We start from the raw sequence: 144,179 nt of genomic DNA, 5'->3' as shown, positions 1-144,179 counted from the left end.
GAAAACAGCAGTTGAATCTAATCTGATCTTTAAAAAGGAATATTACAAAACAGCTTCATTGATTCTTGTAAATATAAAATCCTTTTGAAACCGATGCCTGAAACATGTTCAAAAATAAGTGACTAGCAATGTTTAAAAAGGAGCCCAAAATATCTGCAGTAATAACAGCAATATATCCCATAATGCCTATGTAACATATTTTAAGTGTATTTCACCCCCTTAATAACTGCAAAATTACTTTTAGAAATTAAGTCATATAAATTGTAAATGCATTGTATTTAATACACCTCCTATTGTGACATCACTGGAGGAGGAGAAACAAGACTGATCCATTAACGTGTAGAGCAACCTGCATGTAGAACTACGTCTACAGTAGCAAAAAAAGGAACCAATTACATTCCTTCTGCCTCAAAGGCTGTGCTGCCCTCAGAACCATTATTTGTAGTAATTTCACAATGTTAGAAGCAACAGGATTGTCTTTTTGCCAGCCTGCCATGTTTAACATTTACACATAAAAGCACTGCATTAGAGTGGAGCTTGTGTTTGTAAAATAACAAAACATTATAGTGATTCATTCAAATTTGAAGTTTTAGAAGCTCTTTTTTCATGTTTTTGGACTCTTGTTGTCAAGGCCTTATCCCTTATGAGCAAGGGACTGTGAAAGTTCGCCACACTGGGAAAAAACTTCAAACTAAAAACTAAAAAAGAAGAAACAAAATCAAAAATCAAAGAGTTTTGAGGTTTTTTATTCAAATATAATCAAATATCATCAAAAGATTCAGGGAATCTGCAACAATCTCTGGATGTTAAGAACAAGGGGCAAAATACGACAACAAAGTCCCAGTCCAATTACACAGCTGAAGAGTTGTGTGAAAAAAGAGAGGCCAATATGAAAAAAAACTGGATCTATTGGCGTCTCCAAACAATTATGTTGTGTAGTGTTGTACAGGGCGGTAAACAAGTCCCTGTCCCGAATTTTCTTTAACCTTTTGCAGCTAAAATGTAGTATAAACATATATTTTTCAAAAGGCAAATTTACTAATAAATGCTTTCTTTTTCATTAACACTTAACATATTTCCCCAACATTTCGGAACTGCGGTTTGGAGCTATAAAGACAACACTGCTTACATTCTCTTCAGGTCCTGAATCAAAGATCTCCCTGACTCAGCCATAAATGAATAACTAGAAGGAATGGAGTCCAGCCACCTCTGGCCCCAGTGCTAATGAGATGATTTAAATCCGTGCGGCGTGCAAGGAGGTGGTAGTCCATTCTGAAAGGACTCTCTAAATTTGTGGGCCTCTGCTGACCTCTTGTGATCGGTAGCTAGTACTCAAGAGTTTGTGAGAGAACAATACTGATAAGACCCCGTTGCAGTGGCTGTTAAAACCATCCTCAACAGAAACCAAATGTACTAGATTTGAAATGCAAATGAAGGTCAATGCCTACAGCCACTACCTCAAAGATATAAATCTTCTCTTTGTTCATAAACATGCAGTCAGCAAGAGGATAATACAGAGCACAGAGCAGTGTCTCTTAAATAAATGCCCCTTAATTACTGGGTTTCTGCATTCTCTGGAGTGAAGCAGCACCATAAAGCAGAGTGCAATTTGTTTTAATGATCCATTCTAATCATCCATTATCAGTGCCTGACTTCTCTAATGCTCTTGTGGCTGAATGCAGTGAAATCGTCAAAAAAATATCTGCCACTCCAGAAGAGTACAGGCTTTTCCCTGCCACTAATGGGCACAAATTCCAGCATTTCTAAATTCGAAAAAGTGTTGGATGAGCAGGTGTCCACAAGCAACAATCAGCCCTTTCATGACCTTTCATCATATTTTATCACACCCACTGACCATACAGGAGCATATAGTTTTTGGAGCACTGTGTTATAGATGACTTCAGTCTGATGTGCAACGCATCTAATGTAAGTCCGGCTTACACTGTAACTTTTGTAAATGTCCATGTCACAGCACATATAAAGGACTGCAAGACTGTCTTCTACATCAATACATAGACTGAAAGCTCTCTGTCATGTAGCTGACACCTCAGATGATATCCTGACACACTGATGGGAGTCCAGTGGGCCAAAACATGTATAGGTTTGCACATGTCCCAATTTTTTGGAACACAGCAGGTGTCCTTCACATTGTGTGAACATTTCACGATGAATGGACCAATTAAATAATAATAATCTTGACAAAAGTATTCATTTTATAAACTTTCTGATCATCATCTTCTCTTGCCAACAGTTCCATAGCTGATTATTGGGCCTCAGAGACTGGAAAGGATCATTGTAGAAGGGGAGCAGTAAAATAATTTGGAAGCATCCACACATATACATTTTATTATACTAAAAACACTTTACTCCACCCTTATTATGACATGACTAAACACTGGCCAGTGTTATTCTGACCAAATGTATTTGTTTAACTATTAAATCAAAGATCATCTGAGGTTGGTAAGGACACTCCCATCACACAATAAAATATATTCCACACGTTTGCCACAGCAGTTTTATGAAGCCAAAACCACAGTAACAAATATGGAATAATAATTTCTGAAGTCTTAATGAGGAGATGTGAACAACACGTACTGCACATCTGTTTTCTTCTGGGATCTGTTATTTGCCGAAGAGTACAGCTAGTGACAAACAGCAGAAAATCCAATATTTAAATGCTGCTAAGACACTAAACTCCATGATATTTAATCTCCAGGGCTTTCCACCAACATTTTATTTGAGGTAAGCCTTGGAAGGAAACAGTGTTTCTCTACATTAATTACATACTGGTTCTAGGTCCCTGGAGTCAGATATAGAGAGGCAAAGAGAGCTTTTCTAATTCAACAGTCAACGATAAGACAGATGAGTCAACATATGGAGGAGTGGTGACTGAGTAGAAGGGGGGGATCGGAAAAAGGTTAACAGCTGTTATATATTCTGCTGGGAAAAAGTTAATATTCAGCAACACATACAGGAAGAAAGAAGAGTCTTTTCTAAAGCTCAGCTTAGTTCAAGAAACCTAGTAAATGACACCCCCACTGCAAATCAGTGAGCCAAATACTGCGCATCACTGCCCTGCTGAATGACTCTGTATTGACTTTAATGAATTTGATCATGGCAGGTCCATGGGAACTTTTCAAAGAATTTCTCACTTCATGGTTAGTTACTTATGAAATTCATCGCCAGCTTGAAACAGCACACAGATGCCTCCTGCCAGGACTTGGCAAAGAATAATGACAGCAGATACGGGCAGTAGAGACTTTCATCAAGAGTCTCATTAGATGTATACTTATGGGCATAGTGTACTTAGTACAGGGCCAAAAGTCAATGATCGACCTTGTGGTCATATCTTCTAAACTGAGGCCATATGTTTTTGACGCTCGGGTAAAGAGAGGGGCTGAGCTGTCAACTGATCACCGTCTGGTGGCGAGTTGGATCAGATGGCAGGGAAAGCTGCCAGAAAGACCTGGTAGGCCCAAATGTATGGAGAGCATATTCTGGGAAATGCTGGCAGAGGATTCTTTTCTGGAGGGATTTCTACTCTCACTTCAGAGAGAACTTTTCACATGTTCCGGAGGAGACAGGGGGCATGGAGTCTGAATGGTCACTGTTCCAGACTTCCATTGTGGAGGCAGCTGCATATAGATGTGATCGAAAGATGGTTGGTGGTTGTTATGATGGCAACCCAAAAACCCGCTGATGGACCCTGTGGATGAGGGAAGCTGTCAAGCAGAAGAAGGTGTCTTTCTGAGCTTGGCTGGCTCGAGAACTCCCGATTCCACGGATAGGTCCTGGCATGTGAAAAAGGCTGCAGCTGTGGAAGTTGCAGAAGCAAAATCCAGAGCGTGGGAGGAGTTTGGAAAGGCCATGAAGAATGACTTCCACTTGGCCTCAAAGACGATCTGGAAAACACTCCGACACCTCAAGAGGGGGAGAGGGTACATTCTTCAAGCTGTGCTCAGCAGGGATGCTCAACTGAGCACTTTGAGGAAATCCTTAACCTAAGAGACATGTCTCATGTGCAGGAGGCAGGGCCAGAGTTGTGTCTAGGGTGCGAAATTTCATTTTCTTGATTTAAGTCACTGAGGTGGTTATAAAGTCTTGGCTGACACACCTCTGCAATATTGCATGGACCTCTGGAACAGTGCCTTTGGATTGGCAAACAGGGATGCTGATTCCCATTTTTAATGCATCAATTGACTAAAATTATCTTGGTCCTTGTACTCTCAAGGGTTTGAGTTGGGTTTGCATCCTTGGCAGTAAGTCAAACTTGTTCAATATGGGCATTGGACACCGTCAAGGCTGTGCCTTGTCTCCACACCTGATCAGGATATTCACGGACAGGGTTGCGAGGTGTAGCCATGGACAAGAGGGCTTTGTTCGAAGGGCCCAAGAGGTGGCATCTCTACTATTTGCAGACGATGTTGTTCTCCGGGCACCCACCGAAGTTTCGAAATGGACCTGGGTGCATCTTAAATTAGCTGAAGTCATAATTATTAAGGATGCATACAAACTTTCAGACAGAGTGTATTTCCAGAAATCCAGTGGCTGGCTACATCATGTTTGGTGCTTAGTGAGTCATCCAGCAGTGGAGCAGAACAGCATCTGTACACACTGGGATAGGAATCTGAAACAATGTTGAAGTGATGTAGCATGAGTGTGGGAGACGCTGGAGTTTTGAAAAAGAATCACATAATGATGCCTCTTGGCCAGACACAGTACATGCTCATATCACCCAAAAGCTAGATTCTGCTTTAAGACTGATGCATTACCAGAGCCTTTGAAAGCTTTGGGAGATGTCTGCAGAAAAATTACATTAAAACCAAAATCTAACACACAAGCATCTGCATAAGTACAAAAGCATTAACACACATTAGGTTGTATAACAATGTACTGTATATATAGACTGTGATAGTTTTAACCCAAAATGTGAATAGTAAATCAATAATGTTGTATGATTTTTGTAATTAATGAAAGACACACATCAAATACAATGATCAACAGGCAAAGACATAAGGAACCAAATTCTTGTCTGTGAAATAATACATTAGTAATACGTTAGTAAAGGAGAACACTTTTAAAGTTTTAATATGACAACTAATATAATATGGTCAAAATGACATTTTTGTGTTTCTTATCCCAACAAAGTTTCACCTCATCAAAAGCGCTTTACATTTGTGTATCTGCCAACAGCTAGATATGATATATATTTGCATTTTATAGATATAACAGTACATTTCCAATACAGCTTATCCTATTTAAAAGTGGTATTTTAAGACTTCAAAACACTACAGTAAAATCATTTAATTGAGATTAAGAGCACACTATAAACTGACACATTCTTTTCACATACTTTTTTATAAAGACTTTAAAATGTTCAAGTGAGTACGTTGTCATATTTCAAGTTGTATTTCAAGGTGTCCATAAATTATTCCATTTGTGACCATTAACTATGTAATATATGTACTGGCGGATCTTAAAAAAGGCTTCACATTCTCCACTTCAAAACAAAATAAAGGCCAGAAAAAGTTTATACACACAAATAAGCCCAATTTGTCTTTTCAAATCAAGAATATTAACAGGATGTTTAGAGGCCTTATGCACGCTATTAGAAAACTGCTGTGTGGTTATTATAACGTTCAGCCAGACAGTGAGATCAGGTACTGATGCTGGATTATTAGTTGTGGGTCACAAAACCCACTCCAATTAATCTCATTGTTATGGTACCACTACTCCACAGCCCAGATTAGTTTTGTGGTAAATTCTACAAAGATGTTCTCAGTAGATATGTTTGACCAGACTTAATAAAGTGGTTAACAATCATATAAAATTAACATGCCTTGCTTATTTGTCCCAATACAGATTTTAAGATCAGACCAGACATCTTTCATTTTTTATCATGCATCTACCACACACACGTTTTACTCCATCTAAGCCTTCATACAAGAACTCAACATATTTATACTCCATTACTCATTTAAGGCAGACAGATACATTATGGCTTCAGTGATGATTGACATTATCAGAGGTATATCTGCATATACGGTGTGTCGACGGTGTAACTATTCTCCCTTTAATGGTGTGCAAATCTGCATGCGATCTAGTTCTCCATGTCATCTCGTCCACAAGGGAACTGCTGTATTTTCTTGGCGATGCAGTCCGCTATTTCTCTGTTGCTGGCTGTGATCAACCTCCGAGACATAAGATCAAACGGCCCCCCTATAAACACACAACAGGGCCCCCTAAATGTTAATTACTTATTAGAAACTCCTATTAATACATATATATTTTATAAATAAATATATACATACAGCTGTATGCAGATGCTAAGCACCCCTGGTCATATTACATTTCTTGACAATATTCTAAGTGGAAAGAAGTGAAAACATCCCAGACAGGGAACAAACATACAAGAGCAATAAGCCATATTCTCCAATGTTTCTTCATGTTATGGACCAGCTGTTAAACTATCACATAGTACTCTGGATGTATGAGATACTGTATTTAGCTTATTTTAAACATTGCCATCCAAATTGGGTTGGGGATTTGTTTGTTTCTTTATTTAATGGGTGTTGTACTCCATATACAAATGTACTAATAATAAATATCCACTTTCCTAAATACCATTTGATACTTATTGGTGGAGGAAAGGAAAGATTACTCTCTTTTGTCATTTCTTTGTACATAACTTCTATTCATTTGCAAAATTAAACTTGTAGGGGGAAATATATCAAATACCAAAATGCCATAATCTGTAAATTTTTATTTTATATCAGAAAAGAGCAATTGTCTATTGAAATGTGTGGAAATGTGTTCTCTATAAGGAATGGGAACATTTTTATCTAGATATAATACGACTAGGTGGCACGGTGGCGCAGCAGGTAGTGTCACAGTCCTGCTCTGGGTGACTGTCTGTGAGGAGTGTGGTGTGTTCTCCCTGTGTCTGCGTGGGTTTCCTCCTGGAGACTGTCTGTGAGGAGTGTGGTGTGTTCTCCCTGTGTCTGCGTGGGTTTCCTCCTGGTGACTGTCTGTGAGGAGTGTGGTGTGTTCTCCCTGTGTCTATGTGGGTTTCCTCCTGGTGACTGTCTGTGAGGAGTGTGGTGTGTTCTCCCTGTGTCTGCGTGGGTTTCCTCCTGGTGACTGTCTGTGAGGAGTGTGGTGTGTTCTCCCTGTGTCTGCGTGGGTTTCCTCCTGGAGACTGTCTGTGAGGAGTGTGGTGTGTTCTCCCTGTGTCTGCGTGGGTTTCCTCCTGGAGACTGTCTGTGAGGAGTGTGATGTGTTCTCCCTGTGTCTGCGTGGGTTTCCTCCTGGAGACTGTCTGTGAGGAGTGTGGTGTGTTCTCCCTGTGTCTGTGTGGGTTTCCTCCGTGTGACTGTCTGTGAGGAGTGTGGTGTGTTCTCCCTGTGTCTGTGTGGGTTTCCTCCTGGAGACTGTCTGTGAGGAGTGTGGTGTGTTCTCCCTGTGTCTGCGTGGGTTTCCTCCTGGAGACTGTCTGTGAGGAGTGTGATGTGTTCTCCCTGTGTCTGCGTGGGTTTCCTCCTGGAGACTGTCTGTGAGGAGTGTGATGTGTTCTCCCTGTGTCTGCGTGTGTTTCCTCCTGGAGACTGTCTGTGAGGAGTGTGGTGTGTTCTCCCTGTGTCTGCGTGGGTTTCCTCCTGGAGACTGTCTGTGAGGAGTGTGATGTGTTCTCCCTGTGTCTGCGTGGGTTTCCTCCTGGAGACTGTCTGTGAGGAGTGTGGTGTGTTCTCCCTGTGTCTGCGTGGCAGACTCGAAAAGTGTCCCTAGGTGTGAGTGAATATGTGAGCGTGTGTGTGTCGCCCTGTGAAGGACTGGTGCCCCCTCCAGTGTGTGTTCCTTGTGCCTTGCGCCCAGTGATTCCGGGTAGGCTCTGGACCCACCACGACCTTGAACTGGATAAGCGGTTACAGACAATGAATGAATGTAATATGACTTGGGTGCACAAACTTTGGCATCGGACTGGATAGCACACTGTAAAATAAATCAAAGTTAATAGATGCTCTTGGACTGTCAAGGATAAATCAGTCAAGGGTGAAAAAGAGGAGTTAAAGCTCTTGATTTACAGGTATAAACAGCCACTGAACAAGGACGTGGTGCAAAATGACTCTAACACCCTGACAAAATAACTGCAATTGATCTTGCCAAGTTGCTAGGGTGTGTTATTTTGCAGCTTCTGAAGTGTAATATAGCATGAGCTTAGGAGCTCAAATCCTATTCCAAGAAAATTTGGATATTTTGTAAAATGTAAGAAAGATTTCCAATGTTTCCACTGACCAATCTGACACACTGTCTGCAAGTGCTTTGTAACAGGTGTTCTGACAAGTTGTGCTGCTATCCATACTTATTCTATCTAGCAGCTCTGCTTTTTTTTCCAGTAAGAGGTTATAATCTTTTACAAAGTGAATGCAGATTATGCTCATCACCCACATAAAGGGTAACAAAGCTAGAGGTTTTAATGGCAGCCTATATTTGATACAGTAGTGGTGCTTGATTCATAAAGATGAAAACCATTCAGGATTTGTGTGCGAAGGGGCATCGTGGTTACAAGCTACTTCAAACACATTTAACACTCAAACTTGACCTTCTAACACTCAAAAAAGGCAGAGCTGGAACATTAGTTAAAACTCCGCAATAACGGTCTCAAGATAATCAGAGTAGAATAAATTAGTTTTCTTTTGGTAAGTAATTTCAAGGCAAACTACTGTAACTTCTGTAAACAAGTGTACAGTCTGTCACATACACCATAATCCCATTTTCTCCTCTTCGTTTGCTCTTTAAACTTGCTCTTTTAACATTTTGATTATATACAGTGTTCTGTTACTGATAGAAATATCTGGACACTCAAAGCAGGGTTTATCAGTTAGGAATGTCCAAAAGGACAGTCCCTCAGCAATTTTCCACCTGGACACATTTGACTCGAACCTTAAAAGGCACACTACATCTTATTGCAGTACAGGGCTGTAAAAAGTTATTACAAAGTCCCAGGAGCAATAAACCCAAATCTTACATAGTGTTACTTCAAGTTATTCCTCTGGTCAAATGACATTATGTATTTGCCAAGGTTTATTGCAATAAAAGTCACAATAAAGAGTGCAATAATGTCCTAATAAACAGGGAACAAACACAAATATGGAATACCATCTATAAAGATTAGACAACATTTTATAATTATTTGCTGAGAGTAACATTGAGGGAACTTATAGCAAAAAAACATGGTATGTAATTAATTCAAGGCCATATTTTCATTTTTTTTTTTTACATATTTAAAAAATGTTCTCTCTGTAGAACTGTACTTGGGAAATGTGTTAAAATGGGAACCGATTCTTTTGCATATTGCATAATGTACAGTATTTTTACCACAGTGTTATCCAAGACATCCATGGTTGACGCATACCTGTGATGTCCATGATGACGCCCCCAGCTTCTGTAATTATGGCTGCTCCACCTGCCATATCCCAACAGTGTATTCCTATGTGATAGTAGGCATCAGCTGCACCACTTGCCACCAAACACATATTCACTGCTGCACTACCAGGGGCTCGGATTCTAAAAAAACAAAGTGGATTTAGGAAGATTTAACCTTTAAATTCCCGCTTTGTGCACAGTGATTCCGGGTAGGCTCTGGACCCACCGAGACCATGAACTGGACAAGCGTTTACAGACATTGAATGAATGAACCTTTAAATTATTTATTTTGTCGGTTTTCTTGTTAAAACTAAAAATGTAAACACCATCCAGAAGCTTTCAGTTATTAGGTTTGGGTTGGCCAAAGTTATTTATAGTACAGCGTAGTTATTTTTACATGCACAACTATATAAACAAAATGGCTACCTACTATCTTCAGTTTAAGCCACTGAAAAATTAAGACATGAAATGCAGTATAAGATATTGATACACTTAGAAATGTATATATTTTAGGAAAATAACCAAACTACACAATCACATCATCATACCCTGTTAAATCAATCATTTTCATTCACAATGCCCAGTTACTGTGATAAAGATGGGAGAATTCCACACAATTCCTCACAGACAGAGACCAGAGTTGATGATTGTACTTCTCTCTAGGGCCCACCAAGTAAAATCATGACAGGGTTATATCCAATTGGACGTGATATCCCGCTAGTGCACTGGGAACTGGCTAAAACTAAAATGATTCTACGATATGGCCCTATACTCACCCATGAACTGGGACAGAAAGAAGGCTCTCAATGTTGCTCATTGTGATTCTGAAGTGTTCTGGATCGTTCTTGAAGCCCATCTCAGTCAGAATGAGAGACTTGGTGATGTCTATAAGAGAGATAAGCAAGGTTAACACCATTTAAAAACACAGAGTTTCACTGATGGGAAGCTCTGAATAGTTTTTGTAATCTTTGCATTCTCTAGTCCATAGGTCTTTAAATCTAGATCAAGATTTCAGACAAGGATTTTAAAATGGTTGGCTAGTAAGGTACATTAGCAGCTACAGCTAGAGTGTCATACCGGCCGGTCATTTGAAAATCCAAGCCTGGAATCTGGATCCGGATTTAAAGATATAGCTGCAGTCATTCTTATAGTGATAGGTGAGTAAGATATTTGTCACTTCATAAGTACGGGGTGGGCCATTTATATGGATACACCTTAATAAATTGGGAATGTTTGATGATATTAACTTCCTCTTTGTGACACATTAGTATATGGAAGGGGGGGAACTTTTCAAGATTGGTGGTGATCATGGCAGCCATTTTGAAGTTGGCTATTTTGGATCCAACTTTTGTTTTTTCAATGGGAACAAAAAACAAAAAACAAAAGTTGGATCCAAAATGGCCGACTTCAAAATGGCCACCATGGCCACCACCCATCTTGAAAAGTTTTCCCCCCATCCCATATACTAATGTGCCACAAACAGGCAGTTAATATCACCAACCATTCCCATTTTATTAAGGTGTATCCATATAAATGGCCCACCCTGTACGTCATCAGCCATTAAATGCCTGATATGGCATAGCTTCCCTCCATGCAGCAAACATGGGAGTTGTGCCTTATCAGCTCAGGAATGGTTCAGTTAAGGTGTCTCAGTAGGCAGCATATTTAATGCATCTAAGAACTGGGACAGCCTACATGTCGGAAGCGCACACACTATGATGTAAAATGCTGTCTATGTAGACAACTCATTAGGTTTGGGACAGATCCATACACTCCACAAGACCTCTGAAAGTGTCTTGTTAACACTTGATATCTGGCACTGAGATGTTAGCAGCAGATACTTTAAGTCCTGAAAGTTTTCATAAGGGGGTTTACATGGATCTGACTTGTGTTTCTGGAATATCCCACAGGCGTTTGATCAGATTGAGATCTAGGGTCCAAGTCTAAACCTTGAACTGCCTGTCATACCTCACGCATTGAATGGTGTCCAAGGAAAAAGAAAATCAATGATATTCACCTCACCAGTCAGTGGTTTCAACACTGAAGCTGATTGGTGTATATAACCCAGTGAAACTGGAGAATATAGCTGGCCATTTAATTAGCCCTAGCAGCTCATGAGTAATTTAAACCATACACACTGAAATGTTCTCCAGTAATTCGATCAAAAATGAATATCAAGGGATACTTTCAATTGAGGTTTCTGATAAGACTGTGACAATATATAAATTGGAGAAGAAAAAAGATAAAAATAATTGCTTCAAGGAACCCATCTCTCAGGGTGCAGGGACTGACCTCGTTGCCCTGAGACTTTGATGGGAACTCCATTACAGAAAGCTCCTTTCCCCTTTCGAGCAGAGTACATTTTGTCCTCCAAGCAGCTGTACACAATCCCAAACTCTATCTGTGACACAAAAAAGACAAATTATATTGAGAGATGTAGTCTGAGATTAACTAATGTCTCCAAATCTGACACATGGTGCAGTCAAGAAATATTAATTTTGCTCTGTGTACAAAGTAACAATTTTTTAAACTTTATTTTAAACTATAAAAAAAACAGCTGAGTTTATTACAGATCCATCTGTGAACCAGTTAAAAAACTTGTTTGAAAAGTAATATTTTATTTATTATTGTCATATTTATTTCACGTCTCAGAATTGTGGATGCAGTCAAAAGTTTGGGGACATGTTGTAATCTGAAATTCAGGATTTTAATAGGTAGTCTGTGCCCTTTTGCTGCAATATTATCCACTACTTTTCTAATAAAGCGCATGTCTATCAGGAGTTGGAGGTATTCCATCAAAGAACATTTGTAAGGGCAGGTGCTGGTGTTGGGTGTGGGTCACAATCTGCCGTACCTGTTTATTCACTGTAAACCCAATGGAGACAGACACAAAAGGAAACCTGGAGAGAAACAAACATCACTGTCATTCCCAAAGAGAAGAAGTTTTTTTTTTACTTTTTATTTTATTGGTATAAAATTAATCAGTGCTACACAGAATATGAGAAAATAACTAAATATCACATTATTTAGAGCCACCTTCTAATAATGGCATGTCATCAATCTGATTCTATAATAAATCTAGCCTCAAATAACATGTCTTCACATCTTACGGTGTGGTGAGTGTATTTTGGCTCCTTGTGGGAGAGGGTTTGAGCCTGAAAACCTGTTTTAGATACTATTCTTATAGTGGAGTGCTTCAATTATGAAAACAAGTTTAAGTGAGTGATATCACTCTTAAATCCCAAGCTTTGAGGCATGTGTCAACAAAAAAAAGACAATGCTTGATTCATCCTACAATGATCACGTGACCACTGATGTCTGAGCACACATATCTGTGCGTGTATATGTTCAATGCCTCATACAGTAAAAATGACCTCTAGATGGCCACTAGATGATGCTAGTGTACACCGTGTCAAGAAGCTTCAAGTAAATAACCTTTTTCTTTAGTACAGTTCAGAGAAAAGTCTCAGTGCTTCAGAAAGCTTTGGCTTGCCAACACTAATTTAAGGCTTTATTAGATTTAAAAATATATATATTTGATTGGTATTTGCTAAAACGTATCACTTTACAGCATTTATAACATTTTCCAAAAGTTGCACACCTGTGAACAAAGTTTGTAGTTCCATCAATTGGGTCGATGATCCACGTGGGATTATCTGTGAGAATACTGGGAGATCCAGCAGCCACTGACTCCTCACCTATAAAACTTACAGAACGAGGAAGCAGGAGGGAGAGGGTTAACACACACACACACACACACACACACACACACACAAAAAGAGACAGAGCGTGAACATGTGAAAAGTAGTGAAGCGTATTAAATTAAAACATCCGATTCTGACACAATGTCAACACTGTTCAGTCACTACACTTAAGCTCTCTAGTGGTGTAGCAGTCTTGTTTGACTATAACTCTGTCCGGGGGACTACAAAGCACTACAGAGACAAAAGAGCCTGTTAAAATTAAATGAAAAAGAAATGCATAGATTAGCCTTATGTATTTTGTGCTCCCTCACCCCGCACCCCATTGCAATGCTTTCACACCCCAGAGTAAACTGAAAAGTGACTTTTGTATAGAGTTACAGCCCTTTTCAACACACCTGTGAGTGGGATACTTCTTTTTGATGGAAGATATAATGAGTTCCTCCACCTTCTGGTCTGTCTCTGTGACCAGATCCACAGGAGAGCTTTTCTCCATTACAGTTATATCTCTTTGAAGAGCTTCATGAATCATCTGAAACAGACACAGAGGAAGAGGAAGAGTTGCACATTCATTTATTAAACACAACTAACTGAGCTGTGCTAAAACCATGTCAATTTTGACATTTTAGGATAGTAGGATATACTCCAGGGCAGTATGTCCATCCTTTCAGGGTTTCCAGCTCGGGAGTTCCCCCTGCAACTTTTTGTTGATGTCAAACAAACAAACAAATTAATTAATAAATCATTTTGGAGCATTTCTATTGGTCCATTCCTCATGAAATTTCACACAATGTGAGAGATATGCTCATATTATACTAAAAATTTAAAAAATTGAGATACTTTGGACAGCAACATTTTTTTATCCTGTAAACATTGTCCATGTGATATTTTAAATAGAAAATAGAAAATGTATCAAGAGTGAAATAACCCCTCAATGTCATCGCTGGAAAACCTAGGTACAATAAAAATAAACAACACATTCTGTCAAACCAGAAGAGCACACACTTAAAGAAGGAAACGGTGCAGAATTACACTTCAGCCATTTTTAAGGCAAAATAGAACAGAGAGGTGTTCTCTGGTGTTTACTTGTGACTGCAGGAGGACATGAACATGAGAATCACTGCAGCACTGATTGAGAAGATACATCATTTTAGATCACCAACCTTTCCTGCATCCCTTGTCACGACAAGACAGTAATCCATACATTCCTGCCAAGGATCCATGTCAGCTGTACACACAGGTCAACCTCACTGTAACAAAAGAGTAACACAAAGATGGATTGAACATAAAAAACAGGATGTATCTAAGTAACGTTACTTTTCCTAATCCAGGGCCAAAATGACTGTCATTTTTTTAGCGTTTACTAACTACAATAAAATATAGTGTGCAAGGTTAACGTTAGTGAATGCAAGGAGAGCAAGCCTTTAAACACGTGACGGTACTTGATGTTGTCGTTTTACACCGTGCTGGTTTATGTAGACTACATAAATATTTACGTAAAACCATTGTTTACAAGCTTGTGAATTGAAACCGAAAGTTGGCGTTAGCCTCCTGCTAATGCTGCAACCAACGCTAACGTTTCAAAGAAAACAACAAACCCCCCCTCACCTCAGCCAGAAAACACAGTAAGCTTGGCTCACGTTAGCTCAGTAACACTATTTTTAAATTAAAATGGAGACTCGAGTCATACAAGCGTCTGTCTGCAGGCTGTGACCTGAGACTACTGCTACCTTCCACACTCAAGCTTCCGTGTGAGGATACGGTCTCTGTCGTTCACTCCCACTGTGGATTTTAAAGCAACATCACACACAATTTTTAAACATTCACCATTGCTATACCTTTTGTAAACATGGCTACTGAAGACACACACTTTGGCCAGATAATTAATATTCTGTCAAAACCCACCATCTATCTGTCCAAAGTGTAGTTTGCGGTATACTACATAATATAAAACTATATACACCAATTTCATTCATTCATTATCTGTAACCGCTGATCCAAGTCAGGGTCACGGTGGGTCCAGAGCCTACCTGGAATCATTGGGTGCAAGGCGGGAATACACCCTGGAGGGGGCGCCAGTCCTTCACAGGGCAACACACACACACATTCACTCACACACTCTATATACCAATTTAAGATCTGAATTCCACTTTAATACGAACCAAGAATATGAGATAATATGAATGGATTATTTAAAGATACTTTGGGCATTTGTGAAGCAAATCCTGCAGCTTTTAAGTTGTTCATTTTTTTTTAAGGTGATTAGATGTGGTCCTCCTCAATTCATCAATAAAACATACATTTTGTTCTTAAAAGCAATATTATTAAAATGTATTTCCATGAAAAATTATTTCCTAATGCCTTAAATGTAGCTTAAGATGTAAATCTAACTCAAAATGGCCCCTTACTCATTATTTCCTACATCTCCATAGTGCACTATTATTCATTAATTCATTCATTGTCTGTAACCGCTTATCCAATTCAGGGTCGCCGTGAGCCCAGAGCCTGCCAGGAATCACCTGGGGTGCCAGTCGTTCGTAGGACAACACACACTCACGCATTCACTCACACACTCAAGAGAATAATATGGGGAGAATACACCATAATCCTAACAGACACCTGTAGCTCCACTATTTTAGTAAACTGAATTCAGGAGGGTGGTAGAACCATTTCAGCCCCTATATGTTTTTTTTTTTGTTTGTTTGTTTGTTTGTTTTTTGTTTATTAGCAAAAAACATGTTTTGCCAGAAACGCAATGTGTTATGTGGTATCTTTTATCTACCAAAAAGCATTTGTCATACACTTATTGCAGTGCATTGTGGGATTGTCTGAGTGCACTGCATGTTGTGCACTGCATTTTCAAACACCATGCTAAAATGAGGGAACCTCAAAATCATGCACTATATAGTGAATAGGACCCAATTTCCAACACAGCCTACACCTTTGCATTGTTCAGCACATGCAGATGTATGAATATAAAATTAGTACCCGTTTCCATGTCGACCTATTCCCTCTGCCACTGGCCTGCTGCTCCTACCTTCCTCCAAAAGTAGTGCAGTCTCTGCAGTGCTGTGCCCAGCCTAGAAATCACAGAGGCTCTATTCTCCCTATTACAGGTCAGTGAAGCATCATGATGATTCCCAAGCTGTAATTTTATAGTAAAAATATTATGTAGTGTTCCTTTAAATGGTAGATTTAAGCCAGAATGACCCAGCAAGGGAACTGGAGAGTGTACTGTAAGTAGATATCAGAATGATCAGACCTTCTTTGGCACTGTCCATATCTACATTCTTTCAAATTGGGCAAAATAGCTGCATTCTTGACTGATCACATATATCCCTCCCTTTTTCCTGCATGCCAGCCATTGTAATTGAAGTCATGGGAGCCAGTGTGTGTGCATGTGTATGTGTGTGTGGGACTCATTTTAAAGACTGCAACTCCCCGTTCTGTAACACTAGTAAAAAAAAACTTGGAGAGATGCCCTTTTTCTCAGAATTGTTCCACAGAATTCTTCAGTGATGTCTACTGAAGATACTTTGCAAGTTTACCCTGAAGGTATGCACTATGCTTTTCTTTCAGTTGTTTTCTCTATTTATCATTGCAACTTATGACATGATGATACATGTCTAAATGGTCTAAGCATAACCTTTATTGCCTGTTAGTTCGGGTTTCTCACGTGGGCAATTGACCAAGTCTGTAAAGACGCTTTGGTTGGCATCAGTTGTAAAAAACTCTATAAAAAGGAATTGATTGATTTATTGTTAGTCGTTGTAAATAAGAGTGCAGTTTTATAAAGTTCTGTGTTGTGTAGTTTTAGTGTGAGCTCTGTTTTCATTTCCCGTGTATGTACAAACCTGTGCAGCTTTGTCAAATCGTTCAAACAGAACATTTTTCAGTGGAAGATTACAAAGAATTTAGGTCTTTCATCATCTTCTGTATTAAGAGTGTGAAATGATTCTGGAAATCTGGAGGAATGCATGTACATATAGGGTAAGGCTGGACATTAATGTTGAATTTGCATGACTTATGAGCCCTCAGATGGCACTGCATAATTATCTGTCATGCTGCTGTGATAAATATAAGCACATGGGTTTGGGAATACTTCAAAAAACTGTCTGCCACTGCAATAAGAAATGCAACCATTTTTGAAACATGGTTCACTTTAATGTTTTACATTCGTTCTTAAGTATAGTACTTGTTTGATATACATACTTAAATTTTATTGTAAAATGTATAGTGTAAAGTGAAAAGAGCCTGCTGAAACTGGCCAAACTGTCCTCACAATAGAATACGATGTGCTTTCATCCCTACTGTGATGAATACCGCTTGGTCTGTTTATAAGTTTACTGTTCATCACCAAAGCCGCTTAGCTGTTTCTTTCTTGTTGTTTTTACAGTTGTGATACAGCTATTTTGTCGGTAGAGGGCAATAAAAAGCAAGAATGATTTCCGGTAGGTGCACCGTCTACCGCAAAGTAGGAATTACTGCAACTAATGTATTTTTAAGGTAACGTAAGTCGTTTAGAATTTATTTATTGACACTTCTGTAAAAAGAAATTGTAAAAAGAAAAATCCAGAAACAAATCCTATCTAAATCTCAGGATATACCCTTATAAATATTTAGTACTTACTAAAGCACATACACTTTGCAAATGCATTTCACTTTCAAAACATTGTGAAAATGTGTGTTTGTGGGCACCCAACATATAAATTCAGGGGACCCTCTGGAACAGCTGCACATGAGCCTATATCACCATTCTGAATGATAAGTATAAGCAAGGACTATATATAGCTTTTTAGCACTGAGCTGTGCAGGAGTGGAGCTGTGTTCTCTGTAGTGATGGCACAACAGCCAGTATCTTTGGGATGAGCTGGAGTGGTGTCTGATCCGGATCTAATCATCCAACATCACCAACTGAGCTCAGTTGTGGCTGAAAGCCATCAGATATACACAGAAATGTTACAGCATCTAGTGTAAAGTCTACTGAGATGAATATAAATGGGGTGGATTCGTGTGAACCCTTGATTTCACAACATTTTTTAGATAAGCAATGAGTGTGTACATGGCATGCCCTCATTTGATATGTTGTAGGCTATGGACCTAGTTTTTTTCCCCTTTATTTCCATTTTTTTAATCATGTGTGTCTCTCTTCCACATTTATAGGAGTGGTCTTCCTTCTGTTCTTTATTGATCATGTAAACACTGGGCCTGGGACCACCCCAAACTTAAAACAAATTGTGACAGGACGATGTTATGAATACATTACTCTGATACAACCTGGTTTCAGGTGAGATACAGACTACATCCACAGACCTAGGGTGGGGTAGAGTAGCTTAATCCTCTGCTCTAGTAAACACACTGTAACTTTGGCAAAATATTTATTGATATAAATATTAAAATACTCATGTATTCATTCATTGCCTGTAAGTGCTTATCCAGTTCAGGGTCATGGTGGGTCCAGAGCCTACCCGGAATCACTGGGTACAAGGTGGGAACACATCCCAAAAGGGGCACCAGTCCTTCGCAGGATGACACACACTCACACATTCACTCACATTCAGGAGGGGACTGTAACTCTGTCTGAAATCTTAAAACTTTTAAACAACATGTTTGTTTTTCATGAACAGGCCACAGGCAGGTTGTGCTTGCGATGTAAACTTTGGTTTAGCGATGGCTAACTATGTTGCTATGGTACAGATGCACTGTATTACTGTCAAAAACTGTTGTAGTTGTTGGGCTGTTTTGTACATCTGTGTGTGTGTGTGTGTGCCTGTGTGTGTAAAATGCAGCTACGACTGTGAGGAAATATGGCGTGAGTTTGAGGAGGCAGTGGTCCGTAGGAGACCATGCAGTGTGAGAGTGAAGGATTATCAGAGAATGTTCTGGGCAACTCTTCAGACTCTGCCCTGTGACAGAGTAAGTACTAAAGAGAATGCACAAAATATAAGAAAAGCACATAATTCATTTCATGAAATGGACATCTGGGTTTCCAAGGGCCAGGTTAAAGCCTTAAAGGAACACAAAGTAATATTTGGTATTTTTGCTCCTGGGCCCAGTTGCAGAGTGTAAATCACATTTACAGCACTGGCCTGAAATCAAGGAAGAGGGGGTAGTTACCTACCCTCCCCCAAAAGTTACATAGTGCAGTTTCTACAGTGCTAAGCCCAGAGTATCATCGACAGAGGCTCTATTCTCCCTATCAAAGGTCAAAGAAAAATCACAATCTGAAGCTGAAGTTTAAAGGTAAAAACACTAACTAGTGTTGCTTTAAATGAGCAAAATATTGTTTTTACTACCACGCAGTAGCAAAATCTAGGAAAGTGATTTGTTACTGATCAACATGAAAAAAATATCTAAATGTGTTGTAGTCTCTGAATGACCCATTTTCTGTTTCATAAAGAGCCATACTACCCTCCTTCAAGTTTAGTTTCTGCAGTGCTGAGTCCAAAGTATCAATATCAGAGGCTCTATTCTCCTTATAACAGGCCATAGAAGCATCACAATAATTCTGAAGCTGTAATTTTAAGGTAAAAATACTACATAGTGTTGCTTTGACTACAATATCTGACACTAATCTAAGGCTGCACCTAATGCTTACTTCGAAAATCTGTTGATTTATCAGTTGCATTTTCAATGAATTGTTATAACTGAGCACATTTTTGCACCTACACTGTGTTACATATGGCTAGTATTCATTATCAATAACAGCTGCTGTTCTGGAGTAAAACACGGGAGCTGATGCACAGCTATGCAGCAGTCACAGGAAGCTTCTGGACCTTAGAGGACACACTGGTGGGATTCATGTTCAATGACCTCATCTGGTGTGGACAGCAGGAGAGAGAAAGAGGTACTGACATCAGAATACTAAAAACAATACAAAAAAAAGGGGGGGGGGGCTCATGCACATTCAGCAAACACACAACAAACCATTATTCAAAATACAGACGATACCTTAATGTCATTAAATGAAATGCTTACATTTAAACTTATTTTTCTAAGGCTTTGATTTTCAGTCTTGTCCAGAATGGTCAGCATGTGTGACCCATCCTGTGTATTCACTGTGGAAACGCGCTTCACAAAATGTGAGTCTGAAATCACACAACCAGAGCGGTCTGAAACCACCCTATACACTCCATGATCACTGGAACACCTACCTTGTATCTACATTCATTTTCCACTTTATCAGCTCCACTGACCCCACAGGAGCACTTTGTAGTTCTGCACTCACAGACTGTAGTCCACCTGTTTCTCTGCATACTTTCTCATCCCCATTTCACCCTGCTCTTCAATGCTCAGGACCCTTGCAAGACCACCACAGAGCAGATATGATTTGGTGTGTGTTGTGCTGGTATGAGTGGATCAGACACAGCAGTGCTGATAGTGATATTAAAGTTCTCAGTGTCACTTCTGAACTGAGAACAATATGATGCATGTCCAAAAATTTGTAGACACCACCTTAATTATAAGTACAAAATTGAGCTACTTTAAAATGCGCCAAGTGTGGAATCATAAACTCAGGTCCAAAGAAGGAGATTGAAACAAGAAAGTGATTGCACAGCCTTGGTCTTTTCTTTTCAGTTTAGCTGTGTAACCATGTTGTAACCAGATGTTGTAACAAAACTCAACTCATGACAGCTCAAGACTCTGTTTGCTGACACGTGTTTTAGTCTATTCAAACTGGTATGTGTTGTATTGCTCTTTACAGTTTGCTGCAGCAGCCTGTGGAAACATTACAGTGCTCTTAAATGGATCCATTGAGAATGCTTTCAACAGGAAAAGGTCAATGGATTGCATTTTTAATACGATTGTTACCTGACATTAAAAGTTCTTACTCTGAAATATTTAATCAGGTGTATTTACATTGTACGTTATTCTATTGTGGACAGACAGCTTGTAAAAACAAACTATTATGCTGTTTTATCTAATCCTGGTCTTGTATGACTACAGTTAATTCTCAGATGCACTCTGTGGACAGCGGAGTAGACATGTTCCTTGGACGTTGGACAAACCAAAATGTAGTTTAGTTGTGACCAGGTGTTAAAACTAAGCCTCTGAAATTAACACGTGTAGTCATTATATCACAATATAAATACAAATTTAAAACAATTATTTGGAATTTTTGATCTGTAGCTGTCCTTGAAAATGTATGACTGAATAAAATCAACAGACTAAGGTACATGCTACAGTCTGCAAAATATGGCCACTAGTTAATATGAAATATTGCATTTTTGGGTAAAGCATGGACAGGTCAGTTATTACACTGTACTTCAAATATGTTTATGATAATTCTACACTGGCTTTATTAGCATGTGTTTATTTCCTCCAGCATGTTTGGAAGTGTTGAACTGGACAATCTGAACCCCAGGATGGTGTCTTATGTCCATATTAAAGTCATTCCAAATCTGGAAGGCCCGGTTGTGTAAGCAAATATTTTTTCCCATGTCTGCACAGTTCTCTTCAGTACTTATTCAATTCCTTGGTTGTGATTAATGTGAAGTATATATTCTGTAAAACAAGCCTCCTTTGAATTAAAGGTTTGACTCATACTCAATCTTTAGTATATGGTATAAATACCATTTTCATATTGATATTTCATATTCATTCATTCATTGTCTGTAACCGATTATCCTGGAATATAGATGTGGAATATAGATATTTCATATATGTTTATGTTTTTTGAGGTTTTGAAGTACCCATGACTCAGAAATGTCCCTAAATGTTTGGGGATACTTCTACAAACACATTTATATACAAGTTGTTAACTATCAAAACTATCACCTAGTCACCCACCCCATTCCTGATTTCTCTGCCCTTTGTGTGTGTAAAAATGTGAACAAAGAAAAACTCCTTCTCAATTATTATTTTAAGAAAATAAACTAGAAAATGGTTGATGTAAGCTTCAAACTCCTTCAGATTTTGTGGTTTCATTTAAAGAAGGCTATTTTCTGAGGCTAACTGGAAGTAGCTAGCTTCATATTCATTTTTTTCCACTGTAAGGTGATAACTTTGAGGCCTTAGCAAGCTTCTTATGTAAATTTCCCGTTCCACATTCAGCGGTCAAACAAGCACTGTCTGTACCATTTTAGGTGAAATGGAATCTTGGAATGGATTGAGTAGCCAAACGTACTTTGTGTTAGCTACACTGTACTGCAGCCTAACGTCCTGGGGCCTTAGACTCCTGATGTAGCATTTAAAATGGCACAGGAAAAAAATATTAATTTTAGTTAATATTTAACTGCCCAGTCCAAACCTATTTTACCAATTTTAAGATACTGGCTCTGGACGTGAGGCAGTGTGGACTAAGCATTGGCCCAGTCAAAACGAGACCACGAGTTTGATTCACCTCTCAAAGATTGGAAGTCCTAGAGAGCATCAGAAGAGACACAAGGTCACGCCTACTTCCCGAAAGCTTGTGGCACTGTGTGCTATTGCAGGAGACTAGTTGAGGAGTGGAGTTGACAATAATAATTGGGGTGAATAATACACAGAAAAAATGATTGAGAATTTCACTCCTAAGAAACCTCCATTTTCTAGATCTGGAAGCATGTGTGTGATGTTTGAGTATGAATCTGGAGTTTTCTTTTTCTAGGGAATCCTGTTCCAAGGGTTCGATTCTGGAACTCATAAATGTTCTACACAGCAGAGGTTTCCGATTGTCCTGCACAGACAGAGATATGTATGTGTGGTATCTTTTAAACCCACTTAGCTTTTTTAAATTTAATTAGCATTTACCACATATTGCCTTTTAGAATCCGATAAACAAGCTTCTTTTAATCTATTATTTAAAAGAGTGAGTTGTTCATATTTCTGATTCTCTGGTCTTTAGTCAGATACAAAATCAATAATTCAAGTCAGTTTGAAACCTTTATATCGTCCGTGATAACAAGGACCCGGAACACCAAAGGTTTACCACAAATAAAAGGTTTATTTGCGAGGAGCTCTCTGGGAACGATGTCCACTCACTAGGAGTTCAAGAGACAAAGTTCTAAGAGTATCTCACATACACTAGATTATACCGACAAACCCCACCCTGTTCTGAGTTGTACAGAGGCATTGCATTCCAACCATAGAACCTGTTTGAACCCTTTAGTCCCTCTATTTCTTATCAAAGATCTGCTTCCTGCACTTCTGATTCCTGTTTACAAGTTGTGATGTGGGGCTTCTAAGACCTGTACAGACTTTCTGTGCCTCTGTCTTCAGCAAATTGTCACCTTTTCAGTGTTCATTTCCTGTTGCCATAGGTTACTTGGTTCTATGTTTCCGTTCCCTGTTTAGATGCAGTTGCCTCTGCACATTCTCCACCCCACATCTTTTCCCCCTGATAATGCTAGTAAACACAGACTCTTATTCTACTATCATTTGCAAGCTGCAGTGCTACTAATTGTTAATGCAAGTTTTGAATACATCCTTAATTACTGCTGACATGATGCTGATTATTAATGCGAACCTTTCTCACAACACACTACACAACAATTCAATTTAGAGATTCAGGTCTGCACATCAAGCATTTTTGATAATTTTTTTTGACAAATTCATTAGGCGTCTCAGCATTTTCTGCTTCTTTGTTTACAGTAATCTCAACAATATTGTGAGAAAAATATTGGTCCTGAACCAGTTAATGCTTCAATGAGTGGATCACACACATGGGGGTGGCCATGTTTAAATCAGGTTTAATACAGAATCTCTCATACTTCCAAGCCACCAGGTCTCAGCAAGTCAATTTTGTACTGTTTAGAAGAATTAAAGAACAAAATCAGTGACTGCATTTTTAAATATTAGACATTACAGGTGCTCTCTATGATTCTGGAGAATGACTGTTGCTGTTTGACCTCCGCAGGGTGGCAACCACTCCCCTCCTTTCAGTGCTCCTCCTGAAAATCAGTTTTGTTTGTGTTTTTTGGTCCAAGCCACTTTATTATTTCTTGTTTGCAGTGTCAGTGCTGAGTACTAGTGCTAAGTCTCTTCCAGCGCGCAAACCGGCCACAGAGTGAACATTCAGTGAATTTTACAAAATATTTATTAGACTGAAAACTTCAGAGCATTTACTTTCTTTTATATTCAGTCACAATTAGTTCTATTTGTAATATATAGTGCAATTATTTAGCATTAAATATTACCCTTTTTATGTTATGTGGTCTTGCATCAGGAAAAATCCATGAATGAGTCATAATATTAAATTTACTATATCAGCAGCCTTCATTGAGAAAATAATAATAAAAAAACATTTCCCATTTTTTATCTTTTGCTTGTGATTCATGCTGTGTAATTTGTGTTTATAACACAGAGCACTGATGATTCTCCAGTGTATGAAGAACCCAAGACAGTCAAGCTGCCAAACATGTTCCAACAGCCTAATATACAAGAACAGTCATCATCACTAAGCTGCAATTTTTCTGAGTCCAATTTCTGAAAACATCCAACAACTTCTTTTGTGTCTATTTCCTTTTAGTCACTGATGATTACTTGACATCTACATGTCTTTTCAGACCTATTTAATTTGGGTTTTTTCACAGTGAAAGGAAAGACAGAAACACCTGTGGATTTTTTAAATGTATGAAGAAGATTGGAGCTTTATTGTCTCTTATATTTAAAAAAAATATGTTTCCTATGAATTTTTTTCAGAAATATTAACAGAATGACTGTCCTGACTTAAACAAATAAGGTGTAGACTCTGGCTTTTATGCAGTAGTGTGTGTATGTGTAAGTTAGTCACCTGTAAGGAACACCTTCCACTTTGTAGTTCTACAATTACAAACTGTATTCCACTTGTTTCTCTGCATACATTAATATCCCCATTCAACCTGCTCGTCAATGGGTGTCAAAGTTCACACTGAGTTTGAGAAGAAATGTTAGATGTGTACAATATAAATAAAACCTTTATAAATTCCCATGAGTTTTAGTGAATTTTTCACCTTTGCATTGACTAAGTCTTTAATTTCTACATTAGTTTTTTAAAAGACTGCCTTCGCAGCTATTCATCACTGCACCAATGTTGTTTTAATGACTTCTTTCAAGTGGCACATGATACAAACATGATATTTGTATCTCTGATTTGTTTTTATTTTCTACGCACTGTTGCATAAAAAGTATTTGTCTGATACATAGCCAGTCACTTCTGCAGAAATTATGGAGGTGTGGTAGCAACAAAGAGAGTTTTGTAAAAACACGGCCCAAACAAGATTCTGCTTTCAGGTCACCCTTCTTTGGAAATGTCATTTCCTTGTTGAATGTCGAATACCATTCATTATTATAAAACGTTATTGCAAATTTCAGAAGAACAGACAAGATACAGAAAGCAAGTTTTTCTGGCTGCACACAGATGTTGTGACACAGGATTAGAGGTTAAGTGAGTCAGTATTGTGCATGTGTGACCTTACTGACAGAATGATGATGTGTTGGTGAGTACAAAGGGGCCATAGAACTGCTTATTTTTAAAGCAAATTTTTGATTCTAAAGGTGTGTTTCTGATCCCATTTCAAAAACAATATGCTTAATATATATTACAAAATTGTTGTGATGTTTATGTTACATATGTGATTTTAACCCAAAAATACTTACAAATAATGGCAAGAAATATGAAAAAAAAAAGCCTGAAAGTCTGGGCTCTATTTATTTTTTCTTCCAAGTGACTGTACTGTTTTCTGTAGTAATTGTGATGGTATAGTTTTATGTTGCAGAAATAGGAATCTACACACTGCTGAATATTGTATATGCCCACTTCCTGCAGCCAAAACATCTCTGATCCATCGAGAAAGGGACTCCTCAAGACCTCCAAAAGTGTCCTGTTGCATCTGGCACGAATACATTATTTGTTCATTCTTTTTCTGTAAAGGGAACACACCTGTGTACACATTTGCATAGCTGGTCCACCTAATATCCTGTGTATTTGGACTGTGGAAAGAGCACAGAGGAAACAAACACAAGCATGGGGAGAACACAGCAAACTCCTTAAAAATATCTACAGAGCTCTTTGGGCAACATCCCTTAACATCATGCTTGTTCAAGATGAACTGCACCGCTTGGTGGTTAGCGAATATAGCCAGGGTACAAAACAGCCATGAACACGAACAGTAGCCACCTGCAGCACAGGTGAGCTCTGGCAGATCTCACACTATTTCATGACATGACAGACGGCTATCGGTCTGCACAGTGTCCGAACAAGCCTATCGATTTCACCTTACGCCGTGCAGACCAATCACCTCAGGTTTTGGTTCAGTGTATGTCAGTCAGAAATTTTTGTCTAATTTGCGTCTGTGCCTGTATGTGAGGATGACCCATGGCGTTATAATCTCATGAGTGCGAGGTGGCAGGCTCCAGAGTCAGCCGCTGCAGTTGCTCCCCAGGAGCTGCGGGAGAAAAGAGACAGCCTGATGAAGAAGATAGAGCTTAATCCTTATATATATATATATATATAGTGTTTACTTAATTATCTTAAATATAATGTAGTTCAGATCTGCCAGAGCTCACGTGAGCTGCAGGTGGCTACTGTCCGTATTGACGGCTCTGTTCTAACCTCCCCTCCCAACTGCAACCGTTACTTTCGCTGACCACCAAGGCGAGGCGCACTTCATCTCGAACAAGATTAATCTCTTCGCTAGTTGCCCTTGGCTCAGAGCGTCAAAAACATCCCGCCTATATTTCTCAGTCTCTCTCTCTCATTTTCTCTCTCTCTCTCGGAGTAAACATGTCGTACGAAGACGTTTCTCGAGACAATAGTCAGAGAAAGAAGAGAAAACGCTGTTTGCTGTTGGGCGTTGCTGTGGTGCTTCTGACAGTTATTGTGTTCGCTGTTGTCCTGGGACTAACCCTGAATCGCGCCACAAACTCCGGTGAAGTTCTTAAGGACACCGTTATTAGCAGGTGTAAGACGTACCTAAAGGAATACGCTAATCTTACAAGGTAAGGGTAGAGCTGAGTAGGTTAAACAAATTTCTGTAACATTTTTAAATATTCAACAGTCACAGAAATAACTCATTTGTACTTTTTAACGTCTCACAAACAAGTGAGTGATTATGATTTATGTCTCTTATATTATGCTGTTTTGAAAACCTAGAGTGGACTCACACTGGTGGTAGGGGTGATTATAGGAACATGGTTTGTAATTTAGCAGTATTGTACAAGTGCATTCCGTGTCTACGAAAAACAGTTTGTTGGTACTGATCTCCAGTGAGTTCAACGGATCATCCCCAAACCCAGTCACACCACCTACGCCAAAGGTTTCTACGTGCGCGTGTACATCGCTGTTTACGGTAGAACGTGCGCGCGCTTGTGGGTAGCTTCTGATGGAAAAAATGCCAACATGGAAGGGACTTTCACTTATTTAAACTTGATTTATTAGTTTTAATCACAAGTCAATCACAGGACTCACGGAAGCCCGTTAGAACCACATTAAAAACGTTTTTATATCAATATTTTGATGTCTCAATATTTTGATATATTAGGATTATTTTAAGATGCATTTATTTATAATATCTCAATCCGAATAGTATTTTATAATATTGAGAAATGTCTAAAAATATCGACTTTGTTTTTTTTTCCCAAAAAATAAGCCAGATAAAGTATTCTATATAAAAAAAAACACTTTATAAATGCATTTTTTCATTTGAGACTGACCCTAGAAATATATGCAATTAACCTTTAAACAAATAAATTCATTTTCACATAAACATTATGATTTATTTATTTGTGAGTAGTATAACATATTTGTGATTTTTGTCAAATTGGGTAATATGACTTACACATATGTATTCTGAGACTAATCTCTCTCCATATCAATCAAACTGTTACCAGAAAACTCACTGCAATCTTGAAGAACATGGTCTCTGGTACACAGTGTTTACACTGTAAGAATTCAAAGCAGTAAAAGCAAATCAAATTTATATACAACCCCTGGCAAATAGTGTGGAATCACCACTCTTGGAGGATGTTCATTTTGTTGTTTACTTTTGTACCAAACATTAAATCACAGATATACAATATTTTTATTTGATTTGATTTTTTAAAATTCCAATGTTCTGTTATTAAACAATAACAAAATGGAAGAAATATAATAGTTTTAGTCAGTCACAATTGTTTTTTTTACTAGTGTTTTTGTTGTTGATGGATTTTGAGAGTTTTTCCATTGACATAAATTACATTAATAGATTTTTCTATTAATGCCAGAGTTATATATTGTCATCCATTTCGTGAGGATAGCGCTATAAAAAGTATTTTGCTGTGTTCTGTAGTGAACACATTGTTTGCTGATATGTCTCCTAGCCGACAGAGTGATGGTGATGGATGGGTACGGTTGGAAAAGACATGAGATTTGAGTAAATGCGCTACTACACAGTGTGAATGTAATTGTCATTGGTGTTCCGACTGCAGTGTGTACCGAAAGCTTGTTAATCCTATTTTAAATATTTTGTGTGTGGTGTAATTTACCCCATGGATGATTTATACAGAATGAGTTGTAGGTTAGCACTGCTGGTAATGCTGTGATTATTATTACACCCCTCAATCCAGAAATCAGAATCAGGGGCCAATGATAAGTCCTCCTCCCATTGTCTAGATCTTAGATCAGTTATGATGTTTGATTTAGACATTATTTTACATGTTTTGGATATTTTTATTGTCTTTGAAATGTATTTTTCCCTTACACTGTTCACAACACAAGACCATCTATAGCACATACTCTATCAATCTGAAGCACCCATTTGTAATGCAAAGAACCCTTTATCAGGCAAAATGTTCTTCGTTTGTTCAGTGTACTGTATAGAACCATTTACTAAAGAACCCTTGTAAATGCATCTTTTTTAAGTGTGCAGATATTTGAGCAGAGTTGGTGAATCAGCTTCAGTGCTGGGCTTGAATCCAAGTGCCAGTTTACTAGCCTTCATTTAAATATTGTTTCCTGGAAGCACACCCTTAAGACCAAGCCTTTTCTTAGTCTTCTGTTCTATTCTTTTCGAACAGTTTTTAAAGCCATATAGAACCCTTTTCTAAAAGGTGATATATAGATCCATCTATAGCCCATTCTCCATCAGTCTGTATCATACTCCATCAGTCTGTGTCATACTCCATCAGTCTGAAACAAAAAAAAAACTTTTAAATCATGCAAAATGTTATTCAAGTGTTCAGAACCATATTATTTACTAAAGAACCCTTGTGGAAACATCAGCTTTGAGAGTGAATCTACTGTAAATCCTGGAGACTGCTTACTGCATAAACGTAAACACACAAATCAAGATACAGACGAGTGTCTGTGGTAATTCAAACAGTGAGTGAAAACCTACGGACAAATTAAAGTTCAGCTATTGTACAAACAAGAGTCATTTTCTCCTCAAACCTGCAACAATTTTCTTGGAAATAGGTTCTATAAAATGCACAGTATATTTTCCTTGTCATGCCATCCTTAACTGGGGCAGCTTTGGTCTAATTTTTAGAGAAGTGGGCTTGGGACTGGAAGGTCGCCAATAAAAACCCACAGGAAAATTGGGGGCCAGTGGAGTGAAGGAGCAATGCTGTATTCCTTCCTCAATCCATGACCTAATCTAACCCCTGCCCACTGCTCCATGTGTTTTTGTGTGTGTGCTCACTGCCCCAGTACACTACTTGCTTTCTTGTGTGTGTGTGTTTGTGTGTGTGGGCTAAAGGCAACATAGACAACTCTTGAGAACAACTGTTCTCACAGCAACCCGAAGGTTTGTATTCATTCAGATGCTCAACATTTTTTAAGGTAGAACGGTAGGTTTGAGTAAGAAGCTGAGTGGACCTTGTTCGTGGTTGAAGTTTAACGTGTCTGCAAGTTTTTATTCACCATTTAAATGACTAGAAAATCTAATTTGTAACATAGGCTGTTTAGTTTTGTAACACTTTCAGTTTGTGTTTACTTTCATGGAACGTTAGTGGCGTAAGTTAGTTCCATATTAAATTAAGTAAATTAAGTAAATCTCTGAGAGCAAAATAAAGTAAATATTACCCACCTGTGGAACAGGAATTGAACAACATCCTCAACCATTCATTCATTCATTATCTGTAACCGCTTTTCCAGTTCAGGGTCGCGGCGGGTCCAGAGCCTATCTGGAATCATCAGGTGCAAGGCGGGAATACACCCTGGAGGGGGTGCCAGTCCTTCACAGGGCAACACCGACACACACACACTCATACCTATATATATATGGTAGCTTTTGAGCCGCCAATCCACCTACCAACCCGGAGGAAAACCCACACGGACACGGGGAGAACACACCAAACTCCTCACAGACAGTCACCCGGAGCGGGAATCGAACCCACAACCTCCAGGTCCCTGGAGCTGTGTGACTGCGACACTACCTGCTGCACCACCGAGAAAAAGCCTGAGCCATTTCAGACCAAGAAATTAATTTATTTCCCATTTATTGAGCCAGGTTTTTGTATAAACACTGGAAAACTAGAAAAAATTATGAGAAACCATTGTCTGAATTTCATAAAATATGTATTAGATTAAAATGACGTAAACTGCCTTTAAATGCAGAGGACAATTACAGTGTACGATGACAAATAGTTACACATAATTGCCAAGGGTGGTATATTGTTAATCATTAACTATTTATATAAAAGCAAACTGCACATACAACAGAAATTAAATCTGTGTAAAAAGAGTAGGTCAGACATCCCCAAACTTCTTGGGAGACTTATTTGGAACATTATATGGAACACTAAGTGGAAAAAAAGAAGAAGTCCCATTGCATTAGACATTAAGGATAAGTTTCATTTAAATTATTATGATAAAGGGAGATCAGTTAGAGGGGTTTCCACGTGCACTGTATAGTTTGCTAATTGTTGTTGTAACACTGGCCTATCCTTTGCCAAAGGTCAAAAGGGAATTTTAATATATAGAAATAAAGTATTGAATATAGTATTTTGTTTATATCGTGCTGCAGTTATAATGACACAAATATTTTTTAAGTCCACAAGTTTGTGAATATACCTTGTATGTAGTGAATCAGCTACTTTAATTGCAAAGATTGTGGATGCAGTTGTTCAGTGGGGCACACTTAAGTGGTATCATCTCCAACAGGGGACACTCTAAAGAATATGCACATGAACTCAGTTCACTATGCTGAATGTCAAACATTAAATAGGTGGGTATAAAGCCCCCCAGCAAAATCACCCATATCTGAAAACAGATTTCCTTGGTTATCATTAAAATATGCTTGTTCTCACTTTTGTTTTGCAGTGTAAATGACTGTGAGAGAATCTGGGGTGCATTTGAGCAGGCCTACTTGGGGAAAGACCCATGTGAAGTTCATCCCGAGGCATATGATCCTCTAATAAACTCAGTTACTGATCATGTCTTCTGTGGTACTGTAAGAACATAACCCACACAATAAAACATATATATATATAAACACAGATACTTTTACAAGCCTATCTTAGGGTCTGTTTTCTGGAAAGAGATTAAGCTTAGCCTCTCCATTCAGAATACAGGAAAAAATAGCACCCAAGAGACAGGAGACACGAGGTATTCCAGCTAAAAATAATACAAGAAATGCGTATAGGGTTATATAGTTATATATATATTCCTATTTTAAGTTCAGTTGCAGATAAACATGAGTATTATTATCTGAGGGCAGTGTGAGGTTTTACTGAGACCTCAAGTGAAATTCAGGTGGAGGCACAGGTGAAATTCCAGGCTCTTTTTCTCAGGAGAAATATCTGAGCATTAGGAGACTTAAGCCAGAGTCAGCACATCCAATTTGACATAAATATTTGACTTAATTCTTTGTTTTTAGTTTTACAGAAACACAATGTATGAAAAATCTAATTTGAATCTTTTATCGTCTTCTCTATGAATATGTAGATGTTGTTCTGGAGCAAAACAAAAACTGTGGTACATGAGTTTACAGACAACAGAGAATGTCTGTTTACCTTGGAGGACACACTTCTTGGATTCCTATTTGATGAATTGACATGGTGCAGCAAAAATAACAGCCAAGGTAGGCCCAAAGTTCAAATCTGTGATTAAAGCAGTGCACAAACAGGAGGGCACCTCAGTGATAATGCCAGTTCCTGCTTGTGCTTTAAGGGAATATATTAGTATGTTAGTATTAAATTAACTAAGATTAAGCTTTAAATACTATTTTATTCTGTTAATATAAACAGAACTTTATTACTTACATTTTATTCTTAATAGTGTTTTACTCTTTCTGATGATGCCTTGCTGAACAGCAAGGAACAAGAATATTTTTGGCTGTTCTTGATTAAGCATAGACAGCTGAAGCTTGTGAAGCTCATTAAAACTGTGGAATTGATGAAAATGAAAGCAATTTTCCCATGTACAGCTGCTTACTTTGGTATGTCATAGTAGAGCAAAGCAAGTGTGAAAAGTGATAAATCATTGCTTATTCTACAAAAATATTCTATCATGGCCTGGACAGACTGGTGGGTACCTCTAGAAAAATAATGATAAAAAACATTCATTCATTGTCTGAAACCACTTATCCAATTCAGGGTCGCGGTGGGTCCAGAGCCTACCTGGAATCATTGGGCGCAAGGCGGGGAAAACACCCTGTAGGGGGCGCCAGTCCTTCACAGGGCAACACAGACACACACCTACGGACACTTTGGAGTCGCCAATATATTCATTCATTCATTCATTCATTATTTGTAACCACTTATCCAATTCAGGGTCGAGATGGGTCCAGAGCCTACCTGGAATCATTGGGCGCAAGGCGGGGAAAACACCCTGTAGGGGGCGCCAGTCCTTCACAGGGCAACACAGACACACACACACATTCACACCTACAGACACTTTTGAGTCCCCAATCCACCTACCAACGTGTGTTTTTTTGGACTGTGGGAGGAAACCGGAGCACCCGGAGGAAATATATATATATATATATATGACTTATATTTTCAGTCGTAGGAACATCATGCTGCTTGCAGATTGTCTTTATATATATATATATAGACAATTTGCAAGCAGCATGATGTTCCTACTGCAAATATAAGTCAGAGGTTTATGGTCTATGGGACTATAGACAACCTCTATGGGCACGGTCACAAGAGGAAATTTGACCCCGGATTGAACAGAAGGATGGGACAAATGGTAGGCAAACATCCAAAGAAAACTTCCAACGAAATAAAACTGAAAAAAGCTGAATGTCAAAGTCAAGGTGCATTAGTACCTGAGCACACCATCTGTGACTTTTTGAATGACAGTGGGTTCCATGGAAGAAGATCCAGAAGGACTTCACTGTTAAAATGCATGTTGACAAGCCACTTGAATGGAAGAATGCGGGAGAATGTTCGTTGGACAGATGAGACAAAACTGCAGCTTTTTGGCAAGTCACATCAGCTCTATGCTCACAGGCAAAAAAAAAAGATCTTGCACAGAAAAGAAAACCATGCCTACTCAGTTAAATCTGGGGGGCTGCTTTGCTGCATCTGTCATGAGGTACCTTGAATCTGTGCGGGGCACAATGAAATCTCAAGACTATTAAGGCATTCAGGAGGGAAATGTACTGAAAAGTGTCAGAAGGCTCTGTCTCAGGCAAAGGTCAGTGTGCCTCCAACAGGATAACAGCCCAAAACACAACTAAAAGCACTCAAGTGGTTAAGAATGAAACACTGGACTAATGTAAAATGGTCTTCTATGAGCTTGAACTGAATCCTATTGAACATAACCAGAAAGAGCTGAAAAATGCAGTCTGTAGAAGACACCCTTCAAACCTGAGCCTTCTAGGAAAATTGGGTCAAATACCTGTTGACCGGTGTTGAATTTTTTTTCATGTGAGGGTACCAAATGTCCATGTCTATAGCAGCTGATCCTTTCTCTACAGGGTCGTGGCTACATCTGTGGTTCTTCCTTTCTAACCTCTGACCAAAAAAATTAAATATGGTTCAAACGTAACAGTTAGTGGCTTGTCTTGATTGCATTCATTAGAAAATTAAACCACTATTGTTTGGTGTAATTTCCTAATTTTGTAGATTCTAATCTGCGCAGTGTCCTCATGTAACTTAAGAGCAATGTTAGTATTTAACCTGTGTGGTCTCAAGGACACTGTCCTTGATAAAATGATCCAGACCTTCAGATGAGACTGAGGTCCCGATACTCTGAGGTCAAAAAAAAAGGTCCTTGGGATTGTTATAATGTCCTCCTAAATGTACCTGGGACAGTTAATCTGCTAGCTTCCTGTTCTATCTGTCTTATCTACATCTTTACCTACATCTTCAACCGCCTGCTATTTTTGTGCAGTGTTCTCACATGTCAGATATACATATGTTTTTTTTTTCTGTAGAAATCTTCACCACAGGTTGTCCTGGGTGGTCAGAATGTGTGAACAACCCAGTTCGCTCTTTCTGGATTCGAGCTTCAGCTAATGTGAGTATGCTCGATTTCAGTTTGATCTATAGCCATGTTAAACTTGACATTGATAATTATTCACTATAATCTGAAAATTGAAGACCCCATGTCCTCAAATGTACCATTTCCATTTAAATGTTCATTACATCTCATTTCTGTATAGAGTAGTGATTTTGTCAAACTTAGCAACTGACCGTAAAATCTTTAAAAAAAAAATACAGCCAACCAATAGTTATGGCAAGAATTAAAACCTCCTACTGCACAGCAAACTGGGTACTCTTATTTCCAGAAAATCTAATCTCAGGACTCGTTTCCTGCAAACCAACTTGTATCCAGACTGTCCAAGTTGTCCTCCACCACAGAAAAGAAAATAGCGAAGCAACAGATCAATGGCATAATGAAATAAAGAAGTAAAAAAGAAAGATAGCAAATGAGTCACAGAAAGCATAATGGTTTAGTCCAGTCACTACTAAATAGCAGCTAGATAAAGTTGGAATGCTTAGCTGCATAGTTAGCTTACGTTAACACTTACTTTAATAGAACAATGTATATCATAATAACAATGGACATGCTCAAGTAAGGGTTCTTCTTCTTGAGTGTAATGCACACACACACACACACACACACACACACACACACATAGATCACATTCCATATCCTAAAACAGGAAACAGTGTGTTATTGATTAGCATTCAAGGTCCAACAGATTTCCCTTTACAACTCTGTGTCAAAGAACCTTTGTCTTAGATACAGTGGAGACACATTACATAGCTCTCCCTGCGGTCAGCAGCCTTGGCAAGAGTGTTGTATGGGTTTAGTTTGTTTTTATCTTTATTTATTTATTTTAAAATCTATTAAACTTTAAAAGCATATTTTATTGAGTTATTTTTGCAATTTCGGATTACTTAATGTGGACATGTCAAACTCGGGAGACGACAAACGGTACAAAAGTAAACACAGACCAAAAGTGCTACAAAACTAAACATCTCAAGTTACATATGTGTTTCTGTGGTAATTCAATCAGTGAATAAAAACTTACAGAAAAGTTATGTTTCAGCCATGTACAAACAATAGCTGTTTTTTCTTTACAAATATTGTTTGCTTTTAAAAGATGCAAAGCTTCTGAATGTAAACAAACCAGAGAGAGCAGCATTTCCTCAGGATCTTATCCATTACCTGTAATATTTAGCAGCTCCCAAATTTCAGCAAAAAACTTGCTGATTTATTTTTTTGTGTCATTACGTCTCTTTACATTTGTTAGCTTTCTCCTTCAAGTGGGTTGAGTGCATCAGTACAGTTTGAAAAGAAGTGCTGGCTTCACATAAAAAGCAGCATGCATTTGCCTTCACACTCCCAGCTTGGTAACATTGCCTAAGAGATTCCCTACAAGTGTCAGAATATCAAAACTAATTTTGTGATTTTAAAAATGTCGTGAGTGTAGAAACCCTAAATTGTTTCATTTTATTCCAGTTTGCAGTCACAGCATGTGGGAATGTGTCTGCAATGCTCAATGGATCCCTGGAATTGCCATTTTCCACTACCGGGTATAATCAAGATCTGCTTACTGTCAAGATAATTATTTTATAATTTTACATAATTAATTTTCTTTAATGACACAAGTACACAATGAACCAGTATATACTCCAGTGTGAACTAGTTAGGGCAGGTCTCCCACATGGGGATAGCCATGTTTAAAATACACCTGGTACAGAATCTTGGATACCTTCAGGCCACATCATGTCAGAAACAATTAGCTTTTTCAAAATTCAAATGGCTTATTGCTCCTTTCAATTAAATATATATCAGTCAACTTGCATGAAAAGTTAAAAGCAATTTTTATTTTCTTTATATAAAGATTAGATGTTATATGAGATTATGTCATTCACTCTAAAGTCCGTGCTTAAAGGCTAAGCACCACTTAATGGACCTCCATGAATATTTCACATTATTGTAGTTACTGACCTATATAAGTATGAATTAAAATGAAAATAGCTGCTTAATTTGCTTTAAAACTGACAATTTTATTAAATTGACGGAAAAACCCGAGCTCGCTACAGAAATTCTTGAACATGACCGTGACGTCACTGGTGGACAACAGCTGAACAACGCCACGGTAAAGACTGTTATGACAGTATCTAGCTAAATAACCAACATTATTCATGACAATAGCCTAGCAATAAGCTAAACTCAAATTTAGAGGTACCGTTATTCTTGTAAATGTGATCGAAGTCGAACTCGAATTGATCCGACACTATAACATTATAACTATCACAGGCAAGACGCCTATTAGAGTTTCCGAACAACGATGGGGGGTGGGGGGGGGCATGGTCTTTTAAACCTTATACCTTGAATTAATAAGAAATAACATGTTTTCTGACTATCAATAAACACAAGTTAGGAACTCAAATTACACTGTATTTATTTGTTTGACACTTTCATAGAGCTGGTGCTTAGCCTTTAAATTCATTATTTTTTCTGATGTCATCAGAAGCAATTATTTGTATATTTCCACATATATTTCACTACACTAAAAAACCTAAACAGCTTTTTTGATGCTAAGCTAAAAAGAGAGTTTAGAAAGTGGTCCAGAACAAAATAATTCTTCATTCTTTTTGGCATTTACTTCAAAAGTGGACGTCTAAAATACTGTGCAGGAAGTTAATGTAAAATAAGGGATTTTAAGGTTATGCCTAAAGTTTGTTTTGTATGAAAACTTTTCCATTGTTTTAACAATAAGGGTCCTTGACTTCATTTACATGTCTGGTTTTTGTTTACATGTTAATGTATTCCCTTTAGTGTATTTGGAAGCATTGAAGTGAAGAATTTGGACCCCAATAAAGTGGATGGTTTGACTGTGTTACTCGTCACCAAAGAAACAGACACGTAAGTTTCCAGCTTTGGCCTGAAATAAAAAGGTTCAACACGGGCTCTTCTTTGTGTTAAAAGATGGCTTTGATGTGTTTTTCTTTCTCCCTTTTTCCTTTTGTAGAGATATTCTGACATATTCTACCAATTATTTTTAATAAACATGAGAAAATAATATATGTGCGATTTTTCCAAAAAATGTAAACAACTAAATATGTATATTAGATTATATTATATTTATCATAGGGCAGCACGATGTGTCCTTAGGTGTGAGTGTGTGAGTGACTGTGTGTGTGTGTGTGTGTGTTGCCCTGTGAAGGACTGGCGCCCCCTCCAGGGTGTGTTCCTGCCTTGCGCCCAATGATTTCAGGAGGGCTATGGACCCACCGCGACCCTGAACTGGATAAGGGTTACAGATAATGAATGAATGAATGTATTTATTATATATTATATTAAATATTTAGACATTTACAGCATTTGGCATCTTGTAATTTTAACCCAGTCTCTGATGTAGGCTTTAAACTTGGAGTCTTTTGCTTGGAGAGGGCAGCTGTGCTACCCATTACTGTTTACTGACAGTTTTGGTTTATCATAAATTTAAAGGTGGTAATTGCAATACTTGTGCAATGCTTTTGAGATAAGATGGAGCCTCCTTTGTGATTTAAGACTAATTAATACAACCTCACTAACGAATTGTTGCAGAATGCCTTTAAATTCAAACAAAGAAATTTCAACATCTAGTGTTAAGCCTTTCCAGAGAAGTAGGGAGTGTCACCATAATGAAATAACTCAACAGTTTAATCAGTGATCAGTTATCAGTGTTACTGAACCTGGAAGAATATGATGGGAGATGGAAACTGCATTTTAACAGTTTACTCAAAGAACTAAAAAGTCAAGACCTTTTATTAATGAAAATGAAGGGAAATAAAGGTGATAACGAATAAAAGAAAACTGAAATAAATAAAATGCTACATCATGGCTTGGGTCTGAGGTCTGCAAAATTGTTCTCTGTAAGTGAGAGGAAATGGGGTATGGCTTCGTTCCATCTGGCGTCTAACAAACTCCAGTAGCAGACTTATAATGGCCAGAAGCAATCAGAAGAAAGAGATATTTTGGCTCCAGATGTCTTTGCAAAATTAGAGCTTTAACCTTATTGGAAGTGTCACAAAATCTGACAGTAAATGCTTTCCCCGTAGCTGTATAAGGATCTCAGGACCAGAGTCTGACCTTGTTCAGTTCTTATCAAGATTTATTTCTGAGTATAAGCTTATCTCTGTCACTGTGTGGGGAAGGAGTTACGGTCATGGCCTGTAGGATCTCAGTTAAACACACAGATTGAATAAAAGCTTCTCAGCATTTCTATAACCATTAATCAGAGAAATTACTGAATGAATCCATTTATTCATTTTCTGTAACCACTTATCCAGTTCAGGGTCATGGTGTGTCAGGAGTCTACCCGGAATCATTGGGCGCAAGGCAGGAACACACCCTGGAGGAGGCACCAGTCCTTCACAGGGCAACACCCTCACATTCACTCACACCTACGGACACTTTTGAGTCACCAATCCACCATTCAACAGGAGGGGGACTTGAACCTACAACCTCCAGGTCCCTATAGCTGCGTGACTGCGACACTACCTGCTGCACCACCGTGCCAGCCCCGTATTATCTAATGATTGAGATTAATCATGAATAAATCTATTGGTTAACACTCAAAGAATAATATGATTAATAAAAGTTATGAAATAACTAAAGTAACAAATTATTATTGTAGTAAATGTAGACAAACTGCCGAATAATGAGCACGTATTTGTTATGAAACCCTCTGATCAGGTAGCCCTCACGCCTGTCACTGCTTCCAACTCCAACTCCAACAGAATCCCTGAAGGGGTCACATGATGGAGATGTCTCAATATAACTACTGTCTTTGGATTTTGCCCTTAAACACGTGGTGGCATGTTTAAATGATTTGTTTTAATCTCTAACTGATTCTCATTTTGACCCTGGAATAATTCTGGTTTGTTTTTTGTTTAACAAAACATTGTATTCTTCACTAAACCGCAGCCAATAAAGTCCAAAAGTCTTGTAGTCCAAAAGTACTTCGGCCAGCAGATAAATTACAGCACAGCCTCTCCCAAGTGCAGTCCATAATAGATAATTATGAGATTTACAATGTGTTAGTAGTGTGACCTCATTTTCAGCACAGATATACTACAAGTGAAAAGACTGACAGACTGGGATTTCACTTCACCCACTGAAATAAACAAGTCTAATAAATCTGCAATGAACATCAGAAAACATGCTTTCATTTTATTTTAGATGTCTCTACTCATTTACGTTGTCTTTTCTTTTTTCGTTACTAGGACCACATGTGCAAACCCTTCATTCCAGACTCTACGAAATACTTTGGATCCAAATATTGCATTAAACTGCAGACAAGTTCCTTAGTGAGTAAAGTGTGATCATGTAGAATATCTGTCATTAAGTCATAAGTAGTGCACTTTTGTGCAGTGTATAATTCTGTACAAACATAAACTTGTTTAAAATTCACAAGAATTGCATAGTTCACAAATGTTTTTGAAAAAAAAAATACATTTTTGGTCCCTCCTCTTCTTTATTCACAGTCTGTTCTTGGCTTAGTTAAAATACAAGCACATCTGGTTAGTAATTGTAATTCATTTAAGGGGGAAAAAAGCGTGATTTTCCAGGCAATGGTAGAAAAAAAAACATAAGTGCATTTCACATTCTGGCCTGTCGATGGCACAAATACGCCATTCACTATTATTGCCACAAACCCATTGTCCGTTGTTGCTGGAAGCTGATTCTGTGGTTAGCATTACTTTAAATTTACACTAAATTAACTTTCTGAGCTCAGTGTCAAATTAAAAAAAAAAAAAGACATTGTTTCAGTGCTCTCCCATCAAACTTGTTGTATTATACAAGAGCGCCTTTTGAAACATGTTTTAAAACACAACAGACTGTGTCTGAGGAAGGGTTGCTAGTGTAAAGATGGTTTTGTAAGCCATAAAACAAATGTAATAGTGTTCAAAATAAAGGTAATTATGTATGGCACATTGATGCCCTCTACAGGCCAGAATAGGTAATGTGATTTGCTTTTCCCTGTTATTACTTGAGAGAACATCTGAGACGTTTTACTCAAATTAATTATATTAATATCTTGGGATAATAATCCACCTCCATAATAAGAGGTGTTCTAGTCCTAAGGAGAGGATCTTTGGGACTGAAGACAATCTGCATATTTTTAAGGATCAAATATCTGTTACATTAGGCCCCTCCCGGTCACTTAGCACAATGCTAGTTCAGAGAGTATTTTAGCTAACATAATTAGACAGTCCAAGCATGCTGAAGTTTTCAGTTACATTATGTTAGCAACAGTTTGAAAATACTATTAAGACAATAGTGTTGACTGTTAAAATATAAGATTTCTTAAGTGCTATGCTAGCACCAAAAAGCAGTGACATACCTTTGCTTTATTCAATTTTTGTTGAAAGGTTTTTCAAAGTGTGATTGTTTTGATTGAAGGAATTTAGTTTGAAGGCACACGTTGAGCTCTGCCTATGATTAGGGTTACTAGAAGTAGAGAGGAAATCTTGAGTAGTAGACAGGGAATGTGATTTATTCGTACATGCATACTGAGTACTCACACAATTGCTGTTTTTGGTGATTTAATGTATTTGTGGGCAAATAATAATTAGCTTCAGGTATACTTGTTTCCCATATGAGTGTTTTGATTAGTACTGAATATAATTGTGTTTTCTTGAATTATAGTGGCAAAGTGGAAAACTGCATTTCAAATCTCGACATCCCCTGCAATGACTGCTTTTGAAACGCTGCTGAGAAGTGTCACAGCTGAGCAGCATTTGTAAAAGGAAACTGTTCATCTTTGTTTAGGATTCTTTTGCCTGGTCTTCTTTGATTCTTGAATGTTGCCTGTCATTCGAATGTTAAATTCTAGTCATTCACTGAGAGACAGTTAAGACAACAGCTAGATGTCTTAAAATATAACAGATTTTCTTTTTATGAGTCAATCAATTGGTGAGTAGTATGACCGATGAGTGATGATTGCATGGCAATATCAGAAAAAAAGTATCAGCAGTTTTAATTCTTCCTTCTTCAGTGCAAATCCGAATAATAGTAAGTGCATGTAGATCTATCTGAATTAACCAGAATTTAGAGTATTAACTAAGCCATCAAACAAGAGACTACTTAACATTTGTCGATTTGCAGCCAAACAGCCAGTAGCACTCCTACACCAGCAATTTCAGATCGGTTTTATTACTTGCCTTAATTTTACACTTACACAATAGTGTCTCTGTGTATGCTGACTTCCTACAGCATGATTATTTCTGAAATACTAACACATAAGGGTAAATAGCATAAGTCAATTGTAATAACAGATAGGTCAGAGTTTATTGATAATATCTCTGTGAAGTGAATCTCATGGAATTAAGATAAATTTACTTTATTATCTCAGATAAAATTAATGAGGGGACTACCATGTTTAAAATAGATTTAGTACAGAATCGCTGATACATGGGGCTACTGTGTGTCAGTATAATGTGGAAATGCTGCAGGTTTCTCACTGCACTGGGTATTGTCTAATCATGTAGTCACTTGGCTAAGATTAGATGAGTGTTTATGTGTTTACAAACTGAAATCATGTTCAGTTAATATATTGTTTTGTTAATGGGCTTTCATATTATTTGAAAGCCTCTACTGTGTCAGTAGGCTACTGGAAAATCTTGCAGCAGATTCTGATTGAGCTGTGCCTATCAAGAGTTTATACTGAACTTCTTTACTCCACCAAGTCTATGTAGCCCTAAGCTACCTCTAATGTTTTTAATCCACACACAAGTCACTTATTTAGCTGATGTGTTTGCATTTATCCATTATAAAACATTGCAATTTTTCTGCCGGTTATGTGTTAGCTTAAGATTTTTTACTTTACAGCATTTTTACTTTATAAATGTGATCAATTCAATGTGTTTGTAACAATCCATTAGTGTGAACTGCTTAATCTGTGAAATAAGAGGATTTATTTGTCTTCCTAAAGCCAGCAAATTGGACATGGCAAGATTCACAAGTACTGTGCCAAAATCAAAGACCTCTTCTTTTATTTAATGTCCAGGTAAAATCATTGTGGTCATTAAGCACTTAATTTCCTTCTTACTTGATAAAAATAGAAGGGAATTAAGAAATTAAACAAAGAAGCTGCTGGTGTTTAGAGAGCAATGAACTGGTCACCTTGAGGTCAGATTCTTTGGGGGATTACTTGAAAAATAGAAAATACTAACAACTCAATTTTTTTACACCTAACAATACAGAGGTGTAAAAAATAACTTTACACATTTCTTGAAGAACAGAAATCAGAAAAAAGGAGGTGGACACATTAAATATTGGGATGTGTGATTTTATATTTAGACTTATTTTACCTAAAATGTTTAGAGTTTAACTTAAGAGTTGTTGGATGGAGCTCATTTTGTACAAAGATACTGTGATGATAGATTGTCAGCCATTGTATGTATATGAGAACCCCATGAGACCTTTGAAAATACTTTACTGTAAATTTCACAGCGCTGTAATTAAGAGGGCTGCATACCCAAGAGGAACACACCTATGTTAGCTTTCTTTTTTTTATTGCCCATTGTAATATGGAATTGTGTTTGATCATTTTGCTTTCGTTAATGTGCCATTAAGAACCCTGACTTATGTGAACCCTGGCTTTATTAATATATTTGTCTGTATTCAGGGCAACTTGTCAATAAACTATAACATTTTGCATATGGCAATATATTACAAAACAGTCATTCATTCATTGTCTGTAAGCGTTTATCCAGTTCAGGGTCACGGTGGGTCTGAAGCCTACCTGGAATCATTGGACACAAGGCAGGAACACACCCTGGAGGGGGCACCAGTCCTTCACAGGGAGACACACACTCACACCTATGGACAATTTTTGAGTCACCAATGTGGGAGGAAACTGCAGCACCTGGAGGAAACCCACACGGACAAGGGGAGAATACGTATAGCTTTTTTTCACAAGGTTACCAATTTAAACATGGGCTGAGAGCAAGGACACAAGAATAAGCAAACAGCACAGCACCAACGACTTTGGTACACACACTTTAGAACTACACTAATAAAGGTCTATAAATGGTTTACAATTTTGTATTAATGGTTATTAATCAGGTTGTAAACACATTAAAAGTCATTAATATATTTTATAATACATTTATAATACATTTATAAAAAGGGTAACAGTGACCTGTTGTTTACTAAACAGTGAACCAACATCCACCTGCACTGTTAAACCTCAGGTCTTACAGAATATTCACCTTTGTCTTCTCCATCAGTCGATATCAACTGTGTCAGCTTATTTAAATATGTGTTAATATGTTTAGTCTTTTAACAACCAAGTTTAATCAATTAACCAGATAGAATGTCTTTTTAGACACTGATGGTAATGTAGTGTACCTCAACATATGAAATGACTAGATTCACATCCTCATGTCTCAGCTTATTCTCTACCTTGACATTTTCAGTAAGTCGTGTGAAACTTTCAGTATTAGACAAAAATAGGTCACTGTTTCCTTTTTTTATCTCTGCGTTACAAATAATTATTAAAGACCTTTAAGATGTTTACAACCCAATGAATAAACATGTAATACACAGATGTTTATAAGCATTTATAAATGTAGGGTTATTTTAAAAGTGTTACCACAACTTTCCTCCATATAATTTATATAACCAAATGGGCTTACTTTGGCAAACCTTTGTCAATAACTATAATACACAGGCACATCCATGTAACCAGTACCAGCCTGAACTTTACTATGTCAAAAGGAAGCCTTCTGTAACATTTGTCCAGGAGCACCATCTGCTTCTCTGTGTTCAGTAGAATCTAGAAATGTGTATTGTGGTCACACAAATCCTGACACTGAACACAGTCTAATAACTAATCATTTATTCATTCATTAACTGTAAATGCTTATCCAGTTCAGGGTTGTGGTGGGTACAGAGCCTACCCGGAATCATTGGGCACAAGGCGGGAATACACCCTGGATGTGGGTGCCAGTCCTTCACAGGGTTAATAACTCATCAGCTATACATTAAAATATAACAGCAAATTATTTTATACATATCTTTTAATTTAAAGAATTATAAACGGTAAATATCAATATTTATTCCTGGGAAATTGTATATGGATTGGACTGTTTCCTAAGAAAAAGTAATTGTGCCTGTGTTATCTTTGAAAGCATGACTGTACGGTACAACTGCATCTGATGAAACGGTGAAATAAAATAACAATGAAAAGATGTGTAAGCTGAATTGCCCTGTTGAAATGCACTTGTCCCAACACCTGTTTATATTTGCTCAAGTTGAAAGCCCAGGTTGGGAAATCCTTGACACAGCATCACTGTTAATTCTAAAACTTACTCTAATTTTCAGTGGGTCTGACTACTGTTTGCCGAGGGGGGATGCAGTTTGTATGTTTTCTGAGAAGTCAAGCTCAAGTGAGTCAGAAGTGTGTAAACGATCTGGATTCTGGTTTACTATTGCACCACTTCTTTCTATCTTCAGAAAATACTGGGGGATCCCAAGTATTGCAACGGTCATGTTTGCTGTAAGAAAACTGCAAATGATGCATCAGTCCAGTTCACGAGATATAATGAGCCTTGCTCTCTCTGAGTGGAAAGGATGACCTTTCCTCTCCACATCACTCAGCACGATGCTGGTCAACATGAGCGTTTTTAGTAAGCATAGCAGGATTTCCAGTAAGCATTCTCCAAAGCATACTGAGCTCTCTACTGATGAGTTAGAAGCAGTTTGTGGTGGATGCCTTCGCCCATCTAGCTTGGTAGGACTGTGTGATTTGGTCATCAGTTTTATTCTTAGCAATGAAAGACGGTGGCCTTGTCCAGTAAGCTTCATTTCCTTTAAAGGAACACTATATAATATTTTTACCTTAAATTTACAGCTTGAAAAACATTGCGATGTTTCACAGACCTGTAACAGGGAGAACAGAGCCGCTATCATTATTGATCTTGGCTCATTTACTCTAGGGGGGAGTCCCAGAAGCAAAAAAAAAAAAAAACAAGTCTTACCTACGGTTCATTTAACATTATGTGGGCAGATGGATGTAGGCAGAACAATGAAGGGAAAGTGATTGTCTGTACAAGGTTCTGCTGAAAGACCCTGGCTCCAGGCATTCATGTTGTTTTAGAAGTCAGTTTGATACATGCCACCAAACTAAACAGCATTTTAGCCAGGTGGTTTTAATCTTTTGGCTCATCAATGCAACAAAAAATGTAATCTGTCACTGCTTAGCTCTAATCATAGAACATGTTATGGTAAACTGTTCTCTCAACTAAATTGCTGAATCACATACATTCCCCTGTGTTATACTGTAAATGGAGAAGTAATTTTGCTTTCCTTCTTTATGATGAACCTGTGAGTCACCGTGTTCTAATGTGGTCTTTCTCAATAACCGATTACACATGCAGTGTGTGTTTTAAAGGCATGTCTCTTAAAGCTTGCGGTGTCATGTTCTAAATTATCCTCATTTATGAATCCCTGCTTATGCAATATTTATTCTGAAATGACGCTCAAGGTTTTATTCAAAGAAAGAAATATGTATTAAATTCTGAGGATGTTTGTCACTATTTGTTGCTCTCGATTCTGTCTGTGTGCTAGAAACCGGTCTAACGTGTTTAAAAAGCCCCGGTGTCAGTAAATGGGTACGAAAAAAAACAAAGGGTCTCAGTCCATTATGCTAGGGTCTCTCTCTCTCTCTGCTCACAGCATAGAAATGACATCTGGAGGTTGTTAGACTATGAACAGACTTCCAAATATTGAAAAGCATGAAACTTGAAAGATGAAAGATTTTACCTCTTGGTAATTTTGACTTATTTTTGCTGTAAATGGAACTCACTCAGTTCACGCTAGCTGCATGAAAGTAAACACAGACCAAGTGCTACGAAACTAAACAACTCGGGTTACAAATGAGTTTCTGTGGTGATTCAAACAGTGAACGAAAATTTACAGACAAGTTAAACTTCAACCACATACAAACATAAGCTTTTTTTTCCCTCAAACATACCATTCTGACAGATGCAGAGCCTCTGAACGTAAACAAATTAGAGAACAGTGTTTCCCCAATTTTTGTATACGTTCCCTAGTCTTAAACTAGGGTGTCCATACATCTTCTTTTCCTTGAACATGTGATCGTTTTGGGGCCTAAAATGGATACAGATTTCTAAATAACCAAAAACGTCCAGAATTGGGCTTTTACACTCTGAGGTCTTTCCTCGTCCCAATTTTTTCCCTTAAGGCCTTCCTTGAAGTGTGCACTTGGATTATGACCTTTGATTATATTTTTGAAGGGTGAGCAAAAGGAACACAGCAGTTCATGTGTTCAAGGTGGCAGAGAGTTGAGAACAGAATTGGGACACATTCCATCTTCAGCTGTGTACAACACTAATGCTTAAATACTATTCACCACAGCTTACAGCCCAAAATGTGTTGAAAATTGTTATGATGATTTATTATAGTCATTATTTATGTGTGGTGACATTTCTCTGACTCATGAGTCTTTCATTTTCTACTCTATATTTTATAAAACTGACAGTCATCTCTGCCCATATCACCCACTCCAACACTCTGGACATTGATGAGTTCATCTGCACAGCTCTCTGTTTAAACTTTACATTACAACACTACGGGCAAAGGTTCTGGATTTTTCAGTCAGAACATTAGTGAGTGAGTGGTTTTCTCAATATTTTAAACACCTCCATTACATAGAGTACCATTTTATTAATCAGACCTTTATATAGAAATGTATACTCTTATCAAGCCTATATTACGTCTGTTTGACAAAATAAATGTGCCTGCTGTTAGAAATGTTAAAAACGTCACTGTTAAAATATAATCTTGTCATTTCATGTCATGATCATGAATATTCTGCTGTAAATAAGTCACAGAAACAGAACAGAAAATGAAAGGCTTTCCATGTTCATAAACTGGAAGGAACTGACAAACTATATTTTTTATAGTTTATCTGTTATTATTTGTTATAGTTTATAACACAAATACTTCGTATGACCCATTCCACACCCTGCCCCGAGTGTCCCTGTTTGAAAACCTAAATATATGGTCACCCCATCTTAACATTAAAAGTCAGCGTTGACTGCAGTCCCTTTCTCAGCCCTTTCATTTCCACAGTTCACAGTATTATGTGTATTAGCAGTGTAGGTTCTTCAGGGGTAGTCGTTGTCTGTGTCATTTACCGGCACGCGGCACGCGGAACGTGAAAATGCGGCGGGGCCTTTAGCTGCGTGCCCACGCTTGTTCTGACGTCGCGGGAACGCGCTTGCCTTTCTCTCTGCACTGCCCACGTACAGCACTTGCTGTTTGTGGGTTGTGTCACACCTGATTTCCGGCAGACCCCGCCCCTCTGCGGTGTGATTGGCTAATCGGTCTCTTTCATCTTGACTATCTGAAACGACTGGAATACTGTCTGAAATGAATTAGTAAAGTAGTACATAGAATGCATATAGCATAGAGTACATAGAAGTTATATATATACACATTTGGTACATTTTATATTTTATATATTTTTATATACCAATTTATAGTAGCGGTTAAGTAAGTACTGCAGAAGACATATTTATGTTTTTTTTTTTAGAATATGCTTGTTTTTTTATTTTACAAAACTCTTCATCGATTTTATTAATTTATTTTATCAGTTTTTATTCAGCAATTAATTTTAATTAATTTATTTTGTATTGAATTCTATCGTATAGATATAGAACGCATATTAAAGTTGTGGGATCACCAAAAAAGTCGTTTAGTGACGTTTGGCAAGTCACATCCTCAAATTCGTTTGCTTGGCCAATAGCAGCGTGGGGGCGGAGCCAGCAGAATACGGGTGGGAAGAAAAACAGCGCCTGAGAGTAATCGCTGTAATAGGAAAGCTGCTCGTGGCCCGTATATCGGGGAATCCTTGTCTAGGCGTGGGCGACAGAAAGTCCACTGTACGGTAACATGTCTTAACATTTACCCACAGGATTCCCTCGCTATTTAAAGCAGAGCTGCTCCTGATCTAGACCACAAGAACTCTCCAGACAGGCTTTACACACCCAGACCTCAGACCGGTGAGTTTCCATTCAAACTTCAAAGTTGTGTTTCATAATTTCTAACTTTATAGCAATGTCCCAAGATACTGCTTAGATACCTAAGCAAGATATTGCTGGAAGATGCATAGGACCTCTTAAACTACTAAAGAGACCTATGTATATGCAACCCTTACACAATTATTTACTTTTTAATATACACAATACAGAAATGAAATAATCCAGTCTCCTTAAAGAAGCATCAGAGAAAATATAACACTGATTGCCAAGCTACAGAGATGTTCTGTAGCATGACAGACCTCCACCTATTACTTTTCAGATTAGTTGTTGTTATGTTTTGTGTTCCAGAACTAATCAGCAATAATCATAACTTGACCTTTTTAGCCATCAAATCCTCACAGAGATGTTCTAACATCTAGTCTACGTTTTAGGCCAAATGTTAGAATAGCAGGTATTTTTAAGGGGATCAATGATTCAGAAAGAGAGAATGTGTGTCTGTGAGAGCGAGAGAGAGATGATGATGATGATGCAAAATCGGGCATTATGAGGGAGTTTTTAACAGCCTGTTGTGTGTTTGTGGGTGTATGAATTTTTAAAAGGTTGTAACTGGTCTCTTTCACAGAAACAGTTGCTTTCAATTGTGTTGTCTACCACGGGAGAGCACAGAGGAGCTAAGGCATGGATGAACTGCATTCAGAAAGGTAGATTGTACATCTTTTAAATCCAAAACACTGTAACAGATGCTATGTATTCTTCACTATAGAGAATACTGTACATAGTATAAATATTCTGATTCATACTTTATGTACTACTTTTGAGAATCTGTGTAAACAATTAGCACTTTATTTATATATAGTGTGTAAGGCACTAATACAATCGCTTATCTACTGCATTCACTCATTTAATATGTATTTCTCAGTTTGCTGATTTTATGTTCAAATAATGACCTACAAAGACTGCTGTACATTGTGTGTATCGTGTAACAGCAGTAAACATCTTCTGGTGCTCTATTATAATCAGTGCTACATAAAAAAAATTATATTAAATTAAAGAAAATCACATGTAGACAGTGGCTTTGGTGTATTTTTAAAATAAATGTATCAATTACCTTAAAGTAATGAATGCTAACTGACACCTATAAGAGTATAAAAATGTAAACTATATTACAAAATATTTGTGGGCTGCCCTGAGCTCTCATAAGCTTCGGCTCACTGTGTTCAGTGTCAGCCACAAGCTTGAGGTGTGTAAAGCCCCCAGCACTGGGATATGTGGGGAGTAGTGAGCTCCAGTTACTACATTCAGGATGATTTGTGATTCAGCTTCAGTCCCTGACCTCAGTCGTGTTTACGTGGCTACGCTAACATTGTGTGTTAGGACTTTAAGATTACAGGCTGTTACTGCAGCAAAACTGAAGACTAGTCTTTATTTTAGAAGAAATGCTGGATGATCCAGTGTCTGCAAACTTTTGGCCATAGAGTAATCGTTACAGGAGTTACTCACTTTTATGTTCTTCGTAGGTGCGATAGTGAAGAGCTGGACCCTACTTTAAGGCTTCGCATTAAAAAGTGCCGTACTACTCACAGTTCATCAGATGACGATACACCACACATTCCTGAACCACAGGTGAGTACTAAACTGAGCTGTGTTTGTGTGAGAGGGAGAACGTATGTGTAATCTGGTATTTTTTTCTCATGTCTATTACTGGAAATTCAAAGCAGCATCCCTTCGTCTTCGGGGTACTGCAGCGGTACTGATATGACTGTTCTGGTGTGCATAATTGACTAATGTTTAAGTGTGACGTTTTGTGTTGCAGATGTCTGAAGTTAATGTGCTAAATTTACAAATCAAGCTTCTAAACATGAAGAGGAAAAATCAAGAAGTTAGTATCGTCAGTCCCGGTCTCACACACACACAAACACACACACACACAAAGAGGAAGAGGTTTATTTATCCTAGTTTGTAGTCTAACCATGTACAGTTGTGTGACTGTGGTCACAATGAGTGTTCCTAAGAGTAGCTGAATTGATTAATTCTAACAAGAGTAAACATTTATTGCCGTAGAGCTAAATCAGCTAAACACAGATTTGACATGTTATCATTCATTCTCAAGTTTAAATTTAAATGTAATCCTAATTGTAACCACCGTAACCAACCACTGTATTTTTCTACCAGCTTCTCTTTATCAATAAGAAGTGGGCTGAACAGTACAGTCTCCTGAGTCAGTGTTGTGAAAGAAAGGTAAGTCCTTTTCTCCGAGATAGAACATGCTATAAAACGTAATCACACCTTGAGTGCCTTTATGAATGGTGAATTGAAGAGACTTATTTCTATTTCTGTAGATCACAGAACTGAACAGGTTAAAACACAATGAACAAAGAAAAGAAGAGAAAGAGAAGACTGAGGACTTCATGTTTCTCACAACTAACTCTACAGAGTACACACAGGTAAACTGAGTTTTCTTCTGTGTGTTTAACACATTTCATAAAGCTCTTTACATAACACTTTTTTGTGTGTGTGTGGGGGGGGGGGCAACCTATGGATAAATGTATGTTTATAGTTAGTGCGAATCTTAGAAACAAAACCTTCTTTGTGGACAGAACTGGGTGACTTTAACCCATGAAGTAGCATCTGCAGGAATAACCCTGATTACATTATATAGGATATGACTCAGCACTCATTTTCAGTTAAGAGTGATGCAATTATCAGATTGGGGTCACATCACTATGTGGCCAAATGTTTCTTCTAAATGCAAGGGTACCAATAGATACATACCGAATACCAGTTTTACACTAGCTTTTGGGGCATTTTTGTTTTAATTTGATGGCATACAGACATGATGATTTATGAGGGCAGGTGATTAGTGGATGATTAGTAGGTGATTAGTTCTTGATTACATTAGTCTTAGAATTGTTTAGTGTGTCATGACTCCAGAATGTCCCATATAAAGAAGAGATAGAGATTAAAGAATAGAGATTAGAAAGAAAGAAACCTCCCTGTCATATATGTACTGGAAGAGAGTAGGAGGAAAGTAAAACTTTTGTGACCGGTGTATTTTTTTTCTTCTTCTTTTAATTCATTAGGAGTTTCTGACTGACTGTGTTTTGACAGGAGTTTGAGCTGATGTCACGCCTTCAGGAGGCAGATAGGGAGATAGAGAGACTGAAGATGAGATGTGATACTCTGACCGGCAGAGAGCAGCAGCTAGAAGAAGAAATCAGGAGACTCAATAAGGTACAAAAATCATTCTAACTTTGGTTAAACAAAAATAAAATAAAATAAATTTCCTTTATCAGCTTCAAATGTATCACACTTGATATGAAATCATTCTTAAAATCGAGTACTGAAAACAGGGGTGGCACGGTGGTGCAGCAGGTAGTGTCGCAGTCACACAGCTCCAGGGACCTGGAGGTTGTGGGTTCGATTCCTGCTCCGGGTGACTGTCTGTGAGGAGTTGGTGTGTTCTCCCCGTGTCTGCGTGGGTTTCCTCAAGGTGCTCCGGTTTCCTCCCACAGTCCAAAAACACACGTTGGTAGGTGGATTGATGACTCAAAAGTGTCCGTAGGTGTGTGTGTGTCTGTGTTGCCCTGTGAAGTACTCCCCCCTTGCGCCCAATGATTCCAGGTAGGCTCTGGACCCACTGTGACCCTGAACTGAATACTGAAAACACTTTGCCCTAATGCTGGTTTAATAGTTTGCATATACTTTCCAAAGTTTATGCTTTGGTAAATCTTCTGATATAATATATATTTACATTTTATTAGCTTTGTAGCTCTAGTGCCAAAGTAAAGAAGTGAATGTAAGATACCAAAAATGATACCTGTTGAACTCTGTTTGGGATAAGGGTTAAACTGTGCTATTTCTTTCTTTTTTTTACCAAATTATTCCTTAAAAACCTGAAAAGTCTCTATGCTAACAATACCACAAAAAGATACACAAGATAAGATGTAAAATATCCTGTGCCAATCCATTAGAGCTTCACATAGCGCCCACCCCACTCTCTTCCTACCAGCAGCCACACAATTTCCATTGTTCCAATCCTACACCCTATGGTTGCTGTGGCTGTTTATGATCCAATCAGCAATCAGCTACCCTTAACATCTACGTTTAATCATAGAGCCCGTCACATGAGTACCCAAACCACCCACTGCATCACTAGCTCTTCACAGGGGTCACCAGGCAGACACCTCCCATCATCAGTGTTTCGCTGAATTAAGCCCACAACACCTCCAGAAGGCTCAACAGTGAAGTCTGGCGTCCCAGACCCACCCCCATCCAAGCCAGATTTACAGCCTTCCCTTACCCTTAAGCATCAACAACCATAAATCCACACTGGCCTCCCTGGTGACTAGGGCTGTACCTAGCCCCACTGGCACCGTTAATGCATGCTCAGTGCCACCTGTTCCAGCACATTGTCTACATTTGTTTTGTGAGATCTCATTCTAAATTCATATACATCAATATGGAGTGGGTTCACTCTTTGCACCTATGAGAGCTTCTGCAATTTTTGGTAGGATTTCTACAAGATTTTGGAGTGTGTCTGACTTTTTGCCCATTCATCGACAAGCATTTGTTAGGTCAGAGAATGGGGCTTTCTCCAAACTGTTTCCACGAATTTGGAAGCATCAAATAGTTTGAATACATACTGCAGAATAATAAACTGCTTAAAAATATAATAAAAACATTCAGCTGTTTTACAGAGAAACTTGCCCCTATCTTATCCAGGACTAAAATTTACTGAAGCACCCTCTCTGCACTCTTTACATTAAAAATAATAATAATAATATTTAAAAAAATGAATATTGTGTTCTTCTGCTTTAAATGTCCTTTCAATTCCTCTGTCCTCACTCTAAAATCATGCTACACATTTTTTTTAAAAAGTGTGTCAAAATAGTCGCAGTGTGCCTAAAGTCTGGCCATAATCATTGGTTGCAAAGCTCTGTTTATTATGTGATGAAAAATACAGAAAATCACTAAATTTCACTCTAATAAATTTTAGTTTATAAATACCAAATGACACATTAGAAAGATAAAAGATCAGCAAATCCAGCTAATTATAGCTGTTTTCTAAAATATTGGTTTGCATTTAGGTCCAGCACAGGACGCAACAGAGCTTGGCATTGCAGGAGAGCAAACAGACAGAAATCATCTGGAAATATCAGGTACTAAATCCAAACAAGTCTTTTCTAATTTACCATACACTGTACAATGATTCACCTTTAAAATGCCATCACACACTGGCCACGTTTTCCATTTACTACATTTAATAAATTACAAAAGTGTTGTGTTGGCAACTTAGAGAATGAATACAAGAGCAAATCACTGAACACACACCTGGGTGGTCTCCCTAAAAGGAAAGGGTTGGATCCCCCTGATAATGTAAAGGAGAAACCAAAATTACAAGGTGTTAAAGCTAATCTTGACTGATGCTGTGTGTGTGTCAGGCTCAGGTGTACAAGGAGGACTTCTTAAAGGAGAGGAGAGACAGGGACAAGTTAAAGGAGAAGTATGCAGAGCTGCAGGAACGATTCAAGAAGTCCCATGCAGATTTACACTTTTACAAAGCGCAGGTGAGCTCCTGTGACCGTTTCAGTTTTTTGCAGAAGACTAGCTTTATGATGGATATGAATGAAATCATGATATGCAACACAATCATCATAATTCTTGATCTTTTTAGGTACAGTGGGGTCCATCCTGTGCCCCTACTTCAGGCTCCTCACCACAAAGGTGACCCGTGTGCCCCTTCAGCCGAGTCACATCCAGCTACAACATAAAAAGAACTCAAAGCCCACTTTATTCAAAGCAGGTCCTGAGCTGTGGCTGCTTTATTTCTATATACACATAGAAATGGACACGTGGTTTTCTGGTCTCTGGCTCTTGTATATAATGTGCACTATTATTTAACTAAACGAATAAAGTATATAAACTGGGATAATTCAATAAATGTATGTTGTAAATATATTTATGCCTCTGATTCCATGAAGTTCTTAAAAACCTTTAATTTTTAAAGCCCTTGGTGTATTTAAATATTTAAAAGTCTACATATAAAGTGTTACACAGGCAAAATAATTCATTTCTAATTTCAGATATTGACACAAGTTGCTGTAATAAAATGTACACTTCTCACTGCAGGCCTCAGTGGTTTTCAGCTATAACTTAAACACAGGGCTCTTATTTTGCTTATCTTTAAGTTACATGGAAATAATCTGGAATCAGAATCATTGTGTGGCATCTCATTTCCTCACAAGCCATTGTGACCATACTGTATCAGAGCCAGGTATCTAGCCACCGCAATCATTAAAAATTCACAGACAAGGACAGTGCTTATTAAAACTCTTTTAACTGTTTTATTATGTAAATATTAAAGCATTAATTTATTTATTTTTCTTGTATTTAGTGTCTTTTTCATATTAATCCATGTATCAGGGAAGTCTTAGAAGAGATAGAAGGAAGCACTGGTCAGAAACAGGAAAATTAATGCAAAATTCCTCCAACAATCAAAGCTACTTATAGAGTGGACGGTTTGAGTAAAGTCTTACAGGGCAGCTCTCCAAGTACGCAAGATACTGGTCTTAGAAAAAGGCCACGTTTGGCTGACTGTTGGAGCATCCTGAAACATTTCCTTATCCTCAGTGCTGCTTATCCTGATTAAGATTTAAACTGTAGTGACTGGGAGAGGAGAATATAGTCTCAGAAGTTCATTTTTTAATACGCAAATCTGTGGGGCAGCCATGGCCTATGAGGAGCAGGCTTGGTACTGGAAGGTCACTGGTTCAATCCCCACGACCAGCAGGAATATCCATATCACAACAAAAACAAAAGCATAACGAACAGTACTGAATAACTGCAGGGCAGGATAGAAGAACAAAAACTCCAATTCCAATATGCTTTCCTTTTAGTTCCACGGTCCATGTCAGGTTTCTTCTGGATTTTCTGCACAGCACCATGAAGCAGGTGTGTTAAACTTGACACTGACTTACTTTAAGGAATTGACAGTTGCAATGTACAGTGTCCTCATTCAACAGTCCATGTGTCAACAGTCCAACATGTTTTGTTAGAGCCAGCCCTCAGTGTTTGCCTCCTTCTCTTCTTCATCCCTTATTTGACCAAAACATGTTTCTATCATGTCTTCTCTTGTCTCTTCCATATAGTAAAAGGATTTCTCTCCCTCTTTCCCTTTCACGTCTTGAGTTGGGTGTACAGGCTCCAGAACTGGCTCTCTGGGTAAAGGCACAGAGAACTTTTTAGAGATGTTGTGGAGAACACAGCAAGCTTTGATGATGCAAGCCACAGACTCCAGGGCATCTGCCTGTACGGTTCCGAGATCGTTCAGGCACTGGAAACGAGCTTTAAGACAGCCAAAGACATGCTGATTGTAGGTCATGACCCTAGAATGAGTTATGTTGAAACGTCTGGCTGCACTGGTCTTGAGTTGAGAGCGCTCCACAGGTGTCAACACATGTCGTCCAGGAGGCAGACCTCTACCACCTTTGGAGAGAAAGGGCAGAGAAAGCGAGGGAAAGATTGTAATAGTTATTATGGACATTTAATACATTTGTATATTTGATTTTACCTTTCTGTAATAACTCGCTTAAATGTAAATTTGAATGGATTGGGAAAAATGTCTAGGCTCATTGTGATTTTATTTAGTATTCAGGTGGCATTTCCTTGAAAAGGAGGGTGGTGTTACCCCCAACATCCTGATTCCTGACTAAACCTATTAATTTGGTCACTTCTGGCCTCCTAATGTACCCCATCTTCAAAATAAAGTGACTTAATCATTCCCTCTAGTCTCCTCTCTACTTAATAACTTATTTTAATATAATAATTATTAACTGTTATAATTCGCCCATGGGGGGCGGGGGGGGCGACTACAGACGTGCAGACTGACCAATTAAATGTTTACAGAGAAGGTTATCCACCAATAACGGTAGCTCTACAGTCAGACCGTCCAATCAGATTTTAGGCTACTTCACCACGCCCCCTTCTCACTCAAGCGAACCAATCGGAGTAGGGGAGGGCGGGACTAGTTTGTGAACGAAACGCTTCTCGAAGTTCTATGTAAGCTCTAGAAAAACAACATCCCGGACGTTTGTGAAATTCCGCCCGGGCATTTTTTAAGTCTAAAAAAGAGGACATGTCCGGGTAAAAGAGGACGTCTGGTCACCCTACTGATACACTACATTTATCCGTGTCTTACCTATTGGTTTATTTAAGCAGCTGTACTTGTAAAAGTACACTATAGCAGCACATTTCTATAGAACACCCGCCCTCTTGTGGTGCGCTATAAATCGTTCCAGATTTTCAAACCGAATAATGAATAAGATAACGTTTCAGGCACAGCTTTAAAGTAAAGTTAGTCTGCTTACCAATAACCCATGTCTGACCATGCCGAAAACTGACGAACTCTTGGCATATGGTCGACCTTTCCCAAACATACTGTTCTCGAGTCCCTCCGGGATAGCACTGCTCAACACTGAGGAGATTCCCATCCACATCACTGACCATCTGCACCGTCACTGAAGGGTAACCCAGGGTGTTGAGAAAAAGGCTTAGTTCAGAGGGCGGAGGGGTCACTTTTACATGGAAACAGCCCAGTACCCCCACCACGTTTGGGATGCCGCTGATGTTTTTAAACCCCTGCGCTACTCCCATACGGTCGTTGTAGCTGGCAGGAAACGTAATAAAACTCGAGGACAACTCCGACAAGATTTTAGAGGTGGTATTAACCGCCTCGCCTGCGAATGTGTGATTTAACCCCAACTTTGCTGTAATTTTGCTGGGTAGAAATCCATGCGCGTAGAAAAACAGTGTCGCTAATATTATGGATTCTGTTGAGGTACTATCGCTGACAGGATTAAAGACATTTTTTTTCAGACGAGTTTTAATAAAATCTAGTAGAAATGTCAGGCATGGCCGACTAAGGTGGAAACATTGGGATAAAAAATAATCATCGAAACATTCAAGACAACCCTTTGATTCTTCTCTGATGATTTTTGGGCGGTTTATATCACCGTTTTCACGAGTTCCGTTACAAATACCAGTGTATAAATCCTCTTGAACAGCAAGCCACAGCGCTCCGGCATAAGACATGTTTACAGAAGGGATAGGATAAACTGAATGGATGTGTGTAGGAAGGTAAAATGTTAAAGGGATGTTTGATTATCTGGGCACAAAAACTGGAGTTAATTAACAAACTTGGCTTTAGATAAAAATTATTTTCCTAAACTCAACGCTTGATCGGAAAAAACAGAACAATTGCAACTCAATGTGCCATAACATTGCCGCTCACTACTGTTATTTCCGTGTACGAGAACACTTTTCAAAATAAAAGACGTTGGCTGCACTGAGTGACTAAATTAATCATTGACGCATTCCTGTTCCTAGGGTATCACATATTAACAATGCAAAATTTCTTCCGGAATGTGGATAAAGGGACAGAGATACAAAGTAAAACTAAATAATTTGCTGAGAAACTGTAATACCTTACAATGGAAAGGTCTGTATTTAGCTTTAATTGTGGTGTTTCTCTTAATAAAATGTAGTAAAACAAAACGGATAAAAATATTTGAAAAACATTATACATACATACACACATTTTCTTTTCCGCTTCTCCATTTCAGAGTCGCGGTTGAAAACCATTATCAAAATCTTAAATTCTATCCTATTTAACTGGTAACCATTGAAGTGACATCAGAACATTTGTGATGCAGGTGCCTTTATTTTGTAAAGTTAATGCTGTATTTATGGTTTTAAACAACACTTTGGATGCATGGTAATATTTAGAAACAATGTAAAATTTTGAGACAGTATCTAACTGTTTTAGATACTAAGCCAATATATTGAATCAGTATCTCATTATTTAGAGATAGCATCTCCTTATTTTGAAAGAGTAGCATTTCAGAATATTCACTTAGTACCTCAAAATATGCAGATAATATCGCAAAATATAGTACCTCAAAATATTGAGATAGGATCTTAAAATAATGACTTAATTAGTGTCTGAAAATAATGACATAATATCTCAAAATATTGAGATACTCTTAAAATAATGAGATAGTATCAAAATGAAAGTGTCTCAAAATAATGAAACCAATATCATAAACTAATAATTGAAAAAAAATAGGTTACCTCATTTCATCTTAGATGACCTTACTTCGTTTTATGGAGCTGAAACGGGCTTCTTAGGAATTAAACGCCTGAATCTTTTATTATGAAAAATACATAGGTTGCGGTCAGACTAGCCATGTAGTTGTATTTACACTGCTCTCTAGGCTGCAGAATGCTGGGGAAGGGGATATATACGTTTACAATAATCAGGAATAAAATCCCTCAGTATGGACGCTGGCGATTTAATTTAGATGGAAAACTTTTTCATAGCCGCGGATATGTTACCAATAACCCAGTGGACAAAGGTCAGTTGAAAAACGCTGTCAGCCGACGGTAAAAATAAGGTTGAACTTAGTTTTTAGACATTTTCCTGACGTCCTCACAGCAGTTTACTTTTACTTTGACAACAGTAAAAAACAAAATTTAATAATCTGTGCTGTGTATTTGTCCCACACCGCAACTAACTCTGTATTCACAAGATCCCATCTAAATATTAAGAATGTAATTATATATATATATAAGGTGTAAAATAAAAGTTCCAAAAATACTCAGTGTAATCAGCAAATAGGTGAAAGTGCAGCACAAACACACATATAAACAGTGTGAGATTAAGGCAGAACACTGCTTTTATTTAGTGTTATATGATTATATATATATATATATATATATATATATATATATATTATATTATAAAAATCTACATATATATTTCAAATAACTTTTAGTTATAAAGTGAAGAAAATCAATATAGTTAATAAAACACATGTAATAAATTATAAAATACACCAGTCCCCCATAATATTAGATCTAGTTTGAAAATAGATAGTAGTGGGGGAACAGTCCTGGAGTGTCATAATCAAGAGCACATTAATTTATAACTAGGTGGCTGAACAATGTTCAACAAACTGTACTGGACTCCGGCCCTAATGTCTTGCGGACATTAATAGTGCAATTTTTACAAGAAATATTTTACCTCATCTGTGAGTGGTTTTAATGTTATGGTTAGTCGGTTTATAACGTACTAAATAAATAAATGCACTCTTAGTTTCTCACTTGCTTACACAAACACTCTTAACACACCGTGGGCAGCCATTGCCTAATGGTTATTGAAGAGGGCTTAGGACTGAAATGTCAGGGGCAGTGGGAGTGAAGGAACAGCACTGTCCTCCTCCCTCAATCCATGGCTGAGGTGTCCTTGAGCAAGGCACTGAACCCACAACTGTTCCCTGTTCCCTTACTGCACTGTGCGTGTGTGATTTCACTGCCACGGATTGGTTAAATGCATAAAAAGACACATTTCGTTGTATGTTGTACAACAACAAATAATTGCACATTTACATTTATAATTCCACATTTACATAACTTAACACACAATTTTCATCATCTGTACATTCATCCTCCTCCTCTCATCATCATCATATTTTTTCCTAGCAAAGAAGCCCAGGCATCTCTGTCCCCCCCAACCACCACCAGCCCCTCCTGAGGGATCTAGGAGAAAATTAGCCAAGTCTGTCTTGTAGTCTTGCTGCTTCTAAACTGCGTCTTTCAAAAACATACGCTGTCTCTGGTCATGGAGATTATTTAGTTTTTTTAATGACTATTATTTTATTGCTTTGCCAGCACTGGAATTTCCTTCAGTAAATAAAATTTTCTAGTTAAAATTAGGGCTTGAGCACCAGAGGTGTAAAGCCTTGTTGTTTTTGATAATCATTCATTCATTCATTGTCTGTAACTGCTAATCCAGTCCAGAATCACTGGGGGCAAGGCAGGAACACACCCTGGAGGGAGTCGCCAGCCACACACACACAGGGAGAACACACCAAACTCTTGGGTCTTGAACCCATAACCTCCAGGTCCCTTCATGTGTTTTCAATATGTGTATTATTATCATTATTATGGGTTATATTTGTTTGTGAGGCAAGCCCAATAGTTGGAAATGTAAACGGTGAGGTTTATTGTCTGTAATCTCTGTCGCCACAGGTCAGACAGTGGTTACACTGAAAAAAGGTCAGGTGATTACTGTGGGCATTAACCGGCCTGAGGTGCGTAATGCGGTGAACCAGGAGACTGCCAGGAGGTTAACTGAGGAGCTTTCAGCTTTTAACCAGGACGACTCCCTCAGTGTAGCTGTGCTGTATGGTGAAGGTAATAGACTTATTTTACATAAACATAGACCTGTCCTGGAGTGTGCTTCCCTTTTTAGGCCAATTGTATTTAGTGCTGTATATTTAGTTCTGTGAAGCTATAGTTTTGTTGCTCAGTAAGAGATAAACATGATATGTTTTGTTCTTTCTATTATATATATATATATAAATTCTGTTGCGAGTCTTTACAATAGAAAGATGTCACTGTCACCTCATGATCACTAGATGGCGCTGTCTGCACAAAGCATGTAGTTTGGCCTCAGGCTTAGCTTCCGTTATCCCAATGACTCACTCGTTTTCGTGTTTATATTCAGTGATTATTTTATTCTACTATATTCTACTGTTTGTATGCAAACCTTGTGTTATTGGTCATTAAACTGGTTTCATGTGATTGATGTCAAAGCACTATTAGATGTGGTATTATCTATCATAGATGTGAGAACTTACCAAGTAAATGACTGTTCTAAGAAGGCCATGAACTCATTATCTGATGACACCCTAAAAACTGTTAATCAGTTGTTTCAACATGGAGACTTCCCAGCAGTTGTTAAACCTGGCAAATTTTCACTTGGAGTGAAAGAAATATTTGTTCATGTTTTAACATTCTTTAAAGTATTTTATTTAAAAGTATGGAGCTCATTTGGTATAAAGAAAAGAGTCATTGTGTGATGTTGTCCTGCACAGTACAACACCAGTCTGCTTTAATACCTTCATTTCAGAAAGAAAGTGGATTGTGTGAAACTGTACAACGAGATCCTGAAGCGGCTCCTTTTTCCACACGTGGGTCAGTTTAGGAGCATGACATGTTCAGACTGATGTAAGAGGTCACAGTATATAGACAGTGTGAACAGCAGAACAAAAATAAATAAATAAATCAGATTTGGGCCATTTACCTGCTGTGTGAACGTGGCCTTCTTGGGTATAGATGATAAACTTCTGTAAAAACAGTGTGCTGATCCCTGATCAATCTCAATCAATGTCAAAAAAGACATTTCAAAAATCTGAAAATCAGTAAGGGCCTATGGGTCAAGAGATAAGGAGTAGATTCTTGAGGTGAAGCTGACTGAGGACAAAGACAGATACAGAAACTACCATAAAAACACTATGGAAGAGGTATGGAACGAACGGGGATCATTCTTGGCTACAATCAAGCTAATAACCAGGTGGTTAAAAGGTGCTATGACAAGGTTAAAACGCTAAATCTAGCCAAGCTCTTTCTAAATATCTAAACTGTTGAGTGAGCTGAACTTTGTTGTGAGTGGGAGTGCCATATCTGAACCCAAACTTAATCATAAAACCATCAAATCCTCACTTCAATAATCTTGTGGCTGAATCAAACCTCAGACGTTGCAGCACCAAGTGATAAGAATTCCCAGCAGAGAAGATGCTCTTAGTGCATCACATTGTTGATCTTGATTTAGAAAAACAGATAGTATTTCTAGAAAGTACACATACTGTTTTGTTTTGATAGTGAGGTTTTTATCTGTCCTTATGTCTCTCTTTCTGTTCTTTTCCAGTTTACTTTTGGTTGCTAGTTCTTGTTTGTGTTTCGTTTTAGGAGGAAATTTCTGCGCAGGTTATGATCTTAAGGAGCTTTCCCAGGGTTCTGCTTCTCTCAGGCTAGAGCAAGATGTTACCAAAGGTCCTGCTCCAATGGTAAGGTGAGCAGCCAAACCCCCAAACATTTTTAATTTCATCTCTCAGTGCAGCTAAAGGCAACACTTGCAATTTAGTGGCTAGTATATGTTTACAGCATATAGGTTTTCTATATGTGTTCTCCCTGTGTCCGCGTGGGTTTCCTCCGGGAGCTCTGGTTACCCCCCACGGTCCAAAAAACACACGTTGGTAGGTGGATTGGCAGTTCAGAAGTGTGTGTGTGTTTGTCACCCTGTGGAGGACTGGCGACACCTTCCATGGTGTGTTCCCTCGCTTGTGCCCAGTGATTCCGGGTAGGCTCCGGACCGGCCGTGACCATGAACTGGATAAGTGCTTACAGACAACGAATGAAGGATATACATTGATCTGTTTATTTATCAGTGATTTTTCTAGGGGTCTCTACATTTTAGCTAAAAATTGATGGAATGGAAAGACTGGTATTATTGGAAGTGGCAATAAACAATGAAATTCGCTTGAAACAGTGTTATTCAGAGGTTCTTGGTATCCTCACTTTTCACAGACAAATATATGATTACCTGTAGAAATGTTTCCATACAGAGTTCTCTTCTAAATGGCTATGGTTATTCACCTGTAGAGAATTCAACAGTGTTAAACTAACAATGACTCATTTAAATGCTAGTCTCATGGATTTTTCTGTCTTGTTCCTCTGCAGGGTCCCTCTCGCCTGAGGCTGTCTAAGCCGTTGATTGCAGCAGTGAGTGGATATGCTGTGGCTGGCGGACTGGAGCTGGCCTTGCTGGCTGATCTCAGAGTGGTGGAAGAAGGTGCCATAATGGGGGTTTTCTGCCGCAGATTTGGTAAAAATCTCATGAACTCATCCGCTTTAAACACAGTAGAAGTCGAATGACTTAATTTTTATGGTTGTGTATTTGATGAAAGTCCTCACCAGTTGGAGTCATCCTCATTACATCTACGTAGCATAAAAAGTTATATGATGTAAGTAGAAAAATTCCAGTTTGTATCTGACTTGCTATAATCTTTTGTACATGACGTGAGAGGTAATCTGAGGACCCAGAAGGAACTTCTGTCTTAATTCTAGCCCATCCCTCCTCAAGCTATATATAACCACAATGTTAATAAACATGCCGGCTGCCCTATAATTTACTGCCAGTGACTGATTGCCATGCAGCCTGTTTCAAGAATAGGGTCATTTTTATCATTATCATCAGCATCATCATCTTCACTCTGTCATTAAATCAGGTGTTCTTGCATTGCCTGTGTCTTCCTCTGTGCCTGAAAACCAGACAACGTGTTCTAGCTGTGCCTTCCCAGGAATCTCATGACTACTACCATCTCAGCTCTTTCAGTTTTTCCTAAGCTCTGATCTGATTACATTGGATAGGTACAAGTCTAAGGCATTCAGTCTAAAAGTAGGAAGTATTCAATGTAATTAATTAGGTAATATGGTGTACCTACTACACTCTGGATCATGATCATTAATATCTGACTACCTGTGATCACTTTTAAATGAAAGACTATATTGGACTGGGTTCCACTGATTAAAGTTTTCCTAAATGCCTCTTAGTCTAGGCCTAAGAAATTTCCTGCAAAAATGCACTACTCTAAGTGGTCCACACCTGTCTTAAATATTTTTATTTCCAGCGTTCAGGTGGTCAGACTTTCAGTTTTAGCTCTTATATCTCCTTTTGGGTTTTTTCTTAGCTCTAGGGCATGGTAAATTAAACAACACAATTTAAATATTTTTGTAAAATGCAATAAAATGAGAATCAGATTTGGTTTACATTGTTTTCACTGACCAGCTTCATTATATTTTGCAAATGCGAGCACATTTTTAATTTGCTTGCAATACATTTAATTCTTCTACTCTGTACCCCATCTTACCAGGTGTACCGCTGATTGATGGCGGTACGGTGCGGCTGCCGCAGCTGATTGGTCTATCCCGAGCCCTGGATCTTATTCTGACTGGTAGACCTGTAGGTGCTGAGGAAGCACTGGCATTTGGATTGGCAAACAGAGTTGTGCCTAATGGACAAGGTAAAGAGAGACATAATGATATTTACAAGAGTACTATTGACTACTTTTGACTACTAACTTGTCAAAGAGTTATTAAAAATTAACTGCAATTAATTATTCATAATTTAATACCTTTTGATGTTCCCAAAAATGAGTGGCACAGTGGTGCAACAGGTAGTGTCGCTGTCACAGAGCTCCACGTTCCTGTGGTTGTGAATGTAAGCCCCACAATGGGTGACTATGAAGATTTTTGCCTGTTCTCCCTGTGTCTCCCAGAGTTTCCTCTGGGTGCTCCGGTTTCTTTCCAGAGTCTAAAAACACATTGCTAAAGTGGGTTGGACATGCAAATTTTCCATCGGAGTGTGAGGGAATGTGTGAGTGTGCACCCAGTGATTCCCAATAAATGAATGAATGTTTGCAAAACCTCAATCAAACCAAATGTATTAAATAATACACTTTACAATAACATTCTAGAGACCTCATTGTTGTACACAGCTTGTAGTTATTCAAGTTGTTGTTTAAATAACAGCAAATAGTTTTAATTTAACATGACTGAAGATTCTATAGCATTCTGTCCAGTACTGCCGGATTATTAAACATTATTTCTTTACTCCCAAAGCCTGAACTGAAAGGCACCTCCAAATACTCGCCCACAAACATTGGCCCAGAATTTACATTTCTTTAAATACAATTTTACATTTAACACGGCACTTGTCTCTCTCTTTCCTGAAGTAACGACATTTGACCATTAAACTACATTACTTTGACTATTTTATTGAATTCCCTGATGAAAGCATTACTGAGGTCCAGTTGTTGGAGGATTAGTTTAGAATCATAAATTAATCTCCAGTTCATCACAAACATATAAAATGCATTTGAAAAATTGTGTACACTTACTGGTTACATGATTATACACACTCTTTCACGTTGGTGAGAATTCATTGGTGTGGATACTGTAGTTTAGTTTTTGTTTTAACTGCCCTCAAATCATTTATCAGAGCTCAGTGTCTGACCCCAGCACTGCTGCTGACTGGGAATTGTTGGTTTGGTAAGTGCACTTGAGAAGTAAATGTTCAGTATTGTAAATAAGGCCATACAATTCCAGGTGAATATACATTGTCTCCTATATAATGTGTATTAAATCTATACATAAAGATATGGATACATTGCATTTTACAATTTTACAATAGGTCCCAACTTTTCTGTAAATGGAGTTTGAGAATAATTTAATCTTTCAGGCTTTTCAGTATTTTAATGAATACATTTGAACATATAAAAACAAGAAAGGAGTTAATTCTCTTGAACATTAATTTATCTAACTGACAAAAATGCAAAAAAATGTTTTCAGAAGTTTTCAGTTTTTATAAATATTAAAAACTATTTAATTTGATGCCTTTAATAGCAGCAAAATAGCAGTGAAAAGTACATAGAAAATTCATGGCATGCCATTTTGAAAAGTTACACTATAAGCACGTCAATGTAAAAGGTATAAAACAACCATTCAGAACAAGTCCTAGGCTTTACAAGCAAGAGTTATTTTTTTCATTACTTTAGGAGAAAATTGTCAGATCGTTCAAACAGAACATTTTTCAAGATTGTAACGAATTTGTCTCATCATCTGTAGAGAGGATTATAATTCCATGTAAGGGTAAGGCTGGCCATTGATGGTGAAAGAGCATGACCTTCTATACCTCAGATGGCAAGAACGCTTTCATGACAATAAGAATCCTTTAATTATGCAATATATTCTTCACGTGTTCAGGGTTCAACACAGAACCATTTTCTTTACTAAAGAACCTTTGCAGAACCATAATTTTTAAGTGTGTACCTGAGCGTGCACTTGAATGACAAACTGAATTGGAGTGCTTATATCTGTGCAATGTTCAAGAATGCACAGAGCCATCTGATAATTTTGAGTTCCTTTGGAGTGTGCACTAAACTACTTTGGATATTCTACCTGTCTGTTTTTTCACTGGCTGGTACCCATCCACTGAATCAGGAGTTCTCCGAGGCAGCTAAGCTTGAAAAAAGCACCTACTTTCATTTGAGCGCTTCCCTCACCATTGAATCCAACACCAGATTCTTGGGATGCCACCATAACAAGCCCCTACAAGTTTTGACCATAGGATTATTCAGCCATTCCTCAATGGTGGTCTTGGACAGGGTGAGTTCAGACTCCATGTCCCCTACTTCTCCTGGAACAGGGAGATGACAGTTGAGCCATCTCTGGACAGAGTTCTCGTCCAGAGTTTGGGCCTACCAGGTCTATCTGGTAAATTTTCCCCTCCATCTGATCCATGGGCAAATGTAATGCAAGTTAGCGTCTAAGAAGCATTCTCTTTTTTGAATTGTCTTTGACCCCTGTTCTCAGTTTTGAGCGAGTTTCTGTATATTTCTGTGAGTAATTTTGCCCTCATTCAGCCACAGGTGAGACATATTGTTCAGCTGTTCTTTATTGTGAAAGATAATAGTAATTGCTTTGGAAGAAACAAAGCTGAACGATTTGTCTCACCTGTGGCTGTATGATGACGAAATTACTCATGTCTCTGCAGTGCCACTCTATTGAGTTGACAAAACTTGTTCATTCTTAGCACTTGGCTTCTCAAAACAATTTAAAGCCTAGAAGGGTAAGATCAAACAAACACTGTCCCCTCCGCGCTGGTCACAACTGGTTTAACATGCTTAGTGTAAGCCATTTTTTGTAAGCCATTACTCTTCTGGTTTACCTCGGGATTAATTTTTTTTTTATGTTTATTGGTAGCTAATATTGCACCAGTGTTGCTAGCAATATTTTTTAACTCTTTGGGTGTGTTATATAGGCAGAAAAACTGTGCAACTTGGACTCAAGAACACAGTTTCACCATTTTTTTTCTTAAATGACAAGAGCCAAGGTTTTTTAAATGGACACCAGTTGTTTCTCATTTGCACATGAACAAGTATAAAACTGTACACACCCTGTTTTCTGAAAAGTTAGGAATTTTTGTAAGATGCAATAAAATTATGAGCATATTTTATTTGGTAATTCATGTGAACTTTTATTTAACTGACAAAAGGGGCTTTAGGGAAGCAAAACACTCAAACACTATCTGTCCATTGAGGATCACATCCACAGCTCCGACCCACGGCGTATGTGGAATGGCATCCAGTCCTTTACAGAGTACAGACCACCCTGTCAAATACCCTCATCCAACAGTGCTTCCTCTCCAGAGGAACTCAAACAGTTCTATGCCAATTTTGAGCACATCACACACAGGACAGTAGACAGGTCACAACAAGGGATGAGCTTCTTCCTGACACTGATCAGTCATACAGTGTGTATACAGCACTGCAGGGTGAATCTATGGGAAGCTGCTGGTCCTGACTATGTCCCCGGTTGTGTTTTGAGAGCATGTGCTGAACAGTTAACTCTGGTCTTCTCTGATATTTTTAATCTTGCACTGGCCTGGGCTTCTGTCCACACATGCTGGAAGACATCAACTATCATCCCAGTTCCAAAATACTGTGCTACAGTGTGTCTGAACCACTTCCACTGTGACTCTGAGTCATATTTCCACTAGCTTCACTCCGAACAACAGCGTGTCACAGGGCTGTGTTCTGAGTCCCATTTCTGTTGTATATACCTATATTTATATTATTTGTAATTAGAGCAATGTTAAAATACACACTGTTCCATTAGTTATTTAGTCCATATTTGGATCATATCCATGATTTGGGTCAAGCACTGCAGTGACAATGATATGGTGATCATTTGTTAGTGTGTGTAGTGCATGTACAAGTGGATCAGACACAGCAGTGCTCCTGGAGATTTTAAACCCTCAGTGTCACTGCTGGACTGAGAATTTTCCCACAAAAAAATCCAGCCGACAGAGTCCTGTGTCCACTGATGAAGGACTAGAGAATGCCCAACACAAACTATGCAGCAACAGATGAGATACTCTCTGTAACTTTACATCTGCAAGGTGGGCCAACGAGGTAGTTGTGTCTAACAGTGTTGACAATGAGTGGACACTGTGTTTAAAAACTAGTACCAGTGCAGCACACACTGACACGTTTTATTACATTTTACAATGTTCACTTACACTTAAGCTTCTCCCCAAATATCAATTTAGCTGATACTTAGCCATCAAATTATTCCTCAACAGTGCTTTTCAAAAATTGGACGGATGCATATTAAGCTATACATAAAAATGTATATGTTTTGTGTAACATTATATGACATGCATAATGAAAATACTTTATTGTATTAAAAGTTTTCCTCTGTTAACATACTAATAATTTTTTTTACTGTGTGTGTGTGTGCTCTTAGGTTTACAGGCAGCTGTTGAACTTGCTGAGCAGATCAGTTCATTCCCTCAGCTTTGTCTCCGCGCTGACCGTAACTCCACCTACCATGCCACCTTTGACTCCACCTCCTTTATGCAGGCTATGCAGTATGAAACTGACCATGGCTTTCCAGTCATTAAGGCTGAATCTGTCGCCGGGGCAACAAAGTTCATGTCCGGTGCTGGCCGAAGTGGAAAGTTCTCTTGAAACGGATCATGAACTGTATGTACCCACTGAAAGTAATAATACAAACCCTGCTTCCAGAAAAGTTGGGAGACTGTGCAAAATGTAAATAAACACAGAATGGAATGATGCGCACATGATTTAAACACTACTTTCAAATAATAAAGCTGAGATTTATTCACTTTTTGGGGAAACATATTTGCCCAGTTTGAATTTGAAACAACTTACAAAATATTGGGACAGTCAGCTGCCATTATCTGAAGGGAATTGAAATACGAAAGGAAAAGGTTCCACCGAACATACAATGCACCAGTGTTGCCTTTTAAAGTCAATCTTATCTCGTCCAATCTATGAAAATATATAACTTCATGGAGCCACATTGAAATGGCTTCAAGGATTTCCATAATAATAAAATACCGTGTCTCGTCAAAAGAGACGTGAAGGCCAGAATATCTGATTGAGAGCCAGTGAGCAGTAATCAGTGGAAAACCAAATACGGATACATTTTAACATTTAAATCTAAAACCTTTGTCATTGTCTCAAAATAATCAGACCAAAGCTTTTCGTAAAGCAGGACAGGCAAAATACACATGGCTTAAATTCATAAAATAATTATATAAAGACAAATGACCAAGGGGCATAATCCAAAACATTGAATACATTTCAGATTTATTCTTCTTTTTGACTTTGTGTTTTTGACTTCAACAAGGTTGGTTATGACGGATAAGAAATTTCAAGATTAAAGAAAATGAGAAACACCATCACAGAAAGCACCCCCACATACAATAAGAGATCAAATAAACTATGACTGTCTGTAGGTTTATCAGATGTTTTGTCTGGTGTACCATGTTCTGTATGTGGGGGAAAAAATATTACAGAAGCCCGTGGATTGTGGAGAGAGCAAATTGTGTGGTCTCTCTCTCTCTCTCTCTCTCTCTCTCTCTCTCTCTCTCTCTCTCTCTCTCTCTTTCTCTGTGTGTGTGTGTGTGTGTGTGTTAATTAGAGTGAAGCTCTGTCTAGACTGTATGATGACAGGACAGTCACACTGCTTACTGAACCCCTCTGCTTACCAAACACACACACTTTGCTTTTAGTCATACACATGGCTGTGTGCCTGAGTCATATACCATGATCTTAACCATTAAAAAATGCTTGAAAAAAATGAACAGATCTGAACAATTTTCCAACAATTCAGGACAAATCCTTTTTGGTGCCTGACTTCAAGTCACACACAACGGCAAATATATTTAAATTGCATTGTTACTTTATGAGGCTAATTGTATATAATATTTATGATATCGTTACTTAAACAACCTATATATTATTTTAACTGTAATAGAACACTTTTTAAAGAAATATTAAAACCCTAAACATGGACTTAAACACTTAATTAAAATAAATCTCTAAATCATTGCAGATTGATTAAGCACATTTTAAACAAAGTATTCAAATTAACTAAAAAATGTCATCAGTAATAACACCTTTCAACAAGTTCTAAAATTATTATAGTAATCATTCATTCATTCATTGTCTGTAAGGGTTTATCTAGTTCAGGGTCGTGGTGGGTCTGGAGCCTACCCAGAATACACCCTGGACAACAACAACAACAACAACAACAAAAAAACTGTTAAAGGAGTTGGAGGCATCACGACCCAGTGTCTATATCCACCATTAAGAGCATTTTAGATCGCCTTGAAAGGCGGCTTTGCAAAAAGAAAGCCCTACTCAAAGAACAACATAAAAAAACAGACTGAAGTTTGCACAGGTTAAGACAAAGAATTTTGGAAGTTGCTCTCTGCTTCTGTGAAACAACTGTTGAACTGTATGACCATAATTAACAGCAAGCCGTCAAATATTTCAATAATTGAGACCAAAATTCCTTGGGATTTAATTGATGAAGGTGGTGCATGTATGTATATACAGGGGGTCCTCGACTTACGATGTTGATCCGTTCCTACGTCGCGTCGTAAACCGATTTTCGGTTTAAGCCGGAACATACGTACATACTGTACGTAAAAAACGTACTGTAAGCACTTATCCTATCCTAACACAGTAATTATCAAAAAACACCTCGGTGCCGAGCCGCGTAACCGTGTATTCTTCCGCCGCGCACAACAAACACGAAGTTCGCGTTGCGACGTTTACGACGCAAAACCACTTATGTCGAAACAAGGCTTTATACAGTAAATGGGAGATGTGTCGTATGCACGAAACATCGTAACTCGGGACTAGCGTAACCCGAGGACCTCCTGTATATATATATATATATGCATGTATTTTTTTTTATTCTGAGGTCTTGGCTGAGGTAAATTAAACATGAAAAAGCACTGGCTGTAGAGCTTGATCCTTATACACAATCACAGCCATACTTTACATCTAATGTGATGGCTGGCCCCAACAGCTTCTAAGAGATCAAGACTGTTTAAAGAAATATTTAATACTTGGTGTATGTAAATGTTGACCAACTGAAAATCTGGTATAGTCGATAAAATCTGAAATAAATCGCTCTCTAGTCCTACGTTCCTACAATCAGAGACATCAAGGCAAATATTAAACTATCCTTGATTTATAAGAACACTCTAGTTTGTGTGTGTGTGTGTGAGAGAGAGAGAGAGAGAGAGAGAGAAAGAGAGCTGGTTCCAGAGGTGTCCTCACTAACTTCTGAGTATGTGTTGTTTATGGCTAGCACGCAGGAGGTTGCTGTGAGTGGGGGTTGGCAGGAGCTGGCTTTGATGCATGCTCTGCAGTGCAGCAAGATAAGATTAGAGTCACTTGGAGATAAATTCTCATCTATCACAGCCATCCCAAACCACCGCAGACACAACACTATATCTCTGTACATTTACGGACATGCGTGCCCTCTGAGCCCTCTTCGCTCTGTAAAATAAACATGCAGGTTCTCTCCTTTTTCTCATGTTTGTGTGAGTCCACTACAGAAGCTCTCCTCAAGCCCAGGCACCTGATTCTCTGTGCCAGGAGCTGGGGGTTCTTTGAGCCCTCCTCTGAAATCTTTCACTTTGACTGAAGTTCTTTTGAAAGCACTGCTAAGAGACTGGAGTTCATCAGTCTGATGTTACACCAGATAAAACCAAATCTAGGGGCATTAGTCTAAGACATTTAAGAAAAGTCATAAAAGGTGGTTCTTCTTAAAGGAACGTGTCAGTAGTTAGGGGTTGTACTTTGGCAAAATGTGAATAAATACAAAAATTGTACCAGTTTTTAGTACGTCTGTTTCTAGGAACAGAACCTCGAAATGGTGATTAGAATCTGAGGAAAGGATTAGGCTTTTTCAGTTTTTTAATATAATAAACCAACATTTCCAGAAAGAGAAGTCAGTGTTTGAAGATGACATTATTATTTTAAAATCATAGTAAATACATTATTTCCAAGGATACTTCAAGGATATTTTGTCATATTGCTACTTTCTCCTCATTGTTGGGAACTGGCTCATACTCGCTGTGCTTATAGTTTACTTTATTCAGTTCCGTTTTAAACTTCCCTGTTGGCTCACTTATTAATTAATTCTGCTCGTGAATATGCCCTGCTGACAATTACCCCATATGGCCACATTTACATGGACATCTGCTCACCCAATATTTCGTTTTTCAGATTAAGATGGTCTTTGTTTGCTGCAGTAACAGACTCTGGTGTTTTGCTCTGTACTAGTTGGAGCATTTACTCCCAAGAACAACAGTGAGGCCATGTACTGAGACTGGATTTGTTCCAGATCTCAGAGGTCAGTCCAAGTAACCTAAAAAAAAGTAAACAAATCATGTTTTAACACTCAATAAATTACATTTCCATTGTTTTTGCACTGTCAGATCAATTGTGTGTGGTGGTTCCCTTAAGGGTACATTTCTGTAACTTGATTTAGGGAACATAGTTTTTACCTTATTCTATTATAACTGTAGATTTTAACGTTGTGATGATTTCATATGCCCCAATTCATCCCTGGGGCTTATATTATGTTCTTTAATTTGACACAGTTCTGTAATGTGTCGATTCACCTCTCTTTCTGGGGAAGAGGATGCAATTTACCTTTAAGGAACTGGACTTTAAAGCCTCTATTGTACCTTTTAACGGTACATTTACACTTACTGAGCAATATACCTCTACTGTAACTTTTTTTCTGAGAGTGCGGAGACATATGCCACCGTAGCCTACACTTGGCATTGGCCAAGATGCAGCAAATCCAGAGTGTCATGTCATTTCACGCTTTTATATAATCTTCGCATGCCCCAGGATCTGTATCTGTTCAAAATGGGTTTGTGAGACCCATACAGGAAGCCAAGCTGTGTACTAACTATTCTTATCTGTGTTATAATGTTTGCTCCACATATGGATGTCCTCCAAAGTCTGTGATTGGACCCAGTGGTTTAAGCATAGGACCCATCTGGGCAGTGCACCTAAAAACACTAAATATGTCTCAATTAAGACATCCCACATATATATCATACATAAAAAAAGTCACAGGGCTGCTCAAATGTGTCTGATGTAGGCCGTTCGTTTAGGTCCCACAGCCCATACCAGCCCACACAGAGCCAAAGCCCATGTGAACCCAGCTGACCAAGGTGTACTGTCTGGGAGGAGTGTGCCAACTTCAGAAGATAAGTTCCACTCTGACTAAAAGCAAATCAAAGAGGATTTACAACCACTTTCTTTAAACCTAAGCATATTTCCATACCAACATTTTCTTCCACTCGAGTCATTAATTCATCTTCGGTTTTATGGTTAAGGGCGGTTTAACCGCAGCTCCCTTCATCGCTCCTCCTCTGGGCGGGTCCCTCTAGCACACGCTCCGTGATCAGGTCCAGTTCTCTCGGCGTGACAGGCTCAATCGTGGCGCTCCTTGCGAAGGAGACTGGGCGTAAAGTCGTCTGTGGCAGGAGCTTCTTGGAGAACTGATGTATGAGCGTTTTTGGCGCTTATTGAGCAGAAAACTACACTGAAGCGCGTCTTTCAGGTGTCTCCGTGTTTTGTTTTGTTTTGTTTTGTTTTGTTCTTCTCTTTCTGAAGCGAGAGTTACGCGGAATTCATGGAGATTTCGCCAAACATATCCCTTCATGCCTTGAAGCACGAGCCCGCTGGTCTCGTATGGATCAGTGTCTGCAGTGGAGTGAGTCCGTTTTATTGTAAAGGACCGTGATATCTTTTCGAACAGCAGAACAGTAGCTCTTGTGTTTAGAAAGTTGTTTCTTGGGGAAAGTCCACAGCTGTAGCCTACTGTCCTCCACCCAAAGTGGATCTGAGATGAAACGCCACGGCTTTGCACTTGCGGGATTATGGTGGAGCTCTTACTGCATGTTCCTCGTGGCGGCTAGCGGCGTTTTGTTTGAGAACAACAACGAGCTCCATCCGCACCGGCGGCTGCGGACGCACGAGAAACGTGAAATGCAGAAAGAAATCCTGTCCATTCTCGGACTGCCGCACAGACCCCGACCGTATCTTCTCAACGGCAAGTACAACTCAGCGCCGCTCTTCATGCTGGATCTGTACAACACCATCAACGAGGAGCAGAACCAAGTGGACGGGCTTCTGGACCAGTACAAGTCCATGTTCACCACGCCTGGGACACCTCTAGCTTCGTTCCAAGACAACGCGTACCTGAACGACGCTGATATGGTGATGAGCTTCGTCAGTCTGGGTGAGCACATACTTTATGGGTGTTTCTGTTGAACCCAGCTTGCTCCTGTACAACCCAGGTGGGCCACCGTAAGGTGCGCTGGCTATGTAGCCAACTGTAATATTAATAATTAATATTAATATTGTGTTAACGAGAGAGAGAGAGTAAATAAAAACAACATACGTCTTCATAGATAAAAAAAAGTCTTAGGTAAAGCTTAAGTAAAGGTAAACAGAAAAGAAACACGTCTGAAACTGTTAAATGTTCTTCAATTGTTCTGTAATAACAGAATTATTTATTTATTTATTTATTTATTTAAATACTGCTTCAGATTGAGGGACATGGTTTGTTTGATCTGGACCTGGATATCGCTGAATATGGTTCTATGTAGCAGAGGTGTAATGTGGTTCTACAGCACCAACAATGGACTATCTCCAGTAATAAAAATGATATTGAAACAACAGAAGAACACGATGTAACATTTTCAAAAATTGCTGTGTAGATTCAACAAAAGTCCGTCAGTCAACAGAAACATTACATTAATTAAAGAACCTCCGAAGCGTACATACTGTTAACTGGTTGTGTAGCTTTGTTTTTTTCGTATAACAAGTGGGAAAATTTGACATTATTCTGAAACCGTTTTTCATCGCGGCCCGGAAACGACGTGCTTTCAAATGAAGTACATCTTTTGCGCGGAGTTACGCAACATTAGTACAGACTAATGTATACGCGTAAATAAACAACACTCACTCAAGAAACACAAGAAAGTGCTTGTGTTTGACTCTAAAACCCGGTACTTCCGTATAAGATTAAATGGGATTTATTTACTGTGACCACACTTGTGCGCGCGCCTCCGGCTTCTGCGATTGCGCGGCTGGATCCCCGTGGATTCACCTCAGACAACAAACAAATATGACGACTGCTATTGTGTTTATCAAAGACAAATTAAAGCATATAAGCGTAGTGAAGCTTAAAGAGGTAAAAAAACACCTGCTATACACAGTTAATATTCATACATTGTGCCGCAATATTAAAAACCGGTATGAAAAACAAGTGTGGAAAAAAAAACCGTTTAATCCAGTTTGCAGTGTATTCAAGCACTAGGTTTAATCACTGTCCAAGAAAACAACAAAACAAGACAGCCCCAAGTCCAGCTACAAATCCTGTAAAATTAGTTTAATACGGGATTGGAGTGGCACTAAGTGAAGGGGCATTTCTATACATGTGGTTGTACTGGGGCACAGACAGAATTTAGAGGGGCACAGCTCTCTGCTTTCCAGTAGCCATGAAAAAAAGCCTATTAAACACTAAATGGTTTAAGTGATTTAACACTAAAGTGGGTCTTACCCTGCCATGGATGAGAAGTGGACAAATGAACACTAATTTGTTTTCAATTATTAATGGCATTTTCTTGGGGTAAAAACAATTAAAAAGCATAAACATAATACATCCTCAGTTGCGCATCTTTTGTCAAAACTGTCATGTTACTTCTGACATACACATGGGGTTCACAGAAATGTGAGAGAATTGTGTTACTAACGTCTGCACCTCCTAATTTAATATATCATTTTCTATATTTGGATCCTAAACTTTAGAAAGGGCACGTTTTTGAAATTCTGTTGGATGGTGTTACATGCTCTTACCTTTATTTTCTGTGGGCTGGAAATGTCTGACTCTGCTTCAGTGGTGTGTTTTGTATTCTGGTAGATTATATGATTATAAGTGGCTATAACCAAAATGCTGTAGGCCATGATTACATTCTCTGTTGCGTAGCTGACCTTCTTTTAAATATTTACTTATGGGAAAAGACAAAAGCTGAAATAAAGGGGCTTTGACTGAAAACGTTAGTTGCTCAAGCTTTTGGAAAGACACTAGGGCATTATGGGAAGTTCCTGTAGTGAATTTATGTGGTGTGTTCTGTAGTCCTCAGCAATCCAGGATAAAATTGCCTTTTAACTGCTGTGATTTTAGTGGGGCACAGCAACATTTTAAAGTGTGTCTGGTGATGCCCCAAACAGCTCCGCTGGTCATTATTGCTGGGAGGTGACAGTTTTAATGAGTATATAAAGAGCTTGTGAAGAGGTGAGGACCAGTCATTTACTGGCCTTTCTCGGGCTCTTCTGAAAGGCGGTTTGGTTTTAATTCCATACAGCGGCTCTTTGGATGTGACAGTATGTTAAAACTTTCTGTGCTGTAGCTTTTCAAGGCATTATACTTAGATGATTGGTTGATATTGCCAGCACTGTGAACATTCTGTCCCTAAGGGTAAATTCCATTTCATTTATCCTGAGCCACTACTGCTGAGTCCTACCCCTCCATTGTGCCTAGGGATGTCTCAGTTCTCAGTGGGACAGAGAGGAAGAGTGTAGTGTTAGGGATATATGAGAGATCACCAGCAGTGCGGCTGCACAAAGTGCACACCAGGGACACTACTGCGACTTTAAAGTTGGAACTGGAAGTTTTGAAGTGAAAAGCTGCTGAGCCTCTAATATTACATATTACCCTCATATTATAAAGTACAAAATCTGTAACCCCACCTAGTGCCATGTAGGTAAATAGAGTAGAACAAAAAATGTAATTTAAATTTGCACCTACACATACACAGTTGTGTTCTGCCAAATCTACAAGGTCCCCCAAAAGATGATACCCCCCCTCTTAGTTAATTAATTATTATTTATTTTAGCTAACTATCCTCTCTTATGTGAGTTATTTGGTGATATTTAAAGAGATGTGGCCATGAGGTGATTAACACCAATGAGCAAGTTGATAGACAGCGGTATCATTGCATTTCACATGACAACATTTTGTATAGTAACTGCCATTTTGAGGATTTAGGAACATAACTGAGAAATCCTGATAGATTTATCTGTGTCACATTTGTAAACAGAGCCCTGTCCTATTGTGTTAATCAGCAGAGGTTGGGGTTGACTCCCAGATGCCGTTGTACTCCCTACATGGTGCACTTCATACATTATAAAACCAATACTGCTACACCCAGAGAGCACACTGGTCGCCACATAAATGGTATTACTGAATATTAATGGTTTTATAATCTGACATACAATGCATATAAATAGTCAAATAGATGGCTGAATGCACAAAGACCATGGCTGAATGTTATGGAAATGTCAGTGTTGTTCTAATGTCTGATCAGTTGATTTATGACGGACTTCTCTGTGGCTCATCTGATGGCTTGCAGGCTGTTTTTGACATACACAGCTCTGAAAAATCTCATGTCATGTGTATGCTCTGGATATTGTGTTCTTCCCTTATACGATGCTGAAGAGATCTTCCTGTAATCCAGAGAAAGTCCTGAAGGAACAGGGCTTCTTTTTTTGTTCTTACATATATGCAACTTTCATTATAATGTATCTGGGGCCTTTTTACTGTAGATACAAAGCTCTAAATCCATCAACGAAAAAGCAAGGATATAGGATATATTTCAAACCTGGATGCAAAATCCAGTCCTGGGTGTCTTTTTTCCCTGCATTGTCTCTTGCTGCTCTTTCTCTTTCTCGCTTGCTCGCGCCCTTTGCTTGCTTTCTTTGCTATTACTTTTTTTTTTGCTCTACTTCTTCTTTCTCTGCTCTCTCTCTCTCTCTCTCTCTCTCTCTCACACACACACACATATTTCTCTGTCATTCCCATACTTAGCAAAGTCCCTGAAGACAGAAGAAAAAAGTTCTTGCCTCTGTAACTATAAAGCCTCCACATTCTGAGGGCAGGGAGTTTTTCAGGAGCTTAACAGACTCCAGACAGCCCTGGCTAATCGCTTATATGAATTCAGGCTCTTGCTTTTTTTTTTAAAGGCTCTTATATTTTATTCCCTCTTTATAAAGTCCTTCGGTGCTCTAAATTATTGTTGAACCTCAAATCTGCGGTTAGCAATTCATTCCAGTTCTGAACGTGTACCAGTGGCCAAGTCTGTTCAAGTCTAATTAGTTAGGCATGATCAAAGAGGTCATTTTTGTGAGGCTTTGACTAATACCGGTTATCCTTGCTGAAAGACTACCCGGGGATCACACACACAGAGGAGTGCCATATCTGCGCTGTTTGGTGAGCAGGGTGTTAACATGGAAATTAAGGGAGGAATTTGAGTTATGTTCCAGCTCACAATGGAAGAAAGGGGATTTTCTTGGGAATGACTCAGCAGAGACAAAACCAGAGGGGGACTTAAAATACTGTATCTTGTTTTAGCTGTGGACTTATGAGTTTTCCATACTTTGCGGATTGTAGATGTTACTAATTTTAGGTTTTTAACTAAATCAGAGTTCTTCATTCATTTTAGCCTACCCACTACTTATTTTACACATGGAAAAAACCATGAATCCCTTTCAGGCATGACATCCACATGGACAAATCCAAAATGTTTTAATGAAGCTATATTTAAGTACTCTCTCTCACACACAGCTTTATAATGGAACGATAGAAAAATCGCTAGGAATATAAAAAGAACAGACCATTGAAGTGTCCATAATTTTTCACTTATTTTACTAAAGTCAATACACAACCAAATCTTTTACAAGAAACCAAGGCCAAAAGATATTTCAACTTGTTCAAACGATCTCACAAACATTGCAACTTCGATTTGGACACAACATGACTTTACTGTGAATTATTAAAATGTACAAACCACAGGAAGCCATTTGTTTGTTAGTGGCATTAAGCACATAGCTCCAATGTTAAACTATTATTCTGCATATAAAATATTTACTGTACATCTACTGTATACAACTAGGGTAGGTTGAAATATTTGTAAATTAATTTAAGAACAGTCATTCTTACATGTCAGTCAGTTCATTCATGAACGTGTCGATATTAACGTCAGTAACATTTGTTATATTTGTTGTAAAGAGCCAGCAGCTAAAATGTTAGTCAATGACCTGAGTTGCTTGCTTCCTCCCTGGAGATAACTGTGCAAGATCCTCAGATGAAGTAAACATTTTCAGACTCTGATTATCCAAAGAAGAATGTGAGTTTTAATCTCTGGGCCTGCCATGCGCATGCTCAAACACACAGCTTGTGACCGGGAGGTCAGAGATAAGGGTTTTGAGGACACAGTTCTGCTTGTTTTTCTGTTGTACCCAAGAATGCTTGATGATATCACCCCTTCTCATGCCATAGTTTTCTGATATTGCACCAGCTCTGATGCCACAGATGAACCCAGGGGAATGTGCAGACCACTTTAAACGTGTGGAATACTCTTTATCTATGACTGCTGTCCTATCAGGAATCAAGTTTGCACATTTTTGGAGGAATTCTGATACTGATTAACTGTTCTGTACTGTTTTGCTTCAGTTCAGCGTATGCTAGCTGTAACTATCAGTAAGAACAGGAGATCTGAGATAGACTCAATAGGTTAAGGCCTCGTCCACACAGAACCGTTTTATTTTAAAATATTTTTAAAATATCCCCATCCAGATGAATACGAAAATGCTTGCATTATCATGTCAGCCCAGGAGGCCATTTTAAAAGAGACATCAAAACAACATTACACATGAGAGAAACACAGTGGTTTAATACCAAAATCACTCCATACTCACTATGTAGTGCAATTAAGTCATGAATAGTGAATGTAGATCTTAATAGTGCATTATATTTTTTCTAATACAGCTTCATTTATATTTATTCATATGTGGGACTCTAAAATCTATTGTTATTCTAAGATTTTAAAGAACTTAAAAAGACACATTGGTGTGACATAAAAACCGAGACAATATATTTATTATTTATAATATATCAACCACAAAAAATGGCTATTGTGACATGCCTACACTTAGCAACACAGTTGCAGCCACTTGGAATACCATAGCAACAGCCTAGTCACACAATAGCAATAACGTAAATAGCATCTACATGGGATACCAGAGCAACCACTTGGCAACCATTTAAAAATACCATAGCAACTTGGATATGACAGCAACGGTCTAGCATTCATTTAGCAACACTGTGACAATTACCTGGTGTAACATAGTAACTTAGAGACTACCTAACAACCAGCAACACATTAGCAACCACCTGGGATGTCTTAGCAACTGCCTGGTAACAACTTAACAACACCTGGAATACCATAGCAGCAGCCTAGTGACACCATTACAGCCACCTAGCAAACAGTTATTAACACCTTGGCAACCAGTTGGGGTACCACAGAAATTGCAAAAAAAACAAAAAACAAAACAAAACAAAACACTTAGCAACATTTTAGCAACAGCCTGAGATACCTTAGCAACTGTCTGGAACTTACCAACAACCTGGAATACCACAGCAACAGCCTAGTGATCCTGTAGAATTTATCTAACAACCACTTATCAACACTTTAGCAACCGCTTGGCATACCATATCAACCACTTAGTAACTTCTTAAACAAATAAACTGCACAACATCCACTTAGTAACACATTAGTAACCACCTGAGATACCCTAGCAACTGCCTGGCAACAACATAGTAACTCACAAGCAACCACTGTGAAAGTCATGTTCTTTGACTTTTGCAGTGCCTTCAACCCCATCTGACCCCTTCTGCTGATGGAAGCTCAGGTAAACCCTTCCATGGTGTCCTGAGTCACTGACTACCTAAGCGGAAAACTTGTTAACTACCTACCTGTGGATTAAAGAAGACGTTGAGCAGCACTATGGCTCCACAGGGGATTGTTCTTGCTTCTTTCCTCTTCACTTTTTACACCTCGGATTTCAGGTAAGCTTCAGAGATGTGGCACCTGCAGAAGTTCTCAGATGACACTGCTATTGTTGGGTCTATTGGTGAGGGGAGGGTGGAAGAGTACAGGAGAGTGCTGAACAATTTTGTGGACTGGTGCCAGCACAAATATCTCCAGCTTAATGCCCAGGACTCGCAGTGGAGCTTTCATGAAGGAAAAGTCCCCTCCGACTACCATCCACATCGAGGTGGTCAATATCTACAGGTACCTGGGTGTTCACCTGTGCAATAAGTTACGATGGGAGGTGAACATAGACCAATAGAAGAAGGGTCAGAACCATCTCTACTTCCTGTGGAGGCTGAGGGCCATTGGTGTAAGGGGCCACCTGCTCAGAACTTTATAAGTCTGTGGTGTCGAGTGTCATTACCTATGCTGCTGTGCGCTGGAGCAGTGGTATCAAAGCAAAGGACACCAACAGAATCAATAAGATCATTAGACAGGCCAGCTCAAACCTGGGGATGAAACTGGACACAGTGGAGATGTTGGAAGAGTGGAGGATGCTGACAAAGGTGTCAGCAGTCATGAAGGTCCCCTGTCACCCTCTCCATAAAACATATCAGTGTCAGAGTAACACACTGAGCAGCAGGCTGCTCCTACCCCATGGCAGGAAGGAATGTTTCCGCAGGTCATTTCTTCCTGCAATAATTAGACTTTACAACTCTAGACTAATCAAACCAAATCAAATAATTTTTTTGAAGTCAAAGAGCAGCAAGGTGGCACATATTTAATAAAAATATTTGTGAGGGGAGAAAAGAGAATGAAAGGCACAAACAAGCAGACTTCAAGTGATTTATCTGTTTGTCTTGAGTCAGAATTTACTTAGTTATCTCCCTGCCCACACACACACACACATGCTTATGCTTATGTGGGTAAGTCCACTGCTCTATGAACTATCTATGTCCACAAGGGAGGGAAGGAGGGAATACGCTGGGGCACGTGCCTGAAACCACATATTATCTCTCTGTTTATCTAGATCTCTTCCTCTCTCTGTGCACCCACCCATCCACACAAACACACAAAAACATTTTTTATGTGTGCGTGTGTGTGTGTGTGTGTGTATATATATATATATATATATATATATATATATATATATATATATATCACTGCCTGCAATCCAGATCTGTCTATTTTCGAAAATGTTTGTTGCATATGAAGAATGGAATCAGACAACTGTGACCATGGATTATTGTGTAACTTAAGTCTTGTATAAAACAAGAATGAGCAAAAATTACACTTGCGAAACTGCAACAACTTATATATTCTCTTCTGATTTTGGAATGGTTAAAGTTTAATTGAAAGGAACAAACACCACTAAACATACAATACACAGCAATACAGATACAAAACAAAACAGCACTGAAACAAGGGGTTACACTGGGCTTCTATAATGGACAGTTACTCTAAAGACCAGTAGTGTTAACAGGCCACTAGCTGGAAACAGGCTCTCTCTGTCGACAATAGCAGCAGCTAACAGCAGCATAAGCAGACTACTAGCTGGAAGCATAGCCACTAGCAGGCCACTAGTTGGAGGCAGGCTCCATAGGTCCAATATTAATGCATGATTCTCACGAAACTTCAAGGATAAATTTTCAGAATTGACAGAGGCAGAAAATCCACAAGTGATATGAGAGGAGAGGAGTGAATTAAGGAGGAACATGTAGACAAAAGAGGCAAGAAAGAGAGACCATTTTCCCTCTTCCCTTTTATTTTTTATAGACATGCTTTCCAACTGGCACATCACTATCAGAAGTGTTTGGAGTTCACAAAGCACAAACATGCCTGCAGCAAAACACATTCTTCTTCAAACACTTTCACATGCTCAGATACACATGCTCACACAAAGCACATGCAGAAACATACATTCTCACCGGCCAGTGGAAACAAACTACTCAACACAGTCCAGAAGTGCTTTATGCACTTCAGGGTCTCAGTGGGTCCGGCGCCTAAACAAGGAATCACTGGGCACAAGGCAGGAACACACTATGCATGGGGCGCTTATGCATCACAGGGTATCAAACACACACTACGACCAGTTCTGCACAGCTAATCCAACACACAACATATCTCAAATTTTGTGAACCCTGGCTCATGCAACATTTCTTTTGAAATTTGAAATTTGTGACATTAAGAGGATATTTGTTCTTCAGTAAAATCTTTTACACTAGGCTTTACGTCAATTATAGGACCACGACATTCAGCCAAAAGAACCTTAGAGAACATTAAAGAAGTTAATGTTGTTGCAGCTTTAAATATTTCCGGGTTCTAACTCAAAGTGACCTCTTCTGGTCTACACCAGAGTAAAACAACAAACAAAGAGCAGTGTGGAGGAAGAATTATGGAGCAACACATAGGCATATAGGCCCTGCTATGTGGTCAAAGCTAGTCAAAATTTAACGCAGACAGGGAACCCCCAAAAATATTTCTACAGGATCAGGTCAACTGTTCAGCTTGGCAAAGAAATATACAGATAGATAGTTCTGATGTTTGTTTCCAGGCAAATGAAAATGATAAGAATGAGTGTAAAAAAACAAAACTCAAAAAGTATAGCCAGAAAGTAGGAAGGAAATGAGAGCTCCCTGATATATAAGAACCACTATACATCACTGTCAACAAACCTCAGTGAATGCTTGAGAGCAGCAGGATAATAGAACATATATCTCAGAAATGTATTAATTAAATTGACCAGACAAAACGTGAAATGTCTTGTGTGCATACCGCCTGCATTTAAAATTAATTTTAATTATTAAGTCATATCAACAAATATGCATAGTTTTGGTCTGAGAATTATAAGAGTTCCTCAGTACTGTAATTTGTATACAAATTAAATTCTCATAACTTTCTCTAAAATCTTGGATAATAAATTGACATATGAAATTGCTCTATATTTGAGAAGTTCAAGACCTTTCTTAATTAATGGCTTAAAAACTGCTCATTTATATTTAAAAGGCATCCACAGCTGGAAATACAGTTTATTACTGTAATGGGGGCTCAATTCATTCTGGTAATATTTAATTGAGGGTCTAATATGCACATGAGCTGGAGAAAGTAAACATGTTTAACCAGCTTTGTTTTCTGAAGTAGTTTAAAAGAGTCCAGGTTCCGTGATGTAATTGTACTGTAATCAAAACCTGCACTGGCTGCATAAAGCAAGGGATCAGTAATTGGTGAGATTTTTATGGTCAGGCTTTTTATCTTTATCTTAAAGTATCAAATTTACAGTTGAAAATAACAAAATACTGCTACAAACTGGTTGTGTTTGAGTTCCAGCAGTCACGTGGTTCATAGTTAGTTTAAAAATGATGCTAAATAGTGTCCTAGGATTATAAGCTACTTTATATTTCTGGATCAAAAATACCATTCCAGCTCATGCCAAAGGTATACACCGCCCAATATGGGAGTACTTTAAGCAAATCTAACTGACATGGGCACGTTAATTATAAGATGTGCCTACAAATACATATTCTGGAATCCAAAAGGTGGAATTTGCAAAAGAATATAAATCATTCACTAGGATATTTTCCACTAGGACAATTCAAACATTACATTGGACATTATTATTATTATTATTATTATTATTATTATTATTATTAGACAGAAATACTAACTTACATATATTCATTGTTTTTCATTAGCAGAGATACTGAGGAAAAAATGCTAAACTGAGAAAAATTTAACACTCTGAAACAGTAAATGACAATGTATTGAACAGATAATTAACAATGTTTACGCAGTTATATAAAGGTGTACATTTCATTTGAGCTCAGTAGAGGAAGTTAGGGTTAGGGTTATCATTTTCTCCATTCAGTACTGGGTAAGAAAAACATGTCTTCAAAAATTCAAACTCTAATTCAAATATTTTCAATTTAATAGCCATAGAAATAATACAAATAATACAGGCAAGAGAAATTTTGGCCCCTACATATTCTCAAACAATGTCCCACCAGAGTGTGATTGATATTACCTTGAAAGAGTTTAAGGAGAGCCGAAAACCAAAATCCAACCTTTTTTTAAAAGCTGAACAAAATGAAAACACAACATTCTCTGATGCACATGCCCATGCCAGTTACTTTTTACAAGGCAACACACCCTAAGACTCTCCCTAAGGCTACATGTTGATGTGTGAATTAGGTCAGAATGTCCACAGTGGCCCCTAATAGGTAGTTTATTCTGCAACTCAACAAATCAATCAGTTATAATCTCAGTGCCCATGATTTTGGTGGGTGGTGTTCAGTGCCACAGCTCACCAATGCAGACATAACACAGACATTCAGGAAGAAAGGGAAATAAACAAGAGAATGTTAACAATAAGGAAGCCATCAAAACAACCACAAACACAGAACCAAGACTAAAGGCTATTCTGACAGGATTAGTTTTACCTGTGGACTTGGGGTAAAGTTATTATTGCCAGAGTAACTCAGTGGTTTTAATCCCATCTGAATGGAGCATTTCAGTCATTTTTTTTTTCAGGAGTGCATGCTCCCGTTTCAGAAAAGATTCATGAGCCATTTACTTACTGTAAAACGAGCAGTAAAACCAACCCCAGGTTAAAGCAATCCTGTCTGAATTGACATGTCATGGGAAAAATAATTTTTTTTTTCATGTTTTCTTAAGAATGGATGTGCTGGAGGAGGAATTTAATAAAGAAATATGATTCAAAGGTTAGCTCAGCTGTTGAATGACACAACACATTCAATATTACCCAACATATCACTTAGTGGAGAGAAATACTAATCATCAAGTTACCATTAAACGGTCCATAAAATCAGTTGTAATAACTGAGCAAAGGATTACTAAGGTTTTCTGCCTTCTCACCCATTGTATATTTCGAAGGACTAGAAGATGAGTTTGTTGAGGGATGGATAACTTTGGTGGGAGTGCTGTTCTCAATGACATGTAAAATATAAATGTTAGTTTTACATGTTTACAACCTTAACCCTAACTCAGTTCATATAGGGCTTCAGACAGAAGATAGTAACTGTAAGTAATACCTGAAACAAATAAAATACAAATACCTGAAAAAAAAGAAGCGAGCTAGGACATAAACAACAACAAAAATGAAATAATAACCCTGATTAAGAAAATCAGAGACACAGAGACATAAGGGATCAAAGACAACAACAGAGAACAAACAAACCCAAGAACCACAAACCACAAATCACTGACAACACTGAGATTTGGGACATGGCTTACAAACCTTTAGGCTAGAGATATACTTGTTGTTATCTATGCTGCCTTGCCTATGCTGCGTTAGTTTTGTGCACACACTCAGAACATGCTTAAAGGCAGGGCTGGATAATTCAACATCAATATATGTTGCAATATAAAATGTTTCAGTAACAATGATATGATTTTTATACACATTTTCAATATTTCAATATATATGATTTACAGCATCTGTTACTGACTGACGGCTATTACACGGCTCTGCCATGAGTTAATAGTACTCAATTCTGAAGTTAGTTTAAATATTTTAATATTGACAAAGCCAAGAGATTTTGTCTGATGGTGAGGTCATGTTGATTTCAGTTCTTGGCATTTTTTGTGGCTTTTTTTATTGTTCACATAGGTATCGGAATTATATCGTATTGACTGAAATTCAGAAATATATTGTGACGTAAATTTTGCTGAGGCTAGAGAAACAGACACATTTAATTGGTCAGTCTGCACGTCTGTAGTCCTTGTTTACGTCAGGCAAAGCTCATGTATCTGTATCATCTGTAAATGTATCATGTATACATTTACGTTTCGGCATAGCTGCTCGAGATGAGGGTTCATCTCGAGCAGCTATGCCGAAACGTAAATGTAAGTTCTCGGATGAATTAAAAAAGAAATTCCCATGTTTTGTGTAGCAAATAAAAGTGTAAAAGACCTAAGAGCACACATAGGTTCAGCTAAGCACACAACGGCAGCGAGGGGCGGGAGCTCATCACCCCCACCCCCCCACCCCCCTCCGAGACATGCCCTCTTTTTCACCATCTCAGATCTGGTCACCCTAGGTAAGGCAGAATCCTGACAGGTTTCCACAATGTTTCAAATGTACTCAATTTCACCTGCAGTTTTTCTTTGATTGTTACCATGCTACGTATGCTATGAGCGGAGGACAGTGAACAGGGCTAAAGCAAATCAAACTGGGAATGTCATTACGCTGTCAAATGAACTGTCACTGAAGTAGTACCCTCAAGGGTACATCTTCAGTATTTTTAGTTAGGGCACATAATTGTACCTTATTCTATTATAATTGTAGATTTTAAAATTGTGTTGATTTCAAACGCCCCATCTCATCTCTAGGACTCATGTCCTTTTATTTTACACAGTTCTATAATGAAAGATAACAGATATTCACCTCTGCTTCTGGAGAAAAGAATGTAATGAATTTTTAGGGAAACCACTGTGGTACCTTTAAATGTACAGTACCTTTTTTCTGTCGTGTAGAAACACATGGATTTTGAGTCAAGTGGTGTGCATGAGAGAAAAGAGAGGGGAGAGCAGGGCCTCTTAAGATGTGTTGATCTGTCTGTTACATAGGAGATTTTAATTAGGTTATTTGTTGTTTATGGAAGTTTGCTATGTTGTGTTTTATTCGTGCCTCATTAGATATGTAAAAGCCCATTGTCCCCATAATATGTTATCTACCATTACATTGTTACACATACTGTGATCACCCTGCTCTAGTTTGAGGGTGAGAGTTAGCTCTGCACCAACACCCAGTGCCCTGGTTAAACCACAGCAATGAAACACAATGAAAAGCCTGCTGTCCTGCTGTACGCCAATGCTGCAATATTTTGTACAGATAGGCTAAATATGTAGTGCTGAAAATTCATTTTAGCAAATATTTTACATTGTTAGTGCAAGTGTTTTCCAGTGAATTACATGAAGTAAATTTCTTATTTTAAATTTATTTTTTTATAGTAAACTTAACTTGCAGATCAGTCAAAAATGAGAAAATGACCGCAATAGAAATACAGACAAAGGTGCGGTCAGTGGGTGGGATAATGGGATTGAGGTAAAGTGAAAGAAAAAAAGAGAGCGTTTGACTTGTAGCTCTGGAATGCAAGCCACCAATACTTTGACTTCTTCTTTGGAAACAGCTGCGTTTCCTTTTTCAAAGATATTTTTTCCTTATTTATCTGATCCCGCAGGACAGATCCATCTCTGCTGTCTGACAGTGGCTTCCTCCCTCTAAATCTGCTTCTCTGGCTAGCCCTGAAACACACACCCACCCACACACACACACACACCTGCTGGAGCACATACATATCACTCTAGCAGGTTTCTGTATGCACACAATACTACACTCAGAAGAACGAAAAAAAAACCTTTTTGCACACTTAACAAGTGGTAAATCTTTAAAAGACACAGACACACACACAAGATACAGCAGTAAAGGCAAGAACATACTCAATGTTCTCATCTCATTTTCACTTTTTTGTACCCCAGGAAGAATGCATCATTGAAAATTCAATTAGCAACAAGACCAATAAAAGAAATACAGGACAACAATCATGCTGTACTATTATACCCAGTCAAAATGCTAAAATTACAATTTGGAATGTGTAAAGGAAAATTTGTAAATTGTTATTTTGTATATATTTATTTGTTATAATGAGAGAAAAATGGTAGAACAGAGAGAGAGTCCCTGCTGAGGAGGTGCAGAAAAGGTTATTTTGAACTGGCATGAAGGAGAAATAAGAGATCAAGAGTTTTAACTTCTGTTTTAACTGTGCCTTGACCCGAAGGATAAGATAAAACCTGTGACAGGTGGAATCTGACAGGATATGGCAATTATATGCTATTTGAATGAGCAGAAAACAGCTTCACAAGATCTGCAAGCACTTGGATCCTCCAAACATAAGCAAAACAAATTACAAACTTCATCATCTTACTGGGGTAAAAGAACCATTTGCTCATGTGTAAGGCCTGGCTCACAATCTCCACTCTAATTCATCATGGTGTTCTATCCGATTGAAATCAGGACTCTGTGTAGGCCAGTCAAGTTCTTCCACACCAAACTTGCTCATCCATGTCTTTATGGACCTTGCTTTGTGCACTGGTGCACAGTCAAGTTGGAAAAGAAAGGGGCCATCTTCAAACGGTTCCCTCAAAGTTGGGAGCATGAAATTGTCTAAAATCTCTTGGTATGCTGAAACATTAAGGGTTACACACACACACACACACACACACACACACACACACACACACAAATGTCTGCCTGTTTTGAGCAAAGATACCAGATCCCCTACTGACACACAGGTATGAGCATCTAACTGTTGCCATTCAGCTGGGCTCTGATGCACACACAGATAGTTGTCATTGGTTACATCCGTTGGGATGAGAACGGACAGGATTCAGACATCTTTTAGCACAGGCCTTACACAACTGTAATTATCCCAAATTACCCTGAAACACACCCTACCCACTGGATCCTTTGCCACTGCAAAATCTCAGAAATACCTCCAGTTTTCATTTAGTCCTGCATGGAATGTTAGTGCTGAAAAAAATGAACATGAATAAATGTATTGTGTTGGCTGATCTTCCAAAGAACTTGACTGAGGACCCTTGTTATATAAGATATTCCTGCAGGTATTTCTGAGTGGCATGGTTGTTAAATAAAACATATGGGTGGCACTGAATCCCATTTGTGCCATATGCTGCTGTCAGTTACATAAGATTTGCTGTAATGTATAGCAATAAATATATAATATAATTTACTATAATTTACAGTTTTGATCATTTATTACTCAGTATTGTCAAGCAGTAGAGCTCAGAGAAGAAAATTAATCCCAAAGTTTATTATGGCTTCTTGCGATATTTTTTTGATTATTTGTGAAAACTTCAACTAAATTTATATTTCTGTTCATCCAAATTTTAAGGTTTTTTCTTAATGTGGTAGCAGCCTCTGTTCTTCTGAGAAGGCCTTACACTCAAATTAGTGAAGATGTGATTGCATTTAGGGATCCAAAAATGTTTTGATAGTGTTCCATCACTCAAAGGAATGCAGTCTCTAGCTAATGGACTTGATGAGCTGCTCTGGAGAGTTGTATTGTCACTTGTATTGGCATTGTTCGTCTGTGAAGATTATACATATATGTGCATGTGAAAGAATGCCTACATCAACAATAAGTTCACCTTAAAGTAGCTGAACACTAATTAGAAGTGGTCTTTTGTACTTAATTAAAAAAAAAGTGAAATCTCTCTCTCTCTCTCTCTCTCTCCCACCACACACACACACACACACATAAATTAGCACATGCAAGTAGCATGGTTGTCTTAAATATTTTTTTAAATCCCTCTTCACTAATCCTTTGTGTCATTGCTGAAGCTCAGACCATAAAGTCTGGATTCTGTGAGTATCTTGTGTAAGACTTTGTTGATAGGAACTATAGCTGTAAAATCCTACACCTCTGACTGACCCATACTAACTCTGGCAGCTACTGCAGAGCTGCCTTTCATGCCTTTTCCAGGTCAAAGCCTTGGATCAGAGCTGTAAAGAAATGTCCAGGGAGCACTGGTGTAGGATCCTGCTGCCTTCTAGTTGCTGTACTACAAAGCACCATGACCAGTAACCTGGGGAAAATGGAAATTCAAAAACGACTAATTTATTTCTAGGAGATCTGAAATGGCCAACACAATTCATTTTGCATTAATCATCACCTAGATATCATACATATGTTCACAATTCAAATTCAGGAGGCCAGCATGTTCAAGCAAATATAATTGGAAATTTGTCTGGGAATCTTCATGAACCCGCCCTGTGAAGGACTGGCGACCCCTCCAGGGTGTGTTCCCGCCTTGCACCCAGTGATTCTGGGTTCACTGAGACCCTGAACTGGAGAGTGGTTACAGACAATGAATGAATGAATGAATCTTCATGTACCTGCCTCCAGTTTTATTAATTTAAGTGATCATTCTAAAATGATCACATAGGAACCAAACAAATGAACCCCAAGAGGTTCACAAGAGTGAGGGAGCAGCCATGGCCTTTAATTATGGAAGCTGGAAGAATTTAAATGTGGGGACTGAGTAAGATGTAAGAGTATGTGCCCTCTGCAGCCATGCAATATGGAAAGGGAGGCCTGGGAGAATCTGAGAATAATTGCATAAACACTTATGAATTCTTCACATGCCTGGGGCCCCAGCATATTTTTACTGCTTTATCCAAATGAGACAACCATGAAATCTTCTGTGGTGCAAAGATAGTGGATGTAATTAAATGCTTTGACACTGAACTTTCACTCTTGCATAGCACACTGTGGACAAGGTTATGTAATCAGGAAAGTCTGACCTTCAAGGATGTAGCTGAATTGTTTGGCTATTTTTTTTACTTGGTGTCAGTGACAAAAGTATGTTTCCCTGAACTTTGTCTGTAAGTGTAATGATCTGTGAATGTATCAGCAGCATTTACTCTCTGTGTGTTGCCAGCGTAGTCAGCTGGATACTTATTATCATGACTTCATCAATAAAAACAAAGGGTTTGAAATATATAAATATTCATGGGTTGCAGTGTTGTAATGTTTTTGTTTTGGGCACCATATTGGGACCGATTATTTGGTTTAAGAGCGCAGCACTAATGTAAATGAATAGAAAAGACAGACCCATTTATCTCGTACACAGCTCCTCTCACTGCGCTGGAGAGACATTTACAACACTTAGAAGCACATCTTAGTTTACTGACTTTCTCTTGTAATCATGTTCCTTCAGTATCGGTCTCTGTGTATCTTCTTTGTGTTTTTAGCCATGCCCCGTCTTCCTTACAACTTGAAATTGTTTTGTGATTCATTAAGCTTTATATTCTATCTTTTTCTTCGGAGCATTTGCACGTCATTACTCCTGGTTCTTTTTTCCTGGTTAGATCATGTCTTATCTTCCATGTTCATGGTTTTTTGTATAAGGTCTGTCTTTTATAGTTGTGGATTATTCCTTTGGTTTCTCTGTCTGTGATCGCCCCAGTCTATGATCACATGTTCTGCACATTTGTTTTTCTTAAGCTCTAACACTCCTGAATCTGTTTGGCTTGATAAAAACATAATGAGTTCAACAGAATATTGTGGAGACATGCAAGGCACAAAACCTGGTATAGTATTTCACTGTCAGTATGAGCAGAGATGTGAAAAAACACTGAAATGTCAATAACCAAGCGATAGGAATTCTTTTGTAGATATCATTTCTCAATATAAACTGCTGTAGTGCTTGTGCAGACATTTTTCTTATCTATGTTTTTTCCAAGAAAAAAGACTTACATAAACAACAATAACAGATGTCCAGATTCCCAGCTCCATTCTATTACTCAAATATGTTGTTGATGGTAAAGCAATGTTACCCTCTCGTTTCAAACTTCTCATTTATCATGATCAATTTAATTTATTTGTTTGTGTGACTTTCTCTCATACATTCAGACACACAAACAATCCAGGTCTGAAACAGATCTGAAACACTTTTTATAGTATATTAAATAAATATATTAAACTATTATTGTAACTAATAACAAATGTTATTGTTTGTTCTGAACTCAGAAGTTGCTGTATTTGACATTCGTTTTCTCTGATGTTTTTTGCAGTAGTTAAATTATTACTTATGAAATAACTATAGCACTTTCTGAGGAATTACTTTTCTTTAACATTCACTGAGGGACTTGTTTGTTAGCCCTTTGGAACATTTTTTATTTTCAAACAATTTTGATAAATCTCCATTATAAACACAGGCCTGCCAAAAAAAGTTGCAAAACCAAGAGTTCATAGACAGTTTACAATACATGTTATTTACCCTGGCTGGATCTGACTCTTATACTGTGGGTCTCAAACTGAATTTCAGTAACGGGTAAACTCAAGATTATTAAGGTTTGTCTCTGCTCACGTCTTCTTTTTGAAGAGTTATTTCTAAAGTATGAAAATCTGTGGCATCTCAGCATCTCAGTCTGCATGCTTTTAGGATTATGTCATCAATCACTGTATGATGTCAGTGGTGCATGTTCTCGTTCACATGATACAATCCAGGCTGCTAGGCCTAATATGTACTGAAACTCTTTCTGGGGCGTAGTTTAGTTTTTCTGACGGAACCTACACCAACCATAACATTATAACCACCTCCTTGTTTCCACATTTACTGTCCATTATCTGACCATACAGGAGAACTTTGTAGTTTTATAATTACACACTATAGTCCATTTGTTGCTTTGTATACCCTATTCAATGGTCAGGACTCCTAAAAGACCTCCACAAAGCAGGTATGATTTGGGTGGTGGATCATTCTCAGTGATGCAGTGACACAGACATTGTACTGGTGTGTTAATGTGAGTTGTGCTGGTATGAGTGGATCAGACACATCAGGGCTGCTGAAGTTTTAAGCACTGTGTTCACTCACTGTAAACTCTGCTTGACACACTTACCTCATTGGTCCACCTTGTAGATGTAAAGTCAGAGAAAGTAGCTCATCTGTTGCTGCACAGTTTGTGTTGGTGGTTCACTAATCCTTCATCAGTGGACACAGGACTTTTCTCATTCTATCAGTTACACTGAGGGCTTTAAAAACTCCAGCAGTCCTTCTGTGTCAGATCCACCTGTACCAGCACACCACAAACTAACACACCACCATCACAATGAGTAGAAACAAGGAGGTGGTCGTAGTATCATGGTTGATCAGTGTATGTCTTTAATTTAATCGTCAGGGAAAGTGACCCATTCCATTTTGCTGTTTTGTTTTGTTGTTTGCACTTTATGTAAGTGAATCATACACGTCACTGAGATCCAATCACTTACAGCGTCCTGTAGCATTGTCTTTAATCAGGATCATCATAGAGTGGCTGGTGGTCCTGTTTTTTATGGTGCTTTCACACATAGCTTGTTGTTCTGGAACTTTAGACTTTTCGGTTAGTCCAAAAAAAAAATAGCAGCATGTGTGAATGGTGCCTCAGCTTTGGTCTGGACGAAAAGGACCAAAATTTGATCAGACCAAAATAGGTTGTCTCCGTCTGGATAAAACCAAACCAGGGTTCGGTTCGTGTGCAGTGTTGAAAACACTCGTGTGTTGAGGCACTATAAATGGCTAAGAAGGACACGACCAGCTGATTTACTCACAGTGTTCATTCCAAAAAAACATGTCAAAACTTCCATTTAACTGTAAATTTGTGACCATACCCCCACCACGTTGTCTTAAACAAAATATGTAACATTTTTAGTTTTAAATTGCTACTCCAGGCTTGGAATGGTAGAAACTGCAGTGTAATTTTTGGAAGCGGTCAGAAAATCTTATGCAACAACTCTGTAATACTTCACTGCTGCACATGTCAAACACACCAACACAAAGGAAGCAAGAAGTAGAAAAAGGGGGGTCAAATAGCACCAAACTCCATAGATAGTGTATTTCAGAGATAATAAAAATTAAGGCTACTACACCCAGACATTGCGCAAGTTTAATAAGGAGATGAAGCTTATAGCTAAATATAATTTCTTTTATAATCCATCTTACAACACTGTACGTGAGTGCAGAAACCTTTATTTTATTATTTACACTGTGCAATACATGGGGTGTATGGAGACATTTGAGAGTGTGACCAAGTGAGAGACCCAAAAATATTAATAGTAACTATTGGACTGAATTGTTGAGCTAATAGTGATAAAAGGATGCAAGACAGATGCCTTGCTTGCTTTCTTCTTGTTGGACTAGTAGGTAATAACACAGTTGCACTTGCTGGGACAGACAGACACCTGCACTGGGTGGACAGATACTCGTTAACAAGACAACTAATGGATTTATGGCCATGTAATCTCATTCATTTACATTCAGATTTTCCCTTAAAATAATAAAAACAGCTCCGGTTTCCTCCCACAGTCCAAAAACACACGTTGGTAGGTGGATTGGCGACTCCAAAGTGTCCGTAGGTGTGAGTGTGTGAGCGAATGTGTGTGTGTGTGTGTGTGTTGCCCTGTGAAGGACTGGCGTCCCCTCCAGGGTGTGTTCCCGCCTTGCGCCCAGTGATTCCAGGTAGGCTCTGGACCCCCCGCGACCCTAAATTGGATAAGCGGTTACAGATAATGGATGGATGGATGGATAATAAAAACAAGTAAAAACAATAACAGATTTACTGTTATACATTACCACCTTTTACCTAACTGTTTCTTTTCGTGCATTAGCAAGCTGATTTGGCTGTAGTGATTTGATGCAATCATGTTGTGTCTTTCTTACAATTAATCACACTGTGAATTTCACTTCAATAAAATGTGCCTTTTTCTGTACAGCTGAATGCACAATTTGCACTCATGCTTTAGCCTCACTATTCCCTGGACACAAATACAGCATGTCTACATAGCCACTGTATTGTCCTCATTTTTTTTGGGAGCAGCTGAATGTGGGAGAACAAAGTATGAAAGGTGAAGTGTTATTTTATTTCTTCTGGGCTTTTTTTTCTTTGTGGTTGCGGACAGGGAGGAAAAAGTTGAGTTGTGTTAGGGATTAAATGCAGAAGACCATGGTTTTCCTCTGGAGGATATGATGGAAAACATTTAACGTGCTACTCAGTACTGACCACTGTGACCACAGCATGGCCCTGCTGCCCCTTTTCTGCACATCAACTCATCCAGTCCTTGCAATTATTTATCTCAAATTCTTTTCTCACTCCTACCTCAATCTTTGCACTCTTTAAGATTGGTCACGTACTTTCTCTCTTTCTCTCTCTCCCTCTCTCTCTATCTGTCTCTAGCCTGTGTTTATTTCTCACTAGAGAGTTAGGTCACTGAGTAGCTTCTGACAGCTGCTTGGTAGGTCACAGTCATTTTTCTTTTTTTTGTGTCACTCTGTATGGGCTATAATAATAATAATAATAGCACAAAACTGGAGGAGCAAAAGCTAACACTAAGTATTTTTGACTGTTCTCTACAAAGCATGTAGCACTGTTCTCTTCAGCACTGGACTTAAATGTATTTTTCTTCTACATACTATTATATGTCATATATACAAAGCCAATTTCCAGAAAAGTTGGGACATTTTTTTATTGAACTGACAAAAGCACAAAGAAATGAAATCCAGTGTTTTACTGTACAAATAAAATGTATCTTGTAAATATAAACAAATGTATTATTTGATGCCTGAAACAGAGAAGTGGTAACCAAATGCACACAGCAAACTCTCAACCAGGAATGACTGTCCTTGACGACCTGGAGGACTGCATCAAGCACAAGGAAGTTAACCCAGGGTAAAGTGCCAATCTGGGCATACAGACATTCATTCATTCCCCCCGGACAGATTTTAGACTAGCCATTTCACCTAACCTCCATGTTTTTGGATTCTGGGAGGAAACCTGAGATCCTGGAGGAACCCCCATGCTGACACAGGGAGAACAATGAAACTCCACCTGTTTCTGTTTGTTCCTGCTGTTCTATGCCGGTGCTGCACTGACCCAAGTTGTTCTCTTTGCTCCGTTCATTTTTATGGGATTGTTTACCCCAACTGGATCATAATCCAAAATTGGTTTCTGCTTTTGAGTATTGGTTCCTCTCAAGGAATCTTTCCTTTTGCTCTAAAGGGAGTTTCTCCTTGGCACTGTTTCGAAGTAGGCCTGACCCATATTTTTCTAAAGCTGCTTTGTGATGACACTGCTTGTGAAAAACCTTGAATAAATATTACTGAATCAAATTTAAAAATGTTTTTTTTGTCTTTAAATAGAAGAATGTCTTTTATATCTAAAGGATCACTCTATATACACATTTACAACTTTTAAATGGATGACTCTTTTTGTAAAGGAGTGCATTTTTGTCTGTGAATGAGTTCAAGCAAGAATCATTATATATATATAGGAGTTTTCAGTGATTATTCACTTACTTGGCCTTAAAAAGCTAAGTGAAAGTTTGTGAAACCAATGACCCCCTTGCTGCAGCTTCTGCTAATAGATGTTTCATCTACGAAGGCTATGATGCTGATTGGTTGCTTTGCACTGCTCTTATGAAAACAGCAGTAAAGTAAGTTAATGAAACTCAGTCGCAAGCAACAAAGGCCACATTCAGGTTTTGGTGCTGATGTGAAAAACATCATGAAGAACCTTTTGTACGTTTCAATCAATAAACCATGATGTTATGGTAGGGGTGGAAATATCTGTAAGTGTCTAAGTGTCATCTGGTCCTAGGTCCTCTTCCTCCTCCTCATCTTTCTCTCGTCCTAATTCACACAGGGTCTGAAGTACCAGTGGATGTTGTGTGTACTGGTGTTTACAAGTGGGTTGTGCAAGGATAGTCAGTCAGTCAGTACTGAAGAGGAAGAACAAGGACAAGCTGTCCTAAAGATGTCCCTGAAGATTTGTTCTCTAAAGGGGCCCTGTCAAACCTCTCCACACACTCTAGTTATTAATTGATAACACATGTGTTAGGGCCTTGTGGTTGGGAGGGATGGAGATCAGGGATGACTGAAGAAGTTTGACCTCTTTATGCTGCTACTGTAATTCATCAGTTAGAGGAAGGGGCACACCTTGGCTAACTCCCCAAAGCCCTTGACTAATCCCCCCATCTGTCTGTTCTCATTTTAATTTACTCTTCTGTCCTTTTCTCCTAAATTCCCTCGCCTTTTTGAGGAGGAAGGGCTGGCTGGGATGAAAGTGTGGGCTCCTGACCTCCACATGGTGACAATGCATGGAAATCCAATCAGATCACAACAGTTTATCCTAGGCCCTTGTGCTAGGGTATCTGGCTGGACAAGTACTTACGTGGCAGGAATGGCCAGCCTTACACCAGGCTTGGGAAACAGAGGGAGTTGGTGGTGGCATCTGCGGGGGAGTCGAACAGGAGATGACAAAGTTCTCATTTGACTAAAAGGCGTACTGTGGTTACCCCTTTTTCCTTCTTCCTCTGCAAGTATTTAACTGTGTGGAAACACATCTTTCACGATGGGCTTTGCTGTGGGAACCACTTTAAGCAAATAGGGAATTAGTGTCCGACCAGATATACTGGATCATTATTGCAAGCTGACTCCCCAGCATGTGGCCTCTCTGTGAAGTGGTCTATAGTACGAATGCATATGCTTGAAAACTCATCAAAAAAAATCGAGGGTAAATTGTGTGAGACTTAGTTATAGATTGTTATATTTGTATAAATATAGATATATTACAACTTAAAAAGGATAATACAATTTTGTACTAAATTTATATATATATATATATATATATATATATATATTTAAAAATGTATCTCAAATATGTTTCTAAGTTCTTATATATTTGTCTTAATGTATTTCTTTGAACAGTGGAGTATGACCGGGAGTTGTCTCCACACAGAAGACATCATAAGGAGTTCAAATTCAACTTGTCTCAGATCCCAGAAGGAGAAGCAGTTACAGCAGCAGAGTTCAGAATCTACAAGGAATGTGTGAGCAGCACATTCCGCAATGAAACCTTCGTGCTCAGTGTCTTCCAGGTGCTGGGTGACCACTCTGACAGGTGAGCAACCAGTTTATTGATCAAAATATTATCATTGCAACATGTAAGCTAAAGGCTCTGTAAAATGTAAACAAAAACAGAATGCTGTGAGGTGCGAATCATTTAAACCCTATGTTTAATGGAAAGAGGTACAAAGAAAACGTTTCAGATGTTTAAACTGGTTGGCCACCAACAAATTACAAGAACATTTGATACAGGGTCACGTTTGCAATTATAGATGCTGGATTTTTAGATGCTTGGCAATTTGGGTCTCAGTTTGGGTTATAATAGTTTTAATATTAATAATAATACATTATATTTATATAGCACTTTTCAAGAAATCAAATATCATATTTTCTTTTCATAATGTGCCAAAAGGTTTTCAAAGGTTTAGTAACTGTTTTATACCCTTATGATGTAATCCATATAGAATATGATTTTCATTGTGTTGGCCTTCCCTGAAAAATAAACAAGGTCTAGATCCTGTATATATTGTTCAGCATTAACGGTGCAAGTAGCCATGCCATGTGCCCTAATCCACTTCAACATCATCATGAATGATTGAACTGTGTGCTTAAGAAGCCAGATGGTTCCTCTCCTCTTTTGCCCAGAGGATGTAGCATCCATTATTTCAAAAAAAAAAATTCAAATAGGAAGTAGTTACCAACACATAATACTCATTAAATTGCACTTCTTGCACAAAGCACATACTTTGGCCACACACTCAATTCATGCACGGCCAGGGTGTCATTCATTTTCAGAACTGCTGCTGGTCATGGCTGAAATGCAAAGGGGCAGTGTTTTTTATTATACCCCAAATTTTATAATAACCTTCCAGAAGACCTAAGAGCACTAACTGATTTAGGTATTTTTAAAAAGAGACTAAATCCCATCTGTTCCAATTAAGTTGAATTACTTTTTTTTAATCTTTTTGTGTATTATTTACTATAAGCTGAATTATTTGTGAATTTTAAATGAGCTTTTTTATTTATGTTAATCGGTTTGTAAAGTATTTATTGCTTTTTAATTATTTTCATTCATGTGTCATTTTAATTAAACATAAATAATAGTCCTGATATATACCTCATTTAAATGTTTTTTTTTATATTTTTTTGAGACAAAGAATTAACGTAGAGGAGAATGATTATTTTAAGAAAAATTTAATCTAATTTTTTTATATTTTCACAAAAACTAGATGAAGAGAACCAAATCAAACAAATAAGACAAAAATATTACACTTGGTAGTTTCTTTATTGAGGAGAATGATCCAGTATTACATATTTGCGGCTGTATGTGAACATTTAGGATTAGCAGATAATACAGTGGGATAATAAAATTAGAGTCAGGCTTTTTTCAATTAATGGGATGATAATCAGGTGTGAATGGACGTCCTGTTCTGATTTTCACAACATGTTTTTGGAAATGTATCATGGCATGAACAAATGAGATTTCTGAGACCTCAAAAAAAGAGTTGTTTATGCTCATCAAATTGGAAAAAGTTACAAAACCATCTCTAATGTGTTTGGACTCCACCAATCCACAGTCAGACAGACTGTGTACAAATGAAGTATATTCAAGACCATAATTACCCTCCTAGAAGTGGTCAACCAAAAAAGAAAAAAAAAAACATGCCAAGAGAAGACATGTCAAAAACTACAGTCACAAAGGAACCCAAGGTAACATCTAAGCAACTAAAGGCTCATTGGCTAATGTGATGTGTTAAATGTTTAGTAGTTCACTATCACGACAACAATGAACCATAAATACATCTAAAAAGTCTAATATTTTTGTTTAATTTGTGTGATTTGGTTTCCATTATCTACTTTTAGGACTTTTGTGAGAATCTGATCAATTTATAGGTCAAAGTAAACTTTCAAGCAGCTTTTTATATAATCAAAGCAACAAGTAAAATACTTTTATATCTTCAATATATTTTGTATTTTGTGTAAAAAAAATGTGCCAGATTGGTGTGCGGATCACGGTTGGTCCGCTGTGGCGACCCCGGATGGGAGCAGCCAAAAGATGAAGAAGAAGAATATATTTTGTATTTTAACTTTAAAAATAAAAAAAAACTAAACATCCATTATCCAAAATAAAAGAGAACACATTTATATGGATTTACAAGCAATACTGCACAGCTTATAGATATTACACTGAGAATAAGTATAAATATTTAACAGGAACCATCTAATTGCAGCTGATATATAAAAACATTTAATACACTGTAAACCTGAATAAGTTCTTTTCAGCCATTCACTATACTTAAAAAATTGTGTTGTATCAACCTAAATCTATCACCAGCTGGAATAACTCAAAATGAATGATGCAGATTTTTGCCTTAATTATTTTAAAGCACAGCAGGTAACTTAGTGTCACTGTCAGATGGCTCCAGGTACCCGGATGTTGTGGGTTCGAGCCCCGCTTTGAGTGACTGTCTGTGAGGAGTTTGGTGTGTTCTCCCCGTGTCCACATGGGTTTCCTCCAGGTGCTCCGGTTTCATCCTACGGTCCAAAAACACATTTTGTGTGACTCAAAATATCAAAAAACATTGGTGACTCAAAATATCCATAGGTGTGAGTGTGTGTCACCTGTGAAGGTGTGTTCCTGCCTTGCACCCAATGATCCCAGTTAGGCAAATATAAATCAATAACTTAAAATCTGGCAAAAGCATACAACTGGGTCTTTTATCTTACAACAGTACATATATTAAAGTATTGGGAAAAGGCCATCTGAATTATGTTTTAGACAGCTAATCTGACATAAATCCACCAACAGGACTCTGCTAAATTCAACATTTACAGTTTGAGTAGTTCAGAAAGGAGACATTGTTGAATCATTCAATCCAGTTAATAACTTAGAGCATTAAAAGAAGTGAGTGAAGTGTGGGTACTTATTTGTTATATATAATGTCGTGTGTCTGATGCCCTGCTTGGGTTGGTGCTGATTGTAGAGCCCAACAGCAGTAGGCAGAGTGATATCTCTCTTTAACACAACACAGTGGGAGAAGTCTGTCACTGAAGGAACTGCCAAGTGCTGCATCTGTATCCTGTAGTGGATGTGAGATATCTTCCATTAAGGATGCCAGCTTGGCCAACAATAGCAAGTGTTGTGTCATAGATGAAGTCCACTGTGTAGAGGGTGAAGAGAGCTGTTCCTTGTGGAACCCCTCTACAGCAGAGTTTTGCATGTGACACACAGTCGTTTAGGCACACATACTGTGGCCTATTTGTAAGGTAGTCCATGGTCTATGTTATGAGGTGATGATCCACCCCTGCGCTCTCATCTCGGTCCTCAGAAGAGTGGGCCTAATGGTATTGAAAGCACTAGAGTGATCAAAGTGCTTCACACCATTTCAAAAAAGCCTCATCCACCCTGATGCCTGGCTGGTAAGCAAACTGCAGAGGATCAGTAGCTGGACTGACTGGATAAAGAGGGTGAGTGAGTGGTGTAGTGATGAAAGCAGCTGGGTCAGCAGTGGTGTTATGTCACAGGTAGTTCAGAAAACCAGCAAAATGAAAAAGCTCTGCAGAATAATGACTAGAAAGGTGTAGTGCTGCTGGATGCCAGAATTGCAAGGGAATAACAAATGACCTCGTTTTTATAGAATACCATCAATTAATCACCTTTGAGGCAAAACACAGACATTTATGGTTATTTTTCCTATTTCAAACAGCATCAAGCTATCTAGTCAACCACAATATGTTTTGCCCATTTTATTGGTGTAACAATAAAATGAAAATGTGGAAATGTCTCTGTATATGCTAATGACCTAATAAAGGCGCAAACAAAAAGAGGTTTAAAGGAACACTATGTAATTTTTGTTTACCTCAATATCATTCTCATGTTTTACTGATCTGTAATAGGGAGAACAGAGCCTCTGTTATTGCTAGTCTGGGCTCAGAAACTGTACTGTGTGACTTTTGGAGGAGGGTAGGAATCATGTGCAGGAACAACAGGTTGTGATCAGACCTGCCCAAGGGTGGGGAGAGGGGAGATATGCCTTCTTGGTGTTAGCATAGAACATGCCCAGTGTTTTATTGTCTCTAGTGCTGTCTTCCCTTGCTAAATCATATGGCGTTTTGCTAATGGCTAATAGTTCATTATCCATATGGCAAAGTTGTTCTTAAATAATTTTTTGTCCTGCATTACACCATCTGTCATTGATGAACATAGCCAGTCCCCTTCCTCTCCTCGTCCTGCTTTTCTTTGTACTGTATGCCCGCTGAAGTTAAAAGTCATCCAGTATGATGCTAGCATCCGGAGTTAGCTTATTTAGCCCTGTCTCAGTAAGCAACATTCGGCTACACTCTCAGAATTGCTGCTGATGCTGAGTCAAAGCTGGTAACTCATCCATTTTATTGAGGAGACTTCTCACATTCCCCATGATGAACCAACGGAATGGTGGGTTTATGGCTGTAGTCTCTTGCTAGTGCAACGCTGAGCACTGGCCTGTTTCCCCTTTCTGCGCCTCCTCAGTTCCAGTGGAATCTCAGTAAACTCCTCTGGGATAATAGCAGTGTTACTGAGCGCTAGCAGCTGTTCCCTGGTGTAAACAATGGAGGCATAGCTGTGCACAACATCCCCCGACATAGTACAAATCATAGTCCCCAAAACATCAGAAAAATAAAATGCATATTTGTCATGATGGTAGGAAATCCCAAGAAAAACAAAAAGAAAATATATATATAAAGGTAAAGAAAAAAAATTGATAAGCTGTTGTAGCTGGCTGCCGTTTGAGGGGCGCCATGATGGCAGCATATGTTTCTGTAAAAACTCAATATTTACCTCCACATCAATGGAAACATACACAAACCACCCATGCTGTGGTCACTGATGCGTAACCCCATACAATATGAGATATGGGCTTTTGCACCTATCGCTGATAACAGTTTGGATTGTCACTTAATTAGCAGGAAAAAAGAAAAAAAATAGTTTTCATGAAAACAAGCTAAAACATGGACTCTTCTGAACACAGTATGGTCTTATTGGCCAATATATGATGAGCCTGGGCCCAGAGATATTGTTCTAGCGGTTCTACATAGGACTGACACATTTCTTTCTTCCTAGTTAATATAGTTTAAGGTTGCATTACTTCATGTGACTTTATTTATCACTATAGCGTGACAGTTTCGAATTCAATGCCATCTGCAGGATAAAAAGTCACACATATTCAACAATTATGCCCAGCCTTTTTTCTGAAATGGACTGGTTTCTTCAAATTTTCTGCATAATTTTACAATATTTAAGCAGTACAGTAAAAGACAAACTTGCACGGAAAAATATTCTCTTTGAACTGTGAGACAGTTCTCTCATGACGTTTGGCATAAAGTGTGAGTAGCGACCTACTTTTGTTAGCAGAGTGATTTTGATTCTACTTTTATACCTTTTATATTCAGCTGCTTAGTGTAATGCTGCGACATGAATGTTCAGTCTTAATATCTCACTCTATTTCACAGTATTATTTTTGCTTACATGATTTTGGTCAAAACCTTATTACAAAACTATGATAAAATAATGTATCAAGTATCAGGAAGTTACATGAATGACTTTAGATGACTAACTCCTGTCATAATGATTGTGAGCAGTGCTAAGGCAAAGAAATTCTCTAAAATGGAGCATTTCACACCAAACCACTGAATGACTTTGTTTACAGCTACATATAAGAATGACTGAAAAATCTATGAAATTCTCCCTTGGGTTAGAGCAGGATTAGACAGGCAGGATTTGGCCTCAGTTCTGGAGGTTTGGTTTGGTTTGTGGATTTGGGTGGATGTTGTTTACTGATGGGAATCTGTGTCATCATTTCTTCATGACAGCTTAAACCTAATGATAAATGAGTTGAAAACTCTAAGGATAATAATTGCCGGCACTGAGTAGATAAAAGCATCTCTCTCATTAAGAATTTGCCATCTGTTAAAAATTGACTCGTGATTCCATGTGGAATGGGACAAGGGACCACCATTGGCACAGAATGGTCTGAAACTTGGCCCTGTGTTCTATTGATAACATGGGGAGATTTTTAGTTTTTAGTTTTTAGGTCACAAGGCATACAACAGTTTGTGAGCTAGTTTGGGACACAGACAAGAGGCCTCCATCTCCGATTCATACCATGTATTTTGCTCAGGCTCAGTGGTCTGTGCAGCGGCAGACTGAAAATAGTTCATTTGACGTCTAAAAAAGAACCAAGCCAAACACACGTCAGACGTTGACATTGTGGGCGGAAGGAGGGATGATCGCCATGAATCGCATTAGCAGCAGGATTGGATTTTTTGTCCAGTTTTAAAAAAAGCCTACCAATGAACTGAAGATTTGCGGTTGGTCATCAAGTTGTGTTTTTACAGGAAAAGCCACATGTCTAATTTAAAAAGGAGCTTGGCCCTAAACTTAACAAAATGGACTTCTCTGTTCCCTTCTTAGCTTTTTTCAGCCCACTTCATTTCAAAACTGATGAATTGCTTTTAGTGTTCCAGGATTTGCACTGTAATCATATGTAAGGTGATGGGAGATTTTAACTAATTGCTCAGTTGGCTTTGTATAGAGCAGCCTCGCATTTTTATTAGGATGTCCTTGTCTAGTAACTTATTTTGTAAAACATGTGCATTGAGGAATGGAAAATAATGAAATGACCAGGTTTTGTTCCCTAAAAACAAAGAGACTAACAAACTAAACATCAGGAAAGAGATTTGTAGGTGGAATTATTTACAGATTTTATGATCCTCAACATATTTATTATTATTAATATTATTGTATTCTTTACCAGTTTACAGCTTTACGTATGTGGAGGTCTTAAAATCACAATTTAAACTAAGTATAACCGATGTTACATAATGAATATTACTTTTTTTTTGCATTATTTTTATGATAAAGAACCTTGTAAATAGGAAAACAACATCCCAAATCTTAATAGTAAATTAGAATATGAATATGTAAAATGTTGTTAATATGCAAAATGAAGCAAAATATAAACAACACTTTACTTTTTGTTTACATACCCTGGACTCTGTGTATGAACAGATGAGTTAAGTATAAGCCAATAGATAAATAAATAAATGTATAATAATAAAATGTTTTTCTGCCAAATATTTTATTACACCATAAGTTGTAGAGCAGGTACATTCTGGCTTTGTATTTGCAATTCTACCTTAAATGTGCTGAATGAGACTAAAGTTGTTGGCCTCACTATATTTCATCCAAACATAGATATGAATTCCCTGTATCTGCTACACTTTGTACCTTCACGCCACATCTGTGGCCCCTGTCGTCATCATGGAGCAGCTCCTGGATATTTGATGGCATTGATTCAGCACAGACCTTTTACTAAAGGCATCCACTATTTATACAGACTCCAAGGCTGCTTTTACCTGCAGATTTAAATTAAAAAGCAATTGTTTATAATTTGTTTGACCAGAAAAGAATGGTTCCCCCTTGTGAGTCTTGATAATTTATAATATAAATAATATTACAATAAATTTGACTTGACTAATACTACAAGCTCTCACATAAAGTCATCTTTACCATGCTCTGACCTCAGGGCCCATAGATGTGGACACATATGATCTACCCCTGTAGGGCCACCACACACTTAATCTATTTGCCCCATTCAGACTGCCCACCTTGGACCCATTCTGGCTTTAAAAGTGTTATCGCAGTTTGGCCCAAAGTTGCGAACCCATATGAGTTGCCCACTAACACAAATGTATAGGTTTAACCTGATTTGGGACCATTCTTAGCTGAAAAGTCAGCCCAGAGTTGCCAGGTCCTGACCCCACGTTCCTTACCTTTATTTCACACACACACACACACACACACACACACACACACACACTTGCAGTGTTTGGCCCACAGTTGCCAGTACTTGCGCCATAGTTTAACAAGAGTGTATCCTCTTGCTGACTTTGGGTCACTTTTGGGTCCATATATAGACCATACTCAACCCACAGGTGTCTACACTGACAACACATGAGCTGCTCATATTTAACCCACACGTTTGCATTGCTCAGCCCACAGCTACCAGTGTTTGCCCCATAGTTTACCCACTGTTTATTCTCCACCCCACTCAGGTCCCTCAATGGCCCTTTGACCAATACCTTCAAGATTCACAAAGCAGTTTCTTGCCTATTTTGGAGCCTAATTTTGTTACTCATTAAAAACAACTTAAAAAAGCTCAAATTACTGTTTATTGTACATTCATTCATTTGTCTTCTGTAACTTTGTCATCCTGATCAATGTTGTTGTGTGTCTGGGGCAACTCAAAAGTATATGGTACAAAGAAGGAGAAATCCAAAGACAATAGCACCAGTCCATCACAGGGCATCACACACTCACCCAGACACTCACACCTGGAGAAAAATGCCATACATAACAACATGGTTTTGGAACACCTGGAGGAAACCTACACAAAGGAGAAACACCCCAAATTTCTCATGGAGACTGACCTGAGGCAATGTTTGAACCCAAAACATTGAGAATGACATTTAAACTTTAGCTGCAGGTTTATCTAATGCATTCTAACATGTCTAACATGTCTGCTGAATATTCTGGACATAAAAGAAATATGCCAGCTTAAACCTTGTTTTGAAAACCCCTGCCTTGTGAGAAATACTGAAATGTAATTAAAAGGGGCCTTTGTACCATGACTTAAAAAAAAATCACTGTTTATTATTATTTTTTCAAATAGAAGCTACAAATTTAATGAAGTGTGTATTTACTGCCCCTAGCGCACTAGTGTGTGTGTGTGTTCACTGTCACAGATGGATTAAATGTGAAGACACATTTCATTGTATGTGGTTAAAAAAACATAAGTTAAGTTCTGAAAAAAAGCAAGAGTCATAAAATGGTTCATAAAAAATGGTTCTTGACTGCACAGTGCACTCATTTGCATGTCTACATATCGTGGCATCAAATTCCTCAGTGTCTGCATGGGGATACAACCTGGTCCCACTACACAACAATCCTGTTCACAACTTGGTAAAATATTGTTTACAAAGTTGTTGTGTGTTTTTTAAAAAGCATGCCGGCTGAAGACAAGAGCACCAGCTTCACAATGAGGACTAGCACTTTCTTGAAGGAAAATACCAGTATACGTGACCATATGGGTTAGCAAGGCAAGCAGGGTGAACTGCCTAATCTGAACAGACAAGCATCAACTGTAGGCTAATGGGCATGGGCCCAGATTGGGCTAAAAAATTTTAGGCCACCAGTGGATGTACTGAAGTAAGTCCAATTGTCTGTTGCCCACTGTGAACCTATAATGGCCAGACGTGAAATAATGAGCATTGGCCCAGAATAGGCTAAACCAGTGTTTCTCAAACCGCGGTATGCTTGGACTTGGACTTGATTTGGACATTATTACAAAAATACAAAGCCGGAGAAATACATCTGAGCCCAGAAGGACTAACTCCAGAGGCAAAAATAGAGAGAAACAAAGTGAGAATTCTGTACACGTGAAGACAAAGAAATAAGCACTGAGAGCCGCTATTACCTGCTCCAAGCGCCATGTTGTTTTCATTTATAGCCAATTAAAGCACATAATGGATATTAAATTGATTTGTTTATGTTTTATTTCTTTTAAAACGTTTATTTCCCATACATTTTATATATTTTCATCAATGTATAATTGTTTTTATATTCAGTTTAGACCTAGTTACTTTGGTTTTTGCGCTGTAATATTTAGTAAATGTTTTAGAACTTTGTGCCTTATGGTCCTGGAATAGAGGAAGGACCATGGGTGCCCATGTTTCTGTGGTCAGACTCATAGGTGGAACGTAATAGCCTAAAATGTTTGAGAACCACTGGGCTAAACATTGGGTTGATTGCTGGTATACACAAGGCATCACTGCCTTCAGTTTTTTCAGTGTCATTTTTCTTCAATTGGCCTACCACATTGGCTTGCAAATCCCAAGGTTTTGTGCTTTACAGGATACATTTGTTAAAAATCAGTTTAATTTGCAAGGGTTAACAACATAATTACTTTAATTATAGTACATTTAATGAGCACATAGCCTGAAGAAATAGACAGACCTAAGATAGGATGTGTGTGAGAAATGCTCTGCCGTGTGCATAAGTCTTTAATCAACTAAATTTCCTGCTACAGAACATGTTGATGTGGGAGTGTATATGGCTGACTTTTGTCTGTTTGTACTGACTTTTATTTTAACCCACAGCAGAGGGTTTTTCGCCCATTCTGTTTGGAAAAAAAAAGACTTCAGCTCATAAAGTTCTAAAGTGCTTGGTCCGTGTTGCCTGAAACTTATCTTCATAAGGCATCATAGGAGACAGATCTGGAGTGTAGACATGACAGGCCAGAGCACATGCACACTTTGCCAAGAAGCCATGTTGTTGAAGCATGTACAGAATGAGGCCTAGCATTGTCTTGCTGAAATAACCATGGACTTCCGAGGAAAAGAAATCATATGGATGGCAGCATATCTCTGTCTAAAAACCCAATGTTTGCCTCCACATCAGTGGAAATTCATCACATAAGCCAGTCACCCTTGCTGTGGTCACTAATGCACTCAGATATTTTAGCTTTAGCCCCCCTCGCTGATAAATGTCTGGATGGTTCGTTCTGTCTTTTGGACCATCTGGGATAAGCTTGGGCCACGAGAACTTTAGCACTGCCGTTAGGTTTAGAATACATGTACGAAAGAGTTTCATTTTGCATTTTTTCATGCAGTAGTTATCTCTAAGTTGCAACAGTCATGAAATATTCCCAAGCCCATGTGGCTGTGTTTATCAGTCTTGCCTGACAGTTCCTTATGCAGTGCCATCTGAAGACTCGAAGGTCATGCTCATTCAAAATTGGTGTCAAGATTTTCACTCCAGAGGACCTCCAGAGTTCTGAATCATTTCACTATATTAGGTAAAAAAAAAAACCTAAACTCTTTGCAATCTTGCATTGAAAGATGTTCTGTGTTGATGCAGTTCATGGAGTTTGTCAATTGTACACATATGACAAAAATAATTCAATATTTAATAAACATATACCCATAAATAGTTATACACACCAACCAGCCAAAGTTGTGCAGCCTATAACCAAACATTTTCTAATGAAAACACCCTTGTTACCTTAAAATCCATCCATTCCATCCATTATCCGTAACCGCTTATCCAATTTAGGGTCGCGGGGGGTCCAGAGCCTACCTGGAATCATCGGGCGCAAGGCGGGAATACACCCTGGAGGGGACGCCAGTCCTTCACAGGGCAACACAGACACACACACACATTCACTCACACACTCACACCTACGGACACTTTTGAGTCACCAATCCACCTGCAACGTGTGTTTTTGGACTGTGGGAGGAAACCGGAGCACCCGGAGGAAACCCACGCGGACACGGGGAGAACACACCAACTCCTCACAGACAGTCACCCGGAGCGGGAATCGAACCCACAACCTCCAGGTTCCTGGAGCTGTGTGACTGCGACACTACCTGCTGCGCCACCGTGCCGCCCTGTTACCTTAAAATGTATCATTAAATTTGAAATTGTACTTTTACACTATTGCCTTCCAAATGCTGCTTCCAGACATCCCCCACCAAGTTAAACTGGCTAACTGTTAAAGCGGACAACATGAGTCAACTCCAGCAGTTGCTTCCATGCGTAATACTTGTACTCTGTATGAAGCAGACGTCATAGTGAGGCCTTTGGAAGAGCTCTAATTACTGCACATTAAAGAGGGGGCAGCTGAAGTATGACTGCAGGAACATTACCAGAACACCTGTGTGTCTGGGTTGCTTTGAAGTATGTCAGTAAGGAGGAGGATTGCTGCTGACCAGGATATTTTGTCATTAGTGTAGTGAGGATAGGCCTGTTACTGTTGAGTCTAATACAGCAGAAAACTACACTGTATTGAACTGAAGAGCTCCAACTGATTTTGAACCATCTCTTTAAGACACACAGAAGATTATCATGGAAAGAAAGCATAAAGGATAATATAATTGACTTTGTGATGTGATGTTCATTCAGGGGCACAGGGAAAATTTCTCAAAAGTGAATTTCTTACTAAAGATGTGGAACAGGGATCGTGACCTGTAAATTATTTTTGATTGCAGAGAGCCAGATCTGTTTCTGCTGGAGTCCCGCCAGCTATGGGCAGTGGAGGAGGGCTGGCTGGAGTTTGATATCACAGCCACCAGTAACCTGTGGGTAATGAGTCCTCATCACAATCTGGGTCTGCAGATCAGTGTGGAGACCAGCAGCGGTAAGGGACAGGGCCTAACCTGAGATTCAGATGTTCTGCAATGCCCCACCCCCCACAAATCAACAAGCTATACAGCCTATGTGTAGTCAAATAAAAATTGTGATTATAAAATTAAGAATTTTAGAAATTACTGGTAGAGAAATTACAGATCTTCTGATCACAGAAACAGAAAGGCTAAAGATGAAATGTGATGTGACACACCTTTCTTCATAACAGGACAGAACATTAACCCTAAAGAAGCTGGGTTAGTGGGCCGTGATGGAGCTTTGGAACAGCAGCCCTTTATGGTGGCCTTCTTTAAGGTGAGCGAGGTCCATATCCGCACAGCCCGCTCCACCGGAAAGCGCCGGCAGCAGAACCGCAACCGCTCCAGTCACCCACAGGAAGCAACCAGGCACACAGGTTTGTTACAGTCACTATTACACCAGAAATAATCTTAGAAAATTATTTTATGTTTTAGAAGACATATGGCCAGAAGAAATAGAAACAGAATTTTAGAATATGAAAATACACGGAATCTACAATGGTTTGGGCCTGGCCAGTATTAGGATGAGACATTTCCTAGCGTGGATGGCTGCTGGAGGTGGTTTTGGTTGGGCCTAAAACCTGATATTTGGTGATTATACTGGTCTGGGACATCACCTAAATCAAATCAAAAACAAGTGCTCTGAAATATTTTTTACTAAATGTGTCATACCAGACACTCTTTATTATGACTAGACTCCCAAGTAATTTTTCTTTAAAAATATAAATAATAAATAAAATTAATTGGAAGGACATGTAATGCTTAGCTTCTAATAGGGAATTTTCAATTGCCAAAACACAGAAAACACGTGCTTTTCTGGAATCATATTTATGTGAGGAATGTGATCACACCTTGCAGTAGATCAAACTAATGCCAAAGTTGATTGTTTTGAGGGAGGAAAACTGACACTCAGCCCTAACAGGAGCAGTACTACTCAGTAAATTGATTTGTGAATGTTTCACAATTACCTGTCAATACTGTGTGGATTTGGACAGCTCTTGGTAGAAAGGAGGTTAATGAGGTTTAAATACAGAACCTTTGTTTGCCACTTCATCACAGCTTTGTTGTTTATGTTTGGTGGGAGCTGGGCTTGGGAAGAACCAAATGGCTTAGTCCTAATACCCACTTGTTCTAGTGCTAATTTAGCATTTGGGAGTAAACTGTGTAGAAGTATGAAAATGGGCATACTGTTACACACACACGTTTGTGTGTTTTGCCATCTTCTACAATTCCCCAAAGGTGTAGGTTAATATATTTGTTTCATAAGTGGTCACTTATGGCAAGATTTTTGAAGCATTAAAAAAAATTAATACTAATACAGATAGACATTTTTTTTTGGTTTTGTGTCTAGAGATGTGAAATAAATTACAGAGAAAAAAAACAATTTCATATTTACTTCACATCCAGATTTGAACTGAGCCTCATTTATGAAGGTAAACTTGGTCCATCGCTAGACAGCAGAGTACATCAGATCAGTCTTCTCAGTTTGTATCGCAGTTGTGAATCTCAACAGTTCTAAACTTCACGCTATACACATTGTGTGTAATGAGAAAAATCTGATGAATTTGTCCTGGAGGATTGGAGTTGTACAGTTGTACACCTCCTAATCATTGAATTCAGGTGTGTCACTGCGTGAATCCCATTGAAACATTCATTCATTATCTGTAACCCTTATCCAGTTCAGGGTTGCAGTGGGTCCAGAGCCTACCTGGAATCATTGGGTGCAAGGCGGGGAAACACAGGGCAACACACACATATTCACTCACACCTATGGACACTTTTTGAGTCACCAATCCACCTACCAACATGTGTTTTTGGACCGTGGGAGGAAACCGGAGCACCCAGAGGAAACCCACGCAGACACGAGGAGAACACACCAACTCCTCACAGACAGTCACCCGGAGGAAACCCACGCAGACACAGGGAGAACACACCAACTCCTCACAGACAGTCACCCGGAGGAAACCCACGCAGACACAGGGAGAACACACCAACTCCTCACAGACAGTCACCCAGAGTGGGACTCGAGCCCACAACCTTCAGGTCCCTGGAGCTGTGTGAGTGCGACACTACCTGCTGCACCACTGTGCTGCCCCATTGAAACAGATGAGTAAGATCAAGCACCTAGTCTTGCAGCCTGCCTTTACAAATATTTGTGAAAGAATGGGTCATTATAAAGAGCTCAGCGATTTTGAGCATGACACCCTTGCAAGAATTCAGTTTGTGGAATATCTAGGGGGAAGAAATGTCACAATCAACTCTGTCTTCTATGACAGGAAAATGTTACCTGCCTGACTGCACTGTGGCAACTGTAATGTTTGGAGTAATGCTGATGTAATGCTTCAGCATACCAAGTTATTTGAAACTACATGCCCTCTCCCGAATAAATGGGTTCTTGCACCAATGCAGAGTTTAGATGCTAATCACAATCGGTGACAGAGAACTGAGTATTTATTCCTGAAATCTATACCATAGTATGATTTTATCAACACACTACATTCCTCAATTACCCTGTGATTGTGTCTGCCCCATTAAACGTGCAGCGAATCATTCCGACAGTTCTGATTTTATTTCAATGCCATGCCCCTAAAACACCATCGTATGGGAACACTTTGGGGAAGGCCCAATTTCTGTTCCACCATAACTGTGCCCCAGTGCACAAAGCAAGGTCCCTAAAGGCGTGGTTGTGTGAGTTTGGTGTGGAAGAACTTGATTGGCCCATACAGAGCCCTGACCTCAACACAATTATACACCTTAGGGATAAACAAGGACAGAGTTTACGTCTTCTTGCACTATATGAGTGCCAAACTTTGCAAATGCTCTTCTGGATGATTGGGCAAAAATTCCCACAGACATATTCTGAAATCTCGTAGAAAACATTCCAAGAAATGTGTAAGCTGTTATAGCAGCAAAGAGGGATCAATTCTATATATTTAGAAAGGGTTGTCATAAAATCTCCTGTAGGTGTCCCAATACTTTTGTCCATATAGTGTATAACAAGTTTTGCCTTGCCTTCTCCACTGCAATGACTAGAGCATAAATATTTAGACTCAGAGCAGGAAGTTGTGAGGCCTGTGTGATAGCAGTCCCTCTGTGACTCTCCTCTCCTCATATGGTTTCAATAACACATCACACTTCTGAAAGCATACAGTGACAGCCTGTTTGTTGTGCATCTTTTTCAGTTTAAAATTTGCAAGCAAACAAAAGGCTTTGGTTTCTTTTTCTTCTGTCGTGAATGTTAATTGGCCTTTCTTCTTGCCTCGGGATCTGTTCCCAGTTCACCCCAGAACAGAGGGATTTTTAAGCCTGTAGTTCAAGCTTGGACTCTTTTACAACTTCGGGTATCTTTTAAAAAAAAAAAAAACCCAAAAAAAAAAAAAACACACAAAAACACCTTCAAGGATAATTGCCGGTTTGAGTTGCAGTGGGAGCTGGGCTGGCCCTCCACTCCAAGAGAGTTTAACGAGCATCTAGCATTGCTCAGAGAGGCGTTCCTCAGCGAGACCTGTAATTACCTCAGGACCGTCATTAGATGCCGTTATAAAGTGTCTAACAGAGCTAACAGTATTGCTTAAAGAATTATAATAACATGCCACTGTCCAGCTGCAAGGCTTCATCTAGGCCACCCTCCCTGCCTCTGGTCCCCACAGCACCCTTGTTCTCCCCAGCCATCCTTTTGTTTACTGTAAGTGTAATTAGACATCGGCGTGCTCCAGAGAGAGGGGCTTAATAACAGCAGTGATGAAAGACAGGAAGAAAGATAAACTTCACAAGGACATAGACGACAGTAACATTCTCTTTCAAGTCTTCATGGGAGCTTGGGGAGAGGGAGAGAGAGAGAGCGCTCCAGGGTTTCTGGGTTTCTCCTCCACTTCCACAGCTGTTCATGCAACGTCAGTGTATGTCACTGGTCTCATTCATTTGTCTGATGTGATGACTGAGCTGTGGCTGAGAATGTGTAGTTGTTGTGTAATTAATTGGGCAGTTTAACCATGTGTTTCTGATTAGCGAACTGATAGCCACACTGACTGGTTCATTAAAGGAATATTCCAGTCTACTCGCTAGTCTGCCCTATCTATAGCATACCATGGAAGTCAATACCATAAATATACCAAGCACAGGGAAACGTATAAATATTATTGCCCTTTGTAAAAATGGCAATAGAGATAGAGATGAGGTCGAAAGACAGCAGATTAGTAATTTTATTCGTGAAACACTTTAATGCATTTATTTAATGAAATACAATCATAATTTGCCAAAGAAATTGCGGATAACTTCATAAGTCTGTTAGTTAAACACATTTATTTAAATTAAAAGCATTTTTAATATATTTTTATGTTCTTTCAGGATAGTGATTCAGAGCCACCATGACCAGGCCTTAGAATTAGCAGTTAACAAAGATGTGTGTTTTATTTCAGCATGTTAGAACTCTCAATGAAGCGTAGGCACACTGGGAGTTTTAAGCTTGCTTTCTTAGACTGTGAGTATGGTAGGGAGGTGTGCAGATGATTTCAGGGGGCCCAGTGGGCCCAGCTTTCATCAGTAGCTATGTGGCATTATATTTTAATAGGTGGGAATGGATAGGTGTTTTATGAGACACCACCGATCTGGCCTTTACACTCAGTCTAACAGCACCGTAAATATCTGCATTTGTCTCTTAAAAGAGTTCCTTGTTTGTAAGTATTGGCAGCAGTAAAAAGTAAAGTGGTCATTAAAAAAAGTGTGTGTAATTGTGTTATTACATGTTTCTCCCCATGGTCAGTCATTTCATTCTAGGCCCATTTTTCTCATGCACACTAACATTAAAAGCATACGTAAGCCTGCAGTTTTAGACTACACATTCCCACAGTGTCTGGATAAACCTTTCCCATTATAGAGCTTTGGATATGTGTTTTTCCGTATGCCTCTCTGTGTGTATATGATTATTGAGCGTGTGTGGCACTCTCAGCCTACGATTTGCATGGAAGTAGATGGCCTAAATCTGGGACTAAAAGGCTGGTTCATACCTACTGTTGATGCAGCCACCGAATGATTGTAGAACTGTTTTGGTTTGAAATAAAAAGTGAAATAAAATGCAATAAAAATAAATAAATAAATACATAAATGAGTGTACAATGCACCTTGATCACTCATTGGCCAAAGAATTGCAGGATGTACACTGTCAGTAAATCTGTCAATGCGGTGGTACCCTCACAGAAACACATTGAGTACCATTTGCTGGGGACCATAATTGTACCATATTCTATTATAATTGTAGCTTTTAAAAATAGTGCAAAACAAGTATGCAACGTGTAATAAAGACGCATGTTGGGCACATTTAATGTTTGTTGAAACTTGTCTCATTTCTGTCATATAGAAATTGTACTTAAAGTTTTGACAGGAAAGTGAATAAATGACATTTGGTCTATAAACGAAAAATCACAGAAATAGTTTTAAAGTGTGGATAGGAAGACCAAAGAATGAGAAGAAGAAAGGGGATAGGAGCAGTGACACAAGAGGTATAAAGCTCAAACTGTGTGTCTGCAGGAGCAAAGGGAACAGAGGGAAATGGTGTGGGGGTCCTGGTTGATGTGAAATGAGGGTGAGTGCAGATGATCAGTGGGGAAGGGGCCCACTCCTACTGGCAGATTTATCTCAGCAGATACTTATTCTTGGCAGGCTGGATAGAAAGGAATAAAGCAGGAGGTCTCATTTAAAGATGTGCAAATCAAGGCCAAAGGCGCAAATGAATCACTTGCTTTATAAGCTTGGACATTTACTTGAGTAGACTACTCTGACCAAGTGAAAAGTAATGTTTATTGGAATAATGAGTTAAGAAGTTATATCTAAAAGCAGAGCTGTAAGTTAAGCTCCTCAATGATTCAGCTCACTGACCTGGTTCGCACCGCTGCAAAACAAACTGTAGGACGCGCTGTGAATCCATTGGCTGCAGTACTAAATGATGGACAGCCAACTTTGGCTTATGATTAGCTTATTAAAAGTGATTGACATAAAAATTGCGTTGTGTAATTGATAATGATTGACATATCCATATGATTGACGACCAATGCATTCTGTATTTCCGGGCCATGGAATATCTGCCCCTCCCTTCATTGGAGGGTCAACAACTGACAGTTTCAAAAGAATCAACGATTTAAGGCAGATTTGACTCAATGGAGAGCCTATGCTGTAGCATGTTTTTCTTGCTTTTTTACTTGAAATTTGCATGCTTAAAAAAATTAGAATACAACTAATTAGGCCTAATCTGATTGCTTTAAACACAGTTATACACTCATGATAACAAAGCACTTTGAAAGAAATAAAAATGCAAAGAAGGGTCAAACTTATATCTGCTATGTGCTTGGCGCTTGGAGCAGGTGCTCACAGTGGCTCTCTGCACTTGTATCAGTAGCTGAAACAGGCGAGAGTGTTTTAGAACTCGAATGATGTGAAGATTAGTCACATTTTCCTCCAGGTGAGCATTTTCTTCTATTTCGTCTTCACATGTACAGAATTCGGGTTTTGTTTCTCTCTATTTTTGCTTCTGGAATTAGTCCTTCTGGGCTCTAGTGTACTTCTCCGGCTTTGTCTTGGCTTGCATTTCCCGTTTATGCTTTGCCTCTCTCATCTGTCTCTAACCTGAGCCCTGCTCTGGGTGACTGCCTGTGAGGAGTTTGGTGTATTCACCCCGTGTCTGAGTAGGTTTCCTCACACAGTAAAAAAAACAAACAAACAAAACAAAACAAAAAAACCCACACACGTTGGTAGGTGGATTGGCGACTTAAGTGTCCATAGGTGTAAGTGTGTGTCGCCCTGTGAAGGACTGGCGCCCCCTCCAGGGTGTGTTCCTGCCTTGTGCCCAGTGATTCTGGATAGGTTTCAGACCCACTGTGACCCTGAACTGGATAAGCGCTTACAGATAATGAATGAATGTCTCTAGCCTTTTGCTTATGTCCAGTACGCAGCAAAAACTGGGATTTCTTTACATGGATTACAGACATAATGAACTGCGGTTTATACGAAGCCCCCGATGTAATTATTAACACAAGTGAATTTCATTAAAGCATAATTATTAAAACTATAAAACATTATACACAAAAACTTCCATATTTTAATAAATTGCTTAATTAAGAAATACATATTTCAAGGTCATTTGGCATACCACGTCTTGCTGCTTCACATACCACAGTGTGTGTGAACCACTGCTCTAAACTACGGAGTACACAATGCAGTGGTATTACTCTTATAAATATGTAGAGTGCACTATTTGGGAAGTAGGGCACTGTTTAGAACAGTGGCCATTGTTCCTGAAGTACGTGTGTGTTTCCTCAGTGGAGGAATATTTAGACAGTCACTCTCTCCTAAAACTTTCACACTGCAATCCACCATCTTGCAAACATGGGGAAAGCTAAATTATCTACAGGGCAGGACTAATGTGCACATGCATTCACCCCATTAGTGAAAACAAGGGGCTGAGAACAGTAGGCGTGTTACTTCTTTCTCTGCTTAGATCGTCTTTACTACACACACACACACTTTTTTTTTTTTACAAAATTTAGTCATTTGCTGCTGTATAAATGTTGACAATGTTGGATAGTGCACGTTTAAGTTCTATTTATCAACCAATTATCTGTTTAATACAACCTCTTAGTAGTAGGTAATTATTTTGGCTAATAATGGTAAGATTCATACAGTTAAACTATTTTAAACTAACCTTCACCTCAACACAAACTTTATTAATAAATTCCTTAATTAAGTAGTAAGTTTTTCAAGGTCATTTGGCTTACCATCTCTTGATGCTTCACGTACCACCAATGGTATACGCACCACAGTTAAAGAAACACTGCTCTAAACTATGGCGTACCCAATGTAGGGGTATTAGTAGTTCTAGGACACTCTCGGGGGAGGTAGAGAATGCTGTATATTTATTCTGAGAAAAATGACGGTACATACTCAGATGTCTGGATAATTATACTGAAATTACAGCTTGAAGTACAGAGTGCAGTTCCTGCAGAAACTATAAGTGTGATTGCAGCTCATCAGCAGTAGATTCTGCCTGAGAAATAAAGCAGTCCAGAAGCAGTTGTGATTATAATTTTAGGAGTAGGACATGCTGTATCCAGTTTGGTTTCTAATGTGTCTATGTGAGAGATACAAAGGACAAAATGTCCATTGGTGATAGTTTAAATCAATCATCATGTATCCAGTCATTTCCTATGGGAAACTATACAGTATTTGAACTTATGTTGTACGGAAACTGTACACTGGATTAAAACTCAGGCACAGCATTTAGGCATTTTATCTACAATCCTGCCAGGTTTGGAGTATCTAGTTTAAAAGCTGAATGAGGAGGAACTCCAGGTGTGTTAGGGTTAGGTGTGAGTGAATGTGTGTCACCCTGCGCCTAGTGATTCCAGGCAGACTCCAGGCCCTGAACTGGATACAGACAATGAATTTGTTTCCAGACAAATGATGTGTAAGACTGGAGATGTTGTGGTTTTCTCCCTCATGTGTACCGCTGTGATAACTTAAAAAGGTAATAAGTTATGTTCACCGATACTGCCTCAACTTCTTGTCATGGTTTTGCTAAGCTGTTTCTAATGGTTTGCTAATACATTGATAAGTGTGTGTTGTGCTGTTGTAAGAGTGTTCCTATTTTGTCGTTTGTGTTTCAGGTTGCTAAGGCAGTTCCTAGGGTATTTCTTGTGCTTGCTAATTGATTACAGGTGGTTGCTCTGGAAGTTGCTAGGGTTTTTCTATGGACAGTATTTCAGTTGTTTCAGGTTCTTAGGGTGGTTGCTACACTATTTCAAATGCCTGGTGTTGTGTTCCAGTTGGTTGCTAGGCTGTTGCTTGGTTAACATCTTTCCAGGTTGTTATGTTGTCCCATCTGGTTGACTGAGTGTCACTAGGATATTTATGTAATCATTACATTAGAAGGATGTATTCCTGAAAATGAGTAAGTAGTTGGTTGCTACGTGGAAACTCAACAACCTATGAAAAAGCTGTATTCAAACACACAGTACACAATCAGACCAGGCTATTTGAATTGTTTGAAATGGTCTTCTTAAAACCTACAGAAGGAGTTATCAGACCTAGCTATACACAAATGTAAAAACCATGAAACCTCACAAAATAAAATGATTCTCCATCTGTTTTTCCAGGAAATGGTTTCCCACTTAAATTTCACCAAAGCAACAGAGATATGTTATAAAAAATAAAATAATGACTACTGTAGGGTCCCATAAGCTTATATAACCTGTGTAAAACTTGACTGTTACAGGTGGGAAGGGTGGCGCATCCAAACACAGAGCAGAATGAGATTTTTCATATATAAGAGTTTTTGTATAATTTTTTAAAGTAGCTGATCAGAACAGAATCATTATTTAGTGACTCCTAACTGTGGTGAAGTATGTGTCAGATAGGATTTGAACCCCCACCCTATACTCAGCAGAGAGAGTGAGGATATGAATGGAAAAACTACTTCAAAAGAGGTGTAAAAAAAGTGGGAAAAAGAACAAAGCAAACACCACAATTGGTTTTACAAACAAAAGATAGCTTTTTGAAATAATAAAAAAGGGAAATTCAAAACACTCAAAAATCAGAACGGACTGAGCACAGTTTAGCCCGCTTCTCCTTCCTTTAATTTTTTATTTTATTTATTTTTTTTTTTCTTTGTCACACCTAAGGTGTGACAAAGAGTGAGACTTCAGGCTGGTTTTTATAGAGTGCTACACAGCTGTGGCTGGTTGGCACTGATCACGGCCCGGAATTATGGGAATTGGAGTTTTAGGACCCAACTCCACCATGTCTTCCTGCTGATGGCTGACGGTACAGTACCAACCATCACAATGACCATCTGAAAAAGATGTAGAATCAAATACTCTTATTATTTTGTATTATTTTTATGCATTGCAAAGCTATGTTAAGCAATGTGCAACTACTGTATATTATTATTACATTTATATATTTCTTCTTCATCTTCTTCAACTGTCAAATGATTATCTGCTATCATTTTTTTTTAGATGTAGTCACTGTTTCAACTCCAAAGGTTATGGTCTAGGTGTGTGATGTGTCCTTATTAGTTGTACAGTTTCCATTAGCAACCATTTTTTTTACCATTTTATTTGTAAAAAATGTTTGGGGGCAAACCCCTGTGCACACTTTTTATATATTCATAATCTTAACAAGTAACACACCTGACAATAACCCAGTGCCATATTTGTGCTATTGCTGTGGAAGCTCCACATATTGTACAGCTCATATTGATATGTTCCTACTTGGGTGGTGACATAGAATAACAGGAAATATGTCATGCCCTCTCTCTCTCTCTCTCACTCTCTCTCTCTCAAACTTTTGATTTCTAGTCTGAAATGTAGGGTTTTATTTCTATTGCTGCAGCATGTAATTCACGTTTACAGCACTGTCTTGAAATAAAGGAGGAGAGGGGAGGGATGGGAGCATGTTTTCCTACCTTCCCCCAAAAGTCTCATAGTGCAGTTTCTGCAGTGCTGAGCCTGGAGTAGAAAAGACAGAGGCTCTGTTCTCCATATTTTAGGTCAGTAAATTATTGTAATGACTTTGAGGGTGCAATTTTAAAGTATATTTATTACCAACTGCACCTACTGTTAATATATTTGTTGTGTTACTGTAGTATTGTGCATTGCAGCACTATATCCTCGAGTCTCATACATTATGTATCATGCAAATGTAACGTACAATTATGGTAACTGTGTGCAGCTTCCTGCTACTGGGGGAAAGAACTGACATTTCAAACATCCCAACTCCAAAAATCTATATACTTGCGTAGATGATTTTACAAAAGTACCCATTACCTTAAACATACATCATCAGAAGTGGGTTACTCACTCACAACTTTGGCACCCTGCTAGAATGCAAGCTGGCCATGGGTTCCCCTTTACCTTTAAATGTTTTTGTAATTTTGGACCATTTCAAATAACCCTTTCAGACTATCCATCGTCAGTTATTAGCACAAAACTGTTGTTGTCCAGTTGTGAATACAAAAGAAGAAAAAATATGAATGTCAGTGGAAAGTAGGTGTCAGAGGAGAAAAAGCATGATCTTTTGCTCTGAACACTCACGAGTACCTGCTTGTCATACTGTTCTTAACCCCTTGTCATCAGTCGTGAGAGCACTGCTATAGGGAAATCATTAAACCACTGCCCACTGCACAGGAAAATAATCTTCACATGCTGATTGATATACATCTGGAAATGGAGCAACACAAGAATTCTCATCTCTTTTAATACGGAAATCCTTTTGCCTCTTTATAGTTGAACATATGTTTCAATTGTGTCAGGACTTATTTTGTTTTACACAGTTCTATAATAAAGATTTGACCTCTACTTCTAGAGTAGAGAATGTAATGTACCTATAGAGAACACAACTTGACTGTCGTACCCTTAATGGTAGATTTACACTATGTGCAGCTTTAGGCAAGGCAAGTTTATTTATAGAGCACATTTCCACACAATGTCAATCCAAAGTGTTTTACATAAAAGTGCAGAAATAATTACAGCAGAAATAAAATTTTAAAAGACAACAGAAACTGTTTAATTCTTTCATTATCTGTAAGCGCTTATCCAGTTCAGGGTCACGGTGGGTCCAGAGCGTACCTGGAATCATTGGGTGCAAGGCAGGAATACACCCTGGAGGGGGCGCCAATCCTTCACAGGGCGACACACACAGACATTTCTGAGTCGCCAATCCACCTACCAATGTGTGTTTTTGGACCGTGGGAGGAAACCCACGCAGACATGGGGAGAACACACCACACTCCTCACAGTCAGTCACCAAGAGCAGGACTCGAACCCACAACCTCCAGGTCCCTGGAGCTGTGTGACTGCGACACTACCTGCTGCACCACTGTGCCACATAAGCTGTTTAAATTAAAGCAGTGCATAAAAGAAATACAATAAATTAGAGATGTAAAAAATTATAGACATAGATGAAGTGAAAACGGCCACTCCCTGTATGGTTCTGACCTGGAGCACTACTAGCTGACCAGTCCAGAGTGATCCAAGGGGCCTACTGGGTTCATACACTTAAAGCAGATCTAAAATATATTTTGGGCCAAGGCAGTTTATTGATTTCTAAACAATTAATAGCATTTTAAAATCCTGTTTTAATTGGCAGCCAGTGAGGTGACCTGAGAACAGGAGTGATGTGCAAAAGGCAGGTTTTGTTATTGCCTTTATTTGGCCGATAAAGTTCAGGTCTGATTCCATTATTACACCAAGATTGCTGACCTTGTCTTTAGCCTTTAGAGCTCTGTTGTTAAGCTTAACAGTGACCTCAAGTCTTTGCTTCTTACTGCCAAACAAAATCACCTCTATCCTTTCTTTGTTTAGTTAAAGGAAGCTGTCCCTCATCCAGTTATTTACTGACTCTAGGCCAGGGGTGGACAACCTTATCCACAAGGGGCAGGTAGTCCATTCAGGCCAGAGCACACCTGATTTCACCCCTTTAATTAGTTGGTCTTAGTAAAACAACTGATCATGTGACCTTCTGGTTGGTTGGAACAAAAACCAACAGCAACACTGGGCCGTTTGTGGATAAGATATGGCACACTAGTCCAAAATCTGAATTTTTTGGGAGAATACTGGGTTATTGTCAGATGACTGAAGAGTAGCCTAAACCCACAAGTAAAAATATTGCTACACTATGAATACTTTTTGAGTCGCCAATCCACCTACCAACCGGAGCAAACCCATGCGGACACAAGGAGAACACACCAAAATCTTCACAGACAGTCACCCGGTGCAGGATTTGAACCCACAACCTCCAGGTCCCTGGATCTGTTTGACTGTGATACTACCTGCTGCACCACCATGTCGCCCAAGTACAAATCAATTAGTGTTTATTTCTACGGAGTTAGTTGAAAAAAATAAGGCACTGGGGTAGAATCTAGGGTATGTGAATGGGAGAGTGATATGATCTGAGCTTCTGGAATTAAACTGCACCAACTGCTGGAACTTATGACAAGTCTCTTCCTTCTGTGGTTGAAAGAGTGTAACATCTGGTTTGGGAGTTAATGAAGGACTTTACACCTCTTTCTTCTCTCACAGATTATAACAGCAGTGATCAGAAGACGGCATGCAGAAAACATGAGCTATATGTTAGCTTCAGAGAGCTGGGCTGGCAGGTGAGAACATAGATCTACTCTATTAGCACACAAATGCAGGCTTGTGACTAGCATGAATACATGCAGTAGTTTGGTCATGCCATAATTTGCTTGAAGTCAACTTTTAGACTGTTTTCACATTGAACTCTAACTCATATTGTACAATGTGTGTCTTTGTTGCCAGGACTGGATCATTGCACCTGAAGGCTATGCAGCCAACTACTGTGACGGCGAGTGCTCGTTCCCACTGAATGCTCATATGAATGCTACAAATCATGCTATTGTACAGACACTGGTGAGCTATGGAAAAGTATTACTTTGCAAAATACACTGAACAGCCAAAAAGTAAATAAAAAATAGAATGCTAGAAGGGGCTGATAACCTAATAGTAGGTGAAATTATTTAGCATGGAGGGTTGGGATTTAACATCCCAGAACTAACTGGGAACTGCAGTTCCCTCTGGTTTGTTTACGTTCAGAAGCTCCACGTCTTTTAAGATGAAACAGTATGTTTGAGGAGAAAAATGACAGTTGTTTGTATGTGGCTGAAGTTTAACTTGTCTGTATGTTTTTATTCACTGTTTAAAATTACCACAGAAACTCATTTGTAAATCGAGTTTAGATTTGTAGCATCTTTGGTTTGTGTTTACTTTCAGGTAGTTCCAAATTTAGAGTGGGTTCCTTGCCCTTTTTCTGCCGTAAGCAAAGAGACGAAGCTATAACACCATTTTTCTTTACCAGTTTACTGTCACTGTAAAGCACATTAGCAAATGGTGAATTTTATAAACAGTGTTTTTTGATTAATCTTGAAGATTGCCTTTAAAAGTACCAGTAATCACTCACAAAGAATTGTCAAAGTATAATGTATAAAAACACATGTTCAGCTCCTCTCTTCTTCTTGCCTTCTAGGTCCACCTGATGAATCCTGCAAATGTCCCAAAGCCTTGCTGTGCCCCCACCAAGCTGCACGCGATTTCTGTGCTGTACTTTGATGACAACTCCAACGTTATACTGAAAAAGTACAAGAACATGGTGGTGCGTGCCTGCGGCTGTCACTGACCCTAAGGATGTCACTCTTGCTTACCCCCTTTCCCCCACTGCCCAGTGGCTGCAGCTCAGAAAGTGTGTATAAGGAGAAACCTTTAACAAGAGGATGGTGTGTGTGTGTGTGTGAAAGTATAAAACCAATTGCCTGAGGTGTGAAACTCTGAACGTTATTACACATTTGAGGATAAACTGATTGTGTATGAGTGCACATGCACATTCCTCTTCTCACCCTGGCTGTACTGGATGTGGGATTATTAAGGACTTGGTGAGGAATGTGCTGCTTCCCGCTCCACCCCCCTTCCTGTTTGCACAGTCAGTTCTCATGTACTGGGTTCTAATCCTTAGTCCAGAAAATATGTACAGTGATATCTGAAAACAGAGCCAGTGCCTAGAACAGTGAACTGTCACTGAGTATACCAGCAAAATTAATTTCTACGTTTTATAAAAAAGTATTTATTCTGTATTTGACTAACCAAAGCTTGATTTTAACACCAGAGTCAAAAATCTAATCATGTCCTGATACAGCCACATAACAGAGATCTAGATATATTTTTTCTTCTTTTGTATGTTTTATACAGTTGCTCAGTCCTTCCAAAATACAACAGCTGAACATGATTGAAATCTTTTTAGGCCTTAATAAAACAACTTATTTTTATTCTCTCAATATTTGCTCTACGCTACCCGTGGTTTGCCACAGCCAGCCAGAAATAGTGGTCAGTCGTCAAAGAAACCCAAACAAAACAACAGTTATTCTCAAGAGCTGATGACAGAACTGTTCTTCTCTGTTAGCCTTATTAGCAATACCACACAAACCTATACATTTTCAATGCAGCACCTTGCCTTTGGCTATCTTACAGCTAAGATATCAGAAACATAGCACAATGTCACATTTAACGTCACCTCGTCAGCAGAACTACTTCCAAAAGCAGCTTTTTCACTTTTCCTTAATGAGTCTCTGGTATTCCAGCCATTTCATGTCATTTGCTGTTTGTGATTTTGGCTGTCTAATGTTTTATATGCAGCTGCATTTTGCACAGTCGTATTTGACTGTAAGTATTGTGCGAAGGTACATACAAAAATTCTACTAAGATATTGCAAACAGAACTGTTTTTTGCAACCAGCCACACAGTAATATACCTCTAGTAAAATGCTGTTTACATATTTCTTATATGTCTAGATGTCTGTATGTAAATACTTGTATATTTTCTAGGTTATTTATTATACCTCTATACATCTAAATTTAAAGGGCATTAAGTAATCCTGAGAACCATTTTTGGGGAAAATTTTTATTATGAAATTTGTAATACAAATTTTAATGTTTTCATTTTGTACAACAATCTTCAGGCAGTGTTTAAACCACAAAATGGGGCGGGGGGAGGAAGTAGTAATAGAAGAAAAAGAAAAAGAAAAAAAAAAAAGAAATACTGCTTTTCATTGTGGTCTGCCTGGACCATGTGCCTTCCATAAACACTTTGTTGAAAATGCTGCTTTCCTCTGAATGTTTGTTACACTTCATTCTCTTAAAAAATTAGAAGAATACACCACAAGGAGAATGAAACAGAAGGGAGAGAAAACATGCTTTGATTCAGCTCTACTACAAGATCACACATGAAAAAAAACATGATCACAAAGAAAAACTCTAAACTACCAGCAGCCTTTTTTTTAAAAAACTACAACTAGCTGCCTACAGTGCTTGTAGTTCAGTACTAATGTCAGATCACTTGATTCTGGAGTCAATTTTAAAAGAAGCTGCTAGTTGTAGTTTCCATCCACTAAAATCCACTGTACTTTATTTTTTTACTGAGGATAATTCAAAGCCAACACTGACTTGGTTGAACATGGTCCCAGTTGAGGAAACTCGTAAAACTAAAAAAATACATACACATGGAAAAAAGTGCAGTTTTTACGTTTAGAGTTAAGCATGTATGAGTTTAGGGTACAGATCTGATCAACACTGTGTTAGGAGAAGACAAAAGGCAAAAAGGAGTAACATACGGATTTTACTTTATAGTTAAAAAATGTTCTCCCTGAGAGCCAAGTCACACAATTCTCTTTTTACAGTAAAAAAATGAACTTACCTAACACCGTAAACATGAAGGCCAAACCAAGCCTTAAAAAGCAATGGATAATTTCACGTAAAATAGTTCCTTTCATGGTGCAATACCCTCTATATTGGTGTTCAGAACATGGTGAAAAAGGTTAACTATAATGCATATCTCCCCTTGTGTTGATAAGTTTAATGGAAAAAAAAAAAGAATAAAGGAAGGGGAAAAAAAATGCTGGCAATTTCTATAACTGGAAAAAGGGTTACCAGTCATTAGTACCATTTTCTCTCATTGGTCCACAAAGTGACAAGGACTTGGTGGTAAGCAAATACATTCACATTTCATCCATGGATAAATGGTAGTGATTGCCCTTACTCAAAAGACTTTGGGTAAGTGTGGAAACAGGGAAAGCTGTCAGGGTTTTCAGTGACGGAGAAACACGCACTGCTGGGGGAAACAGAAAACAGAAGGGGATAGTGAGTAATGTAGGCAGAGCTACAGTTCATCTCTGGCATACTTCATTACGAAGCTGTGCAGACTCTCCAGGTCCCGCCCTCCATTATGCTCCTGCCCCTGCTTGCCTGCATTGAACATCAACAGCGTTGGGTATCCATGGACCTAGATCAGGCAAAAAAACAAAAGAACAAGAAACAGAATTGATATGTTACACAGAGGAAATGAGTACAGTTCAATACCTGGACAAATTCAATGACAGACAGCCCTCCACAATGAATATAGCTCTAAACTAATGGTTTTACAGAAGAGATTCAATTTGTAGCTATGAGTAGAAGATTTCCACAGATTAGGTCAGACTAAAGCCCAATATATTGTTCTGTGTCAATCCTACGCCATACACAATGTGTCAATGTAAATCCTACCACCGCAGCCTGACGCGCACGTCTCCAGAAAAGCAACTTTGCAACCTCTGTGACTGGATTCAGTTGGACTGATAAAATCCTGAAATTAACCCTTCTTCTCCAAACTACAGACGGCAGCTAAATCACCACCAGAGATTTCTTCACACATTGGTTCGGACGTCACAGAACAAATGAAAAAGTTGAACAAAGGAAAAATATGGACTTTGATCTCGCCATGAGAAGTGGGGACCAAACGGGAAATAAGTGCCAGCTTCGGGTTTCTTTCATGGCACCTCATGTAAACTCTGCTCTATCTCAATCAGCACCCTACTCCGTAAATAATGCACTTTAAAGATTTATAAATCTAATACTACTAGACCACTAAATTGTGTACTACACAGTGTAGAGAAAGAAGTTTGAGATTCAGCCCTAGGGTGGCAGTGTAACTACAGAATCACACACACACCAAAGCACAAGCATAAACGCTCACTATGGCGTAGGCTCTGCGTTAAGCATAAATCAGCCTTAAATGGGACTGTAGTAAACATAGAAGGGTGATTTTGAGATGAGTTTACATCAATCTGCAACAACATTCTATTGTTACACATTGTTTTTCTCACATAATGGATAACCAAACTTTTATATATTATAGCCAATAGATAAAGGGATGTTAGTGTTTTATAAGCAACAGGTATCTGGGGACCACAGAACTAACACGTTTACTATGTACCTTGCACTTGTAATGGAAAATTAATCTAGTACCTCAATCACAGAAAACATTAAACTCAGTACTCGAGTTCTCCACGTGTATGGTCTGATCTTTCCATAATACATAAGTGATATTTCTTTTCTAGGTTACCTTTAAATATCTTAGCTAAATATATATCAGTGGTAAGTTACTCACTGAGAATCTGTTGCAAAGTGTTCTCTCAACAGTGCAATCCACTTTGGCAATCTGTACAGCAGTCAAGCCAGGAAACTCCTTCTTAGAGAGGTCCTCCCACACAGGAGCCAGGTTCTTACAATGCCCACACCTTCAACACACCCAACAAAGCATCAGAATCTTTAAATGGGACAAGTGATAGAAAATGGGAATGGAAAAGAAAGAGGACATAGTAAAAATGGCTAAAATCAAGTGGTTCTGTTTGCTCACTGTTCATGTCTGTGTGCTTGAATTGGGCTGAGCAGTGGCTCATTATCTTTTAAAGGAGAATTTACTGAAACCCGCCATTCTGCACACAGCCTAGCTGTTTCTGCAAAGTGAAAAATGTGCTGAGGTTCTTGGCCATTGTTATATTTTAAAACAGATTTCAGTAGAACCCAGGAAACTGTTAACTCCAGTCAGAGACAGGTGGCTCATTTTACAAGGAACTAAAGTAGTACTTGAATCAGTCACATTTGATGATTAAGAAATATGAATCATCTTATAATTCGGGGTTGGTTTCTTTAAATAGCGCACGTCATTTTTCTTTAAACAAAACCACCTAAATTTCTGATTTTTCTTGAAGCCTTAAGATTCTGAAATGACATGACAGAAAACCTAAATTTGAGCAATCTCTAGTCTCTATAACCTCATGGGGAGTGTACTGCAACAGGTAAAAATTAAATAAAATTTGAGAACGTTTGTAGTCACTGTCATTGACGAAGTATTAAAGCAAAGAGTTTTTACCCATAAATAAATGCATTTGTGAAGCACTTACCATGGAGCATAAAACTTGACAAATGTAAGACCTCTGGCAACAACGTCATCAAAGTTGCTTTCAGTGAGGACCACAACATTGGACTGGAAGTAAGAAAGGAAAGAAATACATTAAACAAGCTATAACTATGTTCGCATTGACCCAAGGTTACATTTCTTAAGTGGCCTTGCAATTCCTTCACCAACTTCTTATAAATCTAAACTATAATCTTTCTCTAGATTATAAATCTAGAGAAAGGAACTGAAAATAATTGAAGGCTTCTAGTATAAACAGCCTGTCCTCATATTATTTGCTTTATATAGCATGCCACGTACAAAACTCACTACACATTAAGTAACAAACCACAGAAATTCCACGGATTTAGTCTAAATTTTCCACAACAGCAAAAAGGAAAAAAAAAGAATCTTGTTAAGACCATGTTAAAAACCCATAATATAAATAAACACACACACACACACACACACTTGCACCAGGAGGAGGAAATAGCTAGCCTGCCCATAATTGCTACTGCACTTCTGGGATGCAGATTCATGACTACAGACTGATGACAATCACACAGTTCAAACAACTTTTCATGCACTCACTGATTAATCAAAGCTCGGAGGAGGCATTATTATTATCTATTCATAACACTGTTGAAGCCAGTGGTATGAAACTGAATAGTTTTTATTATATATATATATATATATATTGCAAACTCAGATCTTTCCCACTTTATTAAAAAAAAAAAAGAATTGAATGCATAAGTTTGAGAAAAAGATGGAATAGTGTCTCCAGGAAAAAGTTCAGAGGAGTCAACAACAAGTGGGTCATTTTCTACAAGAGAAGCTTTAGGTGGCCATGCATAAAACCGATGAGAATGAGAAAAAAATCCTTCCAAGCGTCAGCACTATCTGAACAGATATATAAAAAGCTTCATGTGGAAAGTCAAAAATGAAAAGGACACTGTGTGTGTGCTTTGCTATGATGTTCTGGGAAATTAAAAAGTAAAAAGTGTGTTGAATGCATGTGTATATGAGCGCTTCTCCTCCCATTTCCCCTTCAAACACATAGACTGGTGGTTCAGACATGCCTGTGACTCATGCAAGATCTATACGGCTGACATGAATAGACAGCATTTATTCTTATTTTATCTTTTTGCATTGCACTTGTTAAACCAAGTTTTACATGTGTTGCATCTTAGCTTCTGCTTTCTGTTCTATAACATGCATAACGCTTGAAGATTTGGGGGGGGGGGGTCACTCTAAGACAAATAAAAATCCTGTAAAGCATTTTTCTCTCTCAGGCATTCCATACCTCTTCTTTAGGAGGCTCTTTGCTCTCAGGTATTTCATTGGCCTTTGCGTCCTCTGCAGCAGGCTCATCCTTAGAAGAAGCAGCTGCTAAGTGATTATCAACAAATTCCTTAAATGACTCCAAATCCCGTTTTCCTCTGTACTGATCAACCTTAAAACAAACACAAGAAACATGTTTCACATATAGCTGCAAAGGATAGTACTGAACACTGTAATAAGCATTTTCATTTGCCACTGAAATAGAACAATTCTTTGAAGCTTGTGAACAAATAGTACTTTGGCTTAATAAACACAAAATACACAAACTTAAAATGTTATATTCCAAATAGTTTAGCATCATTGAAGTTACTGTCCTAGGGAACACTTGGGCCAGAGGTATGGAGCCATGTAGGCTTGAGAGTTGAGGCTTTTAGCTTCAGAGATGTTTAGCTATAATTAACAATAATTCATACTAGGCAATCTGTACATTGCCAGGGCGTGCTTGACAGCCAATTCCCAGTTCGTCTGAATAGTGTGGGTGCTCTGTACCATACTGAAATTGAACATGATGTCAATGCTGCAACACTCACCGTAAGAACACATGGCAGCAACCATCCTGGTCTACTGCTGAGGTTCAGTGTTTGCTGGAAGTGTTTGCCAAAGTATCTGGTAAAATTTGCAACTACTTGCCTTTAAAAATATAATCTTATATGTGCACTACCACTGCAAAGGGAAACTGCTGTGCTGCATAATCAATAAATCTATAAGCCATACGAGAGGTCCCGGAGTCATTGCCAAAAACACAACTCCAAATAAGCCACAAAGTACAGTCATTAACTCCAATGTTCTGTGTAAAAATCACCTTTATTCAAAATAAAAGCCACACTCTGATAACACAAGCATGCTCGGGCCTGAACATTAAAAACAGAGTGAGGGCAACCAAGGCTTGAGTACACCTTAGTAGAGGATTCATCAAAATACGTTGTGTTGCTGCCTGGAAATTGGTTAATTATGTTGCGTGTCTGTTTATTTAGGTTTGGTTTTCAGTGGTTAAATATATATCATACAGTGTGTCCAAACAATACACTTTTAAGTAGAATATACAGCCACTCTGAGGTCCACTGATTACTGACAAAAGTGTTCTATTACACAGCAAAAGAACTAGACACTGTGGAGTAGCAAATATCTATTAACATTTTTGTGAAAATTCACCTTTATCCCCTCCTCTAGTGAAAAGTCCAATCACAAAAAGTCACAGGAGACACTAAAATGCCAGGCATGAACAGTTATGCGTTTTGGCATTAAATTTGTGAATTCGGATTCAACCAAGACACACATTCGAGATTATTAAAGCAAATATAGTGAATTTTAAATGATTTAAGGGTTCATATGAAATTTTATAGTAAATTTTGTGGTATTAGCTTTACAACTAAAGGCTGTTGTCTATGTCTATTACCTGCACAAACGGATCTGAGACTGGGTGTTCAGATATTTAAAATTAGTCACAGCTCTAGCAATTTCAGTGTTCTGCTTATCTGTATATGTGCTTACCTTCTCTCCATCAGTAAAGAATAGCAGCGTAGGGTAGCCTCGCACCTGGTTTTCTGAGCATATCTCATAATGCTGAGTGCAGTCTAACTGTAACAAGTTAAACAACAAATTTAGGCCACTGATCAAAGCAAAAAAATAATAATAATAATAACCAAATTAAACAAACAAAAAAGTTAGGGAGGATGTTTATCACTAGGCAGATATAAATTTAGAGGCATTAATTTTTTTTTACATATATAACAGACAAACAGCACAATATTTTAAATACAAACGTCGATACCATGCAGAGGTGAAAAAAGGAAATCTTTGTACTTCACCCACCTTGCCAATCTTGACCAAATCTGAGTGTTCAAATGTAGTAGCAAGCTGTTCCCATGTAGGAGCCATAGCTTTACAGTGACCACACCATGGGGCAAAGAACTTTATAAAGTGAGATCCTGCAAAAGGAAAAACATTGATAATACAATAAAAGTCACGCAAAGTCCTGTATATACATATAATTATACCCATTTTATAATTACAGTCTATAGCCCATTTGTAGTTGTGTATACTTTATTTTTGCCCTTTCAGCATGTTCTACAATGGTCAGGAACCCATAGGACCACCACAGAGCAGGTATGATTTGACACTGATGTGGTGGTGATGTGTTAATGTGTGTTGTGCTAGTATGAGTGAATCAGACACAGCAGTGCTGCTGGAGTTTCATCAGTGCACAAAAGACACTGCCCACTTGCATAGGTTTGGTGCAAAGTTTCTATTGTTTGGTGGATATTTTTAGTTGGTGGACTTTCAGTCCAGCAGTGACCATCTGGGCTTTAAAACCTCGATCAGCTCTTCTGTCTCTGACCCATTTGTACCAGTGTCACCATGAGTGTCACTGCAGCACTGAAAATAATCCACCACCTAAATCATATCTGATCTGTGGTGGTCTTGTGGTGGTCTGTGTGTATGTAATGTATACAGAGCAAAAGATGGACTCCAGTCTGTAACTGTAGAACTACAAATGTTCCTGTGAACAGTGGAGCTGAGAGAATCGCCTACTGTGTGTTTATATCTAAACCAATAAGTTTACATGAGAAATTAAAATGAGACGTTCGAGTGTAATCATAAAACATTTCTTATAATATTCAGATGACGTTTCCTCACCGTTTGCTAGCTCTCAGGTCTCTTTGCATGCTCGAAATTGGCTTAATGCGTTTTCAAAGTCCCAGTGTCAGTAAATGACTAAAAGATCAATGGCTCTGTGCCAAATCTAGAGAGCTGTCTACATAAAGAGATACCTTAAATATGCTGCCTACTGAGATACTTTAATCTGGCCATATTTTAAGGGGGCATGGAATCATTCATCAGCCACGAAGGAAAATCCATGAACTCCCATCTATTTCACTCTTCTTTCAGAGGAAAAATAAAACTATAAATAAAATCGCAAAAGAAAAAGGAAGACTAGAATTCATCAAGCTAAAATGCTGTGGCACCGCTAGCCGCTGAGGTAAATAAACACTGGTCACATGCAATGCGTGGGGAACAGCTGTGACATAATCGCTCCCCAACTAGAGTCTGAAGTTTCTGCCTCATGAGGATAGACATTCATTAGGATGTTGAAAAGCACAAAGTTAAATGAGGATATTGATCTATTCCAGCTCCATAAGTGGGCAATTGGGACTTATTTTTGCTGTTTTTGATTACCGAAGGTGGAAATACCTCCAAATTAGAGAAACCGCTAACTGCGAGAGACTACAAACGTAACCAACTCGACTTCCATGAGTTTCTGTGGTAGTTCACAGAGTGAGTATAACTTTCTGCTGCTTAAACTTCAGCCATGTACAAACGAGTAATTTATTACCCTCAAAATGATCATCTTAGCATCTTAAACTTGACCAATAGATAGAAGTTGGCTTTATGAAAGTGAATATTTTTTGCTGGGTCTGATACCTCTGGATATATGATCTTTAAAGTTGGAGGCAGTGAGCTCGTACATTCCATGTTTTGGCTCTGGCACTTTAGGGGGCTCTGGCTCACTCTGAGTCTCCTGGGAAAGAGAAAGAAAACAGCAATGAAAAGATATTAACGTGTTACAGCCATTGAAATGAACAAGAAAACAGAGATAACACTGGAGTGTGTCTGACCATGCTAAGAACAGAGAAGGAGTCAAACAAGAGCAAAAAGTTGTACTATATTTGAAAAATGCAGACAGCTTAGAGCCCAATATGACTACAAGACACATCCTGAGTTGGGCATTTTTCTCCTGAACAGGTAAGTAATACATTTCTGGATACAAATACCTCTGATACCAAACGAAACATGTAGGTACTAAACAGCGTTAAAGCAGTTTCAAGGAAACAAGAGTTACTACATTTAAAAATAACAAATTCTGTCTATTTTTTAAAGGGGCAATAACCACATTCACAGCACTTTTTATTACCTCAGGCTCCTCCTGAAGTGTTTTGAGCATCCAGGTCTCCAAGGATTGTAGGTCTCTTGGGCCCTGATATTTCACTGCCTCCTGCTCAGGTTTAAACAGCTTCAAACTACACATAACCAAGCCACATCCACACACACAAACAGGAGAGGTATTTGAGTTATCGTATGTGACATGAAGTAACCTGGCAACCAATTCATATATTCATTAAAAAAAAATAATCCTCTGTCATAATTATTCAATGGGCTGTTTTTTGTCACTGCTCCTTTAAGACTGTTATATGAAAATAATATGAACTACATGGAGAAAGGTATTATTCTCTCCTAGATATTCCACAATCAACTGTGAGTGATATTACTGAAAGGATTAAGCGTTTGGGAGCCACAGAAACACCATGTAAAATTACAGGGCAGGGTGGCCAAGTGCAAAGGCTTACATATATCTTTCAACTAACATGGAACAGGTTCCACTGAAGATTACATACATAATTCTGAAATGTTTGGCATGTTTCACCAAAAAAAATGAAGCGCATGAACTTGAAAACTTAGTTTCCACTGGGAATCAAAGAATAGTAGAGGAGCTGTATAGAGCAGCTATGTGTAAACCTTATATCCCCAAGCACAATGCCAAGTGCTGGATGGAGTTGTGTAAAGCATACCGCCACTGGACTCTGGCGCAGTGCAAATGTGTTATATGTAGTAATGAAACACGCTTCTCTCTCTGGCAGGCTGAAGGATGAGTCTGGGTTTGGCGAATACAAGGAGAGTGTTACCTGTTTAGCGTTAGAGCCTGACTGTGTTTCGGCAACTAAAAACCTTTAAATGGAGGAGGGTTTATTTTGCTACCTTTTTCCAGGGGTTAGCCTAGGCTGCTTAGCTCCAGTGAATGGAAACCTTAATGCTTCAGCATACCAAGACAATTACGACAATTGTATGCTTGGTGGAAACAGTTTGGGGAAGTCCCTTTTTCTGTTCCAGCATGAGTGTGCCCAAAGGTCCATAAAGGCATGTTTGATTGAATTTGGTGTGGAAGAAATTGACTGGTTGCACAGAGCTCTGACCTCAGCCCCATTGCACACCGTGAGAGTTGAACTACGACTAAGACTGAGCAAGGGGATCTCATCCACGGTACAACATTTTGTAGACAGCCTTGCTAGAATAATGGTAGCTATTATGAGTGCAAAGGTGTGCTATGAGTGCTGTTGTCTCTGCTGATTTTGGCTGGGGAGGGAAGCGCATACTTGCTGCTGCTGCTGCTGCTGCTACTCTGCATTTTCTGGACAGCTGGACTGCCCCTGTCTGGCATGAGTTTTATTAACCCTGTGGTTCACTGCAGTTCACTGGCCAATATATACCCTCAGTACGGTGTGTGCTGTTTTGTATTGTCTTTACTGCTGTGTTCTTTGTTACATTTTGGATTCTTGAAAAGAGGTAAATAAATTAAATATATTACTACTACTACTATTGGGCAATTAAACATTTGTGCGCCCACATTGAGAGAAACATAAGTGCAATTAACAGCCAGCCATAGATGAATAAGTGGTATACAATTAAAAACATGGATAAGCTCAGCCTGTATAAAAGTGCCCATCACTACATACTGAGGATGGAAGTAATAACCCCGAGTTAAACATCACTCAGGGAAGAACAAGCAGAGAGGGAACTATGGCCTTTCACAGCAATCACATGACATTCACCTGACAGATCTTAACCACACCTGTAGACACTACTGTTATCATTGGCATTCTAAACAAATACAGTAATCATTCACTTCATATCAGCAATATGCCTTTCACGCTTACGTGGGATATCCGCGAATTCCATGGTCACTTGAACAAAACTTTGTGTCCTTAGTGCAGTCAACTTTTACAACATAAGCCAAGGGAGACTCCATACTGTTGTATTTATCTGCCAGCTCATTCCAGGTGCTCTGCAGCCTCTGACAGTGACCACACCTGTACAAGAAAAAAAAAAAAAGCAAAGGATGCCATGTTAGAGATGTAAAACCCCTGACTGGACTGGCTTGGGAAGAGAGTCTCATATGGCATTTGGTGCAACTATAAGGTTGTAATTTATTGTTCTACCATACTTATCACCACTAGCACTGGCAATAAAGTTTATAAATACATACATATTATATAACACACACCACACACATTAATTAATTCATTGTCTGGAGCCTTCCCAAAATCACTGGGCACAAGGCAGGAACACACCCTGAAAGTGATTAAGTTATATTTTTAAACATATTGTTGGCTTCCAGTAAAAACACACATCTGCATTTTTGTCCAGTTTTACTTTACTAGCAGATACATTATTTGAATGCAGCAGATGTCCTTCACATTGGGTAATTTATATTTATATCTATATTTTAAATATCAGGCTCCATTATTTTTCCTGAACAGAAAAAAGAAAATATGCTTGAGATGACTTGGCTCATGAAAAGCAAAAAAAAAAAAAAAGCAGGATTGAACTTTGGAAATATGTCAAAATATTCCTGCATTTCTTTAAAATGTAAAGCCAATCTCCAGAAAACGGTGGAAAAGAAAGTAGAGTATCTGATAATAAATGTAATTGTACGGGTCTGTTTGTAATTTTCTGAAACATTTATTCTCACACACACACATGATTTTTTTTTCTTCCATTGCCCCTCATTTATTTTATTATTCATTAACTTATAACGCGATTTCGTCTGGAGACAAATTGAAGGGCAGTCCTCGGATTTTGCACAGGATCGCAGAGTTACAGGAGAGTCTTGTCCGGACAAACTTGAAGTGTCTTGGTCGGAGTTTTACTCCGTGTTGCTGTTTGCCACGTCGCTCAGTTTCATAAACCTGATCAACTGAACTCTCGGCTAGAAGCTTTTACTGTCCACTAAACGTGCTACAAACACGTTTCTGAGTTTACACTTCTATTTACCGTGGACATTCATACCCTTTCAAACACGGGCATAACAGAAAACCAGTTAATAACGTACCGTTGGTTTCGTAGTTAACTGGTTATTCAAACGTTTAGCAAACGGGCTAGCACCCGTTAGCTTTTATCAGGAAAGCTGCGGTAACTTAGGACATACACTTTAACTCACTGAATAAACAGCAGTAAACAAAGAAAATCTTAAATATCATGTGTCAAACATATAATGGCAAACCAAGCACAGCCATTCAAATATAGGAAATGTTACATAGCATAGCTCAAGCTAAGCTAGCGTAATTAGTGAATAGTGAACGCCGGTTGCCGGCTGCTGCTGCGGAGTTCAAGAGGAACTTTACCACGGAGCGTAGAACATCACGAAATGTGGAGCAGTTGAAACAGCTTCCTTGAACATTTCCACTGTGTACGTGTGCTTTGCGTGCTCATCTTCCTTCGTTTCGTTATCACACACTATTTCACCCAAAAGTAAAGCAAAATAAAGGAAACTTATTAACACATGGGAAATTTTCAGGGTTGAGGTGGCCATGACTCCGTCTGCAGGAACCACAGATTCTCAGCGAATGCGATCAGATTTCTTCTCACGCTTTCCGTAAGGATTTACTACAGCAGGTAGGTAACTACGTGGATTGTAGTCGGTAACAGGACAATACCATCCCTATGAGCTACGGATCTGTGCACAGAACGCCCACTATCTCAACTATCTGGCCTGTTCATAATGTATGGAGTACGGCGTACCTTATAGGACATCCCCAGACCGAACCCAAATATGGCTGTGTCTGAAACCGAAGGCAGCAACCTCGATAACTTGTCGTCTTCCTCTCTCAAGTCAGTGCCTTCGAAGGCATTTGTTTTAAATTAAGCTGTTTGGAACTGAATCACATTACAGACAGGCTTTAAAAGCAGAAATATTTCGACATGTACACCTACAGTGCTTGTTGAAATACAGTTTTGTATTTCGTTTTGTATTTAGAGCCGAAAGCAGGCAAGGTTTTAAGCATTAATTTCAGACATACCTCAGTGCCTCAGAATGCTGGCTTTAAAAGACTAGTGTTGTGTGATACTACACATTTTCCTTCCAATCTGATACCAAGTAAAATCCAGGCTAGTATACTGCCAGTGGCGACACAGATATCTATATTTTAAATATATTTTACATCAAATTCAGAAAGGACAAATACAAAGTATAAAATAGTTTTTGTACAACTATTTTATTTATTTATTTATTTATTTTCATTATTTCATCATCTGAAACCGCTTATCCAATTCAGGGTCCGGAGCCTACCTGGAATCATGGGGTGAATCAAGGCAGGAACACACCCTGAAGGGGTGTGCCAGTCCATCACAGGGCAACACATACTCACACATTCACTCACCTACCGACACTTGAGTTGCAAATCCACCAACCAACATGTGTTTTTGGACCATGGGAGGAAACCGGGGCACCCAGAGGAAACCCACGCGGACACAGGGAGAACACACCAAACTCCTCACAGACAGTCTCCCGGAGCTGGACTCAAACCCACAACCTCCAGGTCCTTGGAGTTGTGTGATTGTGACACTAACCTGCTGCGCCATTGTACCACTCTTCCAAATAATTATAAATAAATATAACTCTTTATATTAAACATGGCATTTTATTGTTCAAAGATTTTCAGGAAATGTACACACAAACAGTGCCTGAAAATATGTGAATAACTCCTTCACAGTCAGTTAGAAATATTGCCTTATCCATTATACACTACCTGGATAAAGCCTGCCATTGCCAAAAGATTCACACTTAATGCACTCCTCCTGTAAGTCCCCAGCAGAGATATATACACACACACACACACACTTGTGGAAGCAGATGACACTTTTGTGAAGGGAATTACCCACAATCCACTGTGGGCCTGTTCCTCGCAGAAACCAATAAGATGCTTGTTGGTCACAGCTTCCAAATATTCATAAGATATTATAATAATTTATCTAAACTTTAAATATATTTGTTTTAGCATTTAAGGACACAATATAAATCTCAGCCCAGTTTGGCTGGGAGCAGCTGTGTTTTTCTTTTAAGTCGTATGTAGAAACCTGAATGGCACGTGTCTCCTTCTGCTCTTAATGCTCTGACCCCTTGAACCCTCACAGCCTTTTGCTTACCCTTTACCACAGCATTAAATGTCACCAGAATCGATCCTTAAAAATAAACCCAAAGATCGAAAGTATCGATATTTAGGTATTGATCCGCCCATCCCTAGTAGACGGCATTCCGCTCATTTCTGCCCTTTTTTCTTTTTTAATTATTCAAAGCATAAACCTCAACAAAATTCCAGAACAAATTTTGTCACATCCGGGATTTACAGCCACAAGCCACTGTTGCATTGTTTTTAATGTGTTGACAGTGCAGAGAATTTCAGCAGGCATTCCTGAGCTCATCCACAATAAAATCATTTCTGTACAACACACAGTTTATTTTATATACAATACACATTTAATGGGGATGTCTACGATTGTGGGGAAGAGCTGTTCTCTGGTTTGTTTATGTTCAGCAGGGCCACAGTTTTTCCAAGTGGGACGGTAAGTTTGAGGGAGAAAAACGACAGTTGTTTGTATGTGGCTGAAGTTTAACTTCTCTAAAAGAAGCTTCTTGAGCGCCATGCTGCTTCTGGGGTGAAATCGCAAACAGACACATATTTGCAGTCAAGATGTTAAATGTTACAACAGGAAAATATTGTGGTTCCCACAATGGTTTGGTTTTGTTTGAAATAGGGATAACAACCATAAATGTCTGTGTTGTGCCTCAAAGGGCGTCTTTGACATTTGTTTTTCCGTTCTGATTCTGGCATTCAACAGCACAAGAAGTGATTTTTTTGGTAATTATTTCATGCATCTCACTCATTTCGCCCCAATTGTTGTTGCTGGTTTTCTGCCACCGAAATGTGCACACAGCTGCCAGTGACATAGCCGAACCATGACGTCTTCTCCAAACAGGTCTATAGGATTCTCCCTCATCTCTGTTCCTTGACTTTGGGTTTAAGTAAACTGGCTAAACATAGAAATTCTGTTTGGTGGAATACCTCCAAACTAAAACTAAATGAATTAGTGCATCGTTATTATTTTTATTATTATTATTATTATTATTATAAATCTACAGGGGTTGGACAATGAAACTCAAACAGCTGTCATTTTAGTGTGGGAGGTTTCATGGCTAAATTGGAGCAGCCTGGCAGCCAATCTTCATTAATTGAACATTGCACCAGTAAGACCATGTGCATCCAATGGGTCAAACATTGTGTCCTGAAGGCGGTGCCGTGTATCAGGACGACAATGCACCAGTACACACAGCAAGACTGGTGAAAGATTGGTTTGATGAACATGAAAGTGAAGTTGAACATCTCCCATGGCCTGCACAGTCACCAGATCTAAATATTATGGAGCCACTTTGGGGTGTTTTGGAGGAGCGAGTCAGGAAACATTTTCCTCCACCAGCATCACGTAGTGACCTGGCCACTATCCTGCAAGAAGAATGGCTTCAAATCCCTCTGACCACTGTGCAGGACTTGTATATGTCATTCCCAAGACGAATTGGTGCTGTATTGGCCGCAAAAGGAGGCCCTACACCATACTAATAAATTATTTCAGTTTCATTGTCCAACCCCTGTAGTAATAATAATAATAATAAAATAAAAAATAAAGGCATGTCACAAATGTGTACTAACAGTAAATGTGGGGGGATACACATGCCATTCAGCAAAATGTTGTTTTTTCCCCCCTTTTCAAAATTATAACAGAGTAAGAAATTTTGAGTAGTGCTTTTGCACACATGCTCCCTTCCAGAGGGGAACATTAAATAGAAGCATAATTTCTTTAAAAGATGTTGCAAGTCTTAACACATACAGACGCACACACACTAATAGTTGAATTATTGACACATGAACAAATGAATGCGCGTCCACCTCTTTCCTTTTTTTCTTTCCACTACCTGCTTTTGACCTCGTCATTTCCCTCTTTCATTGTCTCCAGAACACACCAACTCTATACTCCAGTCACAACATGCTACAGATGTGTGTACCAGGGATGAAAGCTCAAACCTGTTCTGCTGCTCAGAGGTTCCAAGGGAACCGAGTGTATTTGTCTCAGTAGACTCATTTGAGTACAGCATGTTGCTTTGTCAGTTCTCCATAAAGACAAGCTCAGTTTTGTTCACTTTGCTCTGTAAACTTGGCTTTTGCTGAAAATGATAGATGACTTTCACAGATGAAAAAAAAGTAATAAAATGAATGAGAGAGACTGTTAAATCTATTAGTGCATCACTTTCCATGGGGAACTCAGCTACACTGTTTTGGCCTACGTTCAAAAATATTACCAAATAAGGCAAACAATTAGAGCTATATTTTAATAAATGAAATAATAATAATAATAATAATAATAAATCATAAATAAAAGCTACTCTTAATAAAGCAAAGCTGACATTAACTTTTGGGAAACTCTAAGCTCATCCCATGTTTGATGCTGTTTGTACATGTTTCAAGGCAATTAAACAAACCTCCATTGCAGCAAGGTTTGTTTTTACTTTCACCTTGAAAAGAAATTACAGATGTTGTCATTTGCTACTCTCATGGAAATGTTCCCTCGCTTGGTTGAAGGTGGTGGGACTGCAGCAGTCAGAGGGGGCCAAGTCTCCAAACAGATGCACAATGTTTTTCTAAAGTTGATTTATTCTGTTCCATTTTGATGCCTGTCCAAACACAGCTGCCTGCCACTGTACGCAGCAGGTTCAGTGATGTAGAGCATTACTGCACAGCCAACGACAGGTGTATTACTTGTTGTGTGTTTGTAGGTGGATAAGTACCAAGATATGATTGACGTCTTGATTTTCAGCTTTTAATTGAGGGAGATTAACTAAAATGATTGCATTAACTATTTAGGAACTACGATGATTTTACACAGCACCTCGGTTTTTACAGGCTCAAAATTAACTGGACAACAAACAAAGTTATAAATATATGGCTTATTTTTAATACTTCAATGCAAGGGTCTTTTGCAGTCAATGCCGGCCTGAAATATGGAACCACTGGACATCATAATAATAATAATAATAATAATAATGTTACATTTATAGCCTTTCACATATCCAATGGCACATTAAATTTGAGGAAGAAAAAACAAACAGCGTGTAAGAAAGTGAATTACTGAACTGGATAGAATGACGTTTCCTCCCTTGAGATGCTTTGCCTTTACTGCAGATGCTTTTAGTTTGCTGTTTGTTTGTGGGTTTTTCTAAGTTCAGTTTTCTCTCTATTAAATATGGAGTTCATGACTGTAATCAAAAAACACTTTTTATAAAATTCAGATGTTGTTTCCTCACCATTTGCTAGGTCTCCAATCCGATTGGGTGTTTGAAACCAGTCTACAGTGTTTACAAAGGCCCAGGGCCTGTAAATGAGTAAAAAAACACTGGTCTGGTATGCTAGTCAGTCTCTCTCTGGAGTTTTTTTGCCGTTTCGGATCGCTTAAGCTGGAATATCACCAAATTCGGTAGACAGCTAAATGCATTACTGAAAATTCTACAAAAGTAAACAAATCAAGTTACAAATGACTTTGTGTGGCATTTCAAACAGTGAATAAAACTTGTTAAACTTCAGACACAAGTCATTTTTCTCCTCAAACACACTGTTCCACCTTAAAAAATGCAGAGCTTCCGAATATAAAAACAGAGAACTGTTTCCCCACAATCGTTGACACTCACTTTAAATGAAGAGCATGCTCTACTGGGTTGTGGTCATGTGACTGAATTGGCCCGGGTAATTATCCATCTGTACTGTGACCAAGAAAAGTATTAGTGTTGCAGCATTATATGGAGGGAACATGTTACATCTTTCATTAATTTTATTAAAAAAGTTATTCACTTTCAGAACGCATTTTTAACTGCTGAATGGGCCTTCAGCGATTTCATGCATTGTTATGTGGAAAAGCATTATTAAACCTTAAATCCAGTGAGCAAGCCCGTTTGGCAGGAGTGTTGTGTGTGTTAGTATGTGTCCAGCCAGTTCATGGGACAGTCTTACCATGGCGCACTATTCTCAGGGTCACCATGGAGGCCATTAAGTTGCTGGATCGGTGGAGTAATGTGTTTACATTGGCCAGAGGGCAGCAGCAGTTCCAAGCGACTCAGGCTAAGTCCAACCCTCACTTCAGCTTTGATCTCTGAGCCAGAGAGGCCCTGGCTCTCCTGCACTAGGGGATCTAACACAGCTTCTTCTCCAACACAAAACTCACAGACTTGCTGAGGATCATATTTGCATGTGCAGTAGACAATAAAATAAGCAAGTGTCTGGCAAATCTCTGTGCAGACCTGTGAATTTGAAACAAACTAAGAATTGCTAGCTGCACCATGTACAAAAAAATCTTCAGTAG

The 144,179-nt window shown here is 38.6% G+C and overlaps 8 protein-coding genes across 11 annotated transcripts; 5 read left to right on the top strand and 3 right to left on the bottom strand.

Moving 5' to 3' along the window:
- Window positions 1–4,878: 4,878 nt before the first annotated feature.
- On the bottom strand, window positions 4,879–14,893 carry LOC136669044 (inositol monophosphatase 1-like). Of its 4 annotated transcripts, none has more exons than XM_066646779.1 (9): window positions 14,855–14,872; window positions 14,288–14,374; window positions 13,523–13,656; window positions 13,025–13,129; window positions 12,278–12,323; window positions 11,716–11,824; window positions 10,200–10,308; window positions 9,413–9,564; window positions 4,879–6,219 (listed from the first exon to the last, which is right to left on the bottom strand). In XM_066646779.1, the coding sequence occupies exons 2-9, from the start codon at window positions 14,345–14,347 to the stop codon at window positions 6,101–6,103; spliced, it is 834 nt and encodes a 277-aa protein (XP_066502876.1). In that variant the 5' UTR covers window positions 14,348–14,374; window positions 14,855–14,872; the 3' UTR covers window positions 4,879–6,100. The 4 variants fall into 4 exon arrangements, with proteins under 4 accessions (XP_066502876.1, XP_066502875.1, XP_066502874.1 ...); XM_066646778.1 differs by having other exon boundaries at window positions 14,839–14,857; XM_066646777.1 differs by having other exon boundaries at window positions 4,880–6,219; window positions 14,815–14,862.
- A 1,753-nt stretch (window positions 14,894–16,646) lies between these two features.
- On the top strand, window positions 16,647–24,936 carry LOC136668966 (ADP-ribosyl cyclase/cyclic ADP-ribose hydrolase 1-like). Its single transcript, XM_066646742.1, has 10 exons — window positions 16,647–16,679; window positions 17,521–17,575; window positions 18,288–18,411; window positions 18,914–19,040; window positions 19,833–19,971; window positions 20,124–20,206; window positions 20,830–20,903; window positions 21,451–21,543; window positions 22,714–22,800; window positions 24,409–24,936. Exons 2-10 carry the CDS (start codon window positions 17,566–17,568, stop codon window positions 24,503–24,505), a joined length of 834 nt encoding a protein of 277 aa, XP_066502839.1. The 5' UTR covers window positions 16,647–16,679; window positions 17,521–17,565; the 3' UTR covers window positions 24,506–24,936.
- Window positions 24,937–26,729: 1,793 nt separating this feature from the next.
- LOC136709181 (ADP-ribosyl cyclase/cyclic ADP-ribose hydrolase 1-like) lies at window positions 26,730–43,119 on the top strand. Its single transcript, XM_066684246.1, has 8 exons — window positions 26,730–27,023; window positions 31,324–31,453; window positions 31,948–32,083; window positions 34,388–34,470; window positions 35,923–35,996; window positions 37,249–37,335; window positions 39,681–39,764; window positions 41,107–43,119. Exons 1-8 carry the CDS (start codon window positions 26,809–26,811, stop codon window positions 41,162–41,164), a joined length of 867 nt encoding a protein of 288 aa, XP_066540343.1. The 5' UTR covers window positions 26,730–26,808; the 3' UTR covers window positions 41,165–43,119.
- A 4,743-nt stretch (window positions 43,120–47,862) lies between these two features.
- On the top strand, window positions 47,863–54,392 carry LOC136690797 (TNFAIP3-interacting protein 3-like). The gene is made up of 11 exons (XM_066662847.1): window positions 47,863–47,982; window positions 48,404–48,491; window positions 49,093–49,171; window positions 49,988–50,093; window positions 50,284–50,349; window positions 50,643–50,708; window positions 50,810–50,914; window positions 51,579–51,701; window positions 53,558–53,629; window positions 53,912–54,037; window positions 54,145–54,392. The coding sequence occupies exons 3-11, from the start codon at window positions 49,149–49,151 to the stop codon at window positions 54,196–54,198; spliced, it is 741 nt and encodes a 246-aa protein (XP_066518944.1). The 5' UTR covers window positions 47,863–47,982; window positions 48,404–48,491; window positions 49,093–49,148; the 3' UTR covers window positions 54,199–54,392.
- A 467-nt stretch (window positions 54,393–54,859) lies between these two features.
- On the bottom strand, window positions 54,860–57,748 carry si:dkey-197c15.6 (putative nuclease HARBI1). Its single transcript, XM_066683835.1, has 2 exons — window positions 56,837–57,748; window positions 54,860–55,955 (listed from the first exon to the last, which is right to left on the bottom strand). The coding sequence occupies exons 1-2, from the start codon at window positions 57,558–57,560 to the stop codon at window positions 55,522–55,524; spliced, it is 1,158 nt and encodes a 385-aa protein (XP_066539932.1). The 5' UTR covers window positions 57,561–57,748; the 3' UTR covers window positions 54,860–55,521.
- Window positions 57,749–58,724: 976 nt separating this feature from the next.
- Window positions 58,725–69,947, top strand: zgc:101569 (uncharacterized protein LOC449822 homolog). The gene is made up of 6 exons (XM_066646774.1): window positions 58,725–58,882; window positions 60,558–60,722; window positions 62,280–62,377; window positions 63,051–63,195; window positions 64,244–64,393; window positions 68,679–69,947. The coding sequence occupies exons 1-6, from the start codon at window positions 58,750–58,752 to the stop codon at window positions 68,900–68,902; spliced, it is 915 nt and encodes a 304-aa protein (XP_066502871.1). The 5' UTR covers window positions 58,725–58,749; the 3' UTR covers window positions 68,903–69,947.
- A 3,761-nt stretch (window positions 69,948–73,708) lies between these two features.
- bmp6 (bone morphogenetic protein 6) lies at window positions 73,709–125,985 on the top strand. The gene is made up of 7 exons (XM_066646769.1): window positions 73,709–74,522; window positions 98,440–98,632; window positions 110,665–110,813; window positions 111,030–111,215; window positions 123,906–123,982; window positions 124,146–124,256; window positions 124,870–125,985. The coding sequence occupies exons 1-7, from the start codon at window positions 74,129–74,131 to the stop codon at window positions 125,017–125,019; spliced, it is 1,260 nt and encodes a 419-aa protein (XP_066502866.1). The 5' UTR covers window positions 73,709–74,128; the 3' UTR covers window positions 125,020–125,985.
- Window positions 125,986–126,443: 458 nt separating this feature from the next.
- On the bottom strand, window positions 126,444–138,385 carry txndc5 (thioredoxin domain containing 5). Its single transcript, XM_066646773.1, has 10 exons — window positions 138,122–138,385; window positions 136,655–136,807; window positions 134,857–134,962; window positions 134,367–134,463; window positions 132,756–132,871; window positions 132,435–132,521; window positions 130,906–131,055; window positions 129,610–129,692; window positions 128,814–128,943; window positions 126,444–127,670 (listed from the first exon to the last, which is right to left on the bottom strand). Exons 1-10 carry the CDS (start codon window positions 138,307–138,309, stop codon window positions 127,548–127,550), a joined length of 1,233 nt encoding a protein of 410 aa, XP_066502870.1. The 5' UTR covers window positions 138,310–138,385; the 3' UTR covers window positions 126,444–127,547.
- Window positions 138,386–144,179: the final 5,794 nt, after the last annotated feature.

This window comes from Hoplias malabaricus, chromosome 1 (genome assembly GCF_029633855.1).
Source record: "Hoplias malabaricus isolate fHopMal1 chromosome 1, fHopMal1.hap1, whole genome shotgun sequence".
Classification (NCBI taxonomy): Eukaryota; Metazoa; Chordata; class Actinopteri; order Characiformes; family Erythrinidae; genus Hoplias; species Hoplias malabaricus.
This window is presented reverse-complemented; position numbering and strand designations above follow the sequence as displayed.

Bases quoted from the DNA above. Each gene is read 5' to 3' on its own strand.
- LOC136669044 (XM_066646776.1), bottom strand. From the start codon at position 14,347: ATGGATCCTTGGCAGGAATGTATGGATTACTGTCTTGTCGTGACAAGG. The intron at 11,825-12,277 runs GTACGGCAGATT...TTTGTGTCACAG, and splicing joins GGTTTACAGTGAATAAACAG to ATAGAGTTTGGGATTGTGTA. The intron at 6,220-9,412 runs GTATGCGTCAAC...GTGTGTTTATAG, and splicing joins CGTCATCATGGACATCACAG to GGGGGCCGTTTGATCTTATG.
- LOC136668966 (XM_066646742.1), top strand. The intron at 19,041-19,832 runs GTAAGTACTAAA...TATCAATAACAG, and splicing joins AGACTCTGCCCTGTGACAGA to CTGCTGTTCTGGAGTAAAAC. The intron at 21,544-22,713 runs GTAAGCAAATAT...TTCTTTTTCTAG, and splicing joins AATCTGGAAGGCCCGGTTGT to GGAATCCTGTTCCAAGGGTT.
- LOC136709181 (XM_066684246.1), top strand. From the start codon at position 26,809: ATGTCGTACGAAGACGTTTCTCGAGACAATAGTCAGAGAAAGAAGAGA. The intron at 31,454-31,947 runs GTAAGAACATAA...ATGAATATGTAG, and splicing joins ATCATGTCTTCTGTGGTACT to ATGTTGTTCTGGAGCAAAAC. The intron at 39,765-41,106 runs GTGAGTAAAGTG...CTTGAATTATAG, and splicing joins AACTGCAGACAAGTTCCTTA to TGGCAAAGTGGAAAACTGCA.
- LOC136690797 (XM_066662847.1), top strand. From the start codon at position 49,149: ATGGATGAACTGCATTCAGAAAG. The intron at 49,172-49,987 runs GTAGATTGTACA...TGTTCTTCGTAG, and splicing joins GATGAACTGCATTCAGAAAG to GTGCGATAGTGAAGAGCTGG. The intron at 50,915-51,578 runs GTAAACTGAGTT...GTGTTTTGACAG, and splicing joins ACTCTACAGAGTACACACAG to GAGTTTGAGCTGATGTCACG.
- si:dkey-197c15.6 (XM_066683835.1), bottom strand. From the start codon at position 57,560: ATGTCTTATGCCGGAGCGCTGTGGCTTGCTGTTCAAGAGGATTTATAC. The intron at 55,956-56,836 runs GTAAGCAGACTA...TTCTCTCCAAAG, and splicing joins TGGTCAGACATGGGTTATTG to GTGGTAGAGGTCTGCCTCCT.
- zgc:101569 (XM_066646774.1), top strand. From the start codon at position 58,750: ATGCTGGGGAAGGGGATATATACGTTTACAATAATCAGGAATAAAATC. The intron at 60,723-62,279 runs GTAATAGACTTA...GTTTCGTTTTAG, and splicing joins AGCTGTGCTGTATGGTGAAG to GAGGAAATTTCTGCGCAGGT. The intron at 62,378-63,050 runs GTAAGGTGAGCA...GTTCCTCTGCAG, and splicing joins CCAAAGGTCCTGCTCCAATG to GGTCCCTCTCGCCTGAGGCT.
- bmp6 (XM_066646769.1), top strand. From the start codon at position 74,129: ATGAAACGCCACGGCTTTGCACTTGCGGGATTATGGTGGAGCTCTTAC. The intron at 98,633-110,664 runs GTGAGCAACCAG...TTTTGATTGCAG, and splicing joins CTGGGTGACCACTCTGACAG to AGAGCCAGATCTGTTTCTGC. The intron at 111,216-123,905 runs GTTTGTTACAGT...CTTCTCTCACAG, and splicing joins GGAAGCAACCAGGCACACAG to ATTATAACAGCAGTGATCAG.
- txndc5 (XM_066646773.1), bottom strand. From the start codon at position 138,309: ATGGCCACCTCAACCCTGAAAATTTCCCATGTGTTAATAAGTTTCCTT. The intron at 134,464-134,856 runs GTAATAAAAAGT...TCTCTTTCCCAG, and splicing joins CACTTCAGGAGGAGCCTGAG to GAGACTCAGAGTGAGCCAGA. The intron at 131,056-132,434 runs GTAAGCACATAT...GTTTGTTTTAAG, and splicing joins TCTTTACTGATGGAGAGAAG to GTTGATCAGTACAGAGGAAA.